The 118,936-nt window shown below is 32.3% G+C and overlaps 6 protein-coding genes and 1 pseudogene across 10 annotated transcripts; 4 read left to right on the top strand and 3 right to left on the bottom strand.

Annotated features, from left to right (window-relative positions):
- Positions 1–13,971: 13,971 nt before the first annotated feature.
- LOC107903048 (LOB domain-containing protein 15) lies at positions 13,972–15,437 on the bottom strand. Its single transcript, XM_041112244.1, has 3 exons — positions 15,185–15,437; positions 14,590–14,845; positions 13,972–14,486 (listed from the first exon to the last, which is right to left on the bottom strand). Exons 1-3 carry the CDS (start codon positions 15,196–15,198, stop codon positions 14,085–14,087), a joined length of 672 nt encoding a protein of 223 aa, XP_040968178.1. The 5' UTR covers positions 15,199–15,437; the 3' UTR covers positions 13,972–14,084.
- Positions 15,438–32,994: 17,557 nt separating this feature from the next.
- On the bottom strand, positions 32,995–34,395 carry LOC107902521 (uncharacterized). Its single transcript, XM_016828687.2, has one exon. The coding sequence runs from the start codon at positions 34,393–34,395 to the stop codon at positions 32,995–32,997; it is 1,401 nt and encodes a 466-aa protein (XP_016684176.2).
- Positions 34,396–62,920: 28,525 nt separating this feature from the next.
- On the top strand, positions 62,921–67,993 carry LOC107904439 (5-amino-6-(5-phospho-D-ribitylamino)uracil phosphatase, chloroplastic). The gene is made up of 11 exons (XM_016830828.2): positions 62,921–63,081; positions 63,168–63,287; positions 63,578–63,646; positions 63,749–63,853; positions 64,163–64,217; positions 64,595–64,668; positions 65,071–65,154; positions 65,240–65,380; positions 65,702–65,767; positions 66,517–66,626; positions 67,455–67,993. Exons 1-11 carry the CDS (start codon positions 62,986–62,988, stop codon positions 67,621–67,623), a joined length of 1,089 nt encoding a protein of 362 aa, XP_016686317.2. The 5' UTR covers positions 62,921–62,985; the 3' UTR covers positions 67,624–67,993.
- A 3,608-nt stretch (positions 67,994–71,601) lies between these two features.
- LOC107904438 (uroporphyrinogen decarboxylase) lies at positions 71,602–75,629 on the top strand. Of its 4 annotated transcripts, none has more exons than XM_016830824.2 (6): positions 71,602–71,928; positions 72,882–72,997; positions 73,706–73,816; positions 73,946–74,134; positions 74,597–74,722; positions 74,856–75,629. In XM_016830824.2, exons 1-6 carry the CDS (start codon positions 71,823–71,825, stop codon positions 75,369–75,371), a joined length of 1,164 nt encoding a protein of 387 aa, XP_016686313.1. In that variant the 5' UTR covers positions 71,602–71,822; the 3' UTR covers positions 75,372–75,629. The 4 variants fall into 4 exon arrangements, with proteins under 4 accessions (XP_016686313.1, XP_016686314.1, XP_016686316.1 ...); XM_016830825.2 differs by having other exon boundaries at positions 71,656–71,925; XM_016830827.2 differs by having other exon boundaries at positions 71,673–71,925; positions 72,891–72,997.
- Positions 75,630–77,053: 1,424 nt separating this feature from the next.
- On the top strand, positions 77,054–79,889 carry LOC107904441 (CBL-interacting protein kinase 18). Of its 2 annotated transcripts, none has more exons than XM_016830830.2 (2): positions 77,054–77,530; positions 78,068–79,889. In XM_016830830.2, exon 2 carries the CDS (start codon positions 78,393–78,395, stop codon positions 79,716–79,718), a length of 1,326 nt encoding a protein of 441 aa, XP_016686319.1. In that variant the 5' UTR covers positions 77,054–77,530; positions 78,068–78,392; the 3' UTR covers positions 79,719–79,889. The 2 variants fall into 2 exon arrangements, with proteins under 2 accessions (XP_016686319.1, XP_016686318.1); XM_016830829.2 differs by having other exon boundaries at positions 78,064–79,889.
- Positions 79,890–105,992: 26,103 nt separating this feature from the next.
- LOC107904443 (phosphoglucan phosphatase LSF2, chloroplastic-like) lies at positions 105,993–109,555 on the top strand (annotated as a pseudogene).
- LOC107904442 (pentatricopeptide repeat-containing protein At2g40720) lies at positions 108,699–113,187 on the bottom strand. Its single transcript, XM_016830831.2, has 2 exons — positions 110,538–113,187; positions 108,699–109,284 (listed from the first exon to the last, which is right to left on the bottom strand). Exons 1-2 carry the CDS (start codon positions 113,093–113,095, stop codon positions 109,230–109,232), a joined length of 2,613 nt encoding a protein of 870 aa, XP_016686320.2. The 5' UTR covers positions 113,096–113,187; the 3' UTR covers positions 108,699–109,229.
- Between the last annotated feature and the right edge of the window lie 5,749 nt (positions 113,188–118,936).

The following is a 118,936-nucleotide window of genomic DNA, read 5'->3' as shown; positions in this document are numbered from 1 at the left end:
TAATTTATTGAAAGCTAGGAGTTGGTAAGCTGTTTTTATTGAATCATGTAAGTTAATTCTTGATTATTTCTTCTAATTTTTGTGATTTGATACTTTTACAATTAGGTCAACTATTTTTATTATTTTATTCATGGTGATTTGATTACCATTGATTAGTGTTGGATTTTTATGATGAATAAACATGAAATTGAAGCTTTAATTTTGTTACATGATGATTTTATTAAGTAATTTTGATAGAAATTGATTTTAGGACTAATTGTGAAAAGTTGGATTAAGGTTTGGTGTTGCGGTTTTGAGTATGAAAGGCTATGTAGTAGTCTAAAATAGTTGGAAAAAGGTGTTAATTGAGAAAAATTAGATCAATTGAGGGGTTAATTGAGTAGGATCAAATTGTAAAAACTGTAAAGTTTGGGGTAAAAGTGTAACTTCGAAATTAAAGGGCATAAATTGTGAAATGAATTAGAACTGAATTAAATGCTGATGAATGAATAAATTTGCATTTTAGATCGAGAACCTGAAACAAGTCGAGGAAAAGAAAAAGTAGCCGATTAGTCCCTGAACTTTTACAAATTCTGCAAATCGATCCAGGTAAGTTCATATGGCTGAAATTTAATGATTAAATGTTAATTTCATGAATTATACAATGTATGATGAAATGTATTTATTGTTGAAATGAGAATAAAATAAAAATGTGAAAATCGAATAAATGATCAAATTAAGTGGAACACCGGATTTGAGTACTTCTGATCAAGAAACAAAGTGATAAGTGGCTACACTTATCTGATCAAGAAACAAAGTGATAAGTGGTTACACTTATCTGATCAAGAGACAAAGTGATAAGTGGCTACACTTATCTGATCAAGTGATAAAGTGATAAGTGGTAGCTTCAGCTACACTTATCTGATCAAGTGGCAAAGTGATAAGTGGTAGCCTAGCTACACTTATCTGATCAAGGACAAGTGATAAGAGGTCATATGTCAAAGTGAAAGTGAAGTACTCAATTTTCCGTAACCGTTCCTTAATTTTGATCAAGGATGGTAGTGACAAATGGGCCCAAGGAATTATGGTAAAAGAATAAGTAGTAGTGAGTTTATACAAGGAACTCACCAAGATTGTGGTTGACAGGTAAATTTAGTAATGGTGTATATTGTATAAGTGTACAAGTGTTTGGTAAGATTTATGTTTTATGCCTATGAACTTACTAAGCTTTTCTATAAGCTTACATGTGTGTGTTTATTGTTTTTGTAGATTAACGTATTTATACATTCGGAGGATCGGATCTACATCAAGAATCACACTATTCAGATATACTCCGGTAGTTTATGTTAAGCAACTTTTTGGATTTATATGGCATGTATAGGGAATTGAAGTGAAAAGTAAATTTGAATGTTATGGTTGCGTTAGATATCGAATATATACATGTTTTTAGTTTGAAATGGTTGATTGGTTGAACTTCATTAGTATTTAAATGAAGTAGATGAAATACTGGAATTGGTTGTGATTTGAAATTTGCAGGGAAGGTTAGACAATTATAAAGGGGTTATATTGAATTTTTTTTTAAAAATTGCAATAGGAGCAGTTCTTGGACAGCAGCATTGATGTAACTTTTAAAAATCACCAAAAATAGTGGAAATAGAATTAGAAGTTGAGTGAGATATGAAATTAAAGCTGAAAGAGTCTACTTTCATATAAAAGAAGTGGAGTAAGCAAAAGAATTATATACTTTTAGATATTTGAATTTTAGTGAAACAGGGCAAGAATGTTTTTGAAGTCCCCTGTTCTGACTTTAGAAATTCATTAAAAATTGTACAGAAGGAATTTTGAGTTATAATTTATATGTATAGACTTCTTAATGAGTCTATTTTCAGTAGAAATAAGTTTAATCACCATATGAAGCCTTTAATAAGAGATAATTAAATTTTAGTGATGAGTGGTTAGGATAGTCGATTAGTGAAACAGGGGAGACTTCAACTAATAAACTGTACTAATTGGCTAAAGAAAAATTCTGAAAAATTTATTATGAATAGATATATGAGTCTAGTTTTATGGAAAATTTACGGATCTAAATTTCGAGTTTTGTAGCTTGAATTATAATTATTTTAGTGACTGCTGTACAGGAGGACAGCTTTATTATGAATGATGAAATTAAATTTGAAAGTAAATTTTTATGCCCCGAACTTTTAAGTTAAGTCAAGTAACGCCTCATGCTCGACTCCGGCCATGGTCTCGGGTAAGGGGTGTTACATTTTAGTGGTATCAGAGCCCGGTTTAGCCGGTCCTCGGAATATGTGTGAAGTGTAAAGTGTTTAGAAATACATGCCATATAAATCTGTGATAGTGTGATGTGTATGATCCGATCTAATTTTTGTTATTTTTATAGATACTCTCCGATTATAAAGATGTCAAATTTACCTGAACGTATTGATCAAGAAGAAGTTAACAGTAGAGCACATAATTCTGAACAAAGAGCAAGTAGTGATGTTCCGATTTCCCAAATGCGAGAGCATGAATTAAAGAATATGATTTATGGGATTATGAATCAGTGGTATACTGAAATGAGGCAAGAAAGAAATCAGGCTGAACCACCTCCTCCCCCTACTGCTCCATCGATGGTACCCCCGGTTGCTCCTCCACCTTCTACAACGACTGAATCTAGTAAGCGTTCTCCATTGGAAAGGCTTAGAAAACTTGGAGCCGAAGAATTTCGGGGAAGGACTGATGATGATCCCGTCAAAGCTGAATATTGGTTATAGAGTTTGATAAGAATTTTTAAAGAAATGGCTTGCTCACCAGATGACTATTTGAGATGTGCTGTGTCTCTGTTGAAAGAAGAAGCTTATAGTTGGTGGGAGACGATCGAGGCTGTGGTTCCGGCAGAGAAAATTTCTTGGGAATTTTTCCAAAATGAATTTAAGAAGAAATATGTGGGCAGACGATATTTGGATAAAAAGAAAGGGAATTCCTCGACCTACGACAGGGAAATAAATCAGTAGTTGAATATGAAAGAGAATTTGTCTACCTCAGCAAATATGCCCGAGACATTGTATCTACTGAAGAAGAAATGTGTATCCGGTTTGAAGAAGGGTTAAATGATGAAATTAGAATGATGATTGGGGGTAATGAAATACGAGAGTTCGTTGTTCTGTCAGACCGTGCTCAAAAGCTTGAAGAAGTATACAATAGAAAAATGCAGTGGGATCGAAAAAGTAAAGAGCCATTCAAAAGAGGTGCTTCTAAGTCATTTTCAGATTTTCCAGTGAAGAAATCTAGAGAAGAAATTAATCGAACTACATCAGTGTCGGGGAGATCGGGCAGAGATAGACCAAGACAATCTGATTTCAGGGTATTCGATAGACCTGTAGCAAGTGTGAGCAGTGTTCAGAATGCTTCACGACCTAAGTGTCAATATTGTGGAAGATATCATTTCGGAGAATGCAGGACTAAGATGGGGGCTTGTTATAAATGTGGGGCTACTGATCATCTTATTCGAGATTGTCCCCGGCTGCAAAAAGATGAAGTGGAACAGAAAGAGATACAGAGAACCATTCCTCAAAGAAGTAGACGTTCGGGCCAGAGCAGTGCTACAGGGACTACCCGTTCGGGTACGAGGGAATCAGTTGGTCGATCAGAGAATAGAGCACCAGCACGTACCTACGCCATTCGAGCAAGGGAAGAAGCTACGGCTCCTGATGTAATTGCTGGTACTTTCTATCTTTATGATGTTATTGTTTATGCATTGATAGACCCTGGATCTACTCATTCATATATTTGCACTATGTTAGCATCTGAAAAGAATTTATTTGTTGAATCCACTGAATTTGATATACAAGTTACAAATCCATTAGGTCATAGTGTGATGGTTAATTTGATATGTCGTAATTGTCCACTGAAAGTGAAAGGCTATGAATTCCCCGCTGATTTGATGTTGTTACCCTTTCGGGAATTTGACATTATTCTGGGGATGGACTGGTTAATGAGACATGATGCGGTGGTGAATTGTCGTGATAAGCAAATCAGTTTGAAATGTCAAACAGGAGATGTAATCTCAGTTGGGTCAGAAAACATGGGCGATACAGTCAGAATTATTTCAGCTCTCTCTGCTCAGAGATTATTACGCAAAGGCAATGAAGCATTCTTGGCTTATATCCTTGATACTCGGGGTTCTGATTTAAAGCTCGAATAAGTGCCAGTGGTGAATGAATTTCCTGATGTGTTCCCTGAAGAGTTACCCGGTCTACCACCTAATAGAGAAGTTGAATTTGTAATTGATGTGATCCCCGGAACAACTCCTATATCAATGACACCGTACAGAATGGCTCCAGCGGAATTAAAAGAGTTGAAGGCGCAGTTGCAGGAGTTATTAGATAAAGGGTTCATCAGACCGAGTATGTCGCCCTGGGGTGCACCTGTCTTGTTTGTGAAAAAGAAGGACGGTTCTTTAAGACTGTGTATAGATTACAGGCAGTTGAATAAGGTAACGGTAAAGAATAAATATCCTTTGCCTCGTATTGATGATCTGTTTGATCAGTTGAAAGGTGTTGCAGTATTTTCCAAGATAGACCTTCGATCTGGGTATTATCAGTTGAAAGTTAAAGAGTGTGATGTGCCGAAAACTGCCTTCCGAACTCGATATGGTCATTATGAATTTTTGGTGATGCCATTTGGTTTAACCAATGCTCCTGCTGTTTTTATGGATTTGATGAATAGAATTTTTCAGTCATATTTGGATAGATTTGTGGTTGTGTTCATTGACGATATATTGATTTATTCAAAGACAGAGTCCGAACATGCACAACATCTAAGGATTGTATTACAGACTTTACGGGAGAAATAGTTATATGCGAAATTCAGCAAATGTGAATTTTGGCTTCAGGAAGTTGCGTTTTTGGGTCATATTGTATCAGCTGATGGAATAAGAGTGGATCCAAGTAAGATAGCGGCAGTGGTAAATTGGAAAGTTCCAAAGAATGTTACTGAAGTACGGAGCTTTCTAGGATTGGCAGGTTATTATCGCCGATTTGTCAAAGATTTCTCAATGATTACCTTACCGTTGACTCGATTACTACAAAAGAATGTTGAATTTATATGGTCAGACGAATGTCAGCAGAGTTTCGATCAGTTGAAAAAGATGTTGACAGAGGCTCCAGTGTTGACTCAACCAGAATCGGGCGTACCGTTTGTAGTATATAGTGATGCGTCTCTGAGTGGTTTGGGTTGTGTACTTATGCAGTCAGGAAAAGTGGTGGCATATGCTTCCCGACAACTGAAACCGCACGAGAAGAATTATCCTACACATGATTTGGAATTGGCAGCGATCGTGTTTGCTTTGAAGATATGGAGACACTACTTATATGGTGAGAAATGTTATGTGTATACTGATCATAAAAGCTTGAAGTATTTAATGACTCAGAAAGAGTTAAATTTGAGACAGAGACGATGGTTAGAGTTGCTGAAAGATTATGATCTTGTCATTGACTATCACCCAGGGAAAGCAAATGTCGTAGCAGATGCACTTAGTCGGAAATCATCATTATTTGCATTACGGGCATTGAGTGCTCATTTATCTATTAATGAGGATGGTTCTGTACTAGCGGAATTAAAAGCTAAACCTGTGTTCTTTCAACGGATTCGGGAATTACAAGATGAAGACCCAAAATTGATGCTAAAACGACAGATGGTTCAAAATGAGTTAAGCTCAGAATACTCCATTAATGAAAATGGTATGTTATATTATCGTAATAGAATATGTGTTCCAAATAATTTAGACTTGAAAAATGATATTTTATCAGAGGCTCACAGTAGTATGTGTTCTATTCACCCGGGGAGTACAAAAATGTATTGTGATTTGAAGAAAATGTATTGGTGGCCTGGAATGAAACGAGAAATCTGTGAATATGTAGCAAGATGTTTGATTTGTCAACAGGTGAAAGCTGAGCATCAAGTGCCGACAGGTTTGTTACAGCCCATTATGATTCCAGAGTGGAAATGGGAACATGTCACGATGGATTTTGTATCTGGATTACCAGTAACTCCGAAGAAGAAAGATTCGATATGGGTGATTGTTGATCGGTTAACTAAGTCGGCACATTTTATTCCAGTCAGAACAGATTATCAGCTTGAAAAGTTAGCGGAGTTATATGTGTCTGAAATAGTGAGGTTACATGGGGTACCGATATCTATTATTTCGGATCGAGATCCGAGATTTACCTCGAGATTTTGGAGTAAATTACAGGAGGCTCTGGGCACCAAATTAAATTTCAGCACAGCTTTTCATCCCCAGACAGATGGGCAGTCAGAGCGAGTGATTCAGATTTTAGAAGATATGTTAAGGTGTTGTATACTTGAGTTCGGCGGCAGCTGGGAAAGGTATTTACCTTTAGCCGAATTTGCTTATAATAATAGTTATCAAACTAGTATTAAAATGGCACCGTTTGAAGCTCTGTATGGAAGAAAGTGTAGAACTCCATTATATTGGACTGAATTAAGTGAATCGAAACTGGTGGGAGTGGACTTGATTCGGGAAACTGAAGAAAAAGTTTGTATTATTCGAGATTGTTTAAAAGCTGCCTCCGATCGGCAAAAATCATATGCAGATTTGAAGAGAAGGGATATAGAGTTTAGTGTGGGTGATCGTGTATTTTTGAAAGTGTCACCGTGGAAGAAAGTTTTGCGGTTCGGCAGAAAGGGAAAACTCAGCCCACGATTTATCGGGCCGTATGAAATCATTAAAAGAATCAGTCCGGTAGCTTATAGATTGGCTTTGCCCCGGGAACTTGAAAATATTCATAATGTGTTTCATGTGTCTATGTTGAGACGGTATAGATCAGATCCATCACATGTAATTCCTCATACGGAAATAGAGCTCCAACCTGACATGACTTATTCAGAGGAACCGGTGAAAATTTTAGCTCGGGAGGTTAAAGAGTTGAGGAATAAACGTGTACCACTAGTTAAGGTGTTATGGAATCGACATGGATCTGAGGAGGCAACCTGGGAAACGGAGGAATTGATGAGATTTCAGTATCCGAATTTATTTCCAGGTACGAAATTTCGGGGACGAAATTTCCTAAAATGGGGGGGAGAGTTGTAATAGCCTGAATTTTTAGTGGTGTCGGAATGGTGATTCGAGATCACTAAATCTGACAAACGAGTAGAAAATATTATAAATTTAGTAAGTATAAGTTAAATGTGAAGTTAGGAAAATTTTTGAAATAGTGAATAGTGTACTAGGAATAAATATTAAAATAATTAAAATAAAAAATGAGGTATCGAGACCTCGAAGATTTTAAATCGAGCCATAAATATTTTTAGAAATATTTATAGAGTGTCATTGAGTTGGTATTAAAGTTTCGTTAGAAAATTTTAACGTTTGGATAGTTAATTAACTAAAAAGGACTAAATTGGGAATAGTGTAAAATTTGTTAAATTGTGATTAAATAGCTTAAGTGACTAAAGTGGAGGGATTTAAAAGGCTATTAGACCCAAATTATATGGGCTGGACGGTTGGGTAAGAAAAATCAGCAGAATGTAAGGAGAAACAGGGGCAAAATTGGAAACTTAACAAATTAAACATTTAAAACAAAGACAAAAGTGAAAAATCTAGAGATCTCTTCACAATTTATCAGCAAAAACGCCATAGGAGGTCTGGAATAAGCTGGTTTTTCATATTTTTGAATCATGTAAGTTTAATTCTTGATTATTTCTTCTAATTTTTGTGATTTTGATACTTTTACAATTAGGTCCAACTAATTATTTCATTAGTTTTTGATTCCATGGCTGATTTTGAAAGTTACCATTGATTAGTGTTGGATTTTTATGATGAATAAACATGAAATTGAAGCTTTAATTTTGTTACATGATGATTTTATTAAGTAATTTTGATAGAAATTGATTTTAGGGACCTAATTGTGAAAAAGTTGGGAATTAAGGTTTGGTGTTGCGGTTTTGAGTATGAAAGGCTATGTAGTAGTCTAAAATAGTTGGAAAAAGGTGTTAATTGAGAAAATTAGATCAATTGAGGGGTTAATTGAGTAAGGATCAAATTGTAAAAACTGTAAAGTTTGGGGTAAAAGTGTAACTTCGAAAATTAAAGGGCATAAATTGTGAAATGAATTAGAATTGAATTAAATGCTGATGAATGAATAAATTTGCATTTTAGATCGAGAACCTGAAACAAGTCGAGGAAAAGAAAAAGTAGCCGATTAGTCCCTGAACTTTTACAAATTCTGCAAATCGATCCAGGTAAGTTCATATGGCTGAAATTTAATGATTAAATGTTAATTTCATGAATTATACAATGTATGATGAAATGTATTTATTGTTGAAATAAGAATAAAATAAAATGTGAAAATCGAATAAATGATCAAATTAAGTGGAGCACCGGATTTGAGTACTTCTGATCAAGAAACAAAGTGATAAGTGGCTACACTTATCTGATCAAGAAACAAAGTGATAAGTGGTTACACTTATCTGATCAAGAAACAAAGTGATAAGTGGTTACACTTATCTGATCAAGAGACAAAGTGATAAGTGGCTACACTTATCTGATCAAGTGATAAAGTGATAAGTGGTAGCTTCAGCTACACTTATCTGATCAAGTGGCAAAGTGATAAGTGGTAGCCTAGCTACACTTATCTGATCAAGGACAAGTGATAAGAGGTCATATGTCAAAGTGAAAGTGAAGTACTCAATTTTCCGTAACCGTTCCTTAATTTTGATCAAGGATGGTAAGTGACAAATGGGCCCAAAGGAATTATGGTAAAAGAATAAGTAGTAGTGAGTTTATACCAAGGAACTCACCAAAGATTGTGGTTGACAGGTAAATTTAGTAATGGTGTATATTGTATAAGTGTACAAGTGTTTGGTAAGATTTATGTTTTATGCCTATGAACTTACTAAGCTTTTCTATAAGCTTACATGTGTGTGTTTATTGTTTTTGTAGATTAACGTATTTATACATTCGGAGGATCGGATCTACATCAAGAATCACACTATCCAGATATACTCCGGTAGTTTATGTTAAGCAACTTTTTGGATTTATATGGCATGTATAGGGAATTGAAGTGAAAAGTAAATTTGAATGTTATGGTTGCGTTAGATATCGAAATATATACATGTTTTTAGTTTGAAATGGTTGATTGGTTGAACTTCATTAGTATTTAAATGAAGTAGATGAAATACTGGAATTGGTTGTGATTTGAAAGTTGCAGGGAAGGTTAGACAATTATAAAGGGGTTATATTGAATTTTTTTTTAAAAATTGCAATAGGAGCAGTTCTTGGACAGCAGCATTGATGTAACTTTTAAAAATCACCAAAAATAGTGGAAATAGAATTAGAAGTTGAGTGAGATATGAAATTAAAGCTGAAAGAGTCTACTTTCATATAAAAGAAGTGGAGTAAGCAAAAGAATTATATACTTTTAGATATTTGAATTTTAGTGAAACAGGGCAAGAATGTTTTTGAAGTCCCCTGTTCTGACTTTAGAAATTCATTAAAAATTGTACAGAAGGAATTTTGAGTTATAATTTATATGTATAGACTTCTTAATGAGTCTATTTTCAGTAGAAATAAGTTTAATCACCATATGAAGCCTGTAATAAGAGATAATTAAATTTTAGTGATGAGTGGTTAGGATAGTCGATTAGTGAAACAGGGGAGACTTCAACTAATAAACTGTACTAATTGGCTAAAGAAAAAATTCTGAAAAATTTATTATGAATAGATATATGAGTCTAGTTTTATGGAAAATTTACGGATCTAAATTTCGAGTTTTGTAGCTTGAATTATAATTATTTTAGTGACTGCTGTACAGGAGGACAGCTTTATTATGAATGATGAAATTAAATTTGAAAGTAAATTTTTATGCCCCGAACTTTTAAGTTAAGTCAAGTAACGCCTCATGCTCGACTCCGGCCATGGTCTCGGGTAAGGGGTGTTACATACGTCATGGTGGCAGATTGAAGGCAATATTATGCATACAAAGGGACACTTTTAGAAACATGTTTTCAAATGACAAATAGTAATACACACCACGAATATGTCTATTTTGTCAAAGTTTATGATGTAAGGCTTTATACTATATTTAAGAGTCTATGACAAACGAGAAATGTTTCATTCAAACCTTTTGTCTTAGAAAGGATTTTAAATAAATAAGATATACACTGCGAATATTGTGAAATTTTATATTTGGGTTTGGTAAATTGGGTTGGGTATAGGGTATTACAGCTACTGTTAGCCAGTTGGTGACTGAAGAAGATAAAATTGAATAGTTATGTGTGACCATTTTGTAAGTTTTAATAGTTGAGTGACCAAAAAAGAATTTTGGTGACTACTAATGTAGTCTAAAAATATAGTATTTAAAAAAAATATTAAAAAAGTATAAAATATCTTCTAATAGAATCAAAATAAAAAAAATTCAAAAGTTAATTTTTAGTAATATATCAAGAATTAGTGGAATAAAAAAATTCCACAAGCGGGTCTAAGATGATTTCAAGTGTCCTTTTTAAATTTTTTATGGAATAATATTTGGTACATTTTTAATGAAGTTTTTAGACTCCACAAGTAGGGTCAAAAGATTAACAAGTGTACTATAATAGTATAGTAAAATATTTAAAAAAAACACATGGTAATTTTTTAAGGTTACTTGTGAAATTAAAAAAATACACAGTCAATTTTAGACTTATCCATGGGCCGACCTATGATTGAGTGATGATTGAAGGGAAACGTAAGTGATGCCGCTGATTAATCAAGCGACATCGAGTGTCACTATAAAAATCGAATCATTTTCTTAAATAATTTTTAGTGTAGATCATTTTGTTAATTAATTAATTTTTTTAAGTTATTTGTATAAAAAATCCTCACAATAGTGATCATAAATAATAAATAATAATGTAAGGTTACACCTGTTTGTTTTCTATAATAGGTGGCAATCATCCTTATGTTGAATAGAGACCATAAATTGTAAAATCTTAGGCAGATTGTGAAAGGAAGAGCGGAATATCCTTTTGGTTATTATTATTATTATTATTTTAATCAAAGTGGGAATTCTTTTTTATTTTAAAGAAAATGAAAGGATTGTATATAGAGACAAAGGTGAGATGCCACGATTTCAAGCAACCATGACGTGAGACCAAATTCCATCACATCTCTTACAATTCTAGAGACTCAACAACAGTAGATCATCTACTTATGTAATACATATATATATATTAGATTATTACATAACCATGAGGTAGTTAATGTAATAAATTTATAAATGATTTAATTAAAAAATAAATGTGATTTTGTTTGAAACAATAAAGCTGAGTTAATAAATATTACGATGTCTGAGGTTTAAATTTTATTATATGTATTATTTCTTTTAAATTATAAAGATAAAAGTATCTCCAAAATAATATTTGGTACTTTATAAAAATAATGAGTTTTATTTTTTTATAATTTCATAAACTGAGTTGAAATTCGATTGATAGGTGAAATAATCTTAATCAAACACTGAAATATTAGTATAGATAGTTAGTACTTGGTTTGAATTTTTTAAGGAGTTTACTAGTATAAATCACGAATACAACTACAAATAATACATATTTGATTATTTAGAATTGAAATCAGATTAACAGAAAGCACAATGAATTAAAAATCGAAATATATTTAAATAAAGTTCACACATAACAGGATTAAACCCAAAATAATTTAAAAGGGAATCTATATTTGACATTTACGTACGATGGAACTTGAACTTAAAAGGCGAAAAATTCATTCACAATACTCAGTTTAATTTAAATGATAATGATGGGATTAGATTTTAAAACAAATTAGAGAGTATAAATGTGTATGTATACTTATATTTACTTCGCTTTATATATTTTTTGTTATAATTATTTTTGATATTTATAAATTTTAGTATACTAATAATATATATTTAAATCTTGAGAACGATATTACTAAAAAAAAGATAATTATAAATCTTTAATATAAACCGTAAAACCAAAAAAGGGGTGATGAATGAAATAAAAAGTTTGCCATTGCTTGCTTAAATGAGCAATACAAGTTCCAGAATGCCACTTAATTTCCCACACGCCAAGCAAACCCATGATTGAGCAAAATAATCTTAGCTAGCTGGCAAATGGCACTATCATTGACTAAATATCAATATTTTTTTTTCACTAAATACTAGCTTATTGACAAGATTCAGTAGCTTTTATTAAAGTGTGCCCAATTAATACAACTTTGAGATGGGTCAACCCAATCAATAATTGAACCAAATTCATCAGCTGTGATTAATTAATGAGGGTTAGCATTGGCCTAGATTCTCACTTTTGCTGGCTAGGTCCTTTACTATATAGGGAGCTCGGAGAAATTCATATTTTAAAATTAATTTGCAATTTAATGTAACTGCTGAAGCACCCATAATAGTAATTAAATTCTAGTGTGCCTAAAAGAATTATTGGAATAAATTTTAAAATTTTAGGTGCAATAGAAATAAAATAAAATCTAATAAATTTAAAAAGATAAATTTTTTTGGTTTTCTTTTAAGAAAAGTAAACATTTATGTCTAACAATATTAGCTCGATCGGTTTCTATAATAGCTAGACTTACCCCATTAAATCATATATTATATCATTCTTATAGCATATACATTCTAAAAATAAATACTTAAAATTATCAAACTATTGACTAACAGGAGAAAGGAGATGAAGATATAGGCATAAAAAATTATGGGTACATTAAAAAAAGTAATTATTTACAAATATAATTATGAAAAAAAGTTGATATGTTGAAGGCCTGAAAATGAGCAAAAAGGGTAAAATATCTTTAACATGTAAAAATAGATTAACAAAAAATTATAATAAGAGTTATGTATGATAAAAGTATTTCATTTGTATGCTTTCAACAATCCAAACACCCAAATAATAATAATATTAATAAAAGAAAAATTCTTTAGAAGTTTCTAACCCTACTTGGGGATGATCAAAACTATATATATACCTTTTGTCTCCCCTTCCCAAATTCATGTCAATATTAGATCCTTCAATGGCACAGAATAGCATGTGCTAACAGCCTGTCTTTCACATGCAACGCATTCACCCTCCCACACACACTAAATCGAAAAATTGGTGATATTGGGAGACTGAAATAAAATTATAAAATTTTAAAGTTCACCAAAATTGCTATTATTCCATGACTAGGATCTCCCAATTTTACACCCCAATAACAAATTCTCACTTGTGTTTGCCATTGTCTAGGGTTGGATATGTAAGTCACTCAATAGCTATGCAATATGAACTTCTCTGGTAAAAGTAACATTAATGCCCTTATACAATGAGTCGGATTGCATTTTATTCTCTTTGGCAAAAAAAATAGACAAATTAGTTCATATATGTTATATCAAAGAGCAAAACGTCCTTCTGTCAAAAATTCTATCCATTCCTACTTTTAAAAACTGGCCATTGTACGTCGAAGGTACACATGGCACACAACATACCACAATCTGGTTATTCCGTCAACCACACTAGTTTTTAACAATACAAATGGATAAAATTTTTAACAAAAAGGACTAATTTGCACGTTAAAATAATGTACAAAGACTAATTTGCTCATTTTTTAAGTAGAGAAGGAAATTTGTAATCTGACTCCTAATATAGGGGTCTTTATAATTTTTAAATGAACTTTTCTTTTATAATCAGTACTATCTACTTGACATGCATGTCACCAAGGAGAAAAGTTATTAATGTTGCGGGAATTAGAATATATATTGTCCATTCACCGTATGATAGTGGCCATATTATTGAATGAGGAAATTTTGAAAGAGAAGTGGAAATCAAGATAAGAAAATAAAATGTAGAAGAAAGAAACACATCAACCAACAAATTTATAGGTAAAGGGCATATATATGAAAGTTTATCAATTGTTGAGCAAGCTAGACAGTAATGTTTTGAGTGAGTAAATAAAACCAAAAAAAAAAAAAAGCAAGGAAACAAGAATACTCATTTCTTCCTCATTTTTATTCCATGTTTGTTTTGCATCATTATAGAGAAAAATAAATGGGGATTCTTTTGGTTGTCAGTCTAAGGTAATAAATATCTTTTTATCCAAAGTAGGAAACATTATCATTTGAAAGGGTGGTATAGTCCGTAGAAGTGGTGGGTTGGGTGTATATGGAACAAGTTGTAACGGCGGTGATAGTAGGAAGAGGAGGTGGTGGTGGTGGAGGTGGTGGTTGAGTGGTGGCTGGCGGTGGTGCAGCCACCGGAACAGCCCCAGATGAGAGCATGGCTACATGGGAAGAAGGTGGTACAAGGTTAGCTTCCCTACACTTGTATTTTATTATCTCAGCCCTTACTGCATTCAGTTCAGCTTGTAAAGATTGAACTTGCTGTTGTAAAGCTGAAATTGCACCCATGCACCCATAAACTGGATCTCTTAACCTCACATTCGCCTCATAAACAAGACTGTTGGCCGCGTCGGCTCGTTGGCTCTCCGGTACTTCCTGTATTAATACACCATGAAAGCCACCATTAGAGGAAAACAAGATCTAAAAGATAATAATTACTACGGGTTTAGGGTTAATTTGAATTATGATCAATTCTTACCATTAGCATCTTTGAGACATTGCTAGCACCAAACACCTTGTGAACAGAAGCAAACTTCTGGGGTTCATGAGGGGAGAAATATGGAGAAAATGGGCATTCTTGAGCACACCTACGCCTCAAGAGTTTGCAGGCGGCGCATGGTGTAATCGTATTTAGGGTTCCAGGAGGACCCAACATATGCCTTCTTCCCATCTGATAATTGGCTGAAACATCTGCTTCTCTCTTGATCTTCTTGCCTATCTCATCAAATCTCTCCCTAAAACACCCACGAACCCAAAAATAAAAAATAAAATCGAATTATTACATTATATATCTATAAAAACCAATACATTAATTTGATTAATATAAATGAATAATCTTCTTATAAGAGACAATTAAGCCTCAAAACCTCCTGAAAAAGCTAGTCATCGTATGTATTAGGCTCATACAAAGCCTAAAGATATCTATGATCACATTATCCGAAAATATTATGACAAAATATATCTCGATGAGTAAAGAAGGAACATGAAGACATAATATATATATGTGTATGTGTGTATTTATGTAGAGATAGAGAGATGGAGAGAAGAGAGAGATAAAGATTTGTACTTCTTACCTTTCTCTGGACATTCAGGCATGCTCTCAAGTATGGAGAACAAATTTGTGAAGCTGATGAAATGAAGAAGAAAAAAAAGGGAAAATGAGAGAAAGGGTGGGAAAAGAGTGCTTAAAAGGCAAGATATACAGAGGGAAATGGTATGGTCCACTGTTTATATAAAATGGAATTATATAAATAAATAGACAAAAAGGGGATGCAATAATTATATTAAGTTGAGAATAGAAACAAAAGAAAGCTAAAAATAAAAATTTATGGGTAGTTGCTAAAGTTGAGTTACGAGGGTTCCTGGGATTTTTATGATTTGCCACTTTGAGAGCAAAAGCTTTAAAGGAAGCTATAAGGGCAGAGGGGGATTGAGTTTGGTGAAATTTATGTTTTTATCTTTTTTTAGTGGAAAAAACAAAAAAAAAATTAAATCTACTAAGGGTGCTTGTATTCTTTTAAAATTTAGTTTTATACTTTAAATTTGAGATATTAAATTTCTGTATTTTTTTATTTATAATCTTAGTCCCTCCGTTTAATTTTTCTGTTAAAGTTAACAATGTCACAACTAAAATAAAATTTTAGCCCTCAACATTTATAATTTTCTTATCAAATTGGTCCTTTCCCTTTAAAAGTACATAAAATTTTAAAAAATTAATTTTTCATATTAAAAAAAACATAAAAATAAAAAAATTTTAATTTTAAAATTTTAAAAACTTTAAAATTCAAAAATAAAATATAAACAAAAATTGTAAAATTCAATGTTATGACAAGTCAGACTCGAAACCAACTGGAGTATCAATCTGGTGAGGTGTAAAAATTAGTTAACTTGTGAATCGATATGAATTGATTGAATCAAGTGAAAAAAATTAATTGAATTGACCATTGAACCGATTTCGAATTGGTTTGACCAATTAGTTCCCAAAACAACCAGTCCAACCAGTTCAAAGCAAATAAATTATTAAAAAATCAAAATAAAAATATATAAAAATTGGTTCAATTGTCTTTTTAGCTTGGCTCAAGCTATCCGTACCAATTTGTGAATCTACCAAAATTTAAAAATTTTAAACTTTTTTAATCTTCAACATTTACATTCTTTTGTCATTTTGGTCCATATCCTTTAAAAGTATCGTATTTTTTAAAAAAAATTAAAAAATAATTTTCTTATTTTAAAAATATTATTTAAAAAATAAAAAAATAAATAACTCTTTAAAATTCAAAAATAAAAAAAATTTAAAACATAAAAATTTCAAATTTCAATGTTATCTAAACCGAACTGGCCTTGATTGGATCAAAAAACAGTTGGGGTATTAATTCAATGAGAGGTAAAAATTTGGTTAACCTATGAACTGGTACAAAATAATTGAACTGGGCTAAAAACTAGTTCAATTGGTAGTTGGACTGATTTTTATATTTTTAATTTTTAATAATTCATTTGCTTTGAACCGATTGTTCTGGAAACCAATTGGTTAGACCGGTTCAAAATCAGTTCAATCGGTTTTTAGCTTGGTTCAATTAGTTCGTACCGGTTCATAGTTCAACTAGTTTTTACCTCTCGTTAAACTGATGCCCCAACCACTTTCCGGTTTGACTGGCTAATTTAGTTCGATTTAGATAACATTGAAATTTAAAATTTGAAATATTTATATTTTTAAAATCAATTTTTTGAATTTTACAGATTTTTTATTTTATTTCATTTTTAAATATATTTTTTATTTAAAATATGAAATAAATAGTTTTAATTTTTTTAATTTAAAGTACTTTTAAAGGGTAATGATAAGATTAACAAAAAAAATATATAAATATTGAGAGCTAAAAAAATTATTTACGATTAACATCATTAACTTTAATAATAAAATTAGATGGAAAGGGACTAAAATTTTTAAATAGAAAATAGAGAGATTTAATGTCTCAAAATTGAAGTATAAGAATAAAATTTTAAATTTAAAAAGTGGAAGGAGGTTTGATATATTTGAAGAGAAAAAATGCCAGCTCTTTCACTGCTTGCTCACGTGCGACTCCTTAAATGTTTTGACTTATGGAAATTATCGAACTATTCAATTTTTGGCTTTGCCCACATGTGGTCTTTGCTTCTTCCTTAGGAAAGACCCTAATCTACTCACCTTTTATATATATATATATATATATATAAATTAAGTAATCAATTATGTAAATTATCATGTTTATGTTTGAATACTTTTCTTGACTTAAGAAAAAAAAGAAAAAGAAAAATGTGTTTTCATGTCAAAACCTTTCTATTACCTATAGTGGTAAATTATTTTAATTCAACCCTAATTATTAATATAATTGTCTTTCACTAGTGTTAATTTAATATTTGAATTTGCGGCTTTCTTTGAAAAGTAATATAACCGCTAATGAATCTGAATCTATGCAGGAAAGTAAGAAAAGGCTTTGGTCTCTAGAGTATAATTTTAATCCCTCTTAAATAATTTAATTTAAGGTTTTTTTTTGTTTTTGGATAAAATAAAATAAAATTGTAGTTTTTAGCTTTAAACTCTTGAAACTTTATAATTTAATCTCAATTTTTTTTTGTACAAATTTCTTGATTTCTCTTTGACATGAATGTCTGCATACACAATTTTTTATTCAATTCTCGAAATATAATTTTCTTTTGACATTAAATGCGATTTGAAAAATATATTTTGTAAATGTTGAATTACTGTTTAAGTTGTTACAACTAATTGCAATTTATAAAAACAAGTTAAAATTAGAAAAGAAAAATAAAGAATACAACTAATTAGTTACATGGTTCGGATCCAATCTTACATTAGCAAGGTCTTGTTCGAAGAGTAATCTTTTATAATTTCCATAGTACAATAGATATTTAGGCTTAACATCACTCATACTCATTGTAAGCTTACTCTCATATAATTATAATGATTGAACTCTCTCACTAGCACTTTCTCGAATAAAAGCGTAGTTAAAATTAAAAACTTAATTTGAATACATAAAAAAAACCACTCATTGATGTTCCTCACAATGAACAGAGTAAATATGTTAGTTAATATTAGGCACTATAATTTTCATGAAGCAAGTTATTGTGATGAGAACAAAATTTACAAAATTTCAATCCATATCAACCATTGAAATCTTATTTATGATAAGTGAATTTTTTTTTTGATTCGCATGTCCATTAAACATTAAAAGATAATGGCACTAATTTTTTTCGAGTTTCTTTGCTTGATAAAAAATTCTACCACAATATTGCAACTGATTATTACCACAAGTTGGAAACATTTTTTTTTTTGCATGGTTTTCTTTTTTGTTCAAAAATAAAACAGAAATTTATCGGTTTTGTCTTGTCATGAAATTGAGAGCTTCAGCCAGCAAGATTTGTCAAAATTCTTTCATTCAATATTCATTCTCATAACAATGACGATCATATCATTTATTTTTTGCATGTGTAATTTCTAACAATATTACGACTAAGACGATATATATATATATATATATATAAAAGAAAGGTTAGGTTATGATCCAAATACATGTAATTGAAAAATGGGATGATCATAGAAATGAGGTTTAATTGTAAAGGCCAGCCAAGCATGTTAGTTTCTTGTCAAAATCAAGAAGCCATCTCCACTAAAAAGGACCAAATCTTGGGATCTTCTAGTTTCGAAAATGAAATTTAATTATTTATCAGAATTGCCGTGTACTACCCGCAATTTGTTGTTTCAAGATATGACCCAATACACCTTAAGTGTTGTAACCTCTATTTCAAGATGTCAGCTAAAGCCTCATACATGCACACATCACATGAACTTTTTTTTTCATTCCCCTAAATAATTTAATCATCACAATTTCAATCCCATTTTTATTTTATTCCTTTTAACCAAACTCGGCCCTTATCACCCCAGTAGAGCTTGAAAGCCCATTTCATATATATATATATATTTTTAGAAATCAACATATTAGAAATTAATTTCTATTAATAGTTCTAATTAAAAAAAGATTTTTTATTAAAAAATAGGAATTGGATTATAATATACTATATCTAGATTCAATTCAATTTAAATCTAAGGTATAATCGTACACTTCAAAATTCTATATTGATTAACTGAAAGCGTTTTTTTTTCCATTTTACATAAGACTATCTCTAACTTATAGAGATATCACTATCACTCAATTTTAAGCTGAGGCTAGGGAAGATTTATTGAAATTTTATCATGATGAGATGTTACAGTCTCCGATGGATTAATTTGCTAAAGAGAAAATGTCAAGGAGGAATATACATCCATGATGATGGTGGTTCACCTTGGATCGGAGCAGAGAGTTGCAGTTCTCAAAGAAGAAGAGAATTGGAAGGACAAAGCACAGTTGGTTGGAGAAGAAAGTTGTAAGTATCTTGCTGTGTGCTCTATCATCTCTCACGTGTTGTGATTAGGCTAATATATGGGAGATAAAATAGGCCACGAGTCTTGAGTTTATTGGCAGCAGTCATATCTTATCTCATTGAAGTGGCAGTGATGTGTCATTCTAAATTGATGATACGATATCTTGGGACAATTAGGTAATCAATGGGCCCAAGGCTCCATACGCATTTAGCGGAGATGGCTTAGCGAAAGTTCGTTATGGTGTTGCTTGATGCCTAAGGTTCATTTGATGTGAGGTTTGCCCTATAGGGACACATGTATGGTATGTGGTTCGTTGATTGAGGACATGTAAGAGACTTGCGGAAGAGGTATAACAAGACTCAAATTCAAACTTTGGGAATTGAAGGGTAATTATAAAAAATTTAGAGGTTTTCTTTAAAAAAAACTTGAAATGTAACAGCCACAATTTCCAATTTGTCATATATCGACATATTGAGAAGCTTAGTAGAAATCTGATTTAAAATTTATAATGCTTTTAATTGGTTTATTATTATGGAATTGAATATATTATAGTATATCAACATATTATGGACATGAAAATGTGGTTGATGACAAAAAGATAACTTTATAGATAATTTTCAAGCTAAATCTCGTTGTGGAGATGTTAATGAGAGTTTGAATCTTGACTTGGTGTTTTAACATTATGAATGAAACTATTAATTTGTATTATAGTGATTATTGCCTCGAGTGTTATTCTAAACTTGTAAATTTGATTTAGTACTGACATTTTGGAAATACTGAAACAATGCCCTATTAGCTTAGTTAAATGGTTAGGATATAATTGGCATATCAATAGGGACTCTTGTTTTGTACTACAATACTCTTGTTACTTTCACTTCGGTGCTCTTGCTCTTGACACTTTGGTGCGATTCTAATTTGGTATTCAGCCCCTTGAGCTTCTGTGTTGCTGCTATTATAGTTCTAAACAACTCATCTCAATTATCCTATCTTTATTTTCTAGGCGTACTAAGGGTTGAAGTTAACTAGCTTTGATTTCTAATAATAACTTGATTTTGACTTTAAAAAACAAATACTTGAATTGTTTTATGCAAATTCTTGCATGTGTTCACATGGTACTAAATTGTTCTTTGTTTCTTTGAATTGTCATGTAGTTGTCATTCACATTATTTCAAAATGTATTATATAATCTTCTTCTTGACCCGAATCTTAGTTTTGAAGGCAAGTATATAAGGTATTATCCATACTATCTTACTAAACTTTAAGCTTAATGCGCCTTTGTTTTTGTACATAAGTCTTCTGAATCAAGGCTCGATGCATCTCGAGGATCAAAAGCAAACACCATTGTCAACATCGAAAAGTAGGAAATATTTGCATTTGCAATTGGTACCTAGTGACATCTACTAGAAAAGTCATTTAGCGATACAATATAAATGTTTCATATAACTATTAGTTGTGATGCTGATGATATCTACCTCTATTTTGTTTATTTTTTATTAGCCTTGAGTCAAATTCCATATCTTTTGAATGTATGCATACAAGCCTTGGTTTTCCATGCTTTAGATTGGTTAATGGGTGATTTTATAAAGGTTTTGTACAGCCCAATTTTGGCCCCCCCCCAAAAAAAAACCCTAGCCCAAACCTAAACAATTTTCAACAAAGAAAAGGGGTGAAGAACCCTAGCTGTCGCCCTACCTTGGCCACCTACTCCACCACCCTTGTCGGCCACCCACCTTGGCCACCTACCCCACTACCACTGTGCCACCACTCCACTTACACCTGCAAAAGGAAGAGAAAAGATAGATAATATAAAATAAAGCATGTAACAAGGCTATAAAAGCCATCAAAACACAATGTAGAAGGGACTTTTTTTTCATCAATAAAAAGAATAGATTTAAACACAAGAAAGAGATAAAGATACGGGCATAAAATCGCAGCAAAAAAAAAACAAAGAAGATTTCAAAGGCTTCAATAAAAGGTTTATTATCTTCGTTTTTGTTATTTCATTTTATTTTTTGTAGAACCTATTTCCCTTTTACTAAATACATATATATACATATTTAAAAAAAATTACCTTTCAGAGTTCCGGCTACCGTGCGCGGTGCCCGGGACGGTGGCCGGCGGTGGGCGACGGCGGCGGACGGAGCTGGATCCATGGCCAGAATGAGGGCTGAAGAAGAGGGGGAGAGAGAGCTTCTTGAAGTTTTTTTTAAACAAGGGATGAAATGATTTTTTTCCAAAAAATTGACTTATATAGGCCCCCAAAACGACGTCGTTTTGGGGCTGGCCTCAAATGCCCAAAACGACGTCGTTTTGCTCTTGGACCGACCCGACCCGACCCGTCCGGCTTTAGATCGGCGTGTTTTTTAAGCGGAGAGGTTATTTGCGCTTTTGGCCCCTCCGCTTTTTCATCATTTTTCAATTAAATTTGTTATGCTTTTAAATTCGCTCCTTTAATTTTATTTCGTTTACATTTTGGTCTCGATTAAAGTGCAGCGTTTTGGGGAAAGGAAAAATTTCCTTTTTAGTCCCCCATGTTATTCGCGCACTCCAAATGGGTCCTTCCCCTTATTTTTATTTTTTTGATTTGGCCCCGAACTTTTACTCTAGGTTTAATTTAGTCCTCTTTCTTATTTTTTGATATTTTAATTAAATTAATGAATTAAATATACTATTATTATTATTATTCTTGCTGTTATCTTTATTACTATTACTATTGTTATTACTACTTCCATTATTTTTATTTCTAACTATTATTTTTATGTATATATTATTTATATCATCGTTATTATTACTATTATTAAATATCTTTATTATTACTATTATTTTTGTTCCTTTTATTATTTTTATCATCATTATATTATTATTATTACTCCTATTATTATTATCATTACTTCTTTTTTTGTACTACCATTATTGTTCACACATATACGTTATTGTTTATTATTATTACTATATTTTTGTATTCTTTCTATTATGTATTACCCATATATTATAACTACTATTGTCATTATTTGACAGTTGTATTTTAATGTACTATTAATATTACTCTTATTTTCATTATTATTATTACTACCATTATTCTTTATTGCCATGGTTCTTATTTTTATTTTTATAGCTATTATTTTTTTTCATTTTTTATTAACTGATATCACTATTGTTATATTTAGTATTATTCTTACTTTTATTATGACTACTACTATTATTATTATGGTTTCTCTTTTATACACTTACGTTTTTTATATAATACTTTGATTTTATTATGTATTCGTTTATACTTTCATGTAATTTCGAACTTTGAAAATTTTTTTATTTTGTATCATTATTTTGTTTCATATAATACTTATTTATATTTATACCACTATTATTATTTTATCATTTTTTAAGTTTGTTTATTTTCTCATATGTTTATTTGCTTATCCTCGATTTAAAATCAAATTTACACTACAATTTGTTTTGTTATTTCATTTATCATCGTATTTATTTCATTTTGTTCTCATTATCATTATTTCATTATATTTATTTGTTTATTCATACATGTATCTATATATCTGCAAGTTTATATTACTCGTCATTATTATTGTGTTTATATCATCACCTTTGTTATTATTATGCATGTTAATGCTGCGATTTGTTTCTCATCTCACCATGTGATTATGATTACGTTGGTCCTTTACTCGACGCATATAATTGTGTTTTCTAAAACAAAACAAGTTTCGTATTTAGACAATTTGAGCAAATTGTGCCCTAACTTACTGAGTTTCGATTTTTTCTCATTTAATTTAAATAACGGAATACTCTTTTAAATCACTATACGAGTTTTTTTTAAAAAAATAATACTTATTTTCGGAAGTACGAGGTGTTGTGCCTTAACTTACTGGGTATGACACTTTGTCACCTCGAAGTAAGAATATGTTTTAAAATAAAGGCAATATTTGGTATTAGGAAATTCGAGAAAACGTGCCCTAACTTACTGGGTTTCGACTTTTCTTGTTTACCCTAAATAACCGAACAACCTTTAAAAAATTTTAGAATATATGAATTTTAAATAAAGGCAAGCTCATTCTCGAAGTTTGAGATATAGTGTCTTAACTTACTGGGCGTGACATTTTATTACTTCGAGATGAGAAAGTCTTTAACATTTGTTTTAATTTATTTGGTCATTTTCAAATTAGCATTTTTACGAAGAAGGATCGTATTTCAGTGTCTTTCAAGCTTTCAATTTTTGACACTAAGACATTAATTAATCAACTAGGTACCAATTTTTGGGCGTTACGAGGGTGCTAATCCTTCCTCGTACGTAATCGACTCCCGAACCTGTTTTCTTGATTTACGTGGACCAAAATCGTTGTTTAAATAAATCAAACCATTTATTAAAAAAAACCACTTTTACAAGGTGATCCAATCACACCTAAAAAGATTGGTGGCTACTCCCGTTTTCCACAAAAAAATGGTTACGACAGGTTTAATATGCTACCTTAATATTTTGGTTGTTTTGACATGTTATAACTCATTTTGACCATGTTACATGTGCAAAATTTTTTATTATAATATCTATTTTCAGAAATAGAAGAACATGTATTGGGTTGGATTAAATTGTAAAATGATGAGTTAAAAGTTCAATAAGCACATACAATTGAACCCAATACAAGAGAGGCTTGAATCCCTATCATAATACATATAAGGGAAGGCACACCCAATTAGTCGTCCCTCTCTCCTAGTTCAGCTAAGGGATTGATTTTTTCTATTAAATAGACATTAAATGTATTTTACTAGGGTTTCACTTCCTCTCCTTATAAATAGATGGCACTGGTAAGGCTAAAGATATAATAAGTGGTATACAACTTTGAGATGTTGTTATTCTACCCGAAAATAGTGAGTATTTATTTCAAGCATAAATTATATTTTCCCGGAATAACAATTCTACCTGTTTCTATAATAGAGAAGTTTTTACTTTCCCACTGAAAGTAAATAAAATATTTTTTGGTTTTGTATTTGATTCGAAAGTGTTCGAGTCTAAAGTCGAAGCAGTTCATGGTACAAGAATAACGGAGAAGACCGTTCAATTGACAGCAGGTAATGACAAGAATCCATCTCGCTCAAAGCACAAGTATATTTCAGGAAAAGTTTATTGCTATAAATATTACAACTAGTTCAATTTTCAAAATTTATTTTTCCGTTGTACAGAAAATCATTTTCGAACTAGATTATTTCCAACAATGTTAGCTTTTGTTAGCTTTACTAATCACATCCACATGGCAACTCATGTTTATGCTACGTTAACAATTAATTAATTTTTTTACAATTAAAATATTAAAAATATGTTTTTTATAATTTGTAAACTTTTTAATAATTTTTTAGAATTTTTTAAAATCTAAAAATTAATTAATTATTGATGTGGCATCCATGTGCAATCCACGTGTAAGTCACGTCTGTAAAGTTAACAAATATTAATTTTTCATTCGTTTTTGAGTGATTTGACAACTCGTATAAGTCTAAAGGTTAAAAGAGGCAAAAAATTAAATAGTGATCTAAAATAATATTTTTTTATAAAATTAAAGAGCCAAATAAGTCATTATACGTAAAATAGTATTTCATATATTGATTCCATCTACCTTGATCAATTTTGTACCTTAAAATTCCTGGAATGATTTAGAATGACCTCTTTATACTGCAAGAGAGTAACGTATAAAGCAAGAGTGCACTTGTTGATTATCCATTGAATATCAATATAGAAATACGCTTCTCTGAGCAAGGAGATCGAATTTAAAACGAAGAGGTGTATTTGAAAATAACATACAATAAATACTGAAATTTATAATTTGAAACTAATTAATAATAACACATGAAATATATACAATATTAAAATGGAAAAAATCAAATTAAATTGTGAGTAAAAAAAATTTAAACACATAAATACATCATATTAAGAACACTAATAAGTAAAATCAAGTTGTGGCCTATTTTTCAAGTTCATCTTTCCTCGGAATAGTTTGGATTCGAATTATCATTGTACCAAAACAAGAATACTAATGCATACAATTGTTCATCATGGTGTTGCCATCAACTTTGAGTTGGTATTGAGTTAGCTTTTGACACCAACTCAATTAACAACATTATTAATACTAGAAATTCTACCACACATATATATGTGTGAAAGTTACACACTTAGAACACAAAGGGTGTTTAAAAATAATATAAAATAAATAATAACACATGAAATATGTAAAATATTAAAATAAAAAAATAGATTAAATTGTGAGTAAATAAAATTTAAACACGTAAATACATCACTAAAAACTCTATCATACACATGCGTGTGGCAACCACTTATTTAGAATATGAATTTATGTTTAAAAATAACATACTGTGAATAATGAAATGATTAATATATACAATTGATGAAAGTAATAAAGTATATATAATATAATTAAAATAAAAATATTATATTAAAATAAAGCTTTGGTTCAATAGTAAAGGTAATATTTCATTGATATAAATAATAGAGGTTCAAATTCAATCACATGCAAAATTTTTATTGATTTTTTAAAAAAGTAAATGACTAAAGTACTATTGAATAATATGATTTATTTTATTACGAAAAGACATTTTTGTAATTTTCATAATCGAGTTGGTGTCAATATATATAAAGATTCTGACTGAATTTGTGTCACTCATAATTGAGCCTCAATTCGGTTATTAAATTACCAAAATGCTTTTAACAAAGCAATAAATATTAATTTAAGGGTACTTTTGTCTTTTTATATAGATTTAGAAGAATTCTAGTTTACAATGAGATTTTAACCCAAAACAGCAAACATACACTCTCTCAACTTTGTCATTTTAACTAAAACAAGGTTTGGTTTATAAGTGAATTCTTAATAAATATATCGTATAATTATTTTCATTCATATTGTGGGTATGCCATAATTATTTTTCAATAAAAATACATACAAAATTATAAAAATATTTATTAATAAATGAATATCTATTTTTCTCATTTTCTAACATGACATTTATTAAAATAATAATTTTAGAAATAAAATAAATTATGAAAAACATATGAAAAATACTTAAGCACATTCAACTTTTCTCATTTTTTCTAACACTAACAACTACCATGTTTAGGTTGGGTCAAAAACTATATCCTGAGGCTAAAAAAGGCAACAACTGCCATGTTCAACTTTTTCCTTTTTTTCCATCATTGACTAGAACAAGTTTGTTGCGTTTGAGGTTATGCTTTAAGGTAGGCATGATTGGGGGAATATATAAGTGAGGATGAGGTCTTGGAAACCTAGTAGATGGAAAGCCATGCCGGCAACTACACAACTGATTTCTAGTCTAATGGCACGATGATGAAAGATGTGAAAATCGAGGGGTTCAAAATAAAGGTTATTAGTATTGATAGTTGTGAGCAAAGGCGGTGCCCAATGCTAGAGAAATTCGACGAAAACTAAGGAATAGGGCTAGGCATATAATAAATTATTATTTATAAATTAAAAAAAAGTAAATCTTGTTTGTGGGTTTTAAAAAAAACTATTAAATCTTGTTTGTGGGTTTTAAAAAAACTATTTTACTTATAAATTATTATTTTAATAAATAAATTTCAGAAAAAGATAAAAATAAGTATTTATTTATAGTTTTGTATTATTTTTATTGAAAAATGAACCATTAATTTTTTTATTTTAAATTTTTTTAAAATTGTTATTTCTAAATTTTTAAGAATAAAAATTAAATTGATAAAATATGTAAAGTTGAAAGTTAAATTTGTTGAAAATTTTAGAATTATGACTAAATTAATAAAAATCTATCAACATTAAAGGGCTACTTTTATTATTATGCCAATAAAATCACCACAACAAAATTCAACAACAACAAAAACACCCTATAATAATAGTTGAGTTATTATTTGTATAGTTTACCTTCTCACATCTTGAAAATCAAGTTAGAAGGAATAGGTTTAGTGAAACTTAAAAGAATCACATTAATTCTTGAGTTAAGATTTCGAAATTATGTAAGGTAATTTGTTTTGGTTTAATGGTTAAAAGATGTGAGTTGTGTGTGTGTGTGAGGTTTTGGGTTTAAATCCTGTCTTATGAATTTTTGTTACTTTTGTCTAAACCCCTATATTTGGGCGTATAATTTATAAATTAATTTTGTTCAATTAGTGACAATGATGACTTAATTAATGATTAAGTGGTAATGCTTTAGCTTACTTTTTAATTATGTGTTCGAATTATTGTGTATACAGAGTAGAATTATTATTATTATTATTTTATGTTTTATGTTTTAAACTCTGGGAAAGATTTTAACTAACCAGGGATTGAGTGGGGAAAGTGAGTGGTTTAAAAAAAAAATTCTAATTAATTTTTCCCAAAATTCCCATGTTTCTCTCCCACTCTATTTCACGTTTCTCTTCCCCATCTTTGCAGTTTCTTTCTTCCTTTTTTATTTTTTTTGTTCTGCCGTTCTCTATCCTATTTCTTTTTCCCTTCTTTTTGGTTCATATTTTGACAAGAAAATATCTTTTACCCTTTACTTCTGCTAGTTCCATCTGTGCTGGACCTTTACTTCTGCAAGTTCAATCTGTGTTGGGGCGTGATCATAGTCTTCTTGTGTAAGCCACTTTTCCATTTGAATAAGCTCGTACATGTTTGTTGAGAGTTTGTCATGAAAATAAGTTGATTTAATTTCTTGAACAATTTTATAGCATCTGAGTTGCTTGGGTCAAAATTGGATGGCTAAGTTTATCTCTTTAAGTCAGGTTTTAAAATGGTAGTCTTAATTACTGGTTAGTATACACATTATGCGATGGAATCAATTGTCTTCACTGTTTACTAATAAAATCATTTACTTATAAGTTGTCCTTGTTGCAAGCTTTCCAGCATCTTGAATTGTGTACTGTTATTCTTTTTTATCTTTTTGGTCAAATGCTTCTTGGATATGCTTAGAAGCTGGTAATTCGATTGAAGTGGTTTTGCATTAAAACCCCTCATATGCTTTGACATTGTTTTAATCCCTCCTACCATCGGTTCTAAGAGTCAAAAGTCAAGAAAATTGTTCATTGTTTTCTTTGTTAATTTTATGTATTTTAAAGCTTGCCACTCAATTGCGACCTATCACCACCAATTCTTTTTATCACTATCGTCCAATTATAGGTAAATAATACTTGATTTAATTATCACTGTATTATTCTTTCATCGTATTTTTAGAATCACCTTTGGTAATCTCCAAATATCGTGTTTTGGCATGGAGATTAAGTTACCCTGCGATTGTTTATCTTTGCAATATATCTTTAATATAAGTTTGTATGATTTTCTACTGCAAACCCTAGAAATGTGGGTCGTGTAAATTAAATGCTTCTAAGCTACGAAAATTTAGAAATTCGGTTTGTGATTCTTATATTTTAAAACATTTTACTCTTGTAGTTGAATTATTAGTTTAGTGACTATGATGTTATCACTCAGTGCATTTGAAATTTTACTTGTCTGTGATTTATTAAATTATTTTTAATGATGGCTACTTTGGTTAAATCGTGATTTTTTATATTTAATTGATTTTTTTTTTTGAAAATCGTTGCTAAAGTTAGGACTTTAATAATTGATTAAATTCTCAGTAAAATTAGTTGGAAATTCTTCGGATATAGTTGGCATATTTTAGAGCGTATGGTACTCCATCATTTTTTAGTGTTCATTGTGCGGACTGTTTCGAGCATCTGAGAGCATTGTTATAGTTGCGCTTTGTGCATTTGGTGTATTGGTTGGTCATTGACTAACTCACATTTATCGCACAACAAAGTATTGTCATTGTTGGCGCTTGCGCCATTTTCATCGGTCGTTTGGTGTTCGGTTGGACATTCATGTTTCTGAATATCTTTCCTCCTATTACTTGGGCAAAAGGGATTAAATGATTTTGCACATTGAATTGAAATGTTCTCGCTATTTATTGAATGCATTGATAATTTGTCATTATCGTTTTAATTGTTATTTTTGTTAGTTCATGGGTTGTAGATGATCTGTAATGCGTTTAGTCGCCTTTAATGGTGTTGGGGTTTTCTAGGTGAAGTTTTTGAAACAACAATCCTTCGGTGTTGTGATTGCGGTTGAGGACTACTATTGCGATTGTTTGGGGTATTGGTATTCTTTTCATAGTTCTACATCAAAATTTATTCAGGTGTATAACGAAAATCCAAAAAAATAACAAACGGAGGAACCGAAAAAGGAGACTGCCAACTCCACACGGTCGTGTGCTAGGTCGTGTTGTAGGCTGTGTGTAGCACACGACTGTGTAGACCACACGGGCTAGGCTATTTGGGTCATGTGGACCACACGGGCATGTGTATGTTGTGTGTTAGGCCGAGTGGGCCACACAAGCATGTGTAGGTCGTGTGTTAGGCCGTGTGGGCCACATGGGTTGGCCAGTTGGGTCATGTGGGTCACATAGGTGTGTGAGCCTATTTTTTGCAAAATTTCACTTAGGCCTATTTAACTCGGAGATTCGTAATTAGAGTTTTCGTAGGGGCCATACTGCTTAATTAAGGCTTTGAAATAAGGTATCTGTTAATCTAATTCTGTGTATGATGTGTTTAAATATGTGAAATATATATTTGCATGATTCGATTAAGTTTTGATGAGTATGATATGTTATTCGTAAGCATGATTTGTATCTGTCATAAAAGCATGTGTGACACGTATATTTCTGACATTTGTTAGTTCTGCATGTGCATTGGGATGAAATTTGTGTTTATGGAGGAAATGTGGGCAGTTTAATTTATCTGTAATTTCTGGTGGCTCAGCCATATATATTTATACACGTACATATGTATTTGGTGATAAATCGCCTATTGATCGAAAAACTAAGTTGCATATATTCTTAAAAGTGTCATATTGACCCTAAGTGGTGTGTAGGGCTGTATGGGTATTTAATATCCTATACGATGTGTAGGGATGGTCGAAGATGATGTATAGCGGATGGGGTAGGATCTGCACATGCATCTGTATCTTAATATGAACATGCATCTGTGTCTGAATCTGAATATGAAATTGTATTCGATTATGAAATTTATCTAATTATGTATATGAGAGTATGTTTGAGTTTGTATCTGAAAACGTAACTATTTAGTTGTGCATATCTGATTTGCTGTTTGGGTTGCGTTTTACACACTGAGCTTTATAGCTTGCCCATTTATTTTGTTTATGACTTTTTAGGTAAACTTTGAGTTTGGAATCGGATGGCGTGCAGAAGCTCAAATTGATTTCAATTCATAAATTAAGATAATTTATATGTTTAATTATTTTGGATTGTAAATTTGTTTAGACTTCGTTTTGGTTTTTGGTTTCGTTTATTTGGTTTTCAAAATTATAGCATTGAAAAGTTTTTTGGCAGCAAAATTAAGTAACCCCTAAAGAATTTTTTTTTCTATAAGTAAACAAATAGTTTTAGCAAGTGTTTGTCTTTAAGTTGGAAATGTTTTGCCAAAATTATTGCTTTCAAAACACGATTTTGAATTCAAATTCTGGGTTTGAGATAAGTGATTCTAGATTTAAGTTTTTCTAAACATCTGTGAAAGTTTTGCCAAATTTTATGTTTCCAAAACGCACTCCAAATTTAATTAAAACAAAAGTTTTTAAACAAGTTGATGTAATTTCTCAAATATGACTATAATGTCTAGGCCGGGTTTGGGGTGTTACATACATTTTTTTCTTTATTGCTTTTTTCTTTTACGTTTTTTTTTTATTTTCCTTTCTTCTTTTCCCCATACCTTGAGCATCGCCCAACTTCTTTTGCCATCGTAAGTGGTCTGCACCAACCAACCATCAGCACCACGCTCCACCTCTCCTTCCCCTCTCTTTGATTATTGGCTTGGATTGGCCAAGAAATGATTTGAAATCCTCGAAACCAAATCTATGTTCGAACTCTTCTTTGGCTAGACATCCACTGTACGCCGCCTGATCACAATGGAAATTCAATATCTCTCCCTCCTCGCCGTGAGCCACTTTTCCACCATTGGGATCGTCCAAGAGACACCCCGAACCCCTTCAACTATGAAACGAGGAGTCTTCTCCTTATTGTTTTTCGAGTCGAGTGAATAAATTCCGTGTTAATTGAGTTGACGAGTTTTATTTTATCATCCTAACTCGATTTGAATTTTTTTTGAAATCAAGTCAAGTCGAATTGAGTGAAATTGTTCGAGTTAAATTAAAAATATTAAACATGTCAAATTAAAAACTTGTTAAAATATAACTAATTCCATGTTAGAGCACATAAATTTGAAACCATATATATTTGAAAACTTTTTCAAAACAAAATAATAAAAGAATAAAATATTTTATTATGATAAACTTGAATCATTAATTAACTTATTTAGGTTCTAAGATTATTATTTTAGAAAAAAAATTAACTTTCTTTATATATTCTTTAGAATTTAAAAAAAATATAATTTTTTAAAAAATATAAAATTTGAAATTTTTTATAAATATTTGGAATTTTAAAAATTACTTTGTATTTTTGAAAATTATTTGTAATTTTTGTTGAGAGAGAGGCTAATTTGCTTATTTTCAAAATTGACAAGGACCAAATAAGTATTTACACTAATCTGTTATTCAAATTATTCGAGTTGTAAAACTCAACTCTACTTAAACTCAAAATTAAAATTACTTATTCAAGTAAACTCAAATAACTCAAAATTTTAAAAAATAATTAATTTTTCGAATTTTGCATTTTCTTAATTTTGAATGTATTGGTGGTGTACAGTGATTGCGAGAGAGTGCGAGTAGGAGGGGGAGGCCAAAGTGATGTTAGGGAGCCCAAAGTCAAGGGAAAAATAGGTGAAAAGACTACCCTTTTTTTCTCATCATTGTTGTTAAGTCAAGGGGGGCAGGGTGTTTTTAAGTCGAGGAGGCAGAGCTAGGATGATGGTTGTTGGTGAATTGGTGATGATGTGGGTGGCTAAGGCAGGGGTGTGGTGGCCGCGGAAGGCGAGCTGTAATGGGAGTGGACAACTTGTAGGGGCCAAATTGCAATATTTTCATAGCTGGTGCCTTTTCATAAATTTCCTTTTCATAATTCACATATAACTTTATAATAATTTTTAATTCCTCTGATAATATTTTATATTTTCAATTTTATTTATTTTTGTAATTTTTAAATATTTATAAAAAGCTTAAATGTGACAAGGCAAATTCGTTGCAATATCTTATTTTCTAAAATATTTTTTAAAACATAAGTCTCTCTTTAAAAAAAATCAGATAAGATTGATATTTTTCAATACAATCTAAATATCATAAATCCAGTAAAACAAAGTAAACTATATCAAATAAAAAATTGATTTTATGAATAGAAACCCAAAATTACAGCTTAGTCATAACTAGTTCAGAACAAAGAAAGTCGTCATCTAATATATTATCTAACCTTTTAATACATATATGTAGCCATCAACTATATAGAAGTATAACCAAACATTGCTTCATATTTCTAACCTAAGACTCTAGATTTGATATTTGGTGAAAACCAATACATGTATAAACAATGATTTTGAGTCTTAATACTTGGGAGGCAACGTTGAATGCTTCCATCCTCAAGGTAGTAAACACCAGCTTCACGAGAAATTAATGGATAATCTTGTTTGTGAAGGCTATAATCCATGTCATGTAAGAAGTAAATACAATTCTTATAAAGTTTGTCACAATTTTTTACTGCTAAGCAATCTCCGGCTCCCACAAATAATGATTGATTACCCACATCAGTTAATACTGCAGTATGCAATGTATCATCAATTGTCTGAATCTTCTTTACTTGGAACGTAGCTGCTTGAAAATACATGAATAGGCTTGTGCGATCACCGTCGTCATTGTCATTGTCGCTGTCACTGTCGCTGTCACTGTCGTCCAAATCCATTATTCTGTCATATACTTGAGTAACCACCAATAATTGACCATTTGATTCCACCAAATAAGGCCACCGGAAAGAGTCCTTATAGTACAAAATGCTCTCATCGGCATCTGCGGCAAAAATTAAATTAGTGGGTGGAGGTGTGGAGCTGATCAACTTCAGATTCACACGTTGACTTCCTAAAATTATGGAATGAGTTTGAAAACAAGGATCTTGATTATTATTTTCCTTATCTGAACTCAAGATGCAGGCATATAATTCCCCATCAAAGAAGGAGAAATTCCCATAATAATACTCATCACCTAGTAGCCCTTCAACGATGGTCCACCTCTCATCCTGTGGTCTACAAAGTGCCAAAATTCTGTTATTAATAGAAAATTTTATCACTACTATGCATTGTGATGCATCAGAGGAAGATATTTCAACTCCATTTATTATGCAAGCAGCAGGGTTCCATCCGGGGTGTCTAGCAGTGAAACTATCTTTAAAACTTGATATTGTCGACAATGGTGGAAGCGGAATTTGAGACCTTGAGATGGGATCAAACAAAAATATTCGTAGATCATCAACATCCATGCCTGTGACGAGGAAAAGCCAACCTTTAGAACACCCAGAAAACCAACCTCCTTGGGCGGATCCAGGGAGATTAAACTTACGAATTTTGCCCTCACACATATCAAAGAAACTCAAATATTGAGAATTTCGGTCGTAAGGGAGCATCAGCCATAGTAGCTGTGGCGTTCGCTTTATATTTGATCTCCATTGCTTGCAGACAAGGTCGAACCGGAGACGATCCTCTAAACCCAAACGCTCAAAGATTGAACTCCATATGTCATTGGGAAGTTGGTTCCAAGGTGCATGAACCGTCATCTTGCTTGTCGATGACTTCAACAATGGCCTGGTCTTGGAGAACGAACAGCAACCTCTCAATAGATTAAACGCCAAAGTTTTATAGGCAAGAAACATATATTTGATCATCCTCATTGTGTTATACGAAAAAAAGAACAATTTGATGAACCAGAAGTGCTTCTAATAGCTATGATATAAATATACATAAATTGATTTAAGAGTTAAAAGTATGATTAGGACTTTAATTCCTAATTTTAAGATGTAATAGTTCCAATGAACCACTAGAAACAGCACAGCAAATTGTGGTGGTTCATTATTAGGATTTGTCATTAATATTTTCAGTTCTAATTTTTTTAATAACTATTATCTATTTATATTATATATAATATTTAATTGAGTTGATGTGATCCATTAATCGAGTCTCAATTCAGATGTAAATTTACTAAAAACTCTTTTATTTTACAAGGCAATAAATATTATTTTGAAGGTATTTATATTTTTTTACATTGTGATAAATCTAAAAAAATATATATGCATATGATATTGTTTGAACACAAAAGAGCTTAATACTTATCCTCTCAATTTTATCAATTTATCTAAAGTCACATTTAATTTTTACGTTAATTTTTAATAAATTTATTACATAATTATTTTTATTCATATAAATGTGTCATAATCTAATATTAATAATGTTATTGATTGAATTACCATCAAAATCAACCTAAAATTAATAATAACACCCTGGAATTTATACATGCGTAGTAATTAATTTATACTTATACTTTGTATTTGAGATTAGATATTGGACTTTTTTTTTAAAGAATTGCTTTTTTTTTTCTTGAAAGAATTATATTTCAATATTTTATTTTGCTAAAAGAATTCGATTTCAATTGAAATCATTTAATCGCTTTATCAACATGCTACTTATAAATAGATCTGTTAATGGGTTTTGGATAAGGTTTTTTTTATGTCCGGATCCAGTTCAAATATGTAAAAAATAATAATAAACTGTAGTTTTTTTTACTGTTTTATTTCTTCTTTTTGTTTTTTTTATGTTGTTTTTTTCACTATTTTACTATCATTTTATTTATTTTAGTTTTAAATATACATATATTTTAAAATTTATTTTTAATTTGTTGAAAAACACTTTTAATATTTTTAATATTTTTGATATATTATATTTTTTAAAAAAATTATATAAAAATTAATATTAAAAGAATTAATACGGGTCGGGTCAGGTCGAGCCCAGCCCGAATTTTAACATTTTTATCCAGTCCAAACTTGGAAAAATTTTTAAGCCTATTTTTTAAGCCGGACCTAACAAATGAGCCTAAAATTTTAGTTGGGCTCGACCCGACTTAGCCCATAAGCACATATACTTATAAACCGCACCTTAGATTCAAATAAATTCTAAATATCTATGTAACAATTTTCAAAAAAGAATTGATGAAAAAATTAAATGTGCTTTTAGTGAGATGCTAAATACTATCTTTAAGGTTTAAATTCAATCAATTTATATATATATATGTTTAGATTTTATAGAAAAAAAAAGTCAAAAACACTTTTAAAATAATTATTATTATTTTGTAAAAATAAATTTTCTTTCTTCTCTTTTCTTTTCTTTTTTAATTTCATAATTAAGTTAGTATTCTATTAATGAGTAGTACCAACTCAGTCAAACTATTAGGGTATATTTGATTTACATTATATAATATTACACTCCCATAATCTCACACTTCAAATTAAGATTACCTTGTCTGGATTCAAGCCATTTCCACCACCCATAACTTCATATTCTCAAATATTATTAAGATGTTGGAATATAGGGTGTAATCTCACTATCACTCATTCATTAAGTTATCTTTCATTATAGGTAGAATTTAAAATTTTAGATCAATTTACCCTTTATTTTTTATTTAATATGTTTTGTTCTATTTTCTCTAATAAATTTAAGTCTAAATAAAAATTATATTTATTTATTTTTAATAGTGAAATAATAGCTATCATACTTTTAAGTGTGTTTAGTTGGTCAAATCTTACATTATGGCTAATAATATTATATTCTCAACATTTCCACTGTAATCTTGTATTCTCAAATAGTGTCAAGACACTGTAATATACTATGTAATGTCATTAATGCCCATTACATAGTTAATCTTAGATTACAGGCGTAATATTAAATTTTGAACCAATTTACCTTTTGTTTTTATTATTTTAAGTAATTTAATTTTTTTCAAATAAAATTAAAGTCTAATTAAAACCAAAAAATGTATTCTTATTATATTTACTCTAACATTTTATTTATTAGTATATTAATTAGGTTATAATTATAATGATGGTTGGTGTTGTAATAACTTTTCATGAATTATTATAGCTATGATTTTATAAAAAAAAAAATTCTACATCATATATTTTAATTATTAATATATAAATTGTAATAAAAATGTAATATTTTATCATAAATTTATGAAAATTGAAACTAAAATTATTAAATGAACTAAACTTTTGAAAAAAAATAAATTGTATAACAATGATAAAACAGTAAAATGAACTTCTAAGTAATCTTGCATTTCATCAACCAAGTATATGAATCCTACATTTTGACCAAATGAATCAAACAAGGTAATGTAACATACCGGACATTCCACCTCATAATCTTACAATCCCATAATCTTATTACAATATGTAATCTCACATTTTTTGAACCAAATCTTCTAAAATTATAATGGTTATATATTTTAAAGATTTATTTATTAGTATATTTATTAAGATAATAATTAGAGAGAGATCCACTTATAGTGTAAAATAGTGTAAAACTAAATGTAGTTTTTCACTTTTTTGTATATATTTTTATGATTAATATTTAACTATCAAACTTTCATATTTCATATTGCATTCATGTAGATCATGCATGCCAAATTTGAATAATATTAAAATTTTCTAACTATTTTTTATGTAAAAAAACTTTTGACTGTTCAATAAATATTATCATATACAGTATCTTAGATCTGTATAATAGAGATATGGGATCAGTTCAAAAATTTACATACATGACAAGTACAATTATATTGTTAAATTCAATAGTTGGAATGTTAAAATAATATACGAAATTCCTCCCCTTATGATTATGATTTGTTTATTTATTTCAACATCATATATTCACTTATTAATATATACATTGTAATAAAAATAAGAATTATCAAATTTAGCATAGTTTTATAGAAATTGAGACTAAATGTAAGAGCTTGATTTTTAATGGTGTCGAAAAAGACGATTTCAAAACCTTATTTCCGTAATTCAGGATCGTAAATATTAAATTAGAATATTTATGGAGTCAGTATAAATGAATATTAAAGTTTAGCACTTCAATTTTGTCTATCTATTAATTGCTTAATTGGGGGTATAAGGACTAAATTGTAAAAGTCTTATCACTATATATTTTTAATTGGCCAAAGGTTCAAGGACTTAACTAGCAATTATTCAAAGGACTAAAGTGACTAATAAACCATTTTTAATTAGTGCATAGTGGATGATGATGTACATGTCATTATACTTAATTAATTTAAGTTTAAAGTATAATAAACTAATGTTTAATAAAGAAAAACTTGATTCATTAAATCTTAATTATGTATATAAGTAAAGTGAGGGGGAAAAGATGAGGGTTATCATCTTTCCCACTTTCCATTGAGAAGAAAAACATAAAAACTCGATGGTTGAAGGCTTGAAGCATTCCACCACACATTAGGTAAAATTTCTAAGTCATCTTCTTATAATTTTTATATTTTTGAAGTCACGAGAGCTTGATTTAGTTAGTCCATGTACCACTTTGTAAAACTGTTAAAATTTTTGAAAGTTTTCGTTGTTGATTTCTTGAAGAAATTGGTGTTAAATTGATAGATTTTAAGCTTAGATGTGAAAAAGGACTAGATTGTAATGTTTGATTGTTAGGTTTGTACAAAAGGAATAAAGTGAATAAAATGTAAAATTTATGTGAAATTTCAGTAATTCTAGATAGTATAGGGCCCCTAAGGTATGTACTTGAAATCAATTTTAAAACCAAAGCTCAAAATTGAAAGTTATGGCTATTTCAATTTTAAGGACTAAATTGAATAAAATATAAAAATTTAGGGGTATCAAAAACTAAAGTTTCATATGTTCATTCATATCATGATATAATGTATAATTTTTTTATATTTATGGATTGAATGAAATAATCGAATAGATCAAGAATTGGATCAAACAAGAGATAATCGCGGAAAAGCTAAAATTATCGATTAGTCCTTAGAGTTTCAACTTGTTTTCTGTTTTGACCAAGTAAGTGCATATGATATATATATCTAAGTTTTCATGTATTTGATTGTTGTATGTATGTTTGATTGTGAATTGATTGGTGGTGAATTGATTCAAAAGGCTAGATTTGGACTAAATTGTAATAAAATGATTTTATGTGTAAAAGATGCCTGGGAGAACTTAGTAAATGTTAGGATACGATTGACATGTCAATAAGTTCTTGTGCACATTTGTACAGATTGATGACATATATTGCTGAGGTACTACATTGTTATGGATACTCAAATACATGTGGGACAAGTTTAGCTCGGATGAGTAACCTGATATCGTTTTAAATGTTTAATCTGGACGGGTAACTTGACATATATACATGCAATTGGAAGTCTCATTATAAAGGTTTAGCCCGGACGAGTAACTTGGGATGAATATATTCAGCTTGGACGAGCAACTGGTGTAGTATAGTACCTGTGTATCTAAGTTCGTTTACTAGGGATTATTGGATGGAACAATTCATATGAAATTAGAAATTGAAATGAGGTATAATGATCTCGATGTTCACTTGTGAAATGTTAAATTGAACTTGAACAATATAGGTATCATCCCATGATTGAATAAGTTTTGAGTTTTGTTAATCAAAATGACATGAATTGGAATGATAAGTGATTGAGATGTTATATATTACATGATGAAGCTCACCTTGTTGTTGTTGTGAATTGTTATGTCTAGCCAATCTATGTCAAGCTAAGTAGCTTATTGTGCTTAATTGAAATATAATGTAAGTTGTGTTTAATGCCTATGAACTTACTAAGCATTTAATATGCTTGCCCCGTTGTTTTCCCTTTTCCTTGTAAATCGTCACCTTGCAGAACACGTCAAGCCGGACCGTCTCAAAGCTCACACTATCCTTATTTCGGTAGCTAATTTGATTATCTTAAGTCAAGGAATTGTGGGATGTATATAAGTGTTTTGGTATATACTTTGATATATAAGATGTCTTGATGATTTGGTTTTTTGATTCATATATGAAGATGAATGTATAAGTACTTCATACTTAAAGATGTGATGTTCTATAACTATATGCATGGTAGATAGAATGGCATGAAATGAGATAGGATTGGTAACTTTCTCGGTTGGTGAATGAGATGAAAATGTTTGTGAACATACATAACTTGTAACATGCCTAAATAATGTGACCTAATCTTGATAGATGATGGTTGTGCTTAATGCTTTTAAGTTCTATATTGTATATGTTTTCATAAGTGATTATAATGAAATTGAAATGGTATGTTTCAAAGTAGTTTGACATAGATAAAGCTTAGAAATTGCATGACTTGAATATTAGGTTGTAATGACATTGAATTGTTTCGGTTTAAATGGTGTAGAAGTAGTGATTAACTTGATAAGAAATTAAACATAGATGCTTGAACTATTTGGCATGTTTTTGGCATGTTTTGATTAAATTGAAATTGGTTTTTATTGTATAAGTTGTATGGTTTGGCTAGAAATAATGAACTAGGTACCAAATGACTCGTTTTTACCAAATACAAGGTTCTCATCTCGATGAACATTTTTCCTCTTTGCAACGCCGGACAATAGTATGTGATGTCGCAACGTCAAGTGGCCTAACGTCTTGAAATGACAAACTATTTAGAAACATCACAACATGGAAGAGATGGCGTCATGACGTCGGCCTTGAAGTTTTAAAACTTTGCAATTTGGTCCTATTTTGTGCTTGGGTTGACAAAAGAACTTTCGTAAGCTTGATTAAGGCCTGAAAATAATGTTATTGTAATTTAATCATGATTGATGTTTGAATGAATGTGAAAATGACTATTTTATTGTGGATCTGATTAGTGTTGCTCTGGAAACAGTTGTAACATCCTGTAGCTCGGACCCAACGATTGGGTCGGACGAGGGGTGTTACAAAAAAAATATTAACTGAGCTAAACTTGTTAAAAATAAATTCAATAACAAGGACAATTTAGTAAAGTGTGCTTCTAAATAATCTTACATTCTGTCAAGCAAACACTAAAATCTTATCTTCTAGCCAAATGTATTGCATCAGGTTGAAATAGCCAAAAAAAAAAAAAAGGTTGTCCAAAATCATGATAAAATGAACTTGAATTCGACTCAACTCAATTTGATCACAAGAAAGTTAACAGTCCAAGTTTGCTTAAAATGAACCCAAAATGCTTTAAAGCTAAAATAACACAAATTTGTAATAATTCAAATTTAAAATGTACTGCTGGATTTGGGGGAACTCAACTATAAATAGAGGCATTCCCCTTCATTTGTAATCATTACATTCAGAGTTATTAAATATATTTTGGGAGCATTTACTCAAATTCTTGGTATGTTTAGTTTTCTTGTGGCTTTTCTATTTGATTCGTGCTTCGTTTTCTTTTGCGTTTGCTTCTACTTTATTTCGGTACTTTAGAGAATTTCATGGTGAATTATCAATTTCGAGAGTAAAGCTGAATTAGGCGAATTTAAAACAAAACCATTGCTTTAAGGCTACATGGTTTGCCGGACTAAAATTCTAACCTCATGACAAAAGTTAAGGGTTAAGAAACCCCTTTCCTTCCTTTTTTTTCAAGTGAAACCCAAGGCCTTCTTTTCTCTTTTCTCCTTTTTTTTTCATTTTTATTTCATTTCTCTCTCTTTCTCGTTTCTTCTTTTTCTTTCTTTTCTTTCATTTTTTTCCTTTTATCTTCTTTTATTCTCCATTTCCTCTCTTTTTCTTCTCTTACCCTAGGCATTGCCCAACTCCTTTTGTCATCGTAAGTTATTTGCTCTGACCAACTGTCACCACCAAACTCCTCTCCTTCCCCTTTCTTTGATTACCAGTTGGATTGGTCAATAAATGGCCTAAAATCCCTCAAAAATTGAACCCTTGTTTGAACTCTTCTTTGGCAAGATCTCCACAATGCGTCATCCGAACATCGTTGAAGTTCAATCTCTCTTCGCTATGGTCCACCTTTCCACTGTTAGGTCGTATGAATGTCTAATTCAAGTTTTAAAGTTGATTTGATGAAAATTCATAACTAGCTAATAATATTAACAATTAACATTCATCAATAAATCCTCAAACTTGAATTAAACACTAAAAAGTCAATATAGTTATTTTTGGATACCAAAATATATAATTTTTATCAAATACAAGTATCGTATTTGAAAAATGTCAAACTTAAATACCAAATAATATGTTAAGCATATAAAATAACATTAATGATTTTTTTTATTCCTGTAGAGTTAAAAAAATGGTCAAAAGACTTCAAATTATCAAATTCAAATCAGCATTAATTTATAATTTAAAAGTTTCGTATCATTTAAAAATTGAACTCAATAATTAATAGATTGGAACAAAGTTTAATATCTACTATTAATAATTAAAATTTTAAAAACCTATAAATCCATTAAAACAAAGTAAAGTTTATTGAATTGAAAATTGACTTTATCACTGGGAACCCAAAATTAGAACTTAATGCTTAGTAACTTCTTTCATCAGAACAAAGAAAATCGTAATCTAGTATATTACCAAACCCCCTTCGTAAGTATAACCAAAGGGTTTAACTCGGCATTGCTTGCTTCCTATTCCTAATCAAAGATTCTGGATTCAATATTTGGTGAAAACCAATACATGAATGAACCATGGTTTTGAATTTTAATGCTTGGGAAACAATGTTTAATGCTTCCATCCTTAACATTATAAACACCAGCTTCACGGGAAACTAATCTATATTCTTTCCCACTGCTATAATCCATGTCATGTAAGAAGTAAATACAATTCTTATCAAATTTGTCACAATTTTCTACTGCTAAGCAATCTCCGGCTCCCAAAAATAATGATTGATTACCCAGATCAGTTAATCCTGTCATATGCAATGTATCATCAGCTGTTGTTTGAATTTTCGTTATTTGGAACGTAGCTACTTGAAAATACATTAATAGACTTGTAACATAGTTGTTATCGTCATTGTTGTCATCCTCGTTGTTATTGCCACCATCGTCATTGTTGTCGTTGTCTCTGCCATTATCATTGTCGTCGTTACTATGGTCACCACCACCATCATCATCATTGTCACTGCCGCTATCATAATCATTGTCGTCGTTGCCGCCAGCCTCATCATTGTCGTCGTCACTATCGTCATCGTCATTGTTGTCATCGTGATAGTCCCAAGTGCTTATTGTATCACATATTTTTGTAACCACCAATAGTTGACCATTTGCTTCCACCAAATATGACCATCGCGAGCAGTCCTTATGATACAAAATTCTCTCATCGTCCACTGCAGCAAAAATAAATAAGTGGGTGGAGGTGTGAAACTGATCAGCTTTAGATTCACACGATGGTTTTCTAAAGTTATGAAATGAGTTTGAATATTAGGAGCTTGATTATTGTTTATTTCACGATCTTCACATAAAATGCAGGCATATAATTCTCCATCAAAGAAGGATAAATTTCCATAAAAATATCCATCAGGTAATAGCCCTTCAACAATGATCCATCTCTCATCCTGTGGTTTACATAGTGCCAAAATTTTATTATTGTCATAGAATGTTGTCGCTACTATGCATTGCGATGCATCAAAGGAAGATACTTCACTTATTATGCAAGCGGCAGGGTTCCACCCAGAGCGTCTGGCAGTGAAATTTTCTTCAAAACTTGATATTGTCGACGGTGGAAGCGGAATTTGAGCCCTTGAGATGGGATCAAACAAAAATATTCGCAGATTATCAACATTCGTGCCTGTGGCCAGGAAAAGCCAATCTTTAGAACACCCAAAAAACCAACCTCCTTAGGCGGATCTAGGGAGATTCAACTTACGAACTTTTCCCTCATACATATCAAAGAAGCTCAAATATTGGGAACTTGGGTAGTAAGGGAGCATCAGCCATAGTAGTTGTGGAGTTCGCTTTAATTTGTTCTCCATTGCTTGCAGACAAGGTCAAACCGGATACGATCCTCTAAATCCAAACGCTCAAAGATTGAACTCAATATGTCAATAGGAAGTTGGTTCCATGGTGCAAGAGCCGTCATCATCTTGCTTGTGAAGAACGAAGCGCAACCTTTCAATAGATTAAACCACACAGTTTTATATGCGTGAAACATATATTTAATCATCCTCATCGTGTTATATGTCGAAGGTCGACTAAGCACGAAAAAGAAAACGCAATTGATGAAACACAAGGTGCATCTTATATATATTGACAGACTTGCTTCATATATATAGATAAACAGATTTGTGTCAGAGTCGAAGTACCTTACGGACTTTAATTCCTAATTTTAAATGAACTAATTGGGTTTTTTACCCAAATAATATAAAAATAATAATTAATTACGAAAAAGGTATGGAAAACAGAATAATTACGAAAATAGACATTTGCTACAGTGTTCAGATAATGTGATCTAAAAACTCCAAGGACCTTAAATGCAAATTTCCCGTTTTAATTAGGTGCTGCCTATTGCGGCACCAAACTATAAAAGGATAAATTGCACCCTAAACTCCCTTATTTATTATTATTTTTATCCTCTTTTAATACCAAAAATAGATTGGCCTCTTATCAATTAGCCTAAAAAAATTTTCTACCAAAAAGTATTTTTGTAAGTAAGCCGATTCCAACTAGAAATCAATTTTTTTTATTTTAAAAAAAATATTTATAATTTTATCATCAATGTGATTTACATGACATGGTATAGAATTATAATTATAAAAGTTTTAAAAACATCTTATTATGTATAAATTATAATTATTAGTTAAATTTATAGTTTCTAAATATAATGAGAGCAAAAGAAAACTACTATAAACATCGTTAATTGTTATGTCAAATAAAATTTGAACAATAAAAATACTTTTAGAAAAATAAATAAAATTTATTTCAAGTTGAAGTAGGCTTACTTACAAAAATACTTTTTTGTAGAAAAAACATTTTAAACTAATTGATAAAAGGTCAAAACTATTTTTTATGTTAAAGAAGAATAAAAATTAATAATAAATAAGGGGTTTAGGGTGCAATTTACCCTTTTAAAAAATTTGGTGGCGGCACCATTAAAGCGTTTTTCACTGCCAATTAAAAAAGAAAATTTCATATAAGGTCCCTGGAGTTTTTAGATCATCACATTTTAGTTTAGTGTAGCAAATGCCTATTTTCGTAATTATCCTGTTTTCTATATTTTTTTTTGTAATTAAATATTAATTTTATATTATTTGGATTAAACCTGAACTTATTCGATTACCTTAAAAATAAATTAATTGAATTAGAAAAAAAACAGTAGGTTGGTTATTTTTAGAATTCGTGATTAATATGTCATTGTTGTAATGAAATTGTAAAATAAGAAGAAGCATTCTATTTCAATTATAATTACAATTATACTTATTTTTTTTTGTCATTCTTTGAATTTTTGGAAGAATGGGATGATCTTGAATGGCCGGTTATAAATTATACGCCTAGCTAAAATATGAACCAAAAAGAAAATTTAAAATATACTATTAAGTACTGTAATCTTCACAAATTCAGATTTTAGTTTTACTTTGACTAATTTAGTTTATTCACTTTTTATATTTTTAAATTTAGGCCCAATTAATAACCGTGTTAATTTTTTGTTAAATTTGTTAATGTGACATTTTGAAGTTAAAAAAAAAAGTACTCAATTATTAGCTATGTAATTAAAGAAAAATTAACATTATAATGAACTTGAATTTAATAAAATAATTTCTGCAGTGTTAATAGTTAAACTTAAATTTTGTAATCTGAAAAACAGAGAGACTAAATTCCTAGAAATAAATATACAAGAATGAAATTTTAAATTTATTAAGAGTATAAAGACTTATGGTATATTTTAACCAAAAAGTATACAACTTACCTTTATTATACTACAATTGTCTCATCACTTTTGTAATTGAGTTGAGACAATTTATAATGTTGAAAAGTTTGAGCTTGAGTTAAACTCAAAATTTAGAATTCAATATTTGATTCGAACTTGATTGAATATCTATTTTTAAGTTTGAGCTCAAGCTCAATTAAGCTCGATTTGATAATTAAGCTTAAGGTTAATAATATAGTATAAGCAATAACACAATTTAATAAGATAAAATATTAAAAATATATATTAAAAATAAAAAGTTTGTGAGCTATCCATGTCGAGTATTACTATTCTCAAATTCAGTTCAACAATTACTGAATCAAGTTTGAGGTTTTTTCTAATCGAATTTGAGTAGCTTGCAAGCATCAATATCTCATTTACATCCTTAGTTGCTAACCAGTGAGGTGAAGAAAGAGAAGAAGATAATGGTTCGATGAAGAAGGAAGGAATGGATATTGGGAGGAAGTCTCAATTCTCTTAGAAGAGATGGGAAGTTATGTGGGTTTTGTACATGTTTTTGTGAGTTATTTGCATGACTCTTTCATAGTGGAGGACAAATTTGGCTACATGTTCTAAGATTATTGACATAGAAGTCTGATTTGATACCCTTGACAGTGATGGTGATGTGATGTCTTAGGATGAGACATGTTAAAGGGACTAACAATTAATTACTTTGGGTTCCCATGTGGTCCTTGTCGAAACCATTTTTTTGAAAAACAATGTCGACTTGATTTTGAAAATAAAAACGAATAAAAATGGGAGTCGCTATCAATCCTTTTTTGATGAGGTGTGATCGGGTCACCTCGTAAATGTGGTTGTTTTTAATAAACGATTTTATTTATTTAAACAATGATTTTTGGTCCACGAAATTCAGAAAGACGGATTCAGGATTCAGTTACGCACGAGGAAGGATTAGCACCCTCGTAACGCCCAAAATTGGTATCTAGTTGATTAATTAGTGTCTTAGTGTTGAAAATTTGAGAACTTTGAAGAAAAAATACGATCCATCGTTAAATTACTACTTAATTGAAAATTTTCTGAGAAAAAAACGTATTTCACGTTAATCGAGGAAGAGAATTATGTCCCGTAAGCTAGGACACAATATTTTAAATCTTCGAAACGAGAATAAACACCGAAAATTATTTATTTTTTGAAAGATATTTGATTATCTCGGTTTTAGAAAGAAATCATATTCTGTAAGTTAGAATACAATCTTTTCTTAATACCCGATAATATTTAAAATTCGGGCTTCAAAAACGTTCGTTTATTCGGATTCATCGAGAAAATTGAAAACCCGTAAGTTAGGGGACGACTTTTCGAATTTTCAATTGTGTGAAAACGAAAATAACATTTGAAATGCCCTTTTTTTATTTATTATTCGAGACATGATAGAAACGAATAAATATTTAAAAACGGCTCATGGCATGATTGTAATAATAATAAAGTGATGATACATACACATAGAATGATAATATAACTAAAATAATAAATAAACAATGGCATTAATCAATTAAATCTAATATTAATTAAGCAATAATAGTAATAAAAAATAAAAAAATGAAATAAAATGGTGATAAGAAAATAGATGAAATGCATATATATGAAGTTAAATTTAAGTATTTAAAAACGAAAGAATGAAAAATAAATAAATTAGTATAAACAAATATAAAATTTAGGTTAAAATGGACATAAAATATTAATAACAATAATAATAGTAAAAATAAATAATAAAAAATTTGAAAGTATAAAAAGATATAAATAAACAGATAATAAAATGATAATAATAAGGGTAAAAGTAAAAATAAAACTAATCTATAAAAAATAATAATAAATAAATAAATAAACAAACAAACAAATATTAAATATTAACTAAATCAGTTTAATAGTATTATAATAATAATAATAATGATAATAGTATTAATAATAAAAATTATAATAGTAAAATAATAATAATAATGTTAAAATTAATTAATTTAATAAAATAGTCGAAATAAGAAAAAAATGACTAAATTGAATTTAAAACAAAAGTTTAGGGCAAATTTGAAAATAAATAAAAGAGAAAAGGACCGAATCGAGTGCGCGAATAATAAGGAGGGACTAAAGGGGAAAAATATCCCCGCCCTCCAAAACACAGCACTTTACACGGGGCTAAAATGAAATCAAAGCAAAATTCTAGGGAAAATTAGAAATAAAAGAAACTTAATTGTAAAACTATAAAAAAGTGGAAGGGCTAAAAGTGCAATTAGCCCTTCTGTTAAAAACACTTTGATCCTAGGCCTGGAGCTAGTCGGGTCGTGGGTTAAGGCTCAAAACGATGTCGTTTTGGTACTTAAGAACGCCGACCAAAACGGCGCCATTTGGAGAAGTTATAAAAGTCAGATTTTTTTTACAAAAATTTCATTCGTTCATTTCACAAAAAAAAAACTGAAACCCCTCAAAAATTCTTTCAACTCGCCTCTGGCAGGATGAACATCAGTGACTTCTCCAGCGCCGTTCGCCGCTTTCAACTGCCATGCACGGTGGCCAGGGCTCAAAACTGGTAATTTTCTTCTTCTTTTTTATATTATTGATATACATATATATAAAAACAGTTTAAAAAAAAGAAAATATAAAAAATATAGATATATGTATGTAATTTCGAAGAAGAAATATAAAGAAAAAAATGAAAAAGATGATAACCTTCATTATTCGAAATATAAAGAAAAAAATGAAAAAGATGATAACCTTTATTATTCGAATCAATCTCCTCTGTTCTTTTTTATTCAAAAACTGTTTGAAGAATATACAATCGTTTTTTGCTTGGCTTATAGAGCCATTTTACAAGATTAATTTATTATTGTTGTCACTTCTGTCTTTATTTCTTGCAGGTGGCAGTGCAAGCGGACGGTGGCAGCAGTGGTGGCAGCTGCAGTAGTTCGAAGGTGCACCTAGGGTTTGAAAAATTTGATTCTTTTTGTTTTTTTTTTCTGTTTGGGCTAGGGTTAGATTAGACTTAGTTGGGTTTAGTTGGTTGTTTGGGTTTTAATTGGGTTGATAGGTTTTGGGTTAGATTTAGTTTAGTTGGGCTTGGTTTGTTGGGTTTGGTTTGGGTTTGTTTATGGGCCCGGGCAGAATTGGGCTCGTACAACTACCCCTCTTTGCTCATTTTCGTGTAACAGGAATGAAGTAAAGACTTTTAAGAAAGACCAATTTTGCCCGGTCTCGCCGAATCTTGACTTCTTTTGGTGCTTCTCTTCTTCAAGTAGCTTCATTCTAATACACTATATCTTGTTGCTTTGATCCACTCCACCGCAACTTCAGAGAAATAAGACTTATAGTTTCAATCTACTCCGCTGCAACTTCAGGGATATGAGATTTGTAACTTGTAGCTTCAATCTGCTCCACTGCAACTTCAAAGTGATAAGGTTTATGGCTTTGACTTGCTCTACTGTAACTTTAGAGAGATAAGATCTGTAACTTGTAGCTTCAATCTGCTCCACTGTAACTTTAGGAAAATAAGATTCGCTATCTTCAGTCTACTCCGCTGCAACTTCAAGAAGATAAGGCTGATGGCTTCAATCTGCTCCACTGTAACTTCAGGAAGATAAGATCCGCCATAATTTGTAGCTTTAATCTGTTCCACTACAACGTCAGGGAAATAAGATTCGCTGTCTTCAGTCTGCTCTGCTGCAACTTCAGGAAGATAAGGCTAGTGGCTTCAATCTGCTCTATTGCAACTTCAGGAAGATAAGATCCGCCATAATTTGTAGCTTCAATCTGTTCCACTGCGATGCCAGGGAAATAAGATTGACTGTCTTTAATTTGCTCTGCTGTAACTTCAGGAAAATAAGGTTGGTGGCTTCAATATGCTCCACTGCAACTTCAGGGAGATAAAATCTGCCATAATTTGTAACTTTAATCTGTTCCACTGCAACTTCAGGGAACTAAGATTCGCTTTCTTCAGTCTGCTCCACTGCAACTTTAGGGAGATAAGGCTGGTGGCTTCAATCTGCTCCACTGTAACTTCAGGAAGATAAGATCCACCATCTTCGATCTACTCCACTGCAACTTCAAGGAGATAAGATCTACAACTTCAATCTGTTCCACTGCTACTTCAGGGAGATGAGATTTTTGGATTTACCGATCTTGCTACATCGTCCTCTAGGGGACATGATCTGTAAAATCGATTTCATGGGCCTATGCTTATGCCAAATGATTAGGATGTCATGATCAAAATGAATCAAATGCTCCTAACTAGATGTGTATGAATGATATTTGCATGAATGCAAAATGTCATGAGAATGATCCCTTCTTAATGTTTGGGTTGTCATTGCTCATTGTTCATTAAGGTTCTATCACTGACGCAATATCTTGTCTTCTTGTTCAGCTGATATCTTTGATAGAAAACCTGAAGAAATAGTCACAATTTAAACTCTTCTTTCTCAAATATTTCGAACCCTTAGGTTTGGTGAGTTCTAAATAATAGTCTTGTTTCAGGTTCTTGTACTATTTAGAAGCTTCCAGAGTAATATGCAGAACTCATTTTATGAAAGTATTATTAGTTCAATAATAGTTATTTCAATGTAAAATACCTGAAAAAGATCATAATGATGGACAGAACTGAATTCTATCAGGTACAAAATTTGAAAAGAATAGATTAATCAAAGAAAGTAAACATTGCTGGAATACAAAATGGGTAAAAGGAAAATAGGTGCCTCAAATATCGCAGCCTGAGCTTCTTTGTACGAACTTCTTAAGGACCATTTTGAGCTCAATTTGTGTTTAGGAGATCAAGAGTACTTTGTCGATGCCCCAAGATGCAGCATACCTCCTCCTTATTAATTCAGGAATTACAGGACTACCGCATGCCCCACCTTCGATCAAAATTTGAATTGCCCTTTCACAGGTTTTCAATTCAAAATCCCTTTAGTCTCAAGGCGCCCTTTGCAGGTTTTCGCCTTGTCCTATCCTTTTTTTTTTGCAAGTGAAGTATTTCTTGACCGAATCTGAATTCACAGGATTGGGTAAGCTTTTGCCATCTATCTCGGTCAATATCAACGCTCCTCTAGAAAAGGCATTCTTTACCACATAAGGTCATTCTCAATTTGTCATCCATTTTCCTCTGAAATCTTTTTGTATGGGCAGGATCTTTTTCAATACTAGGGTTCCCTCATGGAATTCTCTAGGACGAACATTTTTGTTTTAAACTCGCATCATTCGCTTTTGGTACATCTGACCATGACAGATGGCTTTCAACCTTTTCTCTTCGATCAAGTTTAGCTGATCATATCAGAATTGGATCCATTCTGCTTCATCTAACTTCAATTCTGACAAAACCCAGAGAAAAGGAATCTCGACTTCAATGGGCAAAACTGCCTCCATTCCATAAACCAATGAGAAAGGTGTTGCCCAAGTGGGGATTCTGATAGACTTTCGATAAGCATAGGGGGCAAATGGTAACTTCTCATACCAATCTTTATAAGTCTCAATCATTTTCCCTACAATCTTTTTAATGTTTTTATTAGCTGCCTCGACTGCACCGTTTATCTTCAGGCGATACGGTGATGAGTTGTGGTGTTTGATCTTGAACTGACTGCAGACCTCTGCTAACGTGTTGTTGTTCAAATTTAATGCATTTTCAGATATTATCATTTTCGGTGTTCCATATCGACAAATAGTTTCTTTCTTTAGGAATTTGCTAATTGCCAATTTTGTAACATTGGCATATGAAGTGGCTTCTACCCACTTGGTGAAGTAGTTGATGACCACAAAGAAGAATTAATGCTCATTTAAGACTTTTGGTGAAATTGGCTCAATGACATCCATGCCCCACATAGAGAAAAACCATGGAGAAGTTATAACATGTAGAGACGAACGAGGTACATGAATTTTTTCTCCATAAATTTGGCACTTATTGCATTTCTTGGCATAATTGATACAGTCTCCTTCCATGGTGGACCAATAATAGTCGAATATCATGATTTGCCTGGCCATTGTGAAACCTTTGGCATGCATTTCACAGATACCCTTGTGGACTTCTTCCAAGCACCTGATCCTTTCTTCTTTAGTATAGGATCTCTCCATTTAAGACATAGTCACTGGCCAGTCTTCTTAGTGTTCTTTTGTCATTTTCAATTGCTTGGTCAGGGTATTCACGATTCTTCACATATCGCAGTATATCGTGATACCAAGGATGATCATCTTTTTCTTCATCTTCTTCAATGTTGTGGCAATAAGCTGGAGCCTTGTAAATACTCATCTGAATAAGCTTTACATCTTCATATTTGTTTACTTTGACCATAGAGGCCAAAGTTTCCAGGGCATCAGCCATTTGATTTTCATCTCGCGGAAGGTAACAAAAAGTGATATTATCGAATTCCTCGATCAACTCTAGGACCAGTCTTTTATAATTAATTAACTTGGGATCTCTGGTCTCCCACTCACCCTTGAGTTGATAGATCACTAGCACAGAATCCTCATACACCGATAGTACATTGATTTTGCGTTCTATTGCTGCACGAATACCCATGATACGTGCTTCGTATTTTTCTATATCATTTATGCAATCAAAATCCAATTTGAAAGTAAATGGATAATGATCTCCATTTGGGGATACCAGGACTGCCCCAATTCTGTTGCCGACCGCGTTTGATTCTCCGTCGAAGTTTAATTTCCAAGGACGATCTTCTGAAGCGTCTTCTTCAATGATTGTCACATACATTATATCTTCATTAGGGAAATTAAAGTTTAAAGGCTCGTAGTCTTCTAAAGCTCTACTGGTTAGAAAATCCGCTATTGCACTCCTTTTAACAGTTTTCTGATTCACATAGACTATGTCAAATTCAAAAAGTAGAATTTTCCATCGGGTCATCCTTTCATTCAAAGTAGTAGACTCCATCAAGTATTTTAGAGGGTCTAGTTTAGAGTTCAGCCGAGTTGTGTGGTACAACATGTATTGTCTCAGTCTTTTGGTTATCCAGATTAAGGTGCAACATAACTTTTCAATTGGTGAGTATCTTATTTTACATTCAGTGAATTTCTTACTGAGGTAGTATATCGCCCTTCCTTTCTTTCCTGACTCATCGTGTTGGCCAAGCACACATCCCATAAAATTATCAAATACTATCAAATACAGAATCAATGGCTTATCTGAACTAGATAGCGTCAGCACTTGGGCATTGGACAAGTATTGTTTTACCTTGTCAAATATTTTCTGGCATTCATCGTCCCATACACTTGGATTGTGTTTCTTAAGAAGTCGAAATATGATGTCACATTTCTCAGTTAGTTATGAAATAAACCAGGCAATGTAATTTAGTCTTCCTAGAAATCCTCGAACTTCTTTTTGAGTACGCGACGGAGGAAACTCCTGTATAGCCTTGACTTTATCTCAATCCTCTTTCGCTGACTACGAACCCTAGCAGTTTCCCTGACCTGGCCCCGAAGCTACATTTTTTAGATTGAACTTTAGCTAAAATTTCCTCAATATCAAGAATAATTTCCTCAAGACTTGCACATGCTCCTCTTCTGTTCGGGATTTGGCGATCATGTCGTTGACATAAACTTCAATTTTTTTATGCATCATATCATGGAATAGAGTTACCATGGCTCTTTGATAGGTCGCTCCCGCGTTTTTCAGTCCAAATGGCATCACCTTATAGCAAAATGTTCCCCACATGGTTACAAATGTGGTATTATCCATGTCTTTAGAATGCATCTTGACGTGATTATATCCTGAGAAGCCATCCATGAAGGAGAATAATGAGTGACCTATCATGTTGTGTACTAAGGTGTCGATATGGGGCAATGAGAAATTATATTTCGGGTTAACTTTGTTTAGGTCCTGTAATCTACGCACATTCATAATTTCCCATTTTTTTAAGGACGGGGATGATATTGGCTATCCACTCTGAGTATTTAAAAACTTGTAAAAAACCAGAATCGAATTGCTTTTCGACCTTTTCTCTTATTTTCAGCAAAACATCAGGCCTCATCTTTCGGAGCTTTTGTTGAACTAGCTTGCACTTTTCTTTTATGGGGAGGCAGTGCACTACGATATCAGTGCTTAGCCCGGACATATCTTGATACGACTATACAAAGACATCTTTGAATTGAAGTAACTCAATGAAGTCTCGCTTTGTCTCTGTAGCAATCCAAGCTCCAACTTTCACTTCTTTTCCTTCTTTTAAGATCAAAATCTCTACTGTCTCTATGTGAGGTAGAATATATTTCTCTTCTCGTTCTACCATTCTTAACAAATCCTGAGATAAGTTATAGTCTATCATCTTCAAAATCCTGAAATCCTCTAGACACATGTTTCACTCAAAAAGAGATTCTGGGTCAGTAGTAGCGTCGTTCATGTCGTTGATATCTAGAGACCTTTTGTAGGCACGAAAGAATATCCAAAGAATAAATGATTTAAGAACAGTTATTTATGTGGTATGAATATGAATGAAATGAAGGAATAAAATAATATTTACTTAAAGTGAGACACAAAAATGCATTTTTCATTGAAATAAAGATGTTGGGCAGGAGCCTATTTCACAAAAGAATTCTTATTGCTTTTAGGCTTAAAGCAACAAGCGTATTTTGAACATTACTCTGAATCAGCTCTAAAAACTACAGGAATCTCTTCCGCAGTCCAATTATTCAGAACACTTCCAGGCTCATAAGGGCAAATGCCCGATAGATTTTCTCTTCCAATTCCTTCTTCAGATATAGTATTGATGTTCAGATTTCTTATCATTTCTTCTAGGCCTTCAGTATATTTAAAGAATTCTTGTTCCTTATTATCCATCAGGCCTTGCACCAAGGCTCTAAATTCATTGCACTTTTGAATCTCGTGACCCTCTTCATCATGGAACTCACAGTAGTTCCTTACTTCTTCGAGTTTCTCCCCTAAATCTTGTGTGATTAATCCTCGTTCTACCATTTTCTTCCAAACCTACCATATTCGAACATAACCATGTATCCTTTAATGCCAATTCACACATATTAACACCTAGATCAAACATAACAACCAAATTCACATATGCTTTTATCCATGCACAACCTTAACCAAACCAACCACATGTACATCCTAAACTATCAACCATTTTCAAGGCATATAGTACCTACCACACATACTAAACATTCATAGCATGTAACTTTATAACCAAGATGAACATAAACCATACTCAACATAACTGAATTCAAACATAAAAGTTAAGCCATTTTCCGCATGGCTTAGATTATACATAACCAAAATCTGACATTTCAAAACATAATCCAGCCTATACATGCCATAGATTTGAAAGTTCACATATAAAGATACCGAAGACAGTCGATAGTGTGATAGACTTTGCTGATGATCCCCGAGCTCGTAACTTGATCCAAAATCTATAAAACAAATACAAACATACACACACAGAGTAAGCTTTTATAGCTTAGTAAGTCATAAGCAAATAAACTATTCAATGATATAAACAATTCATTTAAAGTAAATCTAATTATACTAACATAATCATATTAGACCCAGAATCTTATGGTTTCACTTATAACATATACTTTTACAAATAAGTTTACTAAAGGCCGAATACACGTATATAAATGTTAACAGAATATATTTCGATTTCAAAGCTAATTATCATTATGGTAACACATATACATATACTCTTGAGTCAAAATATGATATCATATACATATACATAGCCATGGCCGAATATACTTCACATAGCACACATGTTCACATTAGTAACTCACTTACCTTATCTCAAGTAGGTAATAAACCAATTCATACCTGATCATTTTAGCTCATTTTGCACATTCAATCATAACCTATCGTTGCCCGATAAGTCATTCGGAATTGGATAGGACACTTGGATAATCACATATATCGTACAATGCCAACGTCCCAGACGTGGTCTTACATGTAATCACATATCGATGCCACTGTCCCAGACAGGGTCTTACTCGTACCCATATATCGGAGTCACATATATTTGCCAACGTATAAAACGTGGTCTTACTTGAACACATATATCGATGCCATGGTGTTACTCGCACATCACATATCAGAGTCCTATGCCATGAAATATGTATCCTAGCTATTCTTAAGGTTCATACAGGGCTTTCGGACGTCGTAACTCTATCGTAATGAATTCACAAACATAGTTGCCAAGCTTGTATACATTCGGCTATTATAAATATATATTCACATATTTCATTTTAGCATATATAGTTCGCATATAATTAAAATAAACAACGTCTATCTGCTTATAAACTTACCTCGGACAATAAAGAACGGAACAGGACGGCTAGTCGACAACTTTAGTTTTCCCCCGATCCAAATCCGATTTTCTCTTTTCTTGATCTAAATTAATATAAATTAAACTTATTTAATCAAATATTCAATCAAATTCATCCAAAAACACATAAATGAGGTAAATTACACTTTTTCCCCTGACATTTCATATTTTTTACAATTTAGTCCCTATTGCACAAAACATAAAATATGCAAAATTTCAACACACCTATGTTAGGTTGAATGTTCCTAGTGTCCATAAAAGTCCATATATTTCATTTATTTTACACTTTAGTCCCTCAATTTATTATTTTTGCAATTTAGTCTTAATTCCTCAAAATCATTAAAAACTCCAATACAAAACATGTTAACCCAAAACATATCTTTCATATTTCATCATCAAACAACAAAAATCATAAGCTTTCAAAAATGGCATAACTCAAAATATTCATCAAAATAAAAAATTCAAGCATGGGTCTTGTAGATAACTTTGCAACGATCTCAAAAACGTAAAAATTATCAAAAACCGAGCCAAAACTCACCTTGAATCAAGTTGGAGAATAGTCGAACCCTAAAACCATCTTATTTTCTTTTTCTTTTCTTTTTTATTCGGCAAGAACAATATGAACACCAAAATGGCTTTATTTTTGTATGTTTTATGTTATATTATAACATATATTAACTTAATGTTTAATTTACTTATTTAACCTTAATGGTTTTATAATAAAACCATATATTATATGTAAATGGCTTAATTGAAACATAAGCACTTCCTCTTATAAAGACACATTCATCTTGGCCCTTTTATAATTAACCATCAAATTTTCATCTTACGCGATTAAGTCCTTTTATTTAATCGGACACTCAAACGATAAAATTAAAACACAAAAATTTCTCAAAAATAAATTCACACATAATAAACACAGAAAATAATTTTAAAATATTTTTCTGACTCAGATTCATGGTCCCGAAACCCCCGTTCCGATTAGGGTCTAAATCAAGCTGTTACATGGAGGCAACATAGGTTTTAGGTAGAAAGGGGATACTATATGTGCATCAAACAAACTTTGGTACAACTCCCTATACATGATTTGCATGGGCGTGAACCAGAGTTTTTCTGAGTTCAATCTTGGATTGGGTTCTTGTCTTGGAGGGATCTGATGGCTGGTAGTTGTCATTCTTCGATGGCTTACGGTTCGGCTTTGAATAGCCCTTGTTAGACATACTCGCATTATTCACCTCACTTTCCTTCTTCCTCGGGGCCTTTAAAGCATTGATTTGGGGACTTCACTTTCACCTTTTCTGTTTGCAACGATCTTCAAATTACTTTGGGAACTCCACTCTTGCCTTTTCTGTTTCCGCTAGATCATCCAGGTCAAGGAAAATAAGATTGGTTAGATTATCCCCCGGGTTAGAACCTGAACCTGTCGAAAAGTTCACCGGTGTCGAGTTACCGGTCTGGTATTAGGGTCTAATGTTAACGGATACCCTTTGTGTATACGCGTTGGTTGTGCTTGGGTGTTTGTTGGGGTAAAGCCTGGAGGATAAGCAGGGTCCTTGTTATAGTCCCCAGAATTAACTATAGGGCTTTTTCCTTTTTCTAATCCTCCAGCCAGCAACTGGGTTAACTAGCTCATCATATTTCTTTAGAATTCTAGCATTTTATCCATCATATCTTGTTGAATTTTGGCCAATTGCTCTTGCATCTGTATTTGCATTTGCTCTAATCTCCCCAACCTTTGGTCCATTTCTTTAGTTTTTCCTCGTGTATCGATATTTCAGGGTAACTGCCAAGATTTTAGGGTCCTTTTGTGAGTTTTAATGCATATGATGCAATGCATTGCTAATGCATGAAATGAATGCAAAAAAAAGGCGTTGATTCTGATTCAATTCTATTAGAACAACTTTTCTAGAAAATAAATCTCTTTACATAAAACAGATATTTATACGGCCTTGTCCTCATACTGTCGACAAAGGCATTGATCCCTTTCTTCATATCCGGAGGTTAAGATCAAATCTTGTGAACTTTGACAACGCTGGCATGGAGCTCTATGTCAATGACAGTTGCTAATGTAGCATTGTCATGTCAGCTACCACGTCAACAAAAAAAAATCAATTTTTTTAAAATAAAAAAATTAAAAGAAATATTTTTTATTTTTACTGGAATATTGTCTAGGCTCATTCATTTTAAAACTTAATTTTTTAAAAAATTATAAAAAAATGTTTTTTAAAATTTTCATAAATTTGTAAAAAAAATTATTAAAATTTATAAAAATATTAAAAAAAGTTAAAAATTTTCAAAAAATAATAAAAACTATTTAAAAGTTAAATGTTCAGAATGAATCTGGACATATGGTTGCCCAGGTTCATAATGAATCTATTACATTAGCTGTGACGAGTTCCCTCATTTTAACTTCATACTTCTTTAAGTTAGTTAATGTGAGTATCCTACCAGCTTTTTAAACATCTATTACCAAATTAAACTCGATGGATCCATTATAGTAAGCTTATACCTTTATATTGAAATCCTTCGTAGAGTTTGTTAGCTTTTTGTTGTAACAAATGTCATCAACTTTCAAAAGCTCCCATTTGATGTGAAGACTTTTCAAATCCCCTTATCTTCCATGATTGTTGATTTCAAACTTTCCATCCGCATTTGGATATATAGAGAAATTTTGAACCCTTTTCAAGCAAGATTCTCAACTGGGCAATCTTTTCCATGGAAGTTTTCCATGTTGTTTCCAAACATTCTGAAGGCCTGCAAGTTGCCCTAACACTTTGATATAGAGACCACCAGTGGCTTTTAGATTAGCATTGCCTGCATACATGTTCTAGATATGAGAAAAATGGAGTGATTAATGAAGAAAAAACAAACAAATAACAAATAGATTTTCAACATATGGAAATGTCAATCAATTTGTTGTTCACCTGAAAGGCTTTCATTAGAGTTGTTTCTCTTATGTCAAATACTTGTGTTTCCCATTATCTTCTCTAATTAGCATGAAGGAACCTCCACGTATGCCATTTGATCCTAGGCTTACAACCCCCAAGCAAAAGGAAGCAGCCACTACTACATTGGCGGCATGGCCTCTATTCTGGAGAATATTCGTAGTAGTTTATCTTTTAGTGGTGAAACACCCTATACCCGACCAGATCACCAAGTCTGAGCTACGGTGTGCCACATTCATTGCTGAAACAATTACAATTTATTTAGATACGAATGTATAGCACAATTCTATATTTTACTTATAAGCATGTAATAACATTATCAACTAAATTCACAATTTAGTAATTAGATACTCAAATTCATATAACATATGATATACCAAAAGTGTCGCAACTAGATAGGTACATGTAAAAATATTCAAAAACATAAATACACCAACATTGCTAAGTCTAGGATCTTCTCTGGATGCTGAAGTCGAAATTTAGGATCTCGAATATAACCTAGCCTATACATGGAAAACAAATTGTACGTTGAGTAATTAACTTAGTGGTATTCCTGGTATTCCTACAATTCAATATTAATGCGAGTAAGTTATTGAAAAATACTTAATAATTACACCTATGAAGGCATCCTACTAAGTACATCATTTATACCGCTTATGTCCATTTAAACAAGTTTCATAGCCTAGTTCAAGAGTATTCCACATTAGCATACTACATTCCAAATCGAGTCGATTGATTCATCCAAATTTTTCGGATCATAACCCACTATACGTAGTCTTTCACAATTGCAGTTCATATTAAATCTCATTATCAATTTTTTTTATTCTAACACTGTCCTATACAACATAATATGCCTACATTCATACAAGTTCCAATATTCAATATATGTACATATGTACCAACTTACCATGTAGTATTCAATTCATAAGAAATTTAGTTTCTATCTATTATCATCTGTAAGTATTAACATTTATTCAATTATGTTGCATTTCATCACATCACATTACACTACTAATTCAAATCAACCAATCATTATCTTTTGTATTAGCTCTCAGGCTCATTTAACTGGTTTGTAAGTCATTAATAATTAACTATGTTTGTAAGTCATTAATAATTAACTATCATATTTATACACCTGCAGTAAAGTTTCGTAACATTTACTCGTTTTTAATCTATATTCAATCCAAAAATGTAATTATTAACCCGAACATAAAATAGGGCTTAATTGCACAATTTCAAATTCTTGAAAACAAGAACTAATACCTATGAAGAGTACCGATAGAAAATTTAGCTTCAAAGTTTGAAAAACACTTTATTTAAGTCATAGGTATCAATACCTGTAATGTAGTATCAATACCTATTGAAAAAGTATCAACACCCATTTAAGTATCAATATCGTTTTGACATTTTGTTTGTCTATTAAATCAATTCAAATGGTAAAGTATTGATACCTATGCCATAGTATCAATACTTATTTGCTAAAATGGTAAAAAAATTTCTTTAAAGTACCTACTTCATGCCTAAACCTAAAATATATCGAATGATGCCTTCGGCACTCATATGACCTATACAAAACCACTTCACAACATACATTTTATCATTCATATACCAATTTTTCATTCAAGAACACATTAAACCATTCAAGTATCATGCAACCATATCAATTCACTTCCAAACATCATTGAAAATTGGGATGCTTACTAACTTACTTATTCAACATCAAAGCATGATCCACTACAATTGTACATTCCTACACCAAGCATAAAAATCATATAGAAATGCATACTCAATTCATCCACTCATGACTAGTCCATATCTAACACATTTCCATAACATTTTGCTTACCAATTCATGGCATTATTAGTATACTATTTGTATATCCATTTCACATACCTAACAACAATTTCATTCATACCTTATCCAACAATTCCACTACCAACATCACCCAATGTCCTTTAGCTACCTACCATATTATTTCATACTCATTTCATACTTGAAGCATATCACAACACAATTATATACACATGACTCACACCATTATCAAATAGCATTACATACACCCAATCTATACAAAAATACCAAATCATCCATCAACTTAGGATAATATAAACATAAAACTTCTTTAAGTGCATGCTCTAGTTATGTACTATTACAATTCATATATCATCGTTCTCTATTCATCATCAATTCATCATGCAATATAACATAATTCAGCACAAATTCTCAAATTAATTTCATACTTTCATCAAATTACGCTATTTTCAATTCTATTCAATCTAATTTTTTTATCTCGATACTCAACATATTCACACTAATACAATACAATTAATCTCTTACGACTTACCTCCATATCTTACCATATAATACAACAGAAATATGCGACAATTAAAATGAATTGAGTTATAGAAATACAAATCAGAAACTCGTCTCAATCATCGTCGACTCTTGCATTTCCTTCCCCTTTCGACAATCCTACATCATTTTTATGCTACGAATAATAATTTAGTAATGGTATAATATCAAATTCTATTCGTATCACATTCAATTCTAAGGTCATAAATATTTTGCAAATTATTCAATTTAATTCTCTATTTCAATAATCAATCAAATTCACACCAAAACTATTCGATCAGTCAATTTATTGATTCAAAATACTTTATATCATCCCATTATGTGCATATGAACAAATTTTATTTACAAAATTTTCCTAAATTTTTATATTTTATTCAATTGAGTCCCTAAAATCGAAATTGTCATAACTTTCATATTTAAGCATCGATTTTGAAATCAGTCTCAATTTCATCCTTCTAAAAAACTCTAATATCAATAATTTCATAAACTTAACATCAATTTTTCACACTTTAATCCCTATATTCAAAATCAAACATTTAAATTTTATAAACTAATCTTTTTTCATTTCTAAGTTTAAAAGCTAACATTTTAACACCAAAAATTTTAAAAGTCATTAATGGTATCATTTCCAAACTTTAATAGTTTTGAAAACTAATACTCGAATTAGTTAAATCGAGCTTCAATGATTACAAAAAACATAAAATTTATGAAGAACGGGCTTTGTATACCTTACCATACAAGAGTCAAAATTCAAGCTCTCCAAAGCTCTCTTCGATGGTGATTTTTGATGGAAGGAGGAAGATGAAACAATGTTTTTCTCTTTCCTTGCACCTTTAGCTATTTGTTTTTATTTTTATTATTATTTTGCTTTTAATTTTAATCGTAAAATTATAAAATTTAACATATTTTAATCAATCAAACTTACCAAACCGTCCACCACCAATTTAAGAGGTTAAATTGCTACTTAGACCTTGTTTCAATTATTATTTAAGTCCTTCAGCAATTAAAAATCTATAACGATTAATTTTTATTATTTTTCTAATTTAGTCATTATACCTTAATTAGTCACTAATTCAACAAAATTACATATTCAGAATTCAATTTACCTATATAATAACTCTTTAAATATTTAATAAAAATATGTATGGACTCAATGTATGGAAACGAGATTTCGATATCTTATTTTCTAACATCACTGATTTTAGGGTCACTAAGTTTGTACTTTAGTTAACTATCCATTTAACAAATTAAAGGATCAAACTCCGATTAAACTTCATACTAATCTCGTAAATATTAAATAACAATATTTACGGATTCAAATATAAAAAATGGGGTTCTGAAACCACATTTTTCAACACAACTGAAAATGAGGTCATTACAAGTGGTGTCAGAAATAGAGATTTCGGAACCCCATTTCTGATGTTCGAGTCAGTAAATATAATTATTTAATATTTACGAGATTAATATAAATTTTAATTATCTTTTTTTTAACATAATCTAAATTCAAAATTTTCTCAAAATAATTAAAAAATATATAAAACTATAATTTACACAACCAGAAACCAACCATACCAAATCTAATATCAATCCTTAGGACAAATAATTTTCTTAAAGAATATAAAACTATGGCGTAACTTAATTTCATCCAAAAGCTAATTCCTTGATTAAAATTTAGGATATTAAATAAGAAAAACAGTAGAACATTTAAATTAATAAATCCAGGAAGAAGTAAATTATTACTTTTGTAGAAATCCAAAACCAAAGTAATTATCGATTTTTCTCCCTTTCTATCTTTTCTAATTTTTGTGGAACGAGCAAGCAGAGCTTCACAATCTTGATAGTCACGTGATATCCAGGTGAACCTTACACGTGCATTTCAATTAAAATAAAAATATCCAAAAAAAAAAAAAAAACCCCAAAGCTTTGTCATTATTTTGTTTTTGGTACATTACAAAGCTTATTTCTTTATCTCTTGTCTTGTGTACCTTTGTTTTCCAGGCGAAAGAAAATGGATACTAATTTCAGAACCTCTTCTTCTTTACTACAGCTGAGATCTTCTTTTTGTTTTTCTCCTTCAGTCTCTTCTGCAAAGCTGAGATTATGGGTTTGTTTATTTTTTCTTTTCGTCTTTTTATTATCATATTCATTTTAAGTGGTTTATTGATATTAATCGCTTGTTCTTTTTGACAGAAATCAAAGCGGTTGAACTTTGTTCAGCATCGGTTAGTGATAAAAAATTCGTCTGGGTTTGATGAAGATTGTTCTTTTGATGGCTTTTCTGTTAAACCCAACAAGCTTTTCATGCAAGAGGTACCCTTTTCTCTTGTATCTTGGAGTAGGTGGTTCTTGGAAATTGTTTTAATTGTTTTAAAGTAGCAATTTTTTATTACTGGGTATTTTTTTGTGTGATTTTTCTCATGGAAAGAAGGTAGCTTTTCGTTAATATCTGAGTTTATGGTACATTCCCTGTGAAAGAAGATAGTTCTTGGTAAATTCTGTGAATTTAGTAGAGGAGTTGTTTTGGGTTTAGTTTTGTTTTTTCTTTAAATTTTATGTGTCGATAAATTTTGATGGTTTTGTTCATGTTTTATGCCCTTTAGGCTATTGGAGCCGAGTATGGAGAAGGTTTTGAGACTTTCAGGTTGGACGGGCCTTTAAAGGTTGATGTGGTAAGGAATTTTAAGTTACTCTTTATCCATTCGATTGGTTTATCTGGTTTTCTACAAGTTTGGCCATGTTATTATCCTACGGATTTCTTTTGGTTCGAATAGGATTTCTTAAATGATAGATTACAAGAGGGTTTTCTTAAGCGAATTCGCTATGCCATGAAACCGGATGAAGCATATGGTCTCATTTTCTCTTGGGATGATGTGGTGGTAAGTCTCAATATTTTCCCTATACAAATAAGTCATATGTTGATTGATTTATACTTCTGATTGACCTTTTATGCATATTTGCTTGGCTTGTTGATTTGGAATTAAATACTATAAATTAAGCTTGTGATATAGTAGTCATAACCAACTAAAAGGTAAATTTTTATAATGTAAAATTTTCTATCTTTACTTTTACTGTTAATCAGCTTGGCTTTATGCTTGAAACTTCTTATGCTATGTGGCGTTAGATGGGAGTACCTTGAAAATTTAAATTGAATGTTAATTTATACTGTTTTCATTTTTGGCATGCAGGCAAATACTGGAGCTCTCAAGTTAAATGCTTGGAAACAACTTGCCTTGGAAGAGGGTATGTACATGCACCTTTGTGGCTTCAGTATAAATGCTAGGAATTGAGGGAAGTCGGATAAGTTATGTATGTTATCATGTATTTTTTTCTTCATAACCTTGTGTAGATGATGAGAGTCTTTAATAGATTCCAATAAATCATCCTTTATAATAGTTAAAGAGGGTTTTAGATTTATCAACATTGAAATCAGCTGGAAGCTTAAAGGAGCTTTGATTTTCCTTCTTGTATTAATGGAGAAGTATCTTAGCGAGTTTGAAACCCTAACTTGAAAATGGAATTGATTCCTTTTGCTAATTGAGCATGAAACCAACTATTGATTTAGAAAATTTTCTGCCATATAAAAATCCTAATGGTTTTTTTTACTGAATCTTGTGCAGGAAAGGAAATTCCTCCTGAGGCTGATGCTCAAAAGTTGATGCTTTATGCAAGTGCTGATCATGTATTGCATAAGGTTCGGGTATTTTTGATGCTTTAATAATTTGGATTACGTTTTCGGATGTTCAGCTATTTAAGCAACTTAGTGCTCGACGCTCTTTTAGTAATTGGGGATTTGAGAGGGGATGTAGCTTGTCACTGTGATGTGTTGTGAAAAGCCAGAAAGTTGCAACAATTATTGTCATAAAATTATTGGTTCTTAATTATGATTGTATTTGGTGTCTTCACTAGATAGTATATCTTTCTTTTTTCTTATCGTAAAATTTAATCTCAGTTATAACAAATAAATAGGAACGAAAGGTGTATTAGATGAGGGTTTCTTGATTTCCCCTTAAGTTCAGCTTTCTTGATTAATCCCATATGCAGTCATATTATGCTCTCTTTTTTATGTCTCTTGTGAGTTTCCCAACATTTTTAGATTTTGCGCTGGGAAACCATAGAAAGTGAAGTAGATAGATTGAAGTCGAGGCTCTCACAGATTTATTATGATAATCTTGCAAAGGTGAGTGCTTGTTTAATTGATATAATGGGTTTTAAATTTGTCTTCCAAGTTAACAAACAATATTGCTGCTTTCATCTTCATTCAGCTAAGAAAACCAATGGAAGGTCTAGAAGAATGGCTTGATGCTGTATCTACAGCTCACATCCCTTGTGCTGTGGTTTCAAGTCTTGATCGAAGGAACATGGTTGATGCTTTAGAACGAATTGGCCTCAAGAAATATTTCCAGGTTCTTTGTATTTCTAAGTATTTTATGTTTCTCTTGTATGGTGGCAACCAATATCGTTGCAGTTCTTTTGCTGTCTAGAGATGCCATTTTTTTATAAAACTTTTCTACATGAAGACCTTTTCTAATCTTTCCTTTGTTACTGTAGAAGACTGTTCATTTAGGGGAAATTGAATAATATATGGATGATCTTATGCATTGTATAGTATGGAAAATCTGTTCTTTATGTTCCATTCTCCAATGATGGTCTCAAGACCATATATAGTCAATGAAATTCAGAGGTAGTAAGGTTCTAATCTGGTAAATTTCTTTAATTGTTCACAGGCAATAATTTCTGAGGAAGATGGTATGGAGTCAATAGCTCATAGATTTTTGTCAGCAGCTGTGAAGGTATTTTCCATTTAAGATCAAGGCTTCATGCATCTCACCTATCATTGTTAGAGTATTTATTCTCTTAATTATCAATATGGTTTGGGACCTACATTTGAGTTTGTCATATTGCCATGAGAAATTTTTAGATAGTATTGCGATATATTTTTTCTGGGTGAAATTTATTTTATTTCTTAAGATGTTTGCTCCAATATTTGGCAAATTTCATTATTCTCAGTTTTCTTTAAGTAACAAGGAGAAATTTACTGTCTTATGGGTATGCAAAAGAGTTGTCTTCAATCTTTGCCATGTTAACCTGCAGCTGAGTGTTGTGTCTGCTCACTCCACAATACCAGCTGCCACTGGCATGACTGAGAGTTCTTAATGAAGCTTGAGTGTGTGTTTATTACCGATTTTAGGCTTGAAAGCTTTCCAATATGTCAATCAATTTGAAGCACTTGCTAAATGCTATATTCTTTGTAACAGATGACAATTGCAAGAGTTAAAATGGTGGTTGAGATAATTTCTATCTATGCCAATTAGGTTAAAGATACTTTCTATCACTGTTATTTTAGTTTTTTCTAAAGTATATATGAAGCACCTGCACTTGAATGCATTTAATTTCTTGATTATTGAGAATGGTGGTTGAGTTTTTAACCTGTAGCCATAATAGATGCCTTTATAGAAAGAAACTATTGAAGTTGATTACAGAAGCTTCTTTTTGTTGCTAATTTGTTCTCTTTTGATAAATTCCTATTAATCCCTTGCAGCTGGATCGTAAACCATCTAAGTGCGTCGTGTTTGAGGATGATCCACGTGGCATTACTGCAGCTCATAACTGTACAATGATGGCTGTGGCATTGATTGGCTCCCACCCTGCGTATGTGTTTCATTAACATAGAAACATGCTATCATTCCTACATGGACACTTAATTGCAGCATTTGATAGAAACCATTTATGAAATGTGATATAGAACCGAACCCCTGTTCAATAATAAATTATCTGATATAGTTCTGCTATAGCTTATAGGAAGCAAATAATAAAACAGGGATGTAACCCTTGGTCTTTTACACTTGGGAATAAACCTCAAAGTGACCCTTTTAAGAGTGGTTTTTAGATCTATGTTTAGAATATGCATAGTTCGTGCATATGACAAACGTATCAATGTTGCAAGTTTAAGAGATACTTTACTGGAAATGCAATCAGATTAGCAGAAAGCGATAGGGGGTTGTATTCTTATCGTCCTTTTACTAGAGAAATCACGTGCTATGTTGCTCCGTCTCTTCATTTCATTTCTTGAGTATCCATGTCTGACTTGTCCCAGGTATAGGTATAGGGATATGACCCTCCAACTACTGGCAAAACTTAGAAAAAATTGATCATACGCATGTTTGGTGTATACCTCCATTTTGATACACTTGAACCAGAGTAACATTGGTCATGTGAACAATTATGCTTCATTTCAAAACCTTCTCAGGCAGAAGATATTAGTGAAGTAAAAATTAAGCCTTGATAAATGTCATAACAAACAAACATATTGTATGATCAATTTTGGGCAATGTATTGATTTGTTGTGCTTGGTTTTTATGTCATGATTAGATATGAAGGAACTTGTTTTCTTACGCTTGTGCACCTTTCTAATCTTTGGGAAGTCATCTGAAACCTGCAAATTAGAAATTGATTGACATGAAAAATGAAAACATGCAGGTACGATCTAGGGCAGGCTGATCTTGCAGTTGGTAGCTTTAATGAGCTTTCAGTGATTAATCTTCGAAGATTATTTGCTAACAAGGGTTCTACTTTCATGGACCGGCAAAAGCAGATCATAGAGAAGACTCCTCCGAAAAGGAAGCTTACAGTTGATACCATCTTCTGAATCATTTTCACCTTCCTTTCATTTCAAAGTTGTCCCTGTATTTTAAGCGAGAGCGCAGTTTAGGAGATAGTTGTATGAGCCATGAGTACATAGTTGTATGATCCATGTTACTCTTCATTTTCATGGTATGGAGATACATACATGTATCTGGGGCTGAGTCCGAGTAACATAGGTCCACAGTTTACTTTAAAATTTGATTTAGTTAGGAAAATGTTGTCCCATATATCATTCGACTGATTGTACAGTAATTGAGTTGTCATCATGTGAACTTCACAATAAACAGTAACTGTTGGAGCAGACGAATCTCTGGACAATCCGGATGGCCATTGTAATTTTGTGCAGAATCAGTGAAAATGATACCCTTTTTGCATTACTTTTAGCCAAAGGTATTTCTGTTTTTTACTCTGCTATTTCATAATGCTTATATCACGGTCCACAACCATAAAAACGCCTTTATGTGCTTGCCAAGGACCAGGATGCTAATATGAGTTGGCTAAGTTCGAAGTTCTTAATTTTTGCATTTGCCTTACCTAAGCAAATACAAAAATATGAAAATAGGGCAATACTAACCCCATTCAGGAATTTAATGTCAGCAGAACAATATTTTCCTTGCATATGTTAGCACTTAGAAAAGCTTCTTAATAAACAAAATGAAAGAAGAAAACATTTGTTTTGGTTACATATCTAGAAATGAGGCGCTTTCAAATGCATGTATTCATATCCAACAAATATTCATATTTGAAACTAAATTGCAAAGCAAGACAAGTGAAAACTTAATGAACCTGCACTTGCTCGAGGAGACAACTATCAATGCTCGGTTTCTCATTTGCCACATGCTAAATCACCAATCTCATCGTAAACTCTATCCCCTTTACCCGTTAACTGGACTCAGAAGTTGAATGTTGAATAAAAGTGACTCCATGGGTATACTAAAATTTTCCAAGTTTTTCTATATATTTGGAGGACCATAGCTGCCTGTCCTATTTTACTTACCCGTAAGTCCTGATTCTTCTCGTCTGGTTTGCTCAACAATTCTCTCCTAACCATAAACTAATTTCTCCATCATGTAACATGTAATCAATTGATAACACTAGAACTCTTTAGAGAAAATCATCCTCTATGCATACGTACCCGCACAAACAAATGTGGTTTTAGACAATAAAACAACAAACATGATCAGAGAATATGAAATGCACAAGGAAAACCCGAAAAAGCAATAAGTAGCATATAGAATGTACTGTATTGAAAGAAACATCAACAAGTTGGTTTGGTAAACAAGACAACTCAAAAACTGTTAATTGAAGTGCGAAAGCCGAGCCAGGTTTAGAAATTTGATCTCACCATTCTTAACTACTAGACCGACCACTTCAGAACACATAAAGATACAAATGCCACGTAAAGAATGCTTATAATGAGACAAGTTCTCTCATAGTTTCAAATAGCACTCCAGTAACTCAAAGCAGTGACAGAAACACAAACTAATAGCCATAGAAGTTATTTTGGGTTAAAACCAAACCATGCAAATGGAATAAACAGCACATTTCTTGCTAAATTTCCATAACTACACATCAGGTAACTTAGCAGTTCAGGTACGAAAGATTTATAGCATTTCAGGCTCATTCACATTAAGCTACTACCATGAAGCATGAAAATATCTGATTCAAGCAAGAGTCCTCACAATAAATAAAGGATCAAGGCATAAAGCAAAGATGGGGAAGCAAGTAAGTACAAATTATGCATGCCTTCAAAGGAAAATTAGTAGTTCCCATTCCTAGGAAACTTGGTAAAAAAATAAACTTTATTCTATTCGGTGCCTTAACAATATCTCCTCTAGAATTGACCGATATAGCTCTAAAAGTAAACTCCATCCTTGTGGAAAAATAATATCTATTTTACTTGGACCCAGGTGTGAGTGTCAGTTACAGGTATGTTCAGTTTTTTCTTTCTTCCATATACTTGGAGGATACTTGGAGGGGCATATCCCCATCTCATACAGACATCCGTGTATGCATCGGAAACAGATATCAAATGCAAGTACTTTAAGAAAAATGAAGAGTCAGAGCAGCATGGTATAATACAACAAAAGCAGGTTCATTTTTGCTTTGGCAGTGAACAGAGGAAACAGCAAAACAACTTCATTTTAGATGAATATGGTTTGATTTCTTTTCACGGAAAGTAAAAATAATGGATCATATGCATCAATCAATACCAAGAAGTAAAAGCAATTAAATAACCTCAATTTTGTTTTGGATTGGAAGTGACCTCAAGTTAAAAATGTCAAAAAGAGTACAAACAGAAACATCACGAGAGTAAAAGAACATCAAACTCCAAAGACACATCAAACTAAGTTAACATCACCCTTAAAACAAAAATTTGCATGATTTTGTACCATAAAAAAAGAATCAAGGAAACTGAAGTTGACAGTAACATCGCATTCAATCAAGCTATCATACAAGCATTCAATATGCTAATAAAACTCAATTAACTTTACACTTTATTAGGGCTTCAACAACATTCCTATTCACAAGAAGTGATTAAATCATACTCTAGATGAACTCAGATGGAGAACTGGAATCAGGCTTCCCATTATCACCTAATCCTCCGGGATGCTGCAAATTTTGTAAAACTTGAGGAGGCAAACCTCCTAAACCAGCTGCTAAACCATCATTTGCTGAACCATAAAACTGACAAAAAAGCCTAGCCATAACCCCGAGAATCTGCATTTGGTTCTGGCATGCTTCCATATGCATTTGCATCATTGCTTTCTCATGTTCAATTTGCAATCCCAACAACCTCTCCCTCCACTCCATCGCCTCCTCTTCAAGCTTTTCCTCCATTTCCCTCCTCTTCCTCCTCTCCTCATCCAATTCCTTCTCTAACCTCAATCTTCTTTCACCTTCCTTCCTAGCCCAAAATAGCTCCCTTTCCTCCAACTCCATTTCCCAATCCTCCATCCTCTCCTCCCTCTCACTCCATAACTTTTCTTTCCCAAACTCCATTTCCCTCCTCTTATGCTCCCTCTCCATCTCAATTTTCTCTCTTGCAAACTCTCTTTCCTTCCTTTTCTCTTCCCTCCTCACCACCCCATCTCTCAACTCCAATACTTGTGTTCCAAGCAATCCAAAACCCTTGCTTCCTCCTACACCTTTCCTTGATTTTCTAACACGAGAAATACCAATATCACCAAATTCCCTCTCCCCTCCAAACTCACTCTCAGGCCCCAGCTTCTCATCGCCACCATCATCCCCGTCTCCATCGCCATCAACACCATCATCTTCCTCTTCCTCCTCGAAATCCTCACTATCAATTGCAAACCCCAAGTCACAACAATCCTCAAACAAATCACTCCCATTACCATTACTTTCAATCCCTTTCTTCCCTTTTACTTCAAGTTCCACATCACCGAAAACCTCTTTGTACTTCAAAAAGTTTTCCCAATGGTTCTCACCATCTTTCCAATTAAACTCATCCTTTGAAATCCTAATCTTCTGCTTCACCCCTAAATACTGGTGCCTCATGTTTTGAACCTTAATAGACACATCACGCCAAGACCATTTGAAAGGAAAAGAAATGGGATCTTGAAGATGATGAACCGAGTTAACATGATCAGCTATGGGCTTGAACTTTTTCTCTCTGGTTTTGAGCTTGGATAAAGTTCCTGAATTGAGAAGATCAGAGTATTTGGACAAAAGAGTTTGTTCTTCAAGCTCTGACCATTTCTTACGTTTCATTTTTGTAGGAAAAGATCTTCGGGAAGGGTCTTGAAAATTGTTTGAACAAAAAACTTGAAATTTGCAGGTTGTCTGAAAATGGCCAAGGCACAGACAGAACTCAGCAAGTTGTTTCGAGAGATTTGGGTTTCGGGATTGATTGTTTTTTTCCTTTTAGTGTAAAAATTAAAATGACAATTTTTTTATTTATAAAAAAGGGTCAAAATAATAATAAAATAATAGGCTTGGCATTGGCCAACAGTAAAGTTGAGGTGGCAAAAGGAGACGACACGACTTTGGGACATTTCTTTAAAAGATTACATTTTACCATTTCCTTATCTTTTTTCTATCTAAACTCTAATTCCCTGTCAAAGACCCAGCAGCAATGAAACAAGCTCTTAATAGATGAGTTGAGAGTTGAGACCCATCTTCAAAATCAAACTCTAACACTGAAACTTTGTCAGGCGGTTCTAATTGGAACCAAAAACAATGTCTTGTACCTCAGTTTCTTCTTTTACTGCTTCTCTCTTTGTCCCTTCAAAAAGTTCATCTTTTTCCAATCATAAGCGCAGATTCATCCAATGTTCTCTTGGTGGTACTCTTCTGTTTTCTTTTTCCTTTTAATTTTTCAACTTTATTTTCAATCTTAAGATTACCACTTTGTTATTTGATTTGGATTTCCTGGTTTTTCTGGCAAGTCAAAATTTTGGAACGTTATAAAATTAGGAGCTCAAGCATGAAAACCTCTAGCCGGGTTCGGTTGTTTAATGTGTTTTAGTTATGAGTTTATGAGGCTAGTTGAGATGCAATTATGTTTTTAAGTGAATGAAGCCCATTTCTAGTCTGGGTTTCTATGTGAAAAGTTGCTTGAAATTATCGATGAGATAATATCAGATGTGAAAATTAGCAGCCATTGTTAGATATGATGGTGAATGGTGATTAGTTAATTATGTATAATTTTCTGATGAAGTGGTGGGAATGGTTAATTATAGGTGAAAATTGAAATTATGTTAGCTATGCTTTGATGAGACATTGGACAATGGCCTGCTTGCAAATGAGAACAACCATAGCATTGAAAGGCATTGGGGGCTTTTCTTTTCTCTTCCTTTTTTGTTTTCTTGGGAAAAATCAAAGGAAAAACTGGAATTGATTTTCTTCTATCTTCGTGTCTGTCATTATTCATAATTTTTACTGGTTATATAACAATAGCGTGCTTGATACCAATGCATGATCATGATCATGCAATTTAGTTCTATTGTGGCATGTTTGTGTTGATGATTGATTGAAAAGTATAAACAGTATTAATCTGATTGAAATTACCTTGGTTCTGTCTGATTTCAGCATGATATATAGTTTCCATACATTTGCATCCCCTTGTATGCAAGCATAGCATATTTCACTTAGCTGAATCATTCACACCCTTGATTCTCCACCATTCTTATTCTTCAACTAATCTCTTTGATCAGGCCTGACTGCATTATTGAGCCCTATCTATGTTTTGCTGAAAATGGCTGATTTAATAGTTTTATTTGTGAAATTCTCATTTAGGGGCTGTAGTAGAACCAAAAGCTTTAGCAGAACCCCTGTTGCTCAATGCTGTTCGAGGGCAAGATGTTGAAAGACCACCAGTTTGGCTTATGAGGCAAGCAGGGAGGTACATGAAGGCAGGTTTTTAAATCAATGTGGTTTTAAAAGCATTTTTTTAATGATCTGCATTTACTTTGGAGATTGGATACCTCAAACTGTAATATGTCTGCTTCATGTTTCTGCTATCAAACCCTTTTTTGAAGAAAAAGAAAAAAGAAAAATTCATTTATGTTTTCCTTTGATAATCTAATAGAAGGATCAAAGTAGGCTATATGATATACAAAATGAGAATTCTAAGGTGCACAAAGCATATCATAATTTCTAGCCGTAGTGTTCTTTTAAGGAGCCTCATACATTCAAAATCCAGTCATTAAAGAAAGAGAAGAAAAGAAACGAGAGTAGATTACATGATAATTTGGAAAGAAAATTTCCTAAAGAACCTGCCACGTGTTTGTAAGTTATCTGAAAATCATGCCTTTTATGCTTCTCTGAGATTAAGCATAAATGAAATGTTGTATTTTCTGATATTTGTGCTTTTTTTTGTGTGTGTGTGTCTGTGTGTTGTACTTTTTGTTTCTTTTTGCAAAGCTTATGCTTTGATACCATCTTTTATTTCACTTTTGATTTATATGCATGCAGATATTTTTTCTTTGACCTTTTCTTATTCTAATTTCAATGTTTGTATCTCCTTTTTGCATCTCAAAGAAGTGAGCAGGTCATTTCTGTTTGTTTCATGTTCTATTTCCTTTTCAATTTTGTCTTACTTCGAATGTTTCATATTGTAGAGCTATCAAATAATATGCGAAAAATATCCTTCCTTTCGTGAAAGATCGGAAAATGTTGATCTTGTTGTTGAGATTTCCCTGCAGCCATGGAATGTTTTCAAGCCAGATGGGGTAAGAAATTTTATTTTGTAATCCTTTTTTTTTGGAGTATCAAGAGAGCCACCCTCTGCCCTCCTCATATGCCTGTTGCTCTTTGCGTATGCAAGTTATATTTGATAAAATCATTGTATATTGTGACAGGTCATTTTATTTTCCGATATTCTCACTCCTCTCTCAGGGATGAACATACCTTTTGACATTATCAAGGGTAAAGGTCCAGTTATCTTTGACCCTATAGCCACTGCTGCTGATGTTGATCAAGTGAGAGAATTTAGCCCCGAGGGGTCAGTTCCATATGTTGGTGAAGCATTGACAATCTTGAAGAAAGAGGTCTATATTGACATTTCTTATAGTACCATCCTAAATTGAATTTCTTATATTTCCCATTATTTTAGGGCTTGGTTTTCTTTAGTAAAACATTGACATCCTAAGTTGAAGATTCAGAATGTTCTTAGATACGGAAGGCAAACAAATAATAGGATTAATTAGAGAAGCTGGTTAACATTAATGTTCCCAAACAGAAAGGTTTGCCCTTAGGTGTCTCTGAAGCAGTATTTTGCTTCAATGATAATTGATTGAATACAAAATATTTATCCCCTAGTGCTTTCCCAGTCCCTTGCATCACCCCCTATCTATTATCTGAATTTTACCATTGTTTTGTTCTACCATTTTATACAAGGAACTAGCATAATTCTTTTAGAACTTGATTGATAATGCTGTTGCCAAGTTAATGTTGCGTTTCAGTGAATTCAAAAGCTAGTGTAGACTCACCCCGTTTCTTCTTTTTGCCAGGTAGATAACAAAGCTGCAGTTTTGGGTTTTGTTGGCGCTCCATTCACTCTAGCATCATATGTGGTTGAAGGTGGTTCATCGAAGAACTTCACAAAAATAAAAAAATTGGCCTTCTCTCAACCCAAGGTAGTTAAGGTTTATGTTTGTTTTTTTGCTTTTGGAACCAGTCCTTGTCTTAAATAGCGACATAAGTGTTTTCTGTTTGCCAGTGAACAATGTTATTAACTGGGGCGAAAGTGACCTCCTTTTCCTCCTACAGGTACTTCATTCTTTGCTTCAGAAATTTGCGACCTCCATGACAAAGTATATTCGGTATCAAGCTGACAATGGAGCCCAATCTGTTCAAATATTTGACTCTTGGGCAACGGAGCTAAGTCCGGTGGATTTTGAGGAGTTCAGCCTGCCGTATTTGAAGCAAATTGTAGATGCTGTAAAACAAACCCATCCGGATCTTCCTCTAATCCTTTATGCAAGTGGATCTGGGGGCTTGCTTGAAAGGCTAGCTTTAACAGGTGTAGATGTAGTTAGCTTAGATTGGACTGTTGACATGGCTGAAGGTAGAAAACGACTTGGACACGATATTGCTGTCCAGGGAAACGTTGATCCTGGAGTTCTATTCGGTTCAAAGGACTTCATCACCAATCGGATACATGATACTGTGACAAAAGCTGGTAAAGGGAAACATATATTGAATCTCGGTCATGGGATTAAAGTTGGTACACCTGAAGAAAATGTTGCCCATTTCTTTGAGGTTGCTAAAGCAATCAGGTACTAAAAGCAATACCAGATTAACTGTTTTCGGACCGAGTAAAGCTTATGCATCTTCAGGTTATTTTTTTTTCAGCCCTTGATTCTTCATTTGTATTTCTCGGTACACATTCTCGGATACGGTGCTTCAAGAAAAATGGAGCCGTAGGAACATAAACTTGTTGGAATTTAGAAAGTTCCGTTTGGTCTTTTTTTCAGTTTGTATTTGTTTATGTGCTTGAGCTAACAAGAAACTCTAAATTTGGAAGCATTCTCATTTGAGGCATTGCTGGGGCCTTCTCAGTTCCTGTTTAGAAAGTAGGTCTGAACCTATATATAAAAAGTTTTTTTATAAAAAATAAAAATAATAATAATAACTGATGAGTTGCTATTTCAGGGTAGTTTAGTTATCTTTTATATTTGATTCAATTAAGTTTCAATTTTTTTAAAAAAATAAAATACAACAAAATAACTGACAATTTTTTTATACAAATGCATCTAAAATCTAAATTGAATCATTATCAGTCCTGTTAAAAAAAAAAAACAGGGGACTGATGGGAGCGTAAGCAATCATGTGCCTCGTGAAACTTTAGACTTTGAGTGAAATATTCCCTTCATGTTCAGCTTTGTATATAATGGGCTATGATAATAATAAGATAAGATATAAATATGTAGCAGGGGATCACAATCTTTGATCCCATCCCATCACAGAATGCTAAAAACAAACCAAATTTGCCCGTCAAATTTACAACAACTTTGGTCTTTTTTTACAGCTTAAAATGATGATGAAATCAAAAGTCATTTGAGAGAAATGTTGAAATAAGCTTGGCAAGCGAAAATGGAGGCCAAAAAGAGTTTTAGATTCCAGATTCAGCTTGGATTATAAAAAGTCAAAACATGTAACATAAATAGAATCTGATCGCTGGTTTATGATTAGGGTTTTGGCTTAAAAAAATTATAAGTTGCTTACCTACTGGTTTTGTTTGCTAGTAATGAAGTGTCCTAATTATAATTTTTAAGCTTTCAAGGCATGCTGATATCATATCAGAATATAGTTAAAAATGGTTGGCAACTTTCACTCAACTTCCAGCCAAAAATAATTTATTTCCAGACCTTCCAATCACCAAATTCTGCTCAGCAAATATGCTAATGCCACCTCAATGATCATTTCTATATACACATTATGTGAATAGTTATATACATGATTGGTGAGGTCTACCTGTACCAATTGTGCACATCTAGGGGAATTTTAAGTCTTTTAAAAAGGATTTTGGTAAAATTGTTCTTTTAAAACCTTGTTAAAAAATAGTTGATGCCAAGCCTTGTTATTTATCTCATTTGACATTTTTGAAAAGGATAAAAGAAGAAATGCAAAGGAAAATGCAATATGATGGTTCAGCCCTTGGGGCCTACAAGGAGGACTACCAACCACACAAAAGTGCTGTACAAACGTTTTCAAAATTTAAGATGTGGGGTCCAGGCAAATTTTATGGAAACATTCAACCCTGTTGAGACCTGACACCAATCAAATATTTAATGACTCCAATCCAAGGGTTTCATTTTGTCCACCAACTCATGTCCCATGATGTCATCTGTGAACTAGTGGCCTTAAATGGCAAACCAGTTTTGGAGCCAACACCCCAAGAGTCTATTTTGTAGGTTCAATAATGGTGTTCCAATTTTCTTCAATTAATGCCTTAAACCTTGTTGAAAAATTAAGAAAAAAGAAAAAGAGGGTTTGGTTTTTGAAAGAAAAAAGGAGAACCTGCCATTTCTCCCCTCCCTTTTAGGGTGGCCTTTTGTTTTCGTTCTTAGAAAAAAAATTAAATGGGGTTAAGTTGTTTCCTTTCCTTTTGTATTAAGCATGGTTTGTTTGAAGCAAAAGCAGAAAGATTTTGAAGTTTATTCTAACAAAAATGGACACTGAATCCCCAAAATAGCCTTATGATATTTTATCACCATTGCTTTGCATGTCAGTTTTGACTGCAGTAGAAAAGACAGGCTATTGTCTTAACCCACACTTTATATAACATAAGCCTTTCTTTATATAGCTCAAAACCAGGAACATCAATTATTACATCTCATAATATATTCATTGTACTTGCAACAATTGTCATTCATCTCCATCCTTCCACCACTTCCTCAAAGTCCATCCTCCTCAGTTTAGCCCTTCTTTTTCCTTCATAGGTAAGTTTGAGTTCTTCCTTCTTTCTTTACTTCTCTATTTTTTGGCTGAGTTTCTTTGTTGAATCATGTTCATCTCTTGGTACTTTTTTTTTTTGCCTTCTAAAAATCTAAGCTAACATGAATTTAAACTGCAAAACTATGCTCACACCTTTAAATGTGATCCAAAAACAATGTTCTATTCTTTTATATGTTTTTGCTTTGCCTTTTGGTCATATCTCATCTACCTTTTATTTGCTTAGAATGTTCTTTTTCTCTTCAAGATTTAGCTCTAGGATCCATTGTATATGTCGTCCATCCATACCTGTTATTTCTTTATCTTAATATTTTCAGTCCTTTGATTATGTTGATGAAATATTGTGTTAGCTTTAAGAGTTTGTTTCCATATCTTAATTTTTGTCCATCTTGGTTTTGTTCTAATATTTAGACTGATTTTTCTATTCATTCTGTACTTTGAAGCATGAATTTGGAACGCATATATATGATGCATTCCTGTTGATTAAATCATCCTTGACTTGTCTCTTTGTGTGATATAGACAGCTTCCAGACAGGTCCAGGGAATGCAGAAAGATGTGCTTGCATGCTGTGAACTTTTTATCTGAAGCACATAAAGTTGTATCCGGTTCTGAATTACCCGCATTCATTCCCGATGATGTTGGATGCTCAACAGACAGTAAATTCATTCCCTGTATCCATATTGTAAATAGAGTTGAAAGTAAAATCTCTGCCATGTTGAAGGGTGACCTCGTTGAAGACGGTTGAGCACTCCGGTTATAGCCACTCCTGCTCTTTAGATGTTATACATATATATAGTTACTGCAGGAGATAAAAAATTATCTAAGGGTGTTAAGATTTGAACTTTAGAATGGAAAATAAAGGGAAGGTGTTGATGCATAAGTATGAATTCGGAAGATTGTTAGGACAAGGAAACTTTGCCAAGGTTTACTATGCAAGGAATATCAAAACCAGTCAGAGTGTGGCGGTTAAGGTCATCGACAAGGAGAAAGTTTTGAAAGTGGGGATGATGGACCAAACCAAGAGGGAGATATCGGTTATGAGCCTGGTTAAACACCCGAATATCTTGGAGCTTTATGAGGTGATGGCTAGCAAGAACAAGATTTACTTTGTTATGGAATATGCCAAAGGTGGTGAGCTCTTCAAGAAGGTATCTAAAGGGAAGTTGAGAGAGGACATGGCAAGGAAGTATTTTCAACAACTGATCAGTGCAGTTGATTTTTGCCACAGCAGAGGCGTTTATCATCGGGATTTGAAGCCGGAAAACTTACTCCTGGATGAAAATGGAATTCTTAAAGTGTCGGATTTCGGTTTGAGTGCGCTTGCAGAGTCTAAGCATCAAGACGGGTTACTCCACACAAGTTGTGGAACCCCTGCTTATGTAGCGCCTGAACTTATAAACCGAAAGGGTTATGATGGAGCCAAAGCCGATATCTGGTCTTGTGGGGTGATCCTCTATGTTATGCTTGCTGGTTATCTGCCATTTCATGATTCGAATCTAATAGCAATCTATAGGAAAATAAGCAAGGCAGAGTACAAATTTCCTAATTGGTTTTCACCTGAAGTGACCAAGCTGCTGTCAAGAATCCTCAATCCGAATCCGAAAGCTAGGATTTCAATCGCAAAATTAATGACAAATCCGTGGTTCAGAAAAGGGTTTAACTCGAAACCAATTCAGAGTAAAGTTGAAAAAGTGTTGGTTCCAGCCGATGTCGATGCAGCTTTTAGTTCTGAGACTAAGTCCAATGCATTTGAAGCAAAGAAAGACATGGCTAAGGTCACTAATTTGAATGCCTTCGACATCATTTCTTTATCGAGCGGATTCGATTTGTCCGGACTATTTGTGGAAAATGACGAGAAGAAGGAAGTGCAATTTACGTCGACACATACGTTCTCTGCCATAACATCTAAACTAGAGGACATTGCTCAAAACTTGAAGTTGAAAGTTAAGAAGCATGGAGGGCTAATGAAAATGGAAGGATCCAACGGAGGTCGAAAAGGCGCATTGGCTATTGATGCCGAGATATTTGAGTTTACCCCATCTTTCCACTTAGTGGAGCTGAGGAAATCCAGTGGTGATACATTGGAGTTTCGAAATATGTTTCAACTGGATGTTAGACCAGCACTGAAGGACATTGTTTGGGCTTGGCAAGGTGAGCCGCTTCGCTCATCCTAGCCGTCTTCGATTCAAGTATTATTTGCATAATGTTTTTAATGTTTCTCTTTGTTGAATCATTGTTAGGCAATTCAAGTAGGATTTCATTGTGTGATTCTGGCATTTGGGTGTTGTTTAGTAACCATTTTATTAATGTTTGTGAATGATATCTAAGTTCAGTTGTGTTGTGCAGTTAATGCGTGAAAACAACAATCCAGCTTTACTGTTTTTTTGCTTCTTTCTTTTTTTAATTTTTTCAGTCTATTGATGCATCATGCGTACATAAATCTCATGCACTCTTAGTTATTAATATGATGATATATCATCATTTGCGTAAAACAAAAAATATTGAAGGGTTTAAAAATAAATATAAATAATTTTATTTTTTTTAAAATATATTATTATAATGGTTAAACATAAATAAATAAAAAAAACTCAGAAATTCAAAACCTCAAATCCGATTTCAAACTCAAAGGCAAAGGTAAAATTTTCTTTTATCCTCATAGGATTACTGCATTCGTAAATTGATACTATCTCTTTTTCTGTAATTCTCTAGAAAAGGTGGTTATTGCATTTGTGAACTGATGCCATCTTTTCTTCCCGAATTCTCCAAAAGAGATTTACGAATAATTTCTTCTCTGATGGTAATTCATAGCTAATGCAAAGCCAAATTTCTCTTTTGACCCCACAAGTAGTCGCAACTGAACTGATACTATCTCCTCCTCAGTGATTCTCCAAAAGAAATTTACAAATTTATCATGATTGCGGCATGATTAGCCAGTTGGAACTTGATGGTGCCATGATCAGCTTTACCACCATAGAAGAAATCAAGAAACATGTTTTGTCTTATTTGGATCGTAAGCAATATGATATTTTTTCTTGCGATTCACAGTTTATTACAGATGGTAGTGTTTTTGTTGTGTTAACTAGCACTTTTACTATAAAGAACGAAACGATTATCAAGTTCAATCAGCCTTTCATCTTTACACAGATGGAAACAATCAATAGTTATTTCATCTCCAATGATATTTTCAAATTTCTTGATGAGAATGAAATGGTAAGTGCTCTTCTTATCAAAGATTTTCCAATTGTTGTTTCTAGTTCGATAACTGATCCTATAAAAAGTTCTTCAATCACTCTCTGTCAAAGGCGTCCTAACCGCTGTTTCAAGTTCGATTCAAAATGGTGTCTCAATCCTTCTTACCGAATATGTGAGCTGTGTCTCGTATTTATCGAACAGTTTGCAGGTACTTAACACAGCCCGTATCGTGACACAAGGACTTCAGTATCGCAACACCAAAGTCAATTGGCAACGCCATGACGAGAAGCTTCCCGATGTTGCGATGTCGCTATGACGCGAATGGGGACGTTATGGCGTGGCGACGTGTTTCCCACAAAAACTGGGTTTTTTCTTCTAGTTAAACTCTACTATCTTTTCTTGGTTGAACTCTGATTACTTTAGGAATATTTTAGTCGTTTTAGCCCTTTAAACTTAGCCTATTTAAAGGTGTCTCGTATCCTTGTTTCTAGAAGACAATTAAAGATGTAATACTGCAAGGCTTTTCTTTTAGAGGTGACAAGATGTAGTCGCAGATGAATTTTAGTAAGAGTTTTCATGGTAACTATGAAGATAATTTTGTACCCGTTTTAAGAGAACTCTATGAGAATTGAGGTTTTATTTTCGAGGTTTGGATTTGTACCTTTAGTACATTTAGGTTTATTTTCTCTATAGTATACTCTCGTTTGTTTATTCATTTAGTGAAAAGATGAAGTCTCCTTAACCTGTTGTTTTTATTCTCTTTAGAAGAGTTTTCCACATAAAATAAAATTTGTGTTTTATTTTTTCTACCCTTTTTTTTTTCTTTGCTTATACGGGTCAATCCCCAATAGAATATGTTCCAATTACTGTTTCGACTCCGGTACAATATGATGTGCCAACTTTTCAAATAGAAAATATTCCAAATTCTATTTCGAATTCGACACAATGTGACATGTCAACTCTTCATATCGAAGATGTTCCAAATGCTGATGTTCCTATTGCTGTTTTGTAATGCCCTCACACCCGAGACCGTCGCCAGAGTCAAGCCTGAGGTGTTACTAAACTTAATTCATCAATTTAACAGCTCAAACAATTTATTTTTAAAATTTCCAGACAAGCTGGCCAACTGCATCACAGTCGCTTAAAAATTCATATCTCGAGTTCCGAAATTTGAAATCCAATTCCGTAAATTTTTCCTGAAACTAGACTCATATATCTATTTACTAATTTTTTTCTAGAATTTTTGGTTGAGCCAATTAGTACAGTTTATTAGTTAAAGTCTCCCTTTTTTCAGGGTTCGACTACTCTGACCCCTGTGTATTACGAATCAGATATCTCCCTGTACAGAGTTTCAATGACTATTCCGTTTGTTTTTTATAAAAATAGACTCAATAAGAATTTCATACATGTAAGATAGAACTCCTAATTGTGTTTTTGTACAATTTATAACAGGGGATACAGAGATCACTCTGACCCTGTTCCACCAAAACTTAAATATCTCACCAAATATAACTCATATACCTGTTTTGTTCCATCCATATGAAAATAGACTCATCAAGATTCAATTTCATAACTTACTAACCATTTAATTCCATTTCTACTATTTTTAGTGATTTTTCAAATTTACATCACTGCTGCTGTCAGATTCTGTTTTATGGCAAATTTTACTTTATTATAGATTTTCATGGATTAAATAGCATTTTAAACATACATAACAACAAATATAACTTAGATTGGCCATTCCAATGGCTAATCATTTACAAACCCTTTTCTTGCCAAACCATAGCCATATCATAAGATCATTTACACAAAGTGAGTATTTTGCCATACATGCCACATTCAAAACACACAAGCCATTTTACCAATTTAGGCCTTCGGATAGTGTGGACGAATCTTCGACCTATCCCGATTCTCAAGCCGGCTTGTCAACAACTACAATGAATGAAAAGAAGGGGGTAAGCATAGATGCTTAGTAAGTTCACATGCAAATAGCAAATAACATAATCATGCAATTCCACATAAAACATCATTTGCATAAACAACATCAAGACATTCGTGTTTCGTTTGCATTTAATATCTTTCTACGATTTCATCATACCAAGTTCTCAACCTGAGGATTTAAGCACATACCTGTCAAATTTTCTCATTCACCACACTTACCAATATATCACCTTTGTTTTAGGCATTCTTCTCATTCACTTAAGATTCACTCGTTGAACACATCAGAATATAATTCGAATACGCGGATTTCATGAACATAAGTGCCATACCCGTAACTAGACAAACTCAATAGCCTGCGGAACTTATGTAGCCAAGCTACCATGTAACCCGCCCATAAGTGAACTCGGACTCAACTCAACGAGCTTGGGCGTTCGCATCCATAAGTGAACTCAGACTCAACTCAACGAGTTCGGAACTCAAATATCCCACTGACATGTCACTTGTATTCTAATCTATTCCCAAGGTTCAAACGGGCTTTTTCCTCGATTACACATCTTTGCCGTCTTCCACAGAATATCGGAACTGATACTCAGTGATAGTTCATACTCATCAAGTAATTCACATAATTACATATTATTCAACAATAACCACAAAACATAACATTTCATGATAATAATAAGCATCATATCATATAAAAAACATTAAATTGCTTAAAATGACAATTATGTTACTACATTTACACATGAACTTACCTCGATACAAAATTATTAGCAATCGAGCCTATACTTCGTAAACTTTGTTTTTCCCTCGATCGCGACTTGAGTCTCGTTTCTCTTGATCTATAATACCAAATTAATCTTATCTAATACATACATTCATCAAAACAGCATTTAATACGAACTTTGGCAAAATTACATTTTTGCCCCTAAACTTTTGCATAATTACACTTTTGCCCCTAGGTTCGGGAATTAAACTTCATCCCTTATTCTTATGTTTTATGACATGCTGATCATTTTTCCCTTCTATGGAAACATCAAATTCACACTCTAACATGTACTTATGACTATTAGGTATTTTTACCGATTAAGCCATTTTACTTGTTTTCACTTAAAACCGAGTAGTACAAGTTGTCTAACATAATTTAAAACCTCATATTCTATCATAAAACACCAAAATACACAAATTTCACCTATGGGTATTTTTCCAAATATGAACCCTAGGTTGAATTATTGCTAGCATAAGCTTAATCGAGCTACCGGGATTCTAAAAACGTAAAGAACATTAAAAACGGGGCTTGGAATCACTTACTTATGGAGCTTGGAAGCTTGAAACAAACCCTAGCTATGGAGAACCCTTGAAATTTCGGCCTAATGAAGAAGATGGACAAAAATTGGCTTTTAATTTTGTTTTTAATTCATTTTAATAACTAAATGGCCAAAATGCCCTTACTACTAAACTTTCCAAAAATTCCATCCATGTCCAATTTTTGTCCATAGACTTAGAAATTGGTCAAATTTCTATTTAAGACCTCCTCATTAATATTCCAAAGCAATTTCATACTAAAAACTCCTAGAATGCAAGTTTTGCAAATTATTCGATTTAGTCCCTAATTTCAATTTAAGCACTTTAGGCATAGGATTTCATCACGAAATTTTCACACAATCATGAAATCATATCATAAACATCAAAATAATTATAAAATAGTTATTTCTATCTCGGATTTGTGGTCACAAAACCACTATTCCGTTTAGGCCCTAATTCGGGATATTACATATTTCGAGTCCGAAACAGCATGACGTTCCACCTATTTATATCGAAGATGTGCCTGTTCTGAGCTCAACACAGAATGAAGTGGAAACTGTTGGTATTAATGAAGGTCTATCATCTGTTTCAGATTCAACGTAACATGATGAACCAATTTTTTCTATTGAAGACTTTCTAGCTATTGTTTCGAGTAGGAAACAACATGATATGCTAACCAATGTTCTTTCTAAGAAGAGTTTTCTATACATGGAGCATGCTTTGGATGAAAACAATGCTTTGTTCAAGTTGCCGGCAATTAAACCTATCCGAATAGCACTTCAAGAGTACAAAAGTGGAACTTAAAATAAATCCGTTGGAATAGCACTCAAGAGTCGAAGAATGTTAATGGAACATCTAGTAATTTAGCCATTGGTTCAAAATCTGAACAACTTTACGAAGCATTCAAGATTTTTGGCCAAATAAAAGTTCAGATTAAACTTGATAGACTGAGAAGGTTGCATGCTTTCATTGAATTTGAGTCTTCAAGTTCTCCATAAACTGCAATCTAATTTTCATTTATCAAAATTAAGAACCGAAAATTCACTATCAAATAGAAGAAATAAAGTGATAGTGAAAGTTACAAGTTTAACGAGCTCTATTGATCTTGAAATTTTCCCAACATGTTATTATCTTGTTTCTGGTTATACATGGCTCAGTTGGCACTGTTCTATTGTAGCACTTAGGTAACATTAACCATGATATAAACAAATTTTTATTATGAAAAGTTATCATAGTTATCTCTTTTTGTTTTGACGGATTATTGCAGTTTTCTAAATATTATAATCGTAAAGGCTCAATTTTGTCCAGCCCAAATAAGAAATCAAAAAATAAATAAACAAAATAAAAATTCAAATAAAAAGTCCAAGTCCAATTACAAAAAACGGCCGAAACACAAAAAAATATCAGGCCCAATACATTACCCATTACAAGCCCAAATGGCCCGAATAAAAAAAAACCCTAAAGGTCTAGTGGCCCAAAAACCTGAACTTTTTAGAAAGCCAAAAACCCTAGGGTTTCTGGCGCTGCTCCTCCGCTCACGTCAGCATGCTCACCGTCCGAGGCCTGACGTGCCCCTGCCACCATTGCACCAAAATGGAAAAGGTGAGCTTCCAACCGTAGCCGTTGACCGCGGACCGTCGCCTGGAAAGAGAAAGAAACAAACAATGGCAGAAACAATAGAAACAATAGAAAAAAAAAACAATAATCTAATGTAATATTCGGCTATAAAAGCCATAACTATCATGTATTGTTTTTTTTACAGAGAAAGCAATCAAAAAAATAGAATAAAAAGATGAAGGACGGTTTGTAACGCCCCTTACCCGAGACCGTTGCCGGAGTCGAGCACAAGGCACTACTAAACTTATTTGAGCACTTAACCAAATTTAGATAATTTATATCATACTTTTCAGACAAGCTGTCCAACTGCGTCATAGTTGCTAAATAATTCATATCTCGAGTTATAAAACTCGAAACCCAAATCCGTAAATTTTCCCGATATTTATACTCATATATCTACTTACCAATTTTTTTATATAATTTTTGGTTGGTCCAATTAGTACAGTTTATTAGTTAAATCCTCCCCTGTTTCAGGGTTTGGCTACTTTGACCCCTGTGCACTACGAACCAAATTTCTCTCTGTACAAAATTCAAATAACCATTCCGTTTGTTTCTCTTAAAAATAGACCCAATTAGGAATCCATACATATACAGTATGACTCATAATTATTTTTTTTGAAATTTTTAATGATTTTATAAAATCAGAACAGGGGAACTCGAAGTCATTCAGACTCTGTCTCACCACAATTTAAATATCTCATAACATAAAATCCAATTGCATGCACCGTTTCCTCTATATGAAACTAGACTAATTAGGCTTTAATCTCATTTTTTTTCCAGCCCTTAACTCAATTTCCACAATTTATGGTGAATTTTCAAAGTCAAACTACTGCTACTTACCAAAAATTGTTTTAGTACAAATATTGTTAACTAGTTCATAACATCTTTACTTCAATTCATTCAAACTCTATACATGCCATATAAATCTTTAAACATAAAACAAAAACTACCAGAATTGATCTGAATAGTGTGCCCTGTTGTGTTGATCCGATCTACCCACTTCACTTCAAGTCAATCTACATAAAAATATTAAACACAGACAAGTAAGCTTATTGAAGCTTAGTAAGCTCATAGGCATATAAACACAAATCATATCAAATATCGTACACAATCATATATCTATTAGTTTAACTATTTCATCCTCCAAATCACAATTTCATTAATAACTCATTGGAATAATTTCCATATGGCTACTCACAATTTAACTCCCTTAGGCCCATTTCTCATTTACTTCATTGTCAAATTAAGGAACAATAAGGGAATTGAGTGCTTCATTATCACATTATACCGATGCCATAGCCCAGCTATGGTCTTATACGGAGTCACATTATCACATTGCACCGATGCCATAGCGCAGCTATGGTCTTAAACGGGCGCACTTATCACATATTTTTCGTCAATTCATCAGGGTCACAGAATAGAAGCACTCAAATCCATTGTTCCTACTAATTTGTACTTTTAGTTACACATTATTCATTAGTTAATGCAAATTGATAGTATTCATCAACAATAAAATACTTTAACAATCATAAGATTTTCATATCAAAACATTGAACTTTGCCATATGAACTTACCTGGACTAATTTGCAAAAGTCGTAGAAATTCAGGGACTATTCTTGAATTTTCTCCTTTCCACGATTCAGTTCGTTTTCTTGATATGATGTAAAAATATGAAAAACCAGCTTTCTCCAGACCTTCTACGGCGTTTTGGCTGAGAAAATATGAAGAAATGTCTAGATTTTTCAATTACATCATTATTTAACTATTAACTTTTATGCTATTTCCAAATTTGCCCCTTGTTCACATTGTTTTCTTGCTTATTTCATACCCAAACCGTCCAGCCATTAACCTTTGGGTCTAATTGCTCTTTAAATCCATCTTTTAAATACTTAAGCTATTTACTCACAATTTAACAAATTTTGTGTTATTTTCAATTTAGTCCTTTTTAATTAATTAGCCATCCAAACGTTAAAATTTTCTAACGAAACTTTAATACTAACTCAATGACATTCCATAAATATTTATAAAAATATTTATAGCTCAATTTTCAACTTTGAGGTCTCGATACCTCATTTTTGACCCGTTTGACCTAATAAATTCTTTTAATTCACTAATTTCACCATTTCACAAATTCTTCTAAATTCTTACTTGACTCATAAATATTAAATTACTATCTTGTTCAATCTTATTTGTCGAATTTAGTGATCTCAAATCACCATTTCCGACACCACTGAAAATTAGGCCGTTACAACTCTCCCCCCTTTAAAAATTTCGTCCTCGAAATTTGTTACCTGAAAACAGATTTGGATACTGTGATCTCATTGACTTCTCTGTTTCCCAGGTTGCCTCCTCCAATCCATGTCGATGCCATAACATTTTTACTAATGGTACTCGTTTATTCCGTAGTTCTTTAACTTCCCGAGCTAATATTTTCACTGGTTCCTCCGAATAAGTCATATCTGATTGTAGCTCTATCTCAGTATGAGGAATCACATGTGAAGGGTCTGATCTATATCGTCTCAACATAGATACATGAAATACATTATGGATCTTCTCAAGTTCTGGAGGCAAGGCCAATCTATAAGCTACCGGACCGATCCTCTCAATGATTTCGTATGGTCCGATAAATCGTGGACTAAGCTTTCCTTTTCTACCAAACCGTAAAACTTTCTTCCACGGAGAAACTTTCAAGAACACACGATCACCCACATTGAACTCTATATCTCTTCTTTTCAAATCTGCATACGACTTTTGACGATCGGAAGCAGCTTTCAAACTTTCCCGAATAATCTGAACTTTCTCTTCAGTTTCCCGAATTAAATCCACTCCGACTAATTTCGATTCACTTAATTCTGACCAATACAACGGGGTTCTGCACTTCCTTCCATACAGAGCTTCAAACGGTGCCATTTTGATACTAGCTTGATAACTGTTATTATAAGCAAATTCAGCTAAAGGTAAGTACCTTTCCCAATTGCCACTGAACTCGAGTATACAACACCTTAACATATCTTCCAAAATCTGAATCACTCGCTCTGATTGTCCATCTGTCTAAGGGTGAAAAGCTGTACTAAATTTTAACTTAGTACCTAAAGCTTCCTGTAGTTTATTCCAAAATCTCGAAGTAAACCTCGGATCTCGATCAGAAATAATTGATGTCGGCACCCCATGTAATCTCACAATTTCTGGCACATATAATTCCGCTAACTTATCAAGTGAAAAATCTGTTCTGACCGGAATAAAATGCGCTGATTTAGTGAATTTGTCTACTATCACCCAAATCGAATCTTTTTTCTTCGGAGTCACTGGCAATCCAGATACAAAATCCATCGTCACATGTTCCCACTTCCATTCTGGAATCATTACGGGTTGTAACAAACCTGTAGGCACTTGATGTTCAGCTTTTACCTGTTGACAAATTAAACATTTTGCCACAAATTCACAAATTTCCCGTTTCATACCAGGCCACCAATACATTTTTTTTCAAATCACAATACATCTTCGTACTACCCGGATGAATCGAGTACATACTACTATGAGCCTCTGATAAGATATCCTTCTTCAATTCTAGATTATTTGGGACACAAATTCTATTACGATGGTATAACATACCACTATTATCAGTAGAGTAATCTAAGTTCAAATTATCCCGAACCATTTGTCGTTTCAACACCAACTTCAGATCTTCATCTTGCAATTCCCGAATTCGTTGAAAGAATACTGGTTTTGTCTTTAATTCAGCTAATATAGAACCATTTTCATTAACAGACAAATGAAAATTTAACGCTCGAAGAGCAAATAATGATGATTTCCGACTAAGTGCATCTGCCACTACATTTACCTTACCCGGATGATAATCAATGATAAGATCGTAATATTTCAACAGCTCTAACCATCGTCTCTGTCTCAAATTCAGCTCTTTCTGCGACATTAAATATTTCAAACTTTTATGGTCTGTATACACATAACATTTCTCTCCATATAGGTAGTGTCTCCAAATTTTTAAAGCAAATACTATGGCAGCTAATTCAAGATCATGTGTAGGGTAGTTCCTCTCATGTGGTTTCAACTGTCGAGAAGCATATGCTACAACTTTTCCTGACTGCATCAATACACAACCTAAACCATTTAGAGACGCATCACTATATACTACATATGGCACACCTGATTCAGGCTGAGTTAACACCGGAACCTCTGTCAACATTTTCTTTAATTGATCAAAACTTTGTTGGCACTCATCAGACCATACAAACTCAACATTCTTCTGTAATAATTTAGTTATCGGTGAAGCAATCAGTGAAAAATCTTTCACAAATCGACGATAGTAACCAGCTAATCCAAGGAAACTTCGCACTTCCGTAACATTCTTTGGAGTTTTCCAATTAATCACCGCTGACACCTTACTCGGATCTACCCGTATACCATCAACTGACACAATGTGACCCAAGAATCCCACTTCATGAAGCCAAAATTCACATTTACTAAATTTTGCATATAACTGTTTTTCCCTTAATATCTGTAGTACAATTCTCAAGTGCTGAGCATGCTCGAATTCTGTCTTTGAATAGATCAGTATATCGTCAATAAACACAACCACAAATCTATCCAGGTAAGACTGGAAAATTCGATTCATTAAATCCATAAAAGCAGCAGGAGCATTTGTCAAACCGAATGGCATAACTAATAACTCATAATGACCATACCGAGTTCTAAAAGCTGTTTTCGGTACATCACATTCCTTTACCTTTAACTGATAATACCCAGATCTGAGATCTATTTTTGAAAACACTGTAGCATCCTTAAGCTGATCGAATAAATCATCAATACGAGGAAAAGGATATTTATTTTTAATTGTTACCTTATTCAGCTGCCTGTAATCTATGCACAGCCTCAATGAACCATCCTTCTTTTTCACAAATAAGACAGGTGCACCCCATGGTGACATACTCGGTCTGATAAACCCTTTGTCTAACAGTTCTTGCAACTGTGCTTTTAACTCTCTTAATTCTGCTGGAGCCATTCTATACGGTGTCACTGATATGGGAGCTGTTCCTGGAAGCACATCTATCACGAACTCAACTTCTCTATCGGGTGGTAAACCTGGTAATTCTTCAGGAAATACATCCATGAATTCATTTACAACAGATAGTTGCTCTAACTTTGATTTAGAACTTCGAGGATCAAGAATATAGGCTAAATAAGCCTCATTTCCTTTACGCAACAATTTCTGAGTGGACATAAAGGAAATCATTCTAACCATGTCATCCAAATTCCCAAACTCAACCAAAACAATATCTCCTGTTTAACATTTCAAGCTAATTCGTTTTTCTCGACAATTCACTACCGCGTCATGTTTCATTAACCAGTCCATGCCCAAGATAATATCAAATTCACGAAAGGGTAGCAGCATCAAATCAGCGGGGAAATCACAGCCCTTAACTTTCAGTAGACAGTTATGACATATTAAATTAACTACCACACTTTGACCTAACGGATTTGTGACTTGTACATCATAATCAGTAGGCTCAACAAATAAGTTCTTTTCAGATGCTAACATAGTGCAAATATATGAATGAGTAGACCCAGGGTCTATTAAAGCATACACAGGAACATCATAAAGATAAAAAGTACCAGCAATTACATCTGGAGCTGTTGCTTCTTCTCTCGCTCGAATGGCATAAGTACGAGCAGGAGCCCTAACTTCTGATCGGCTAGCAATATCTTTCATACCCGAACGAGTAGCCCCTGTAGCACTGCTCTGACCAGAGCGTCTTCCTTTTTGAGGAAGAATTTTCTGTTTCTCCCTCTGTTCCACTTCTTCTACTTGTAATTGGGGACAATCACGAATAAAGTGATCCGTGGCCCCACATTTATAACAAGCCCCTAACTTACTTCTACATTCACCGGGGTGACTTCTTCCACAATGTTGACACTTAGGCCTTTGGGTATTTTGTACACTACCCACACTAACAGCAGGTCTGTCAGATGCTTTGTAATCAGATTGTCTTGGCCTACTTTTTCCTGATCTTTCCGGCACTGAAGTGGCTCGACTGAATTCCTCTTTAGATTTCTTCACTGGTAAAGCCGAAAATGACTTAGATGCACTTCTTTTGAAAGATTCTTTACTTCTTCTATCTCGTTGCATCTTTTTATTATATACTTCTTCAAGCTTCTGAGCACGATCTGATAGAACAACAAATTCTCGTATCTCAATGCCCCCTATCATCATTTTAATCTCATCATTAAGCCCTTCTTCAAATCTGATACACATTTCTTCTTCTGTGGGTATTATATCTCGAGCATATTTGCTCAGATAAACAAATTCTCTTTCATATTCAGCCACTGACTCGTTTCCCTATCGCAAGTCGAGAAATTCTCTTTTCTTCTTATCTAGATATCTTCTACTGACATATTTCTTCTTAAATTCATTTTGAAAAAATTCCCAAGTGATCTTCTCAGCTGGTACAACAGCTTCTATTGTTTCCCACCAGTTATAAGCTTCTTCTTTCAATAATGACACGGCACATATTAAGTAATCATCTGGTGAACACGCCATTTGCTTAAAAACCCTTATTATACTTTGTAACCAATATTCAGCTTTAACGGGGTCATCATCTGTTCTTCCCTGAAATTCTTCAGCCCCATGTTTTCTGAGCTTTTCAAATGGAGAACGTTTGCCAGATTTAGTTGTCGGAGGAGGTGGAGGAGCAACCAGGGGTACTACAGATGTTGAGATAGGGGGAGGAGGTTGTGTAGTCTGATTTCTTTCTCGCACATTCTCATTATACCACTGATTCATGAATCCATAAATCATATTTTTGAGTTCTTGTTCTCGCATCAATGAAATCAGAGCTTCACTACTTGTTCCTTGTTCAGAGGTTTGTACTCTGCTATTAACTTCTTCTTGCTCAATTTGTTCTGGTCTATCTGACATCTTTTCAAATCGAAGATAATCTATAATAAAAAACAAGGATTAGATCGGATCATACACAGCACACTATCACAGATTTATATGGCATGTAATTCTAGACACTTTTCACATCATACATATTTCAAGAATCGGCTAAACCGAAGCTCTGATACCAATAAATGTAACGCCCCTTACCCGAGACCGTTGCCGGAGTCGAGCACAAGGCACTACTAAACTTGTTTGAGCACTTAACCAAATTTAGATAATTTATATCATACTTTTCAGACAAGCTGTCCAACTGCGTCATAGTTGCTAAATAATTCATATCTCGAGTTATAAAACTCGAAACCCAAATCCGTAAATTTTCTCGATATTTATACTCATTTATCTACTTATCAATTTTTTTATATAATTTTTGGTTGGTCCAATTAGTACAGTTTATTAGTTAAATCCTCCCCTGTTTCAGGGTTTGGCTACTTTGACCCCTGTGCACTGCGAACCAAATTTCTCTCTGTACAAAATTCAAATAACCATGCCGTTTGTTTCTCTTAAAAATAGACCCAATTAGGAATCCATACATATACAGTATGACTCATAATTATTTTTTTGAAATTTTTAATGATTTTATAAAATCAGAACAGGGGAACTCGAAGTCATTCAGACTCTGTCTCACCACAATTTAAATATCTCATAACATAAAATACAATTGCATGCACCGTTTCCTCTATATGAAACTAGACTAATTAGGCTTTAATCTTATTTTTTTTCCAGCCCTTAACTCAATTTCCACAATTTATGGTGAATTTTCAAAGTCAAACTACTGCTACTTACCAAAAATTGTTTTAGTACAAATATTGTTAACTAGTTCATAACATCTTTACTTCAATTCATTCAAACTCTATACATGCCATATAAATCTTTAAACATAAAACAAAAACTACCAGAATTGATCTGAATAGTGTGCCCTGTTGTGTTGATCCGATCTACCCACTTCACTTCAAGTCAATCTACATAAAAATATTAAACACAGACAAGCAAGCTTATTGAAGCTTAGTAAGCTCATAGGCATATAAACACAAATCATATCAAATATCGTACACAATCATATATCTATTAGTTTAACTATTTCATCCTCCAAATCACAATTTCATTAATAACTCATTGGAATAATTTCCATATGGCTACTCACAATTTAACTCCCTTAGGCCCATTTCTCATTTACTTCATTGTCAAATTAAGGAACAATAAAGGAATTGAGTGCTTCATTATCACATTATACCGATGCCATAGCCCAGCTATGGTCTTATACGGAGTCACATTATCACATTGCACCGATGCCATAGCGCAGCTATGGTCTTAAACGGGCGCACTTATCACATATTTTTCGTCAATTCATCAGGGTCACAGAATAGAAGCACTCAAATCCATTGTTCCTACTAATTTGTACTTTTAGTTACACATTATTCATTAGTTAATGCAAATTGATAGTATTCATCAACAATAAAATACTTTAACAATCATAAGATTTTCATATCAAAACATTGAACTTTGCCATATGAACTTACCTGGACTAATTTGCAAAAGTCGTAGAAATTCAGGGACTATTCTTGAATTTTCTCCTTTCCACGATTCAGTTCGTTTTCTTGATATGATGTAAAAATATGAAAAACCAGCTTTCTCCAGACCTTCTACGGCGTTTTGGCTGAGAAAATATGAAGAAATGTCTAGATTTTTCAATTACATCATTATTTAACTATTAACTTTTATGCTATTTCCAATTTTGCCCCTTGTTCACATTGTTTTCTTGCTTATTTCATACCCAAACCGTCCAGCCATTAACCTTTGGGTCTAATTGCTCTTTAAATCCATCTTTTTAAATACTTAAGCTATTTACTCACAATTTAACAAATTTTGCGTTATTTTCAATTTAGTCCTTTTTAATTAATTAGCCATCCAAACGTTAAAATTTTCTAACGAAACTTTAATACTAACTCAATAACACTCCATAAATATTTATAAAAATATTTATAGCTCAATTTTCAACTTTGAGGTCTCGATACCTCATTTTTGACCCGTTTGACCTAATAAATTCTTTTAATTCACTAATTTCACCATTTCACAAATTCTTCTAAATTCTTACTTGACTCATAAATATTAAATTACTATCTTGTTCAATCTTATTTGTCGAATTTAGTGATCTCAAATCACCATTTCCGACACCACTGAAAATTAGGCCGTTACACGGTTCTTCTGGCATGAGATCTCCGAATCACCTTTTGGTTTGTCGGAGGCCTCGTCAGGAAAGAAGGTGTTGGGCACCCTTTGAAACGCAGAGAAACCAAGAGGTTTTTGGTATTTTTTTGGTTTTCGGAGGTTTTGGCCTCAAATCTGGGTTGAGGGAAGCAAAATGGCCAAAATAGGCTTTTTTCATGAAGTCCGGCCATCGGGGACTACAGTCGCTGTCGCCGTCGACCGGTGGTCTCGGCAGAGCAATGGTGGCTCCCGTGGTCGGCCTGAAGAACATTTTAGAGAAAAAAAAGAGAGAAGGGATATTTTTAAAAAAAACAAAGGGGAAAATGATTTTTTCGGATATTTTTAACTTAAATAGGATAGGGGAACAACTTCGTTTTGGCCTGGTTCTATAAACCCCAAAACGACGTTGTTTTAGTTATGATCTGCCAACTCGACCCGATTACTTAGCAGGGTCCGCGTGTTTTTACAGAATGGTTTATTTGCAGTCCTGGTCCTCCCGCTTTTGAGCACATCTTGATGTAGTCCTTTTTTACTTTTTTCTATTTTACCATTTTATTTTATTTTATTTTCATTTTGGTCCAAGGGCTATTTTAGGAAATGGGTACCTAAAACAGTGTCGTTTCAGTAGAAACAAATTGCCCGACCCGAATCACCCCCAAGATCCGCGTGTTTTGTAGGAGGGGGATATTTTTAGCTTTAGTCCTTCCGCCTTTTGAGTTATTTTAATCCTGTTCTAATTTCATTTTTTTTCCTTTTAGATTATACCATTTAACTTTTGTTCGTTTTTAATTTAGTCCTCAGTTTGTTGACCCTCTAGGGAATGACGCATGTCCCAACTCCTAAGTGCTTGGAATAATTACCTATTTGGCCCTTGTTATTTTTCGCATATTATATTTTAGTCCTTCATTTATTTTTTTTTACAATTCGAATCGTTTTTTTTATTTTTTTTAAAAACTTAATTTAGTCATTTACCTTTCTTAAATTCTGACATTTTAATTACTATTATTTAGTTTCCAGCACATTAACTCTATTATTTATATTTCGCCTTTTAAGTTATACAATTTACATTTTTACTCTTGAATTTATCGATTATTTTATTTTAGTCTTTTATGTAACACCCATTACCCGTATTCGACGCCGGAATAGGGTACGAGGCATTACTGGAACACATACGCTTGTAAACGTACTAAACTGAGTCATAAAATTTCATTCAATTTAAAATCATTCATACACATGCATATCGTCCCTTATACGGGCCTACGAGGCCCAATACATACTTTAAAAGTTATCCGGGACTAAATCGTGAACTTTGGAAAACATTAGAAAATTTCTTGAAAATAGGGGTATACGCCCGTGTTCAAGGCCGTGTTCTTCATACAACCATTCACATGTTTCACTTTCCATAATTAATCATCACACACTCATTCAACCAAGTCATGCAAGCTTGCACATCCACAAAATACAACATCATAAACATATAACTTAACTAATATTAGCCATCCTCAATGGCCTTATACAAAACGAACTATCAAATATTATAGGCCAACTCATAATAACATATACACATAATCAAGTCCCTATACGTGCCATAGACTTAAAAATACTTGAAGATCATTAATACTATACCAATCAATAACTTGTTAGTGTGATAGAATCTCCAATGACCTCCAACTTGAGCTAGCATCTGTGACACTGTAGGAAAAAAAAGGAATGTAACACCCTCAACCCGTATTCATTGCCGTAACAGGATTTCAGAGCATTACCAAAATTTACAGATCATTTAACAGAAATTTCGCTTCACATAACATTCATGCCTGTAATTAATCAAATTTAATCATAGTGTCCCTTATGTGAGCCATCGAGGCTTAAATATATATCGGGACTTAATCGAGAACTCGAAATTTTTTTTGAAAATATTTAAAATTTTTCAACACTGCAGGGGTTACAAGCTGTGTGGCCAAATCGTGTGGTTCAGACAATACTCATGAAGCTATATTCATCAATTTACAAGGTGAATGAATCCACATCATCACTTATGCATATCATCTCTAGCTTAGTAAGATTTTAAATAATTTTAACTCTTCCTAGTTTTTTTATTTTCATATGTATCTCTTTACTTTCCACACTCATTCATTCTGTATAACACACTGGTCATAAGCATACTATACCATTATAACCACAAGCTAGTGCAGTTGAACATAACCCTTTTCAATTAATCATATGATAAGCCATTTCATAAGATATTGCATAACTTAAAACTTGTCACTCTCTCACGATCACAAGTATATTTTCATTTGAGCACTTGCCCTTTCAACACATCATATAAATAAACATATTACCATTTAACCAATAGCTTGGCACTTGTCTAAGCATCAACAGTAACACTTGTTAGCATACTTGAACATATTCATATAAATTCAACATAGGTAAACTTATTTTCTCATCATATTACACTTGAGTTTATTGCTCATCTCAACATACATAATTTCCTTGTAGCAACATATCAAAGATAATCACATTTTTACATGTCATGATACTTATCATTCTTTTGCTGTTTCTTTATAAACATATATCATTCATTTCATTATATCAATATTTCACGCACCATCATTTCCATATATTTCAGGTATATACCTGTGATAATTCATTTCAAACTCATGTTATCTCATATCAGAACTTTACCCATTGAATCATTTAAATATCAATGGTACACTTATTTTAGATCAATATTAATAATAACCATAAGTCTTCCAATACTACTTTCATATGTCACTTACCAATCTTTGTCAAATTAGAGAACGTCTTGTGGATTTGAGTCCGTCATTTGCTCAATACCACGATTCACAACTCAGTATGGAAACACCATACCTACGTTTCAGAGCTCTGTATGGAAATACCATATCTATGTTTCACACTTTGCCATGGATCAACCATGGTCTTATCCGTCAATTCATCACTGATCACTGAACACTTTGCCATGGTCCAACTATGGTCTTATCCATCAATTCATCACTGATCACTGAACACTTTGCCATGTTTGGCACACTATATCACTTTGCCATGATTGGCACACTTTATCGCTTTGCCATAGTTCAACTATGGACTTGCACTTTCACACTTTTCACTTGTCATTGATCAGATAAGTGTAGCTAAAGCTACCACTTATCACTTGTCACTTGTAGCCGAAGATACCAATATTCACTGATCGGGTAGCTGGAGCTATCACTTTTCACTGATCGGGTAGCTGGAGCTACCACTTTTCACTAATCAGGTAGCCGGAGCTACCACTTTTCACTAATCAGGTAGCCGAATCTACCACTTTTCACATTATACACACAAGGCGTACATTTCCTTTTCAAGTGTACACACAAAGTGTACGTTTCCTTTTCAAGTTGTACACACACAGTGTACATTTCCTTTTCCAGTTGTACCATTTAGGTACATGTATCTTTTTCAAGTGTCACCCTTTCGGGTGAAATTCCTTTTCATAATGAGATCATAAGATTACTCTTTTCGGAATAACCTGTACTGCAACACTTGCAAGACCTCATTTATAAGGGTAATCACCTGTCCAATCAGAATTTAATATTCGAACGGGTTCTTGTACCCTTTTTATCTATCACATATATCATATGTTAACATTTTCATGCTACATATTCATGTCATTTACATATCATAATTCTCACAAGTCAATAATCAAATCAATACATTTTCATACTTAATTAAATTATATGAGCTTGCATGGCTAAATTACAGAAATATCAAGATTCAAGGGCATTTTGGTAATTTTTTATTTTTTCTATTTTTCACCCGATCATGATCTAAATTAATAATTTCATTCAATTTATTAATTTAAACGCTAAAACAATTCATTTTCTTCAATTTGGTCTTTTTTTGATATTTTTACAAAATTACCCCTAAAATTTTACTCTTATTCAATTTAGTCCATGAACCTAAAACATGCAAATTAGCCATTTTTAAAATAAACCCATACTAACTGAATATTCATATATTTTCCTCCTCTTCCTCTCCATTCCACATCCTTAATTTATACATAATTCCACTATTTACTTATATGTTCACATCAAGCTGTCTACTTGAGTCATAGTCACTAAATTATTTATATCTTGAGGTAAAAAATTCCAAATTAGGATCTGATAATTTGTAATGAAACTAGACTCACATATCTTCTTACCATAAAATTTTTAGAATTTTTGGTTTAGCCAATAAACACAGTTTATTCATTAAAATTACTCCTATTTTGCTGTCTAACAGTTCTAACCCTTTTTCGCTAAAAATTAATTATCTCTTCGTACAAAATTTGAATGATGTTTCTGTCTATTTATCTTGAAAATAGACTCATTTAGGATTTTAAAATATAAATTTAAGTCCATAATTATTTTTCTTCAATTTTTTTATGATTTTCCAAAGTTTGAACAGGGGAACCCAAAATCATTCTGACCTTGTCTCACAAAATTTACTATATCTCATGATTTACAATCCCATTGCTTACAACGTTTATTCCATAAGAAACTTGACTCAATAATATTTAATTTAATATTTTATTAATCCTCTAATTAGATTTATACAATTTTTGATGATTTTTCAAATTTAGACTAATGTTGCTGTCCAAAACTGTTTTAGTGAAAAAGGTTGTTTACCAAGTTTATAACACTCTTATTCCCTTTCTCTACAATATTTCCCATCACTTTCTCCTATTTCCCTTCACTAACTCATCAAGAACATAGAACCTTATGTAAGAAGACTCTACTATAACATTATTTCCATGCTTTATCAATAATAACAAACTTAAAAATATATTAAAATCTTGATGTACTTACCTTGTTCTATTGATTCCAATCTTTAATTTGATTTTCTCTCTCCTCCAGCTTCTATTCCTTGAATCCAATTTGATATTCTAACTCCCCATAGTCTCCTTAACATTTTTTTCTGTTGGTAGCTATGGAAATTCTTTTGATTTCTAGGTGAAAATGGTGAATTTTTTAGTGGAAGGACCAAATTGTAAAGAAAAGAAAACTTTCTTTCTTTTCTTCTCTTCTAACGTTTGCATGCATGGAAAGATGATGAGAATTCATCATCTTTCCTTCCTTATATACTAAATAAATAATAAAATAATAATAAATATGTCATTAAAATATTAATAAAATAATATTTATCTATTTAATTAATTTAAAATATCATCAACATAATCATTACATTCTAGAATTCTCTCTCTTACTAAGTGACCATTTTGCCCTTCATGATCTTTTAGAATTTCATCCTTGAGTCATAACTTAATTTGGTAAAATTGCCATTTAGTCCCTCATAATTTTTCATCTATTCAATTTGGTCCTAATTCATCTATTTTCCTTAGCTTCTAGATCATTCCACCCTTAAAATATTTTCACTATTGGTCCTTCAAATTTTTCATATTTACACTCTAACCCTCAAATTTTGAGTATTTACTCTTGTGCAACAAAACTTTTCTCATCTTTACAATTTAGTCCTTTCTTGAATTAATATATCATAATATACTTCCCAAGGTTGACACAACTCAAAATTTTCCTTTTTGTCACTTTATTTTCTTATTTTACTATATCAAGGATAATATCTTACAGTAAAAATTTTCGGGGTATTACAAGGAAAGGAAGGGGGGTAAGCATTATCGGTTAGTAAGTAGGTATGTAAATGATAAGTAATCTATTAACATGCTTTTATAAATCTTCACAATATGTTCTCAAGATAATACAATCATAGTTGCACATAGTTCCACTATTTATTCATGTTTATCTCAAGCTGTCTACTCGAGTCACAGTCACTAAATTATTTATATCTTGAGCTACGAAACTCCAAACTAAGATTTGCTAATTTTCCCTAAAACTAGGCTCATATATCTTCTTACCATAAAATTTCAAGAATTTTTTATTTAGCCAATAAGTACAGTTTATTCTTTAAAGTCACCCCTGTTTTGCTGTCCAATAGTTCTGACCTCTCTGAACTAAAAATTAATTATCTCTTCGTACAAGATTTGGATAATGTTCCTATTTGTTTCTTTCGAAAATAGAATCATTAAGGATTTTAATCATATAAATTATAAACCATAATTATTTTTTTACAATTTTTAATGATTTTCCCAAATCAAAACAGGGGATTCCAAAATCATTCTGACTCTATCTCACAAAAATTCAAATATCTCATAATATGAAATTATTTTCTTACACCGTTTCTTTTATATGAAAATAGACTCAGTAAGCTTTTATTTCATATCTTATTCAACTTCTAATTCAATTTCCACCATTTTTTGTTCAATGTCACACAACTACTGCTGTCCAAAACTGTTTTATTACTAAATTTCACTTTTTCATATTTTCTTTGTAGTGACTTTCATTGTAACACTTAATCCATATCAATCTTACCAAAGTTCGATCACATGTCGAGCACGTTGCTCATAAGTTTACACACTCGAACCTTCACTTATTCATCACATAGTCATATTCAATTACACCTTGTCATTTCCCGTTGAACACATCGGAATAATAACGGATGCCCGGTGGCCTGCACATAGTACCACCCTTGTAGTCAAAGCTACCTTCTTCACAAAGTGGCCTTCACATAGTACCACACTTGTGACCAAAGCTATCTTTTACACATAGTGGCCTGCACTTAGTACCACACATGTGATCAAAGCTATCGGGTACGCATAGTAGCCTGCACTTAGTACTACACATGCGACCTAACCATTTGGTACACGTAGTAGCCTGCACTTGGTACTACACACGTGACCTAAAACCATTTTAAACACATAGTAGCCTGCACATAGTACTACACATTTGTTCTCACAATGGATCATTCGTATCTTTCCTATTCCGAAGGTCCAACCGGGAAATTCCTCACTTTTGAACATTTTACCAATTCAACCATAATCAATTTCAATTCATAATTTACATCAAGTGATCATTCAATATGCAACCACCTCTCATATAATAACAAAATATTATAACATAAGTAAAAATGATATATTATTTACATACAAACTTACCTCGGTATCACAATCGGAGAAAAGGACTTATTCATTATATTCTTTATTTTCCTCCCGTTCTAAGTTCGAATCTCGTTTTCATTGATCTATAACAACACATTTAACTCATTTATTCATCCTGCTACTCAAATTAGCCTAAATTCACATTTTGACAAAATTTATATTTTTACCCCTAAACTTTGTCATATTTACACTTTTTTCCCCTAGGCTAGTAAAATGATTTTTATTCAATTTCCTTGTATTTTAAGCCTAGCTGAACCATTTTTATAACTATAGAAGTCCACAATTTCCATTTATTCACACACTTACACACATTGTACAACTTTTTACAAACTTGTCCTTTTTTACAATTTCACCGAAAATCACTTAGTAAAAGTAGTTTATTACACACTGAGCATTCATATTCCACCATTAAACATAAAAAAACATGCATGTCATCCATGGGTAAATTTTTAAACACAAAACCTAGCTCAAAATAATGGTGGAAATAGCTAAACCGAGCTACGAGAATCTTAAAAATGTAAAGAACATTAAAAATGGGGCTAGAACGGACTTACAATCAAGCTTGGAAGCTTGAAAAACCCTAGCCATGGTTTCCCCTTGTGAAATTCAGCCATAGCTTGAAGATGGACACAATTTTGCTTTGATTTTGGCTTTTTAATTCTTTTAATTACTAAATGACCAAAATGCCCCTAACTTAAAAATATTCTATTTCACCTATTTCATGTCTATTTTTGTCCAAATAATTATCCAATGGTATAATTACCATTTAAGGACCTCCAATTTAAAATTTCATAACAATTGGACACCTCTAGCATGTAGATCTCAACTTTTGTACTTTTTACAATTTAGTCCTTTTGACTAAATTGAGTGGCCAAACGTTAAAATTTTCTAACAAAATTTTCACGAAATGATTTTTTGAAATCGTAGACCATAAAAATATAATAAAAATAAATTTTCTTACGTCGAATTTGTGGTCCTAAAAGCACTATTCCGACTAGGCTTTACATTTTATTTTTAATTATTGATATTATTAGTATTATTAATATTATTAGATAATCATTATTGTTAATTAATATTAATTTTTTTAAAATTCAATCAAAGAATTAATATTTTATGAATATAATTATATTATTTTCATACATTTTATATTACTTCACTAGTAGTATTATTATCATTATGAATATTATCAATAGAATATTTTCTTATTTATTTCATTACTTTTTATTTGCACTCATTATATTATTGTCAATTCATTTTGATATTTATGTTATTTATTTAGTAAATGTGATAATTTTGCCATCCTCAAATATTGTCAATATTTGCTACATATGTTCATCTGTTCCTTTGCACAATCGCATAACAAATAATTTAAAACTGACGCAATATTTTTTTTATTTTAGGGATCCGAGAGGTTGTACTTCCAACTTACAGAGTCTGACTTTCTCCGTTAATTTAAGTAATTGAATATCCTATTTAAAGTAGAAACACATGGGATTTAAGTCATAATCAAATAGCGATTATTCTTATTGTCGAGGATTTGAGACAACATGCCCTAACTTACGGGACGTGATCTTTTCTTCTCAATTAATTTGAAATAAAGCTTTTTCCACAAAATTTAACTTAGTTGGCGATATTTTAAGAAAATAATGTCATGTAATGAGGGATTGTATTTTATCTGTAATGGATTCTTTTTGAATTTTCAATTTTCAACATCAAGATATTAAGTAATCAACTAGGTACCAATTTTTGGCGTTATGAGGGTGCTAACCCTTCCTCATACGAAATTGACTCCCAAACTCATTTAATGGATTTTTGTAGGCAGAAAAGTATCGTTTTAATAAATCTAATGTTTTATTAAAATAAGTTTTGAGGTGATCCAATCACACTTAATTAAAAAAGATTGGTGGTGACTTCACTTTAGCTTTTAAAATAAAAGTTAATTTCAAAAAAAAGGTTTCAATAATAAGTAATGATTATATAACAAATATTACAACGTGTCTTTATTTGTATGGAGCGATGATTTAAGTTCTTGTCATACTAGCATAGATTCAAACCATGTTACCCATCCCAACTTCTGCATAAAAAAAACGTATTATATTATATTTTGAGTAAATGAAAAAATCTTATTAATTTGCATTCCAATTAATTTTTCATGAAGCATGCTTAAATGTTTATTAGAAATTTTATTGCAAGTGTATGCATGTGGTAACCATGGATTTAAAACACATGTGTGTGTTTAATAATAGTATAAAATAAAAAGGAAATCTATAATTTAAAATTAATTAATCATAATTACATAATAAAATAAAAAATTAAAATAAATTATGAGTAAAACAAAATTTAAACACATAAATACATCATATTAACAATACTAAATGCACTACAATCATTTATCATTGTGTTATCATCAAAATAAAACTACTAAATTGTGCATACTAAAATAAAAACATATAAAAAATATTATAACAAAGTTTTGGTTGAGTGATATATTTAAAATTTTACTAATCTAATTGACGTGGGTTTAAATCTCTTCATATACATATTTTTATTCATTTTTGTCAAAATGAAAAGACTAAAAAACTCTTAAATAGTATTTTTTTAAATTATGAAAGCTTAATGCTCAATTTGGCCCTCGAACTATGTCCGCTTTTTCATTTTGGTACTTTTAACTTCTTTTCATCCAAATTGGTGCTTAAACTATCATTCCATTATTTGGTTCAACCTTTTTCTTGTAATGGAGTTAAAAAATTCGATTATCACGTGGTGCCAATCAAAATGTGACATGTGCCACTTAATGTTACTTAAAATAAAAATATTGTCTAGACATTGATCGACATTGACCAGCGTTGGTCAATGTTGATAGATCCTTAAGCAATTATTAACCAAGTTGACCATCCACGTGGCGCTATTAGAATGCACCACATCACCCTTCTTTTTTTTAATATTATATAATATATTGTTTTAAAATGTAAAAATTCATATATAATATAATAATAATAATTCAAATTTTTTTAAAAAGTTTAAAAAGTTTAAAAATTCTAAAATATATAAATATAAATTAAAAAAATCAAAAATTTATATAGAAATTGAAAACTTATCAAATATTATTTTTTTAAAAACTCTACATTCTACAATTTCAAAAAAATATATATCTAAATTTATAAAAATTTAAAACTTTATATATTTTTTTATCAACTTTGTTTATTTTGGAAATTTAGAAATTTAGATATTTCTTTTGAATTTTTAGAGTTTAGAGTTTTTGAAAAAAAACATTTATGACAAGTTTTCAATTTTATATAATATATTGTTTTTTTTAATTTATAACTATATATTTTAGAATTTTAGAAGTTTTTAAACTTTTAAAAACAATTAAATATTTATATATTATATTTTAAACTTTTAAATTTTTAAATAATATTATAATACTAAGAAATAAAAAAGAAAGGTGATGTGCACTTGGATGGTTAATTTGGTGAACACCAATCAATGGTGATTAACGATAGTCAATGTCGATTTGCATTTAATCAATGGTGGGTGAATTTTTTATTTTAAATAACCTTAAATGTCATATGACATACTTTGATTGGTTGAAAGGTCTCACATGGCACATTTTAATTGGTACAACGTGGTATCCAATCCAATTTTTCTAACACCTTAACAAAACAAAATTGAATCAGATAACATAATAATAGTTTAAGTACTTATTTAAGATAAAAAAAAGTTTAATAAATAAAGTGAAAAAACATGTATTAAGCTATTATGAAATGATTTTTTTATAATTTTTCTATTTGAAATGATAATGTGATCGAGGTGACGAAAATTTTAAAATGTTGGGTTTTATATTTTGGCTAAAAAGAAAAGGATTTGAATTGGTTTATTATCACCATTTCAAATAAAAAATTAATTTAAGAAGCATTATTAATCACATATTCTAATTAATTAAATATTATAATTTAATTAAAAAAGTTAAAATAAAAATGAGGAAAAAGTAATTAATTTTGTTCCCTTGCATATTAGAATTTATGGTTGATAATGAATTTATGGGAATTCTAGATTCGAACAAGTTGGGGCCCAAAAAAATGGACGGTAAGCTTGAGTTTGAGGACACAGATGCGACGAAAATCATGAAAGGGGCAACATAGTCAAGTCCATTCACTAAAATCTAAACTATAAAATCTGACATACCCAAACCCAACAATATCAAAGCAACAAGAAACAGCACAAATGAGTACCATAAACAGCACCGCTTGTTTCTCTTCAGTCTTCCTAAACCCATCACAAACTGAACTTTTTCCTGCAAATTTCAAATGTAGGTTCAATTTCATGCTCCCCAAGAAGCAATCTAAAATGGGTGCTCCTAGAATTTTCTGTAACTTAGCTGAAACCGAGACTGGGATTGATGATAATCCCAGAAACAGTAAGGTTTCTGTGAGGTCCAAGAGCAGGATGGAAGAGTATAACACTGCCATGAAGAAAATGATGAGGAATCCATATGAGTATCATCATGACCTTGGTTAGCTTTTTCTCTATAAAGCCCATTTCTTTTTGGGTTTCGGTAGTTTTGGTTAATCAAATTGGTAGATTATGTTATTTGGATAAACTTTCTTATTTTAACCCTAAAAGAGACATTTGTGTGCTAGAATCTGGATGTGCAAAGTATTTTTTTTCTTCTTATTCTAGTTTGGGTTGTTTTTCTTAAGTACATAAAAAGTTGCTGCTACTTTATGGGAGTAGCTATCCATAAAAGGTAGATGTATCAACCAACTCGGTAATGCCTTAGCATGAGAATGGGGAAACGGTTATAGATGCTGGGAATTGAATTCTAAACCTATATTAGTAGCCATTACCATAAAAGTGATTGTATGAACCAAATTGATTATACTTTGAGTTAGTGATGAAATTATATATTAATTAGGAATATGGATCTAGATCCATAAAGCACTTTTTGACTTTGGATTGTGTTGTATCATGTGACTTTTTGTAACTTTTTAAAGTAGAATCATGCTTATTACAAACAAGGGGCGTTGATTAAAATATTTAATGGAAGTAAGGAACTTTTCCTTATTTCTGGTATGACATCTGATCCATCTTCTGTTCATAACTTTTGATTTGTCTCCTCATTCTATAAGATAATCAGAAACCCTAGAGCTCAACTTTATTAAAATTGACTTTGGAAATCTCCTGTTTAAGTTTGCATTTTGCTAATGAGACTCTGAACACCCCCCCCCCCAAGGCGGGTGGGTTTTTTTGCTTTCTATATTATTGAATGTTGCAGCATAACTCAGACCAAGTGTTACTTTTGGATATGATATATTTCTGACATGAGTATGATCAATGTTTTTTAAGTTCTCTATGTACCTGGGAGATCCTTGAAAGGTTCCATCTTTATATATTTGGATAGGTGTCGAACATCGTTGCTGGACACAAATAGTTCAATAAAAATGATGAGTTGAGCAACACGGGAAGCTTGCCGTAACTGAACTGATTTATGATAGTAATCCACTCTCTTCAATATGTCCGTTGCTTCCCAGCTTATCAACTAGATTTCCAAGTTTGATAGATGGCAAACCAAGGAGTGTGTACAGTCTGATGAAAAGAAGATTTAGCAAAAATCTCTGTTGCTATGCTTCTTCATTTTGTTTTGTTGTTTTTTTTTAATACTTGTGTTTAACATGTTTTTAGACATAAGTATGGGAATATGATTTTTCTAGGATCCTCCAAATACATGGAAAAGCATAGTTAAACCCGTGTTTAAGTCGTACTTGTGTTCAAAAGTCAAGCAGAGTTTGAATAACTTAGGCAAAAAAAAGATTAGTTAGGATCTCTACTACCTTAATCTACAAAGTGACATCTATCTAATAGAGCATTTGAAAATTTCCCCAAAACATTCTATAATATATTACAGCAATCTTTGCCATTATTCTCAAGCTAGGAACTATGCTCCATATGTTCATTTATCCCTAAACATAGTATCATCAAGAGAACAAGTTTATAGACCTGGTCTGGTACTGCATTTTGCAAACATTTGTATTCCTAGTTGTCCACTTCTACATTTCAGCACTTCATCTTTCAAGACAATGCCACCTCTTCTTGATCTGTGATAGTTAATATTACAAGACAAAAAGTGTGTTTGCTGTGTGAGTACCCTTGTGTTAGTGATCATGGTTGCAAGTACTTGCATTATAATTTCCAATACAAAAACTGAATATCAAGGTAGTCATACATGTTGATCAATTATTCTGATGATCCATGTCTTGTTTTTCAGGCATGAACTACACACTGATAACTGACAATTTGATTGTCGGCTCTCAGCCCCAGAAACCCGAAGACATAGATCATCTGAAACAAGAAGAGAAGGTGGCCTATATACTGAACCTGCAGCAGGACAATGACATCGAGTATTGGGGAATCGACTTGCAGCCTATAATCAAAAGATGTTGACAACTTGGAATTCGTCATATGAGAACACCTGTAAGTAAAATTTTCTCATACTTTATAATAATTTATTCATTCAGGAAAAAATGAATCAGATCAACAACACTCCTTAAATGAAGTTTGAACGACTTCTAGGAAATGTAGGCTTCATTAAAGAAAATTATCGGTCCTGTTTGGATATCATAAACAAGTGAATCAAATGATAACTTGTAAGTAAGTTTAATGTTTTTGGATGCTTGAATTGATCCTGCTATCTTATGCATTGGTAGGCAAGAGACTTTGATCCAGATTCCTTGAGAAATATATTACCTAAAGCTGTTTCTTCATTGGAATGGGCCATTGCTGAGGGAAAAGGAAGAGTATATGTGCACTGCACAGCTGGTTTAGGTAGAGCTCCAGCAGTGGCTATTGCATATATGTTCTGGTTCTGCGGCATGAATGTAAGTATTCTACATTGCATCATCCACTTCCTCTAATTCTACCTACGTTGCTCCAACTCTTTTTTTTTTTTTGAAGTACTCATATTTGATGCGTTTCCGGACAAGGGTATAAGAGATATGATCCTCCAAGGAGGCAAGAACCCTCAAAATACATAGAAAAATATTCTATGTTCGCCACATACTCATATCCAACTCTTCTACCTGAGTCCAAATAAAATAGATTCTATAACATAATTGTCTTTAGCTTATGAAGTTTCAGTGCTTGGTATCTGTTAAAACTGTCAGCTAAATACAGCATTCGAAGCACTGACCTCAAAACGACCTTGTGGACCCAATAAAAGAGCAATACGAGGAGCCACCTATGATCTGGCTAAGAATGATCCATGGAAGGAGCCCTTTGAAAATCTTCCTGAACATGCTTTTGAGGGTGTAGCAGATTGGGAGAGGAAGTTGATTCAAGACCGTGTTCGTTCCCTCCGTGGAACCTGAGTATCTCGGTTAGCATTCTCTTAAAGCCGGTTCACAAGCGCATGGCAGACAAATCCGCAAAATCTTAGGCATTGCTTGTGGGATGTTGAAGCTGATCTCTCCAGGGACTATTTTCCTGACTGAATAGCAAATTACTTGGTCAAATCATAAATATGATCTGATTTTTATAGAAACTATTTGTCATAAACCATAAATAAAACATAGAGAAGTACAGAAAACACGGAATATTCCATGTTCAAAGCATGGTTTATATGCTATTGAAGCTAAAAATTTTTAGGTTCGTAACTTGAATGATCTCTCTGGTGATTCATGTTACATATATTGTACCATTATCAGATATATTCAGATTGTGGTTAACAGGATGCAAGCTCGATCGAGTTCATTTTTGAAGATCTCGATTTGACTTAAACTCTATTTGATTAGGTTCATCTACTTAATAAAACATTCGACTTTATACTTGGTTTTATGCTTAATCTTGAACGTAAGTTCAAGTTTGAATAGAGATTTTTTTGTTGAATGCTAAATAAAAATAGAAAAACTTAGTTTGACTCATAAGCTACTCAAGCTAGATCTTAGAAGCTAGATATAAAAAAAACTTGAACACAAGTTTGGCTTGTTGACAATGACCTAATTAAATTTGAGTTTTTTTTCTCTCGAGTCTTGTTTGAGTAATTTATATGTAAACATCTTGTAAAACAAATCCTTAAAACTGGATCTCAACAATTGCATTTCGAATGCACAAAAATATGGTACACTGAACAATATATGTAAGCATATTGTAGACATTCTTGCCAACTTCAACACCAAGTTGTACAAATATTTTATTACACAAAAATATGGTACACTGAACGATATATACAAGCATATTGTAGACAAATTCTTGGCAACTTTCAACACCAACTGGAAGTACAAGTATCTCTCTTTTTCTTAAAGAAAGGGGAAAAATAAAAAAGGGTAACTAACGTTGCTGGAATCTCATCCTAAGATGAACCAGGTAACCTTTTGGGCCATAAGATTTTGCTAAAACTAGGAAAGAAGGTTATTGATGAATGAAGAAAGCTACTGCATGCATCCAAGGAAAAGTAAATAACATGCAAGCAGTCATAGATTAGCAGCATATAGTGCACAAAAATGGAAACCTCTTACAGCAAATGAAGATGTCAAACTGTGCGGTAGCTTTTATACTGTTTAGGTAAGAAAACCCACCTCACAGTTGCATATTTCTCAAATTCTATAAAATGCAATAAATAGAGAGAACAAAGGAGTCATTCCATTTTTACTCATTTTGATCATAAAGACAAATTCACATCTTTCAGACTTTTTAATTTTGTTTATACACTTCCAAATTTCAAAATTAATTTTTCATACTTACAGGTCTGAAATTGTCTCCATAATTTCAGAATCACCTCCTTCCTTCTCCATATGCTTCCCAATGCTATGTAATATCTCATAAATCTCCACTGTTCTCATGGAAGATGAATCTCCTGGGAAGAAAACATCAACTCTATCCCTAAGTTCAATCCAACTACATCCAGGGGTTTTCTTCAATCCCTTTTCTTTCATTGTTGCTCGGATGTTTGCAGCTTTCTCCCATAATTCAGCGTCTCCATACAAATGTAACAATTGAACATAATTGCTGCCCCTGTCTGGTTCCAGTTTCAGTAAGTAGTGAGCTGCCAGTTCACCAAGCTCCACATTTAAATGGGTTCGGGAGGCACACAACAGACTCAACCAAACACTCCTATCAGGTTCAATGGTCATGGATTTTACAAAATTATAAGCATCATCTAAACGTCCAGCACGGCCAAACAGATCAACAATGTTCACATAGTGCTCCATTTTAGGTTCAACCCCATGCTCCGCTCTCATGGATTGAAATATCTTGTGGCCTTCATCAACTAAACCAGCATGATTGCAAGATGAAATCAGGGAAAGAAAAGTAACATCATCAGGTTTGATTCCACTGTTCTTCATCTCATTAAATAATGACAATGCTTCAATGCAATCGCCATGAGATCCATAGCCAGAAATCATGCAATTCCATGTAACTAAATCTTTCTGAGACATGTTCTGAAATATATACTCAGCATATTTTAAGAATCCACACTTAATATACATATCCATCAATGCATTCTCCAGATGAATATCAGATTCAATCTCTAGCCTAACAACATATCCATGGATAATCTTTCCATTTAGTAAAGCTGCTGTGGATGAAACTGCAGTGAGAATGCTTGTAATGGATACAGAGTCTGGATAAAAACCATGCTGAATTATCTTAGAGAAAAGCTTTATAGACTGGTCAGGCAGACCATTTCGACAATAGCTTGATATCATGGAATTCCAAGCAACAAGATTTTTCTCATGCATATCTGAGAATAAACGTTCAGCCATACCCAGGAAACCACATTTCGAATACATATCAACAAGGGAAGTAGCAACATAAACATCATGGTGCAAACCACTTTTGATAACATATCCATGGATCATGCACCCTGAATCTACATTCTCCAATCCTGTACATGCGTTGATGACACTTGACATAATATCAGAATCTGGTCTTACTCCTCCATCTGCCTTCATTTTTCTAAAATAATCTAAAGCTTCTCTGAACTTCCTATTTTGACAAAAACCTGATATCATCGAACCCCAAGCAACCACGTCCTTTTCCCTCATTGTGCTAAGAATGAAATTAGCATCACCAACACTGCCACATTTACAGTACATGGTCAACAATGCACTCTGAACTGCAGTACTATTCTCTATAGGTCTCTTCACTAATTCTGCATGAACTGACCGCCCAACATTATATATTCCAATCATACTGCTACATGATAAAACATTAGATATTGTGAAAGAATCAGGGGTTATTGCATTATATCTCATCTTGTTGTAAACCTCAAAAGAGGCAAAAGAATATTTATTCCAAACAAAAGTTGATATCATAGCATTCCATAACTCAATTCCTTTATCCAATACCTGACGGAAAACATTTTCAGCATCTTCAACAAATTGGCATTTTCCATACATGCTCAATAAAGAAGTATAAACGAAAGGGTTATTTTCAAATGCCATTTTGATCAAATCACAATGAACTTGCCTCCCAAAATCCACAACATCGCCATACACACAGGCACTCAAGGAACTACTAATCGATTCTGATACAAACTTAACATTCTCAGCTTTCATTAAAGAATACAACTTTAAGCTCCATTCCCATCCTCCATTCTCGAGAAAACCACCAATCATTACATTCCAAACAACCACATTGCTCTTATCTTCCAAATGGTCAAATACAAACCAGGCCTCCATTATTCGACTACAACTCGAATACATACCAATCAATGCAGTTTCCAAAAAGGGATCACTCTTAAAGATATGCCTAACAATGTAGCCATGAATTTGCTTTCCTTCCTTCAACCCCAAAGCACCAAGAAGAATAGAAAGTGAGTAAGCATCAGGAAGTACCCCAAGCGCCTGCATTTTGTTAAAATGAGCCAAACCCTCGTTTATTTGACCAAATTTGAGATACCCATCAAGCAAAGAGTTCCATAAAGTGACATCTTCAACAAAGCCTTCTCTTGTAACCATTTCTTCGAACACATTAACTGCAGAAGAAAATGACCCACATTTGGTGTACATGTTTATGAGTGAAGTTGTGATATAAGGGTCGGAGTGGAGACCCACTTGGATGATTGTGAAATGGAGGGTTTTTCCATAGTTGAGGTTAGAGAGGAAAGTGGAAGCTTTAAGAAGAGAGGGAAAAGCGAAATTGGTGATTGAAAGTGGAGAAACAGAGAATAGCTGTAAGGCTTTAGTGAATTGGCCATGTTGAATAAAGGCCTTGATGTTGGAATTGAATAACGCTGGGTTAAGATGGAAGGTTTCATAGTGTGAAAGCTGGCGTGAAAGGCGTACGGTTTGATGCATTTCTGCATTGTTTCAAGCAGCTGCCACAACGAGGGATGAACAACGGCGGTTAGATAGCAACCACTTCGATTTGCGAATCTATTCTATCTAACATTAATAACCTTTATTTTATCATTTTTAGATAGTTAAATTAAATTTTTATCTTTTCTTAAAGGGTTAAAAATGTAATTTTATTATATATTAATTTAAAATTTTAGAAATTATAAAAAAATTAAAAAGATAGTCCTGCTAACCTCTTTAGCTCCGCTTATGTTTATATATCTATACTTATTATAAAATTTATTCTTTAACCTGATATTATAAGTTAATTAAATACGAATTCAATTGAAAATATATGAAAATACCCTAACTTTACAAATTACAAAGTAAATTATATTTTTAAGAATGTTTTCTCATTCTATCTTAAAAGAATAGAAAAAATAAGCATTCACAATAACATTTTATATATTTTATTTGTTTTATTATTTATTGGGTGTTATTATAAAATGAGGTGTATTTTATTTCTCATTTTTTATCGAATGTAGGAGAGATGAAGATGAAGTGAAAATAACAATTTTTTTTATTTTACCCATTTATTATTTTCCCATTTTTACAAATTATATAATAGTTTTTTCCTAAAATTAAAAAGTATTTTGTAAAACAAATCAAATAGGTAATTAACAAGTTGTGATTGGTGGAATTTTTTTTTTAAGATGTTTAACTTTTTGGGGTAATTTAGGTAAAAGGAAAATACATACCAACATAATATATATATATATAATTTAAATACCATTTTATGATTTAAGTCAATATACATGTCAAGTTGTATTTGCATACTCCATTGCAATTCAAAATCATTAATATAATTGTCGATTGGGTCTTAGCTCAATTGGCATTGGCATTGGCATTGGTACCAGTACAAGAGGATGTAGGTTTGAGTACGCTGAAACTCATTATTCTCTTGTTAAAAGTTGAGAACGGGTTATGAGTAGTTTTAGGTATTATAATTAAAAAAAAACAAAGACTAAAATTATGATGCTACATTTATATGAAATGAATTAAATAAAAAAATCATTAATATAATTTGCAATTTACAAATTAAAGCAATTTTATATGTATTGATTTTACAAATTTTTATTTTAAAAAACATTGTATATAATTTAAGTTTATATCATTTCAAGTTATTTTATTTAAATATTTTAAGTCTGAATAATTTCAAATTTTAATTATTTCAAGTTCAAATTAATACTTTATTATGTCAAATCAAGTTAAAATTTATTTTTAAAAAAATAACTAAGGTTAAGAAAAAAATCAAGATATCAAAAATCGACCTGAATAGTATTTTGATGGTTTTTAGAATTCAGGTTAAAAAAATTATGGTAAATAGAACCAAATTTTAATTTAATTTTATTTGTATTAATTTTTATTTTTATGAGGTAAAAATAAATAAATTATGAAATAGTAAATAAATTAACAATTCTATATGAAAAATATTTTAAAAAATATATATATAAGAGTTATTGATTATTTTTATTTATTTGAAAAATTACTATTTATAAATATTTATGAAAAAAGAATTTGAAATTTTATCAAATAATACCATAAAAAAATTTCAAAATAATTTTACAATATTTGTTTGGTCAAAAAGTGAAAAAAAAAGAGAAAATGATTAATTATGATTTTTTTATAAAATAATTTAAGGATAATGTTAAATTTAACCATTAATATTTACTTAATTATGTTGTTTATTTGACAGTATATTTTGTGTTTGTGCTTTTCGTTATGTGCTCTTATGAAGTTGTGATGTATTGTGTGCATTAGGTTTAATTATTTTGGCATAATGATAAATTTAGTATTTAGTATTTTTATTTTCTTTTAATTTGACTTTTATTTTTTTTTTCAACTTATTCTAGCAAATAGTCTTTTAAAAAGATTCAAATTATTTATTTATTTTTTTGCATAATAACTTTTTTTGTATAAAGTTATAAAAAAAAGTTATTTTAGCTCTGCGTTTAATTTTTTTTAAACTTGTATTATTTGTCAAATCAACCTAAACTTGACAAAAAGTTAGTGTTTCTTAATTTTGTTGGCATTGCCACGTGTATGCCATGTTAGTAATTAATTAATTTTTTTAAAATTGAAAAAATTAAAAATATATACTTTTTAATACTTTATAAATTTTAAAATATTTTTTATTTTTTAAACTTTAAAAATTAATTAATTGTTTACATGGTCTCACCCATCCACGTGTATGTCACGTTCAGAAAGTTAACAAACGTTAACTTTTCTATCCATTTTAGGATGATTTGACAAATAACACAAGTTGAAAAGTTGAAAAAAAGTAAAAAATTAAATGGAAAGCTAAAATAACCTCTCTCTTTTTTTAAGTTAGAAGGTCAAATAAGTCATTATGCCCATTTCAACAAAAATGCTAACTACAACACTTTTTAACAATGTTGGCGTGATAGCCTGCCTGTAATCTACGTGTATTTCATGTTAACATGACACTATTTGGCTTATATGACACATTAAAAAGCAATTTAAAATTTATAGAAATATTCAAAATATAAAAATTTTAAATTGTTGTTGATCGACACAATTAAGCAGTGAACAAGTAAAAAAATAACAGAAGAAATTGAGAAATTAAACACAAATTTAACGTGAAAAAACCCCTCCAAAAAGGATAAAAAACCATGGGTAAAGATAATTTTACTATAATAGCAAAAGAGCAAATACTACAAAAGATAGAAATAAAAACTAAACCTCAAACCCAAAAACAAAATGTAACACCCTGAATTTGGGCCTAGAAGTTTTGGGCCTTGAGCATGGGAGCGGTTGAAGGCAGCTTATAATATTTTGTTGTGCGTGTAAATTTCGTTAATAAAGGCTTGTTTTAGTGGTTAAGTGTGCTGAGAAGTGTTGGAGAAGTCCTGGGTTCAAATCTGGACTCTAGCAAAAATTCTGGTTTAAGATGAATCAAACCCTGGGTGTAGTAGGTAGGCCTTAAGAATATTGTTGGAGAAATTGTGACACAAAAAGCCTTGTGCTTAGTGGTAAGTAGCGTGTGGAGCATTTAAGGGGAGGCATGGGTTCGAATCCCATGGCAAGCAAAGAGCATTTATTTTGCTAACAGGGGGCGGCAAGAGTTGGTGTTGAATTTAAACTCTGATGTTGGAGGGATCCCACATCAGGAAGCTAACATAAGAGTGGATGCGAAGCTGGCTTTAAATAGAGAGAACCATGAGGAGAGTAAAGATACCTTTCTTGGCTGATCCCTTTCGCTTTATGACGTGCTCGTTTGAGTTGGGCGTCGGCTAAGAGTGCTCGGAGACTGGATTAACTCCAGTCTCCAATCAGATGTGTATTTTTCACTACTCTAGCTGTAGGATAGCTACTTCGGGCCGCGATGGGCTGAAAGGAGCCATGTGGGCCCAATAGGCTTACGGGCCCAATTGGATAAGTTGTTTGATTGTGTAGTAAATATTAGACTAGGCTAGGTGAATCTCATATCTGTGGCTAGATTTGGGCTAAAAGGGCCACACGAGCGTGTGAGCCCATTTGGGCCGAGAATAGGCTTTAGGCTCATTCGTATTGTTATCCCTGTTTAGAATACTTTAGTTTACCAAATTACTGAAATACCCCTAGTTGTAAAATTACCAAAATACCCCCAGTTTATAAAATTACCCAAATATCCTCGATTTGTAAAATTACCGAAATACCCCTGTAAGGTAGAATTACTGAAATACCCCTGTAAGGTAAAATTACCGAAATACCCCTGTAAAGTAGAATTACTGAAAACTCCTGTAAGGTAAAATTACCGAAATACCCCTATAAGGTACAATTACTAAAATACCCCTGTAAGGTAAAATTACCAAAATACCCTTGTAGGGTAGAATTACTAAAATACCCTTGCAAGGTAGAATTACCGAATGCCTCTGTAGTGTAGAATTACTGAAATACCCCTGTAGGGTAAAATTATTGAAATACCCCTGTAAGGTAGAATTACTGAAATACCCCTGTAAGGTAGAATTACTGAAATACCCCTGTAGAATAGAATTACCGAAATACCCCTATAAGGTAGAATTACCGAAATACCCCTGTAGGGTAGAATTATCGAAATACCCTTGTAGGGTAGAATTATCGAAATACCCTTGTAGGGTAGAATTACCGAAATACCCCTGTAGGGTAGAATTATCGAAATACCCCTGTGGGGTAGAATTATCGAAATACCCCTGTAGGGTAGAATTACCGAAATACCCCTGTAGGGTAGAATTATCGAAATACCCTTGTAGGGTAGGAATACTGAAATACCCCTGTAGGGTAGAATTATCGAGAAACCCTCGTGGGGTAAAATTACCATTTTACCCCTAGGGTGTTAAATGATTGTTTGCCCTTGTGGGCAAGTGACTGACTTGGACTATGTGGTTGACGAATTTGATTGTGAATATATGTTGGTGATATGAATGACTTGACTGTGACTGTTTGATTCAAATATGGGCATGGTATTCTGATTCTGTATGTTGTATGCCATGACATTTATATCTGTTGCATGGGTTATGGGTTATACTGATGGAGGAAGTACTGAAAGTGGCTTGTCCACGTACTGAAGGCTTTGCCTTAACTTACTGATATTTGAGCAGCAATGCTGCAACTGTGAAGTGTAGGGCTGGGTGGGTTGAGCTATTCCCCACATGGAGTGTAGGACTGGTACGGGTGGAGTGTAATGGTTGGTTATAGGCTGGGTTGGGATTGCATTCACATTCTGATTCTGATTCTGATTTTGATTCTGTTACCTGATACTGATTCTGATTCTGATTCTGTCACCTAATTCTGATTTTGATTCTGATTCTGATTCTAGTTCTGATAATGTTTCTTATTCTGTAATGGGTTAAAGCTCATCTGGTACTGTCTGTTATAATGGGCTAAGGCCCAATTGGTACTGAAACTGTAAGTAAGGCTGGGGCCAGACTTTTAATTCTTTTATATGACTGACTGTTCCTTTTTATAGTAGGGGATTTCACATTGAGTTTTCATAAACTCACCCTGTTGATTAACCTTTCAGGTAATTTCCAGCCTTAGACGGATCGGGGCTGCGAGGGGCTCGGAGGAAGCCACACACACTATTAATGTTACAGTTTTGATTATTAATTTTTAATGTTTTTATGTGGGTTGTAGTAAAGCCGTTGTAATTTTCTGGATTTCAAATTTTGAATTTTACTTATTGTTCTTATAATTGCTAGTATTAGAACATGGTTTTCCAAAGCAACTACTGTTGTTCAAAACATCACGTATCCGCAATTGTTTTTAAATCAAGCTTCCGCAACTGCCAAGATTTCTACAAAGTTGTTAAGAATGTTATTCAGCTAAGGTTTTCTAACAAGGTTTAAAAAGGGTATAAGTTTTTAATTATTGAGAAGGATTTTTAATGGAAACATGGTTTTCAAAAAACACTTCAATGTGACAAGCCAGAATCGAGCCAAACTTCCAGGCCGGGTTTGGGGTGTTACACAAAAAACCTTCAAAATGTGAACACAAAATTCTCGAAAAGTGTTATGAGTTCTAATCTTTAATGAGTGTATTTTCTAATGTTGTAAAAGAGTCTATTTATAAGCTAAATTTGTAGGTCAAAAATAATAAAATAATCTAGACTAATCAGAGTTCAATTGAAATAAATAAACAGAGTTTAATTGGGAGATTATTTCTCAAATTTGACTAAAATATAAGGCATACTTAACAAAGCTCTACATTGACTTGTATTTTCACAACACCATCTTTGCAAAACCCATCATAAGCCTATCTTGAACTATGTAGGAAATTAATTGAGTTGAATCTATGCTTAGAAGCTAGAAGACTCTAGCCTTC

This window comes from Gossypium hirsutum, chromosome A05 (assembly GCF_007990345.1).
Source record: "Gossypium hirsutum isolate 1008001.06 chromosome A05, Gossypium_hirsutum_v2.1, whole genome shotgun sequence".
NCBI classification, from domain to species: domain Eukaryota; kingdom Viridiplantae; phylum Streptophyta; class Magnoliopsida; order Malvales; family Malvaceae; genus Gossypium; species Gossypium hirsutum.
Note: the sequence above shows the minus strand (reverse complement) of the source record. Positions and strands in the feature narration are given on the sequence as shown.

Coding starts and splice junctions, on each gene's coding strand:
- LOC107904439 (XM_016830828.2), top strand. CDS start 62,986: ATGGATACTAATTTCAGAACCTCTTCTTCTTTACTACAGCTGAGATCT. Junction 63,854..64,162: donor TCTCTTGGGATGATGTGGTG/GTAAGTCTCAAT, acceptor TTTGGCATGCAG/GCAAATACTGGAGCTCTCAA. Junction 64,669..65,070: donor CTGATCATGTATTGCATAAG/GTTCGGGTATTT, acceptor CAACATTTTTAG/ATTTTGCGCTGGGAAACCAT.
- LOC107904438 (XM_016830824.2), top strand. CDS start 71,823: ATGTCTTGTACCTCAGTTTCTTCTTTTACTGCTTCTCTCTTTGTCCCT. Junction 72,998..73,705: donor AAGCAGGGAGGTACATGAAG/GCAGGTTTTTAA, acceptor TTCATATTGTAG/AGCTATCAAATAATATGCGA. Junction 74,723..74,855: donor TGGCCTTCTCTCAACCCAAG/GTAGTTAAGGTT, acceptor TTCCTCCTACAG/GTACTTCATTCTTTGCTTCA.
- LOC107904441 (XM_016830830.2), top strand. CDS start 78,393: ATGGAAAATAAAGGGAAGGTGTTGATGCATAAGTATGAATTCGGAAGA.
- LOC107903048 (XM_041112244.1), bottom strand. Junction 14,487..14,589: donor ATGTCTCAAAGATGCTAATG/GTAAGAATTGAT, acceptor GTATTAATACAG/GAAGTACCGGAGAGCCAACG.
- LOC107904442 (XM_016830831.2), bottom strand. CDS start 113,095: ATGCATCAAACCGTACGCCTTTCACGCCAGCTTTCACACTATGAAACC. Junction 109,285..110,537: donor ATGGAGACAATTTCAGACCT/GTAAGTATGAAA, acceptor TTTGCTATTCAG/TCAGGAAAATAGTCCCTGGA.
- LOC107902521 (XM_016828687.2), bottom strand. CDS start 34,395: ATGAGGATGATCAAATATATGTTTCTTGCCTATAAAACTTTGGCGTTT.